A 144,179-nucleotide genomic window follows, 5' to 3' on the forward strand; every position below is an offset into this window, starting at 1 on the left:
TTGATGTTATTCAATGACATAGTAAATCATTATAGATTAAGCTCAAACTTTATAGGAATGATCTATATGATATTATGTTTCAATCCAACGGTTGAATTTAAAAAATATTATTTCGAGATGTAGTTATTGAACGAGTGTAACTCGTGGTGTAACTCTTCGGGTGTAATTTGATCCCTTATATATATATATATATATATATATATATATATATATATATATATATATATATATATATATATATATATATATATATATATATATATATATATATATATATATATATATATATATATATATATATATATATATAGACCGACCTATAAAGCTTCTTAAGTAATATGAATTAATTGAAAATTTTAATAAGATATATTCTTTTAAATAGGCTTTTAGGTCGGACCAGATTTTTAAAAAGGTCAGGCCAAAAAATTGAGCCTATGATAAACCATAAGTCAGACTTATGTCTTTTAAGTTTATCATAGATGAGACCTTCTAAAGTTTAACCCAATCTAGCCTGTTTCCTTCTCTAGTAAAAAGTGACAAAGGCAAAGATCATAATTGCCGTAAAAAAAAAGTGTGCTAAGGTTGAGACTATTAACCATTTATTTTTTTAATGCATTGTTTTTTAAAAATATTTGGTGCAAAATCTTAGATTGGATGTAGATGATACATGATCCAAGGGAATGTCCCGAGGAATAGAATTGGATTGTTTCGAAGTGTAAAGGAAAATGGTAGAGAGATAGCCTCCTCAAAATGGCAATTGTAGAGACTACTTATGATATAAAGAAGTTTAGAAATGATCTGTGCTTCGATTATAGTGTAGATAATACAAAAATAATTGATGAATCTTAGAGATGTTAGTTTATAGAGGATGGTATAGCAAAAAGTTTAGACCACACATAGCGCATTTAATGTTGTAGTATGGTTGGGCTTAGGGGTGATCGTATCCGAACCAATCCAAAAGCAAAACCGCAAATCGAACCAATCCAAACCGAAACCGCAAAAAACCGCGTTTGGTTTGGATGAGTTTGGATGGTTTTTGGACTGAACCGCACGGTTTGGTTTGGTTTGCGGTTTTTATTTCACGAAACCGAACGGAACCGAACCAAACCGCATATTTAACTTAAGTTTTAAATTTTTATAATTAATTTATTATCTTTCCAAATTCAATTGCACACAGCCACATCTAACGTTTTGAATTTTAATAATTAATTTATTAACTTAAGTTTTGGCATAATCCACTTAGTTTTTGTATTATATATATATATATATATATATATATATTATATATATATATATATATATATATATATATATATATATATATATATATATATATATATATATATATAAAATTCTCTACTGTCTAATGTATGTATTTCATTTATAATGTATTTTTAGCTCTCTACTGTTCTTGTATTATAATTTCTTTTGTATGGTATAATATCATATATTATATTGATATTGAATTACTTTCCTTTTTCCTTTTATTTCAGTACATTTTTATTTTATAGTGTAAACCGCAGTCAACCGAACCGATCCTAACCGCATTGGTTTGGTTTGGTTTGGTTTGGATGACTTTTTAAAAATCAACCGAACCAAACCGAACCGCATGCATTTTTATCTCGCGGTTAGGATGACTTTTATGCTCAAAACCGAACCAAACCGCACCGCGAACACCCCTAGTTGGGCTTGATAGTTTTATCGATTTAGAGGATTGGATCCAAGCGATCGCCTTGTATAATATTTTTTAATTAGTACATTAATGTTTATTTGATTAAAAAAAATCTTCTATGTCATGAGGGATAAAAAAAAGAATATGAAAAATGGTCAAAAAATTGATATTTTTTAAAGGAGGTGAAAAAGTTAAGAATATTAAAATAGAAAATTAAAAGCCCATTTAAGTTTAACATTAATAAAGTTATGTAACTAAAAAAATATAAAATTAAAAATTAAAAAAATAATTATTTTAAGACAAATTTTTTAATTACTGTATCGGTCACTTTAAGACAATGCAAGTATTTTATTCTTTTACTTTTATATTCATCATCCGAAACAACAATTAAAATCCAATATTTATTGCAGTCTATCGATGATAATTATACAAGATGTATATATAAAAAAGATTATGAAAATTAAAGAATAAAAAAAGCTAGACAAAAACATAGAACAATGAATAATACAAACTATCTATGTAGTAATGCTTCATGAATTGGTGAAGAAACAATATATTAATTACGTGGATGAGTACTTTCGGGATGAGCCATTCCGGATGAAACCTTAGCAACATCCAAAGCTGATGCTTCAGGCTTCTTATTAGCGTACAAAACAAAGTAACCTAAGACAGATATAGCTGCAAATCCTCCTATGGCCATTCTCATAGGACAAAATGGCACTTTCTTACGTTGGTGAAGTACTTCTGTTGAATGTTGTCGAGGTTGTGAATCTTTCATTGCTTCGTTATTATTTGTTCCTGCCATCTCTTTTCTTTTTTCTCAATTGCTAATTTTTTCTTCTTTCAGTGGGTGTTTGTGGAAGTATTGATAGAAAAAAGAGAAGGGAATGGGAGCGGTTAGAAGAAATGTTAGGCGAAAAATAATGGGTTGTCTACAAATGGATTGAGGTTCTATAATTGGATCTTTGGCATTTGCCACGTGCATGTATTGTCGTTGACCTTCATATTTTGTTTGAATTTCGTTCTCTAATTATGTGAAGTAATTGTGATAGGAGTAAGGTCTTACTATCTTAAATGTAGGCACTTTGTAAATTAATTTTACATAATTTTTTAATAGAATTATAACATTGAGCAATATTATGTTATTATTTTAAAATTAAAAACGAAATTTAGGAGATACACATGTATAATCGATTTACAATGTAAAAATAACTTATACGGTCCATGTATACTTTTTTCCTTTAAAAAAATCCACACGAAAATTGAATCTTGGATTCTTTAATTTTATTATGAAAACTAGTAAGATATCCATGATCGCACGAATTCCGTATTGATTCATATTACACGTCGCGATATCTCATTTGTCAGTTTTAAAATTTATTTTGCAGATCACATAATCACAAATATAAACTAATAATATGTAATAACCTTTATCCATTGATTCAAGTAGTATTTTTAAATATTTGTAACAATAATATATTTATTTGATCCAATATAAATATTTAGAACCCGTGTGCGTTTATAAAAATAATTTTATCAACATTATATCATTTAGTTTTATCTTATTTAATTAATTATTAAATAGTATATTTTTTTTTTGTTTCCAAGACATTTTACATTGAAGGTAACTTTACCCAACTTTTTGAGTTGGGTAGATAAAAATTCTTAAATGTGTTAAATGAGATGAAATCATGTGATTAGTCGGAGGTACACTATTCAACTTTTTATAAATAGTTAGAGAAGTAGGGGTGTAAGCGGATCAAAAAAATCCAATTAAACCGACGATCCAAACCAAACCAAACCGAAATAAAATCAATTATTATTGGTTTGGTGTGAGATATTGGATCGAACTCTAGTATTGTCGAAGGGTAGCTTCTTGGTTCGACAGTTCGACAGAGTTAAGCATGAAGTCGAAGGATTGTTCACATGCTGGTGTCGAAGTGTGCATGCTGTAGTCGAAGATGGGTCTAGCATGCAGATGTCGAAGATGCTAGAGTTGTTAGCATGTCAAATTAGGTTTTAGTGTTTAAACCCTAATTTGTTAAGTTAGCTTGTTTATTAAGTTGGCTTGTGTAATGGGCCTTGCTGAAAAAGCCCATTAGTTAGTATGTTAGGTTTTATTATAAATAGCATACTAGTCTCTCATCATTGCTAAGCTGCAAATCCTAATTTAGGGTGAGAGAGGTTATTTGTTATTCTTGTAAACTTGTAATCTTGTTTTAAGAGAAAGTAAAAGAATAGCAGTTATAACCAATTCTTGTGTTCCTCTTCTTCCTTGTTTTATACTTTGTTCTTGGCATTGAATTCACAACAAATTGGTGCGGTGAGCGTGGAGAAGATGCCTTCAACAAAGTATGAGATTGAAAAGTTCACCGGAGTGAATGATTTCGGTCTGTGGCGCTTGAAGATGAAAGCCCTACTAGTTCAGCAGGGTTGTTAGGAAGCGTTGAAGGGAGAGGCAGCCATGAATGCAGAATTGACGGCAGCGGAGAAGACGAATATGATCGAGAAAGCACACAGCGCAATTCTGTTGAGCCTTGGTGATAAGGTTCTCCGGCAGGTATCAAAGGAGACGACGGCATCAGGGTTATGGGTGAAACATGAAAGTTTGTATATGACCAAATCGCTGGTAAATCGACTCTACCTGAAGCAAGCTTTGTATTCATTCAAGATGATTGAAGACAAAGTATTGGCTGAGCAGTTGGATATGTTCAACAAGCTGATTCTTGATCTTGAAAATATTGATGTGAAGATCGATGATGAAGATCAAGCGCTGTTACTATTGTGTTCTTTGCCTCGATCACATGCTCACTTCAAAGAAACTCTCTTGTATGGAAGGGAGTCCCTGACGTTTGAAGAAGTTCAATCAGCCTTGTACTCTAAGGACTTGAATGAACGAAAGGAGCATAAACCTTCGACTGTTGGCGAAGGTTTGGCCGTTAAAGGAAAACTCTTACGAAAGGATGGTAAGTTCGACAAGAAGAAAGGCAAAAGCCAGTCGAAGACTTACAGTGGCGAAGCATCTGGCATTCGATGCTACCATTGTAAGAAGGAGGGTCACACAAGAAAGGTGTGCCCTGAACGCTTGAAATATCATGGAGGTAAGGATAATGGCAACGCTGCCATTGTTCAAGATGATTTCGAATCATCTGATGTTCTTGTGGTTTCAAGCAGTGACTCTAAGAAGGAGTGGATTATGGATTCAGGTTGCACTTGGCACATGACTCCAAACAAAGACTTGTTCGAGGAATTATGTGATCAAGATGGTGGATCAGTATTGCTGGGAAACAACAAGCCTTGCAAGATTGCAGGTGTTGGATCTGTGAGATTCAAGCTCCATGATGAGTCAATAAGGTTGTTGACTGAAGTCAGGTATGTTCCTGATTTGAAGAGAAATCTGATTTCTCTTGGTGAATTCGACAAGAAAGGATATGTTTTCCAAGGAGAGAAAAGTATCCTAAGAGTCATGAAGGGTTCGAAGGAAGTCTTGAGAGGCGTGAAGAAACAAGGCTTGTATACCCTTGAGGCTGAAGTTGTAAGTGGTTCGACAAATACTGCATCCACGAAACCTTTGTCGAAAACAGAAATCTGGCACATGAGATTGGGCCATGTCAGTGAAAGGGGTCTGGTCGAATTAGGGAAACAAAATCTGCTTGGTGGAGACAAAATCGAAAAGCTGAAGTTTTGTGAACCCTGTGTACTTGGAAAATCTTGCAGAGTGAAGTTCAACAAAGGCAAACAAAGAACACATGGATCCCTTGATTACATCCATGCTGATCTTTGGGGGCCTGCAAGGTGTGCATCACATTCAGGAGCAAGGTATTTTCTATCCATAGTAGATGATTATTCCAGAAAATTATGGGTATTCATCCAGAAGACTAAGGATGAAACTTTTGAGAATTTCAAAAGTTGGAAGACTCTGGTTGAAAATCAGACTGGCAGAAAGGTCAAGAGGTTGAGAACCGACAATGGCCTTGAATTTTGCAATGAGGCATTCGACAGTTTTTGTGCTGCCTCTGGTATTGCAAGGCATAGAACTACTTCAGGTACTCCACAGCAAAATGGTTTGGCTGAAAGGTTTAATCGAACTATTTTGGAGAGAGTCAGATGCATGTTGACTAGTGCGGGGTTAACAAAGGTGTTCTGGGCTGAGGCTGTTTCGACAACAACATATCTGATAAACAGATGTCCTTCGACAGCGTTAGATATGAAGACACCTGAAGAAGTTTGGTCGGGACATCCACCAGATCTCGACAAACTGAGAGTATTTGGCTGCGTAGCCTATGCTCACATTAGGCAAGACAAGGTCGAACCTAGAGCTCTGAAATGCATGTTCATGGGATACTCTGAAGGAGTCAAAGCTTACAGGCTATGGTGCCTAGAGCCAGGTCACAGGAGGTGTATCACCAGTCGAGATGTAGTTTTCAATGAAGCTGAAATGGCTTTTAAGAAAACTGATGATGTTGGTCGAAGTACAGAAACATCGGACGAAGAGATGGAACAGGTAGAGATTCCTGTTGAGGTGGAGCATGTTGATGCTGAATTGCATATCCCAGATGAAGTCGAAGAAGAAGCAGAAGATGCTGAAGTTGAGGAAACTGACGATGACTACCTATTGTCGAGAGATAGGTCGAGAAGAGTCATCAAGCCACCTCAAAGACTTGGATATGCAGATCTTATAGCTTATGCCTTAATCTCTGCAAGTGAGGTTCTAGACGAAGAACCTAGAGACTATAAGGAAGTTATGAGGAGTCGAAATAAGACTGAATGGCTAAAGGCCATGGATGATGAGATAAAATCTCTTCATGATAATCATACCTGGGAACTGATCAAGAAACCTGCTGGGGCAAGGTTAGTCAGCTGTAAATGGATTTTCAAAGTTAAGGAAGGAATTGAAGGAGTGACGTCGAAAAGATACAAGGCAAGGTTAGTTGCAAGGGGTTTGACTCAGAAAGAAGGTGTCGACTTCAATGATGTGTTTTCTCCTGTTGTGAAGCATAGGTCCATTCGAATGTTGCTTGCCATGGTGGCACAGTTCGATCTTGAATTGGAACAAATGGATGTGAAGACTGCGTTCTTGTATGGTGATTTAGATGAAACGATCCTGATGAGGCAACCTGAAGGGTATGTCGAAAAGGGGAAGGAAGATTATGTGTGCGAGTTAAAGAGATCTTTGTATGGGCTGAAACAATCTCCTCGACAGTGGAATAGGAGATTCGACAAGTTCATGGCACGCATAAGTTTCATTAGAAGTCAGTTCGACCACTGCGTTTACTTCAGATTTCGATCTGGTAATTCATTTGTTATTTTGTTGCTTTATGTGGATGATATTCTCATAGCAAGCAACAATGTTGAAGATGTGACGAGGGTGAAGGCTGAACTCAATAAGGAGTTCGATATGAAGGATCTGGGAGCTGCTTCCAGGATTCTTGGAATTGACATTCAAAGAGATAGAAAGAAGTCGAAGTTATGCTTATCTCAAAAGGCATATCTACGGAAGATTCTTGAAAAGTTTGGTATGTCGAATTCGAAGCCAGTTGTGACTCCAACAAACCCTCAATTCAAGCTGAGTATTGATCAGTGTCCCAGTACTGATGTCGAAAGAGCCTATATGAATAGCATTCCGTATGCTAATATAGTTGGTTCTTTGATGTATGCTATGGTTTGTACTAGACCCGACATAGCTTACGCAGTCAGTCTTGTAAGCAGGTACATGGCGAATCCTGGAAAGGCTCACTGGCAAGCATTGAAGTGGATTTTAAGGTACATAAATGGGTCTCTGAATAGAGTCCTAATTTATGGTGGAGCCTTGGGTGAAGATAGTAAAGCAGTAATAGAAGGATATGTCGACTCTGATTATGCAGGTTGTATGGATTCCAGAAAATCTATTTCTGGATATGTTTTCACTATGTTTGGCACTGCAATTAGTTGGAAAGCAACACTTCAGAAGGTTGTTGCTCTATCAACCACTAAAGCGGAGTATATCAAGGTCGAGGTATCACTGTTAAATGTGATAGTCAAAGTGCAATACACCTGTCGAAGAATTCAGCCTATCATGAGCGAACTAAGCACATTGATGTGAGGCTGCATTTCGTCAGAGGAGTAATCGAGCGTGGAGAAGTCCAAGTGCTGAAGGTTTCGACTGAAGACAATGCTGCTGATATGATCACCAAGACATTGCCGAGTTGCAAGTTTTTCCACTGTATGCAGTTGATAAAGCTGCATGAAGAAAGCTAGTCTGTTCCTTGACGTTGTAGAGTTAGGTCCAAGGTGGAGATTTGTGAGATATTGGATCGAACTCTAGTATTGTCGAAGGGTAGCTTCTTGGTTCGACAGTTCGACAGAGTTAAGCATGAAGTCGAAGGATTGTTCACATGCTGGTGTCGAAGTGTGCATGCTGTAGTCGAAGATGGGTCTAGCATGCAGATGTCGAAGATGCTAGAGTTGTTAGCATGTCAAATTAGGTTTTAGTGTTTAAACCCTAATTTGTTAAGTTAGCTTGTTTATTAAGTTGGCTTGTGTAATGGGCCTTGCTGAAAAAGCCCATTAGTTAGTATGTTAGGTTTTATTATAAATAGCATACTAGTCTCTCATCATTGCTAAGCTGCAAATCCTAATTTAGGGTGAGAGAGGTTATTTGTTATTCTTGTAAACTTGTAATCTTGTTTTAAGAGAAAGTAAAAGAATAGCAGTTATAACCAATTCTTGTGTTCCTCTTCTTCCTTGTTTTATACTTTGTTCTTGGCATTGAATTCACAACATTTGGTTAAGAAACCAAACCAAACCAATAAAAACCGATGTGGTTTGGTTCGGTTCTCGGTTTTAGTTTTTAGGAACCGCCAAACCGATAAACCGAACCAATAGAAATAATGACGCTCTAAATATTTTATTCTACACATCATTAAGCTCAAATTTATTATCGGTCCAGCCATTATTCATCTTTGTTTACACTTCCTTCCTTTAAGCAAAACACGCAACAAGAATCAAACTCTAAAGCATAAATAGAAACCATAAGTTACAAAAAATATGCAGAACTGCTTCTCTTGCTGCCCACAACCATTGTTCCTTTCACTACCGTCATTCTGATATGTTATGGTCATCTTCTTCGTGTTCAAGTTCTCTTTGTTAATTTTCATATTTTTTTTCCTTTTTTTTCTTCTTTAACAAAATTCATTCAAGTCTTGTTACAAAATAGTTTTAATGCGTGTTTGAGGTATGAAACATGTTAATGGATGCGTGTTTTGTTATATTCTATATGTTAAGTTTTGAAACCCGTTTCCAACATTCTGATACTAAGTGTTAACTTTTATATTTGATAGTAAACTTATTTCATGATATAATGAAAATCATGTCACTATTTCTTATAGAATAAGAGCAACTTGTAATTTGTTTAAAAAAGATATAGCATGAAATAAATAACACGAAGTGTATTATTTTAAAAAATAATAGCATAAAATACACAAAAAAATACGATAATGGAGAATATACCGATGAATATAATGTTTAAAAAATAAACATTGTAAACCGATCAACCAAACCAAACCAAACCGAACCAAACCGGTTAGTTTGGTTCGGTTCCATTTATGAAAAATGTTGAAAACCGAACCAAACCAAACCGATTGAAATATCATTGGTTCGGACCTTTTTTTGACCAAAAACCAATCCAAGCCGATCCGATTAGTTACACCCCTAGAAGTTGTCCTCTATATTAATATCGTCAAATATTTAAATAAATTTCGTAAAAACAAACCTATGACATTTTAATACTAAAGAAATATAATGGCTATTAAGAGTGTAACGAGTCCTCTTGATTGAGTCGATAACCTCCTTGAATTTTAAAACACTACATTCTTCTGATCAACAAGAAACTAACATCAACCTTTATTTGCCATCTATGAAAAGTAAAGAAACGTAAAAGCAAAATGAAAATGTGCTCAACTTTCGCACGGCTTAGAGACAATCAACTTAAATTACGTAAACATAATCAGTCAAATTAACAACATCATCATAACCATTGAAACCCCCAACCACACCATGCATCCATGACCGTTGGCACCACCACCAGATGAATTTGGCGACGGTGAAGGTGAGAGTGAAGGTGATAGAGATGGTGACTGTGATAGTGACAGTGACAGTGACAGTGACGCAGGCAGGGCCAGAGGAAGAGTCAGTGATGGAGGCGATACTGTCAGTGACGGGGGCGATATCGAAAGTGACGGAGGTGGAGACGGAGGCATAACAACTATTGCGAGCTTTAACCCACGCAAGCAATGACTTCTTCGTCCACTTACGAAATACCATACTCCCAATCTATCAAGCACCACCCTCGTATTCCCGCCATGGAACTCCTTGTGACGAGATCCCTTTGTAATGCACCTTCGATAGTCATGCTCGGTCACTTCATGCACCGCTTCGAATCTTCTATTATACTTAAACACTGCACATGCATGCATACATATATAGTATTATACATGTAAAATCAATATCAGAATCAAAATTGCACAGAAATAGCGGAGAAACGGACAACAAACTGCACCAGTAATAGTTACCTATAGTATCGCCGATTGTGAAGTGATGGTTGGAAGCCCAGTTGAAAAGTGCTTCTTCAGATGGAAGAGGATCCTTCCATAATCTTTCACTGTCTCCAACAAAATGTTCTGTGGATTCTGAGGAGGAAATTAGAAGCAATACTGAGAAAAGTATCATAAAAAATATTAGAGAAGAAGAAGCCATGTTGATGAGTTTGTTTAATTTTAGTATTGTGAGAGAATAATTAGAGAATTGTGTAGCTTTTGGGTTCTCATATATTGGGAATAAATAGGTTTGAACACAACATAAAATTGAATATAGTATTATTATTTTTATTATTATTATTATTATTATTATTATTATTATTATTATTATTACTATTATTATTATTATTATTATTATTATTATTATTATTATTATTATTATTATTATTATTATTATTATTTAAGTAGTATAGTGATGGATGGCAGTTGATAATGCATGAGAGTCACTTGGCAATTAGAATTTATTAATTTGATGAAAGAGGCACTTGGCAATTAGAAGCAACAGAATGTTTTGGTGAAGTGGTGAGCCATAACCTTAACATTCATCCTGCATTATTATTAAGCAAATTGCACCTTTTCGTAATCCTTTAAAGTAATAACATATACTCTATTGAAAACAAATTAACTTACACTTTTTTTTGGTTATATTTATAATCGTTTCAGTTAATATAAATTTTCACCTATGTCCAAAAAGAAATTAGAAGATATATATATATATATATTATAATTAGTATATCCAATCATTTTCTAAAGGTTACTCTTATTACAAAAGGGTCATCTGCATATACTATTGAAATCTTAATTAATTTTTTTAATACTTAAAGAAAAGAATCTTATAATCTTTCTTAATTTTATTTTTGAAATGTTTTGTTACGTAGGAATTTTGCTTTGCTGATAAATGACTTCAAAGAAGGGTCACCTGCACTTCCGAGAGAACTGAAAGAGATGGAGGGGTGGCAAAACGTCGGCCCGCGGGAAAATCCGTTTTGCCCGCACTTTTACGTAGGGCGGGGTAAAATTTTAGGCCCACTCTCTTTAATGTGTCCGTTCCGCCTCGTTTTTTTCGCGGTTTTGCGGGCATTAGATTTTTCATACAATTTTATTATTTTTAGCCCTAAAAAGTTCAATGTCGGCGGGTTTTTCATGTCCCGCTCTCACTTTTTTGTGGGGCGGAACAAGGTTTTAAACCCGCACAATCAAATATGCCCGCTCCATTCTATTTTTTCGCGGGCTTTTACAAGACGGGTCTAAACGGGACGGACATGCCCGTTTGCCACCCCTAAGGAGATGTAAACCGTAATTTTATTTTATGAGAACTTTTCAATCCAAACTAAACCATTGCTAATAAATATGTATGGCCTCTATGTTACAATATTAAAAAGAAAAAAGTTTTTTAAAATATTACATTTTTCTTATAAAACACATGGAAAATTTTATAAGAAAAAACTTCAAACAATTTTTTTAAATAGTTTAACATGATTTTGTAATGATTTAATTTATCACGAAGACCTTTTATTTAATGTTTTACTTTAGCCAATTTTGTGAGTGCACTTACTCATTAGATATTTTACTTGATGTTAAAACTTAAAAAAACTTTAGCATTTTTGTATCTTCGAGTCGTTATGTGTATCTTTGCATTAAGGATTCTAGAATTCACCTAAAACATGTTTGGAAAAAGTATCATGCATCAAAAATAAATTACATATCATTAAAAATCAGTTGCAAGCTTGAAAAATCACTTTTTGCATAAAACACAAGTGCATATGTGTCGACACATACATGCTTCAGATCGACACATGTACTTCAATATTGAAGTCTGTGGCTTCTGTTTGTATGTGTTGACTCATACAACTTCTTAGGTTGACACGTACACTGAAAATTACCATTATGTGTCGACACATACGTATTTCAGATCGACACATATGTTGTTGTTTTAAAGTCTGTAGCTTATGTTTGCATGTGTTAACACACGACCTGATACAGGTAGGGGTGGCAAAACGGACTGTCTGCCCACTCTGTCAAAAAGCAAGTGGGGCGGGCGAGTAAAATGGGCATAAAAAACATGCCCTCCTCGCCAAGGTGGCAGATTGGCGGGCAGCGGGCTTGGCCGCCTATTTTTATGTTTATTTTTCTTTCAATTTTTTATTAGATTCATAGTCTTTTTTTACCTTTCAATTAAATTTTCACTTATTTTTTAGAATAATTATTTATAAAACATTTTTTAAATAAATTTTACCTAAAAAATATTGTATATATTTACAAATAAATGTATAAAATAAAACCATCAAGAATTTGAATTAATAGAATTAACTAAAAAAGGCGGGCTTAAGGTGAGACGAGCTTAACAAATAGGTGAGGCGGGTTTTAGCGAGCGGCAGGCTTTAGCGTGGAGAGCTTAGGCAGGCGGCGTGTTTTGACAGGGGGCTTTGGTGGGCGGCGGCGGTCCAAAATCCTAATCCAACCCGCCATTTTTTGACGGGTGCGCGGGCCAGCCCAGCGGACTACCGCCCGTTTTGCTACCTCTAGATAGAGGTCGACACATGCATTAAGATAGGTTGACACACGACTTACATGTAGGGGTGGTAAAACGGGTCGTGGCCCGCCGACCTATCTTGCGTACCCGTCAAAAATTGGCGGGTTGGGTTGAAATTTTGGGTCCGCCGGCCAACAAAGGCCGCCCTTCCAAAACCGCCGCCTGCCAAAGCTCACCCCGCCAAACCCCGCCGCCCGCAAAACCCCGCCTCGCCTATTCGTTCAGTCTGTCTTGCCTTAAGCCCGCCTTTTTTTAGTTAATTTTAATTCTTGATGATTTTTTTTATACATTTATTTGTAAATATATGTAATATTTTTCAAAGTAAAATTTGTTAAAAAGATGCTTTTATAAAAAATTGTTTTAAAAAATAAGTAAAAAATTTAATTAAAATATAAAAAACTATTAATCTATTAGAAAATGAAAAAAAATATAAATAAAAAATAGGCAGATATGATTTTTATACCCATTTCACTTGGCGGGCTTGCCCGCCCTGTTCGTTGGCGGGCTTAGGGCGGCGTGGACGGTCCGTTTTGCCACCCCTACTTACATGTGTCACACATGATACTGTTTTTCTAAAAATTTCCATTCTTTTTCACATTTTTCGGTTTTCATTTTGCCTCCAACTTGTATTACTATCAATACATCATACAAGCATATTTTTCACTTTGATGAAACTATAAACACATGTTAAAATTGCTTATCATCTTCAACCTTGCCTCTATGCATACACACAAACAAAGCATACAAAATCATTCATTGTTTGGGTGTCATCTAGACTTGATTGATAACGTTCAATTTAGGTTGGTTGTAACTAGGGGTGGAAATAGGCTAGGCTAGGCTTTAGAAGGCCTGGGCCTGACCTACGAAAAACTTAAAAGGCCCGAGCCTGGCCTATGGCCTATTATAGGCTCTCTTTTTTGCCTAACCTGGCCTTTTTAAAAACCTAGTCTGACCTGAAAGCCTATTTAAAAGCCTTTTTCTCATTAAAGTTTTTAATTAATCCATATTACTTAAGAAGCCTTACTTGCCGACCTATATATGTATATATAGGTCGACCTATTAAGCCTTTGTTCTAATATATATGCATATATAGGTCAACCTATTTAGCCTTTTTTTCCTAATATATACATATATAGGCCAACATATTTAGCCTATTTTTAATATATATAAAAATATAGGTCGTCCTATAAGGCTTCAAAGGCTTTTTTAATAGCCTAAGTCTGACTTATTTAAATAAATAGACATTTAAAAAGGCCTAAGTCTGGCCTATTTATTAAATAGGACTGGTCTGACCTTAAGTAGGCTAGGCTATAGGCCTCTGTAGGCCGGTCTGGTGTATTCCGACCCTTAGTTGTAACCTAAGGTTAGGTTGAGAATCATATGGGTTTTCATCGGAAATACTGTGAGGGTTTTTACTACAAGATCAAGGTGTCAATTTGGGGAATTTTCGACAAGAGTTACGAAATTAGATTCGATCGAGTGAAAAGCGTTGAAGAACAAGAGGTTCTTGGAGTAGCGTGAGACGATGACAATTGGTTATCTTGGGGAACAACAACTCGCAATTTAGATTAGACCGAGTGAAAGCTTTGAAGAACGATGATTTCTTGGAAAAGAGTAGCGCGAGACGGTGAATCAATCGTTGTTTGTTGGGTGACTTGATCAAACTCAGATCAAGGGAAGAGAAGTGCAAGGATGAACATCAAATATAGGGTTTGTAGAGTTGGATTGCTTCACATCTCTTTTAAACAATTTCAAATTGGAATTGGGGCAGACGTAGTCGTAGGGAGGAAAACTAGTGAGCTGCCTAAACAACTCTTTGTTTCATCTCTCTCTCTCTCTCTCTCTCTCTCTCTCTCTCTCTCTCTCTCTCTCTATCTATCTATCTATCTATCTATCTATCTATCTATCTATCTATCTATCTATCTATCTATCTATCTATCTATCTATCTATCTATCTATCTCTTTATCTCTTGTAATTTAAATTTCCATTATCAAATTGTTAAGCACATTGATTGAGCGATTGATTCATAACGATTTTCCACAAATTTTTTGAAGCATTGTTGATTTGTTGATTGCCTTACAATCAATTAAATTTTAAGAGGATTTTTTATATCAACAAACTCAAAGGGAAATCTGAAAAATCGATCGCACGTCAACCGTTCGATAGTTTGACACTTTGAATTTTTGTGTTAAATTTCATTGGAAATTAGTTCCTTAGTGATTATATTTAGGTATCTAAATGGTTATTCATGGGGACGGATATAATGATATACTCGTTTGGCCTGTTAGATAAATATCATATCTATATCTGCCTCATATCCATGCAGGTATCTGCTAAACAGATAATTCGCGGGCTTTAAGGCATCCATGAATATTTGATATTTTCAACTTCTTTTAAAGACACGAGAAGTTATTATCACATAACATCCATACACACCCGTAACTCAGTTTTTCAAACTGACTCCTTCCTCTTTTTATTTTTTTATTTTTTTTGTTTCCGTAGAGCAAAAATGTTTGGTTGCGGATTTTTTTGTTTTGCAAGAGTCGCCACCGACTTTTATTTTATCCAATTATATTAGGAAAGGCATAAAAGAACAGGAAAGACCTTTTGACAGATTTTGGGTTCGGGGGGTTGGTTATACAAAGGGAAGGTTTTAAGCACCCTTTATATCCATGGTTATCCATGGGCTCTTAATTGCTTAGCTCACTTTTGTTTGAATACTTGAAATGATTGTTTGATGGAAAACAGTTTTGAAATTTGATTTGAAAATAGAAGAAGTGAAGATGGACACTAGGTCACATAGGTCTCTGAAGAGTTTCACCGGGAATAATGCCCTTCAAATACCAGAAGAAAGTTTTTGAAAATAGATGAGAAGTTTTGAAAACACGTTGTTTGAAAGGTGTTTGAGCAAGCAATTAGGAGTTACCTACTCTCAATTTATAAGATCTTTCCTATGCGTTTAATACTTTTCTTAAATGATGTTATGATTAAAAGAAGTAACAAGAGGGGAAACCCTAGAGGTGCAAGTGTGCGAAGTGTGTTGTATTCAGATATTTATATCCCGAGTTAGTAAACTAGAGATTCAATTATTATCTTATCACCTAATTACTAACAATATGTACAGGAAATTAAATCCTATGCTATTACATCGCTTTGGGAGATTTACATGATTATTGGTGCGAAAAGTAAATGTGCGAGAAAGATAAATCTACGCTATTACAATTTTTACAACCTATACATTTATCTAAGAATTTAAATTGCAATAGGTAAATAAACATTTTTTAAAAATTTTCTTGAAGGTATAATTAGGTTAAGAGAAAGTAAGATAACAAAATCCTAAATCTAAAACAAATTAAACCTAATTCATTTTTTTGTGTTTTTGATAATTTTAATTAAATTAAAAGCCTAATAATTAACCTAATTAAAAGTCTAAATGATAGAAATAAAATCTAAACCTAAATAAACCAGTTTAAATTATGTCTAAAATAGTTGTCAATTAATTTTAAACTAAACTAATTTTTTTTTTATTTTTGGAATTGTTTTTAAGTTAATTAAAAGCTAATTAAACAAATAATTATACAAATAATTAAAGTTAACAAGAAAAATATTCTTTTTTTGGTTTGTCAAAAATTAAATTATAAAAATATAAACCTAAATCTAAAAGGAAAATATTTTTGGAGTTTTTTGATTGGTTGAAAAATAATTAAAAAGCAATATTTACATAATTACTAATTAATTAAGCAAAATAAATTAATTATGAAGAAAAATAAAATATTTTTATGTCAAAAATTAAATAAACATTTTATCAACTTAAAACTGAAATTAAAATATTTTTTTTGGTTTTTTAAAGTATTTTTTATCAATTTTATAAGAGAAATTAAATAGAATTAAAAAATAAATAGAAAATAAATATAAATTGGATCCTGTGTGGTAGACCCTGAGAGTCTATGGTAAGGATGCAGGCTCAGGAGTGTTGGATTGATGAGCTGATTGATCGGATGGCTGTGAGGGAAGGTGCATGTGATCACCCAGAATTTTTAAACAAATCAGCTGGGGCCCACGAGCACGACATAGTTGACCAGCTAATGGTAGTACTCCAAACTGCCATGCGTGCTGGTCAAAGAGTCTCCTTTACTATTCATCTTCTTCTTCAATATTCCTGCGGATTTTGCTGCGGATTTAACTGCGGATTTTTCTTCCTTTTTCCATGAGCTTGAACCACCTACAAAACGAAGATGAACAAGAACAACAATGACCCAGATCACCTAATTAGGGTCTTCTGAACACGATGGTGTCCTTGGTTTTGGCTAAAAACGCAGGGAACTATGGGTACGAAGCATCACCATCTTCGAACCTCAAGAATGGCATAGCATGATTCAAGGCTTTAGCTTCACATGTATTACGTTATATCTTCTCTAAACCTCATATGGAACTTAAATATATCATTATATTTCATTAAAACATGACAATAATAAAAATATGAGAAATTGAAATATGTATAAATATGGAACTTTTAATACATGAGCTCCAAGCACTATTACATGTTACAAACTACATTGTACTTACTCTATAATATCCCAGGAGTGGAATAGAGTGATTGGAATTGATTGATAAGGGCTACAAGTATGAATTCGAAAATTGTAAGTTTTCTTGAATTTTTTTGGAAAATATGGAGTATGATCTTGAGCTAGGTGTCGCGGGTCAAAAAATGATCGCCACGAAATTAACAAACAGAGTCGCCACCAAATTTTATTTATTCCAATGGGAATGGGAAAATATTGATAAAACCCACGAATGAAATGAAATGGATAAATATGATCTTCGTAACCAAAATTGGGTTCGGGAGTCGGTTAAGCAAGGGGAAGGTATTAGCACCCCTTACCTCCATCGTACTCGATGGGACCCATTTAGTTGTTTCGTAATCGAGTGTTAGCTTAAGTCTACGTTTATTTCATTAAGAGAAAAGAACATGTTTTTGGTTTTTTTATTATGGAGGAAAAAGAAAAGGTTTTTTATTATTATACTCGCCAAGACGTTTGTGTCTTGTGCCTACGTATTCCCAATGGGGAAAGTCAGAGCAATCGTAGTTCGAGGCTACGAAATTATATTTTTTATTTAGGGTGCTCGCCAAGACATTTGAGTCTTGTGCCTACATATCTTCAATGGAAGAATCAGAGCGATTGTAGTTCGAAGGTGTAACACGGTGAACTGACTTTTGTTTTTATATGCAACAATGTTGCGGTGAGCATGAGTCGCCACCGACTTTTATTTTGTCCAATGTTAGGAAGGGTAAAAAGTACAGAAAAAGACCCTTTTTAAAAGAAACGGGCTCGGGGGGTAAGTTATGAAAAGGGAAGGTGCAAGCACCCTTTTCATCCGTAGTTTTCTACGGGCTCTTAACTTGCTTAGCTCATGTTTTGTTTGTTTTGAATTGAAAAGGGGCATAAGGACTTTTGCGTAAATGCGTAGCCTTAGTATTTCGAAAGAGTTTTGAAAAGATGTTTTTTATTGAGCTAGGCAGTTTAAGAGCACTACCCTAATTGATTGGTCTTTTTCTGTAATTTTTAAAGTTCCCAGAACTATCCATACTATATAGGAGTAGGTAGTCCTTGTTATATTGGACGTGTGGGTCATCGAGGTCATTGAAGGCAACAGGTAGAGATACTTTAGCAATTTCATGGGACTATCATCATTTTTCGAAGAGACTCCGAGGGACAAGATCTTTTACCGCGGGCAACTCCGAGGGACATCGAGGAACTAAGATCTTTTCTATGATGATATTTTCGAGGGTCATCGTTTGCTAAAGTACCTCTACATTCGAGGGACATGACCATTTTTTATTCGTAAGGCAACCAAGAGGGGAGTACCCTAGAGGTGAGTGTGTGCGAGTGTGTTAGATTCAAGTATTTTATCTAGTATTAGTGGGCTAGCGTTCAATTGTTAGTCTTGTCATACAATCCTAATTACTAGCAATTAATATATTTACAAAAAATTAAAATGCGGAAAAATAAAGGTTCCTACGCTATTACATGGCTTCGGGGAGGGGATTACATTTTAACAAATGGGGATGAAAATCATTACAAACCCGAATGAAGACTAAAGCGGAAATAAAAAGAGATAATATATAAGTATAAAATTGTGAACGTTCACGAAAGTCCAAGAGCGAGTGTAGTACTTCACAATCAAAGCAAAAAGTTAGTAATAAAACACCAAAATAACGTGTGAGCAATTGGTAAAAATATGAACGAATATGGATCAAAATTACCGAAAAATAATCATATTAAATTCGAATTAAGAAAAAAATTGATTGGTTAAGTGAATTTTAACTTGAAAAGAAAATGTTTTTGTCTTTTTGATTTATTAGTTAGTCCATTAGTAATTTATATACATGTAATGATTTTATTTACAAGACCTAAATATCTATTTTGGATTTTTGTTAAACTAATAAAAAATATTTTTAGCATTTTTAAATAATAAGACAACTACTCCAAATTAGCTTTAAAATCTAATAGCTAAATTAATTCTAACAAAATTACATGATTTGACTAAGGCTAAAGAATATAAATTTTTACATTTTTAATAATAGCTTGAATTAAACTAACAAATAAAATTAACTATATAAAATAGATTGAATAAATCATAGAGAAAATAAATTAATAATAAAAAAAAACAAAGGAAGTATCACGTGGGGAAATTCACCTTCTATCTTTAATCCACTTTTATAGGAAGAAAACTATGTAATTTGACCTAATAATCAACTAATTAAAATTAAAAAAAAAAAAAACTAATTGAGTAGAAAAAGAAAAGAAAAAAACACACAAAAAAAAAATGATAGAACGTCACATATTTTCAAATTTATTAGTGAAACTTTATCATTTTGACTTATTCAAAGCTTAATTTTCAACCAATTATATGGTGGCACTATGGCTTTTAAATAAAAAATAATAATTACAATATAAAACAAACCATTATCATGAAAGCCAAAATGCAGAGTTTTTTATTTCTTTCTCATCTCAAATTGCATCATAAAATAAAACAGAGCATCATCACACCTGCTAAAGTCAAGGGGCATCGGAAAGAATACTAACCTCATGAAAAAGGCGGTTGACGGATGTGGAGGCTGACGTCCGGTGATTGTGGATCGACGCTGAGGATCGGAGATCGGTGGAGGAACTGAGCCGATACGGCGATTGGCCGGTGGCTGTGCGAATTGCGCCGGGAAGGATGTTGTGCCGTGTGGGGTTGTAAGGTGGTGAACGTCATAAATCGGAAGCTGCTGCGTTGAAGAAGAATTTGAACCGCGTTGGTGTTGTTGATCTTGATTTTTGGCCTCCTCTGCAAAAAAGAAAATCTGATATGTTAGAAGCTGTTAAATATTGACGAATATGATGTAAATCTTTTGCAGGTTGTTATTGTTGTGTATTCGTGGTATTCTGTCTCGATGAAAGGGGACGGTATCGAAGTTTCCCGTTCGTGGGTTATCGGCGGTTGATGGAGGTCCGACGCGGTTGTTGTCCAGCTGCGAATCGATTCCGACTCAGTGAAGTGTAACTTATATGTGGAGTAGCTTCCGATTCCGTGCTCGTTCAATTCTACCTCTGATTACTACCTGGAAAAAAACATGAAATGTTGTTGTTGCAAAATTTGATTTTTTATGATTAGTTTGATGAAAATCTTGTTATGTTAGTAGATTAGTTTATGAAAATTTGAGATGGATTTATTAGAATGTTGTTGTAGATTTTCAATGTAAGGTCAATGATGAATTTGGCTATGTTATTGGTGATGTTTGGAGGATAAAGGTTTGGTGTTTGTAATGGTGAGATTTGCTGGGTTAGTGAGAACAAGTTTGTACGTGTGAGAGGAGAATAGTATAAGGGTTAGAAAAGTGATAAGATTGTTAGTTGAAATTTGTACAGGTTGAGGATATGTTTAGAAAATGTCAATTTGTGGTGTAGTGGGACTGAGAATGTTTTGTACGTGTATTATTGTGTGGGAGAGGCAATAAGGATTCGTGGTCTGAAAGTGTTATACGTAAGAAAGGTTGAAAGTTGGTTCCCCCTTTATGCTGAAGAAGTGTGATTCTTTTATAGAATAGGAAATTGCAATTCATGGCAAGAAACAACTCTTCAATGGCCATGAAATTTGGAGATTCTTTCCTTACAACTTTTGAAAAGTTTCCAAAGTTATAAAACCATGTACTTGATGAGTGTTTAAGGTCATGAATGAATTAGATTTGGCTTCTAGAACAAAATGGACGCCACTTTTTTCAAATATTTTATTTTGACTTTTTCTTACAAAAAAAATTAAGATAAAAAAAATAAAATGAAAAACAAAAATATTACTTTAAGTAAAAAACTTATTTTTGTGATTTATTTGAATAAAAGCTGAAATAAAGTTGGAACTAAGGTTAAAAACAAAAGAAAAAGGAAAAACGTTAGCTGTAGGATTCAAACCTATGACCTTGTACTTGTAAACCTTACCTCCTTTCCAATTGTGCTATATGATTTATTCGAAATAAAAAGCCAATTGAAAGTTTATGAAGCATCGGTCAGCATTTTGCTATTTATTAAAATATAAATAATTTAATAATAAACTATTATATTTTAAAATAGACTTTAAATCGAATATTTATAAAATTCAGGATGTCAATGTAAATGAACCCAAGATTTTTATAAAACTCAATTTTTTGAAATAGTTTCGAATTTTTGAAAAGTGTGGGCAAATTTTGGGGTATGACAGCTGCCCCTGTTCAATCTTCTTATATCTGAAGATGTAGACTGGCATGTATGCCTGTGGAGATCTAAGGGTAGAAGAGGATTGAACACTAGAATACCCATAAATTTGCCCTCGCTGAAGTAGGGACTTTTGTCGGAGATGGGCTTAAAGATGCCATCCGGAGGTTGGCAGAGAACTGTCGGAGATGGGCTTGAAGATGCCATTCAGGTGTATGATGGGGATGAGCTTAAAGACGCCATCCAGTAAGTTATGCACAGTAGTTGTTTGAGTGTTGATCGTGTCATTACTGTTCATAGTAAATGAATTAGATCTTTGAGAATTTGATCGTGTCAGTACCGTTCGTAGTAACTGAATTAGACTTAGGAAATAGTTGATCGTATCCACATTGTTCGTGATGATGGAATTAGATCTCTTTAAAGGTCGATCGTGTCAGCACCGTTCGTAGTAACCGAATTAGATCTTAGAGAGATAATCGTGTCTACATCGTTCGTGATGATAGAATTAGATTCTCTTGTCGTGTCAGTACCGTTCGTAGTAACTGAATTAGACTGGGAAGGTCAGTGATCGTGTCTACACCGTTCGTGATGATAGAATTAGATCTCTGGGAGTTGACCGTGTCAGTACCGTTTGTAGTAACTGAATTAGATATTTGAAAATGATCGTGTCATTACCGTTCGTGGTAAATGAATTAGATCTTTAAGCGTTGACCGTGTCAGTACCGTTCGTAGTAACTGAATTAGATCTTTGAAAGTGATCGTGTCATTACCGTTCGTGGTAAATGAATTAGATCTTCGAGCGTTGACCGTGTCAGTACCATTCGTAGTAACTGAATTAGATCTTTGAAAATGATCGTGTCATTACCGTTCGTGGTAAATGAATTAGATCTTTGAGCGTTGACCGTGTCAGTACCGTTCGTAGTAACTGAATTAGATCTTTGAAAGTGATCGTGTCATTACCGTTCGTGGTAAATGAATTAGATCTTCGAGCATTGACCGTGTCAGCACCATTTGTAGTAACTGAATTAGATCTTGGAAAATTGGAGATTTTGTTCATTTGTCTGTACCTGTATTCTGAAAAATGGTAAGGTTAATCTTTATACAATGTCATGATGCATGTATGTATGGTATGTTTTTTTTAAATGAATGAGAGTGTTATGCTTATGCTGTGAGGTATATGATGTATGAATGCAAAATGTTGTTTAATGATGACAGTAAATTGTATCAGTGTTTTGCGGGGAAAATAAATCCCTGACTGTTCAGCACTCTTGAGAGATTATTTGAATCTCGACCTGATTGCCCCAGATTGACTGAACTATTACTCTGCTTTTGTGCCCCTGAGGGTGATCAGAACTTGAGATATTCTCGCTCGAACTCAACGGAGTTCTGAAGACAACTTGTCCCTTGAAAGGATTAAACTTTTCATCTGCAGCTCATGATGGAAGCTTTCCTGGTGTCAAGTACTTGTTCATATGCAAAGAATGTTTAGAATGAGAAATATAATTCTAATGCAAAGTTCATACTTGTCTTGAAGTTTTAAAGGGGAGAATTTTTTTTGAAAGGATGTCAAAACATCGTTTTTTTTATGAAAGGTGGTGTGATACCAACTCAAACGTTTTAGCAAAAACTCCTAGGAGTCGGTTTAACATATTCTCGTTTACAGTATGCTTTCGAATTAACCCTGCTTCAATTAGGACTTTCGAGGGTTGTAACGTGGTCAGGTTCACGGTTTTTTTAGAAAAAAATGGATTTTTAGGCTCAAAATTTTATTGGTGCCCACCCCCTTCGTGATGTTCTCCAACCTAAGTTCAGTTAACTCGATGCGAGTATCCATCATTCAAGAGGAGTCTGAGACGACTGAGGAGTCGATGAGGTGTTTGGACATGACAGTCACTTTACCTTTTGTTCTTGGTATCTGATCACACGATCTTGTTCTTTGAATTTATAGTCACACGACTTTGCCCTTTTGTTGAGGATCTCTTTTTTGTTTCCCTAACTTTTGCCTGGACAAATTCTTTTTATTTTGATGTCCAGCGGGATGCCCTAATTTTTGCCTAAGTCGCTGGTTTTCAAGTTCGTTGACTTAGCGGGCTTTCTTTTCTCTCTTTCTTTTCGATTCATTTTTCTCTTTTTTTTTTTGAACAAGTCGTATGAGACGTCTTCAATTTATTATCATTGGAAAGATTGTGACTGCCTCATTTCTTGGTTGATGAGGGATAGTCGTTGTTGTACCGTCATATTTTAACCTCCTATTGTGCGAGAAATGACCATTGCGGTCTCGACTTTTTCTCAACCTTTTGAAGGATAACCATTTTTGTTTCCTTAGGTGCAAGCTCCTCCTGAATTTTGAACACCCAATCAGGTTAACTGAACACTACCCTGCCCCTAGGTTAAATGTGAGGGTTTTTCGTATAGAAAAGAAACTCCTACTTCAAGGCTCAAAGGGGTTGACAAGGGATTAACTTCCTTATATCTCCAGTGTTTAGGAATTTGAAACAATGCCTGCACATCATCAACAGGGTTTTACTCGAAAGCACACCATTTGAGATTATTGGTATTATGTGTTCGTCATTCTCCCTTCAGAGTCATCATGCTTTATCATTGAGAGTTTGGTATCACAAGCAAATAAGAACATATTAGAGCGAGAGCGAATGAATTTTTTCAAAACAAACACATCCAATGCATCGTTATTATAGTTCAAAAACAAACAAGTATTGCATATAGACAGTATTGAACAAGAACAAGAAAGATTACGCATGAAAATGCATGAGAAATTACGATGCCAATATTGAGGAGATTTTCTCCGTATGGACTTATTGCTTCAGAAGGTCCATTGAGTCGAAGGAGAACTTCAAATATGGCCTGCAGGTGTGGATATGATAGCCTTTGCATCAATCAGGTCTTGTACCTTATCTCGGACTGGTTGGCAATTATCGATCGACTGACCAAGTGCCCCAGAGAGGAAACCAAACCAAACGTTCGTATCTGAACTACAGATTACTTCTAAGAAGAAGATTCTGACGAAGCCACAAAGGAGTTGTGAGTATCCAGCTTTAGGGATTTGAGGAAGAAGATGAGAAACCCGTTGTCTGGAAACCTGTTATGCAATGATATGTATGTAAATGCTTATGCAATGTTTTCAAGGATCTTTATGGAATTTATTTTGCAACATTGAAATGTAGTTGCAGCTTTGTTGAAGAACTTTGACTTCCATCTTTGAACGTCCTTTTTTATGAATCAAGCTCACCATATCCAGTGGGTCATAGCCTCTGATTCGGGGTATGGTACTTTTGATTGTGAAGGCATATGGCTAGAGGAAAATAAATCCCCTTGCCCCTTGATAGGAACTGTACCTTTGAGTTTGAAGGTATCTGGCTAGAGGAAAATAAATCCTCCTGCCCCTTGTTAGGAATCTGGATCTTGATGATGGCACCTGAAATTACGCGCCCTAAATACATGGGATCCTTGAAAAAGGTTAGTTAGGTGATAGGGACGAGTAAGTCCTACAAAGAGTTCCAATTATTAGTGTACATACAAATCCTGCAAGGAAACCAAACGGTTAGGGTATAAACAAATCCTGCGAGGAAACCAAATGGTTAGGATATAAACAAATCCTGCGAGGAAACCAAGCGGTTAGATAATGAATACAAACAAGTCACACAAGTAGCCTTAGGTTTAAAGGCTTGCATGAAGTTCAAAGGTAAGTACCCTCCCCACTGAAGTTTAGTTGGTTCAACCTGTCCTAGATAAAGATCGGGTTCTAGGGTGCTCATATCCCTGATCTTTCTCGCGGGCATTATCTCAACATGGCACTCGAACGGCCAGCCAAAAACATCCCTAGAGTCCAATCTCAATGAGTGTAGCATCGAGTATCAACCGGCTTCAGTCAGGAATCCAAAGCCAGCCATCTCGCTACTTCCTATAGGCCAAAGTCAAGTTCAACTAAGGTTCTAAGGGCGAATTAGTGCTTAATGACACCACGCGGCAGCCAAATGTCTCCTCGATCACTTTCAAGGGCCATCAGGACAAACCAAAGCGTCGCACTAACGGTGGCCACCAGATCAACCATATCGATACATGTCGTATAGTCTCCTTGGTCTATCGCCACATACCTATGGTACACTAGATCCGGGTGTAGGATCTTTCACAGAGTAATATACCCAAGCAATACCCTTAAAAGTAAAGCAAACAAAACAAACAAATATTAATGATCTAAGCTCTAAGGTAACCCCTCTTTTTATTTAATCCCCAGCAGAGTCGCCAGTTCTGTAACACGGTGAACTGACTTTTGTTTTTATATGCAACAATGTTGCGGTGAGCATGAGTCGCCACCGACTTTTATTTTGTCCAATGTTAGGAAGGGTAAAAAGTACAGAAAAAGACCCTTTTTAAAAGAAACGGGCTCGGGGGGTAAGTTATGAAAAGGGAAGGTGCAAGCACCCTTTTCATCCGTAGTTTTCTACGGGCTCTTAACTTGCTTAGCTCATGTTTTGTTTGTTTTGAATTGAAAAGGGGCATAAGGACTTTTGCGTAAATGCGTAGCCTTAGTATTTCGAAAGAGTTTTGAAAAGATGTTTTTTATTGAGCTAGGCAGTTTAAGAGCACTACCCTAATTGATTGGTCTTTTTCTGTAATTTTTAAAGTTCCCAGAACTATCCATACTATATAGGAGTAGGTAGTCCTTGTTATATTGGACGTGTGGGTCATCGAGGTCATTGAAGGCAACAGGTAGAGATACTTTAGCAATTTCATGGGACTATCATCATTTTTCGAAGAGACTCCGAGGGACAAGATCTTTTACCGCGGGCAACTCCGAGGGACATCGAGGAACTAAGATCTTTTCTATGATGATATTTTCGAGGGTCATCGTTTGCTAAAGTACCTCTACATTCGAGGGACATGACCATTTTTTATTCGTAAGGCAACCAAGAGGGGAGTACCCTAGAGGTGAGTGTGTGCGAGTGTGTTAGATTCAAGTATTTTATCTAGTATTAGTGGGCTAGCGTTCAATTGTTAGTCTTGTCATACAATCCTAATTACTAGCAATTAATATATTTACAAAAAATTAAAATGCGGAAAAATAAAGGTTCCTACGCTATTACATGGCTTCGGGGAGGGGATTACATTTTAACAAATGGGGATGAAAATCATTACAAACCCGAATGAAGACTAAAGCGGAAATAAAAAGAGATAATATATAAGTATAAAATTGTGAACGTTCACGAAAGTCCAAGAGCGAGTGTAGTACTTCACAATCAAAGCAAAAAGTTAGTAATAAAACACCAAAATAACGTGTGAGCAATTGGTAAAAATATGAACGAATATGGATCAAAATTACCGAAAAATAATCATATTAAATTCGAATTAAGAAAAAAATTGATTGGTTAAGTGAATTTTAACTTGAAAAGAAAATGTTTTTGTCTTTTTGATTTATTAGTTAGTCCATTAGTAATTTATATACATGTAATGATTTTATTTACAAGACCTAAATATCTATTTTGGATTTTTGTTAAACTAATAAAAAATATTTTTAGCATTTTTAAATAATAAGACAACTACTCCAAATTAGCTTTAAAATCTAATAGCTAAATTAATTCTAACAAAATTACATGATTTGACTAAGGCTAAAGAATATAAATTTTTACATTTTTAATAATAGCTTGAATTAAACTAACAAATAAAATTAACTATATAAAATAGATTGAATAAATCATAGAGAAAATAAATTAATAATAAAAAAAAACAAAGGAAGTATCACGTGGGGAAATTCACCTTCTATCTTTAATCCACTTTTATAGGAAGAAAACTATGTAATTTGACCTAATAATCAACTAATTAAAATTAAAAAAAAAAAAAACTAATTGAGTAGAAAAAGAAAAGAAAAAAACACACAAAAAAAAAATGATAGAACGTCACATATTTTCAAATTTATTAGTGAAACTTTATCATTTTGACTTATTCAAAGCTTAATTTTCAACCAATTATATGGTGGCACTATGGCTTTTAAATAAAAAATAATAATTACAATATAAAACAAACCATTATCATGAAAGCCAAAATGCAGAGTTTTTTATTTCTTTCTCATCTCAAATTGCATCATAAAATAAAACAGAGCATCATCACACCTGCTAAAGTCAAGGGGCATCGGAAAGAATACTAACCTCATGAAAAAGGCGGTTGACGGATGTGGAGGCTGACGTCCGGTGATTGTGGATCGACGCTGAGGATCGGAGATCGGTGGAGGAACTGAGCCGATACGGCGATTGGCCGGTGGCTGTGCGAATTGCGCCGGGAAGGATGTTGTGCCGTGTGGGGTTGTAAGGTGGTGAACGTCATAAATCGGAAGCTGCTGCGTTGAAGAAGAATTTGAACCGCGTTGGTGTTGTTGATCTTGATTTTTGGCCTCCTCTGCAAAAAAGAAAATCTGATATGTTAGAAGCTGTTAAATATTGACGAATATGATGTAAATCTTTTGCAGGTTGTTATTGTTGTGTATTCGTGGTATTCTGTCTCGATGAAAGGGGACGGTATCGAAGTTTCCCGTTCGTGGGTTATCGGCGGTTGATGGAGGTCCGACGCGGTTGTTGTCCAGCTGCGAATCGATTCCGACTCAGTGAAGTGTAACTTATATGTGGAGTAGCTTCCGATTCCGTGCTCGTTCAATTCTACCTCTGATTACTACCTGGAAAAAAACATGAAATGTTGTTGTTGCAAAATTTGATTTTTTATGATTAGTTTGATGAAAATCTTGTTATGTTAGTAGATTAGTTTATGAAAATTTGAGATGGATTTATTAGAATGTTGTTGTAGATTTTCAATGTAAGGTCAATGATGAATTTGGCTATGTTATTGGTGATGTTTGGAGGATAAAGGTTTGGTGTTTGTAATGGTGAGATTTGCTGGGTTAGTGAGAACAAGTTTGTACGTGTGAGAGGAGAATAGTATAAGGGTTAGAAAAGTGATAAGATTGTTAGTTGAAATTTGTACAGGTTGAGGATATGTTTAGAAAATGTCAATTTGTGGTGTAGTGGGACTGAGAATGTTTTGTACGTGTATTATTGTGTGGGAGAGGCAATAAGGATTCGTGGTCTGAAAGTGTTATACGTAAGAAAGGTTGAAAGTTGGTTCCCCCTTTATGCTGAAGAAGTGTGATTCTTTTATAGAATAGGAAATTGCAATTCATGGCAAGAAACAACTCTTCAATGGCCATGAAATTTGGAGATTCTTTCCTTACAACTTTTGAAAAGTTTCCAAAGTTATAAAACCATGTACTTGATGAGTGTTTAAGGTCATGAATGAATTAGATTTGGCTTCTAGAACAAAATGGACGCCACTTTTTTCAAATATTTTATTTTGACTTTTTCTTACAAAAAAAATTAAGATAAAAAAAATAAAATGAAAAACAAAAATATTACTTTAAGTAAAAAACTTATTTTTGTGATTTATTTGAATAAAAGCTGAAATAAAGTTGGAACTAAGGTTAAAAACAAAAGAAAAAGGAAAAACGTTAGCTGTAGGATTCAAACCTATGACCTTGTACTTGTAAACCTTACCTCCTTTCCAATTGTGCTATATGATTTATTCGAAATAAAAAGCCAATTGAAAGTTTATGAAGCATCGGTCAGCATTTTGCTATTTATTAAAATATAAATAATTTAATAATAAACTATTATATTTTAAAATAGACTTTAAATCGAATATTTATAAAATTCAGGATGTCAATGTAAATGAACCCAAGATTTTTATAAAACTCAATTTTTTGAAATAGTTTCGAATTTTTGAAAAGTGTGGGCAAATTTTGGGGTATGACAGAAGGAACTACGAGTTTGTTGGTTGATTTTATGAAGGATGTTTAGTGTTTGGTTCAAAGGATCAAAGGTATTCAAGAGGTGTGCACCCCTTGTCACTTAATCACTTTGATTTAATTAAGAAGGATTTAATGTTTGGTTCAAAGGATCAAAGGTATTCAAGAGGTGTGCACCCCTTGTCACTTAATCACTTTGATTTAATTAAGAAATAACTTTTAATGTTTGATTCAAAGGATCAAAGGTATTCAAGAGGTGTGCACCCCTTGTCACTTAATCACTTTGATTTAATTAAGAAAGAACTTTTAATGTTTGATTCAAAGGATCGAAGGTATTCAAGAGGTGTTCACCCCTTGTCACTTAATCACTTTGATTTAATGCTTGATTCAAAGGATCAAAGGTATTCAAGAGGTGTTCACCCCTTGTCACTTAATCACTTTGATTTAATTAAGAATTTTTTTTAATTGTTTGATTCAAAGGATCGAAGGTATTCAAGAGGTGTTCACCCCTTGTCACTTAATCACTTTGATTTAATGCTTGATTCAAAGGATCGAAGGTATTCAAGAGGTGTTCACCCCTTGTCACTTAATCACTTTGATTTAATGCTTGATTCAAAGGATCGAAGGTATTCAAGAGGTGTTCACCCCTTGTCACTTGATCACTTTGATTTGATTAAAAAGAAACTTTTGCGTTAACAACTTGACGTTGGATCAAGCGTTTTAAGGTTTATGAAATGGGTCTAATTGCACTTGGGCGGAGAAGACGAACTTTGGAATGAGATTCACACGTGGGTGAAATTTGCACTTGGGCAATGAAAAGACTTCGCGCTTGGGCGAAAAATAAAATAAAGAGTTTGAATTGTTTTTGAAGTTTTTTGTGAGAAGATTTTTGAAATGGACTCGACATTGGATCGAGTGTTTATTTGAATGAAAATCATTTTTTTTAAAAGATTTTTTTTGATTAATTCTTGGAATATGAAATAAGACTAATTTAATCGTGCAAGCAAAAATTATTTTCTAAACAAACAAGAAATTATTATGAATTTAAAATAAACATGATTTTTATTGTGAAAACCATTTATTAAAGATTAGGCTAATAAAATTTAAAATCAAAACAAAAGGGGTTTAATTAGCAAAACAGGCGGTGATGAAATGGAGCTGAGCCAAGAGGGAATTGAACCGGGTCCGGTTCGACCCATGACAACCCTAGAGAAATCAACTATCCTAGAGTCAAGACAAACGCCTCTCATCCTCTCCAATGCGTTCTCTCTCACGGTTCTCACGCATCCATACCTCACTCTCAATGAATCTCTCACGATTTCGCAACAACAAGAAAAACATAGCAATGATCAATAAAAAACGAGTTCAAGCAACAAACCCTTAACCCTTCAAGAACCCTAACCCCAATCCATATTGTTTGAAGATTGCAGTTACAAAGCATGAACAATTTTGAAACATAAATTTAAATAAGATAGAAACGGAATCAAGGGAGAGAATGCAAACTCAGGTATGTTATCTTCGACTTCTTCTGTTACTCTCCGCGATCTCCTTCTTCTTCCTTTACTGTGCTTCCGTGCTTCGATTTATTCTTCTGAATCTGAGTGATTGGTTTCTGTGCTATGTTGTGATTTGTGATATTTGTGAATGAGTGGTTTGTCGTGTGGCAGTGATGATTCGGTTGAGTTTTTGAAGATATGAATGTCACGATCTATGAAGGTGATAGTTTATGAATGAAGTTTGAGGGTTTCCGTGAGGATTAAAGGCCACTGTGTTGGTTTGCTGAACAAATGTGAGTAAGGTTGATAATTGAAGGTGTGTGCAGTTGTGAACCGGTTCTCAAATGAGGGTCAGGGTTTTGTATGTGATGGTGTTTGAGGGAAATTTCTGCAGAGTTTCGGAGTGTATTTTCGTTGGTGGCTCCCCCCTGTTGCTGAAGAATGAGGCTGTTTATATAGGGAGGAGATTAGGGTTTTTTATGAGACTTTGAGGGGGGAAAATTGGTGAATTTGAACACTTTTGATGTACTGATCTTTTGCTTTATGATGCGGGTTTATGTTATGGCCATATTGATGCAAGGTTTGGACAGATTGGAACAGGGTCTGATTGCAGGGGTTTGTTGCTTTGTGCAAGGGTAGTGGAGCAGCAACAGCAAATGGCAGCAACTTTGGACAGATGTGTTTGGAGCTGTATGAAGATGGCACCCATTCTTTGTTTTAATTTGTACAGGGACCGTTATTTACCATTAACAAATGAAAAGAAAAACTGTTTTTTTTTTATCATATATTCTATGTCTTTTTTTTTGTTTTTAGTGGTATATATAAAAAGACAATAAGAAAAAGACTGGTTTTTTTTGTAACAACAATATTTAAAACAAGTTTAATTATTAATTAAATACCAATCATAATTAATAATCAAATTTAATTTTAACATTCAATTATTAATAAAAGATTATATTTAATTAACAATTAACTAAAAGATAAAAATATAAATAAAAATAAAAATAAAGAAATATGAACTTAAAAAGTGAAAAAGATGCAAAATATGATTAAGACTTTAATGCAAAAAAACTTATTCAATGACTAATGCGACATGCTAACAAATGAGATAGTATCTTTCAAAGTACAAATGATTAATACAAAAGTCTATTTTATTTTAGGTGTAGATGATGCAAAGAACATGATTCAGATTATAATCTAAGAAATGAATAATAAAAAAACTAGGGGCAAAATTAGGGTATGACACTAGGGCTTTGTGGTTGTTGTTGTGCTCTTTTTTGAATGAATTTTGAAGCTTTATTTATAGGCAATAAGATTCGATCTTGAAGCTTTGCAAGTTGGAATTGCCATGATTGATTTTTTGGAAAAAAAGATAAAATGGAATATTTTCAATGAGTGCATTTCTTAACCGTGGTTAAAAAACTCAAGTATTATTCTCTCCAATCTCAAATCTTATCTTAGATGCTTGGAATATGCCTTTGATGGGCCACCACACAAGAGCTTGATAATATCTTTGAATTATCTCACTTTAATTGAATTTTAAATAAATAAAATTCAATAAAAAATGAAATAAAAATGTCATGAACCATGGATAGGTTGTGGATGCCCTTAGCCATATGAGAATCAAGATTGAATCACAAAATAATTGGCCTTTTTGAAAAAGAATCAAGTTTTCAAGTTTTGGTCATTACTTGTTTCATGCATTTTTCCAAAAAAAGGTCAACTTCATCAAGGCATATCTCTCTCAATTTTGATCCCATGAAAATGTTCTTTTACTTTTTGGAAAGCCCAAGATGTCCTCTACAAGCCACTTTGGAAGCTTTTTTGCATTTGGGGAAGTTATCTTGATGATACGGACTTTGACAAAAAACTGCTTTTAATTGACTTTCAAAATGACCTGTAATGTTTTAACTTATATCTCTTATGCGAAAGCATTTCTTGACCTTGGGCCTAACATCAAATTTGTAGAGAATTGAATTTCCTTGATAATGAGCTTTGGATGGAATTTTTATGATGAACCAGGAGAGAGTTATGGTTGGTCAAAGTTAAGTTGACTTTTAGGTCAAAAACCCTAATTTTGCAATTTTGAGTTTTGTTGATTTCTGAACTTTTCTTGATGAATTATGATAAATATTTGATCAAATGATGAATATTACTTCAAATAATTGATGTTGACAAAAAATCTTGATTTTTTACTGTAGTTGACTTTTTTCAGATGAACTGCAGTTTTGCGATCTTTCAATGAATCAAGGTTTTCTCCTCCGTTGAATGACATGAATGGACTATAATGTTGATTTGAAGGCCTTTGAATCATATTTTGAGTCTTGGAATCATCTCCTGATTAAAATTCAATCCTCTGGTGAAATTAGGTCAAAACCCTAATTTGGCGCTTCGGGCGATCTTGAGAGTTGTCTGCCTTAAACTGAGTCATCCTTGGACTTGAATATTGATTAAAGGAACCTTTGAATATTGAGAGAATGTTGAACCTCTTGTGGGCCTCAAAACCCTAATTTCTTCAGCTTTCTCTTGATCATTATTCTGTTTTTAACACACAAGCAACAAACTTTTTTCTTTTATATATTTTTTTTGTTAGTAAGTAAAATATGCATGATGATAAATGATAATGATAATGATCATAACACTTAGAAAATGATGGGATCTCAGAGGTCAAAAATTGGGGTATGACAACACCTCATTTATTTTAACCAAAAAAAATTATCACATTAATTTCCTTCATTTTGACCAAAACATAATATTCATACATTTCATTTTTAATAAAAAAAATAAAAGATATTGTGATTGTGAGTTATGGCGAACGAGCAGACGATAAAAGAGTAGAAGGAAGATACTGGTAGGACAGGAAAAATGGTTGGTTGGACGATGGAATTATTGAAGTGATGTATGGAGTAAATTAGAAGCTTAAATATGAAATGACCAATATGATTTGTATGGAATATAAAAGGTTTAATTCAAAGAAAACTTTAAAAAATAAATAAATGAGATGACTAGTTTTTAGAAGATGAAAAGAAAAAGTATCATAAACTAATATTTAAGTAATTCTTATAATTTATTAACGGGTATGGATATCCGCGGATATGGATATCATTAAACATGTATCCATATGCATTACTAAACAGGTATTTAAATATCCATTTATTTTATCCGCAAATATCTATTAAGCTACCCGCCCCGTATCTGTGACGGATTTTAACTGCAGAAATTCGCGGGTACGGATTTTTTTGCCATCCCTAATTATATTCAAATTGTTAATTGATAGTACCATTGTTATCCTATACTAAAGGTTGTGCACTTCTATGAGGTTCCAATAATCGGTTCTGTTTAGACAAATTTTGATCTAAATACGATACTTCCGCTCGCCATAGTTTAAACATTTTCAAAACCTTTAAAATCTAAATTTTCATAGTTGGGGATCTATTCACTCCCCGTAGAAAAGTTTATGTCGTCTAACACAGTTATCTATAAAAATGTTACATGTTAGTCCCTTAAAATCTATTCTGTTAGTTTAGCAATTCTTTTCTGTTAATTATACATTTTGCGAAGAAAAAAAACATTAGCTTCTGCATATGTGGCATGACAACAAGACAATTGTTCAAAAACTGAGTCAGTATATGTGTTATAAACACATAGTAGGGTTTCTTCTTCTTTCGTTTCTGATTCCTGTGTTTCTGTTATATGTATTCATCATATTTTTCAAAATCATCTTGTTCAAAATTCATCTTCATGCTTTTGCTGAATTTTTTAGGGTTTCTTCTTCATCTTCTTCAAAAAAATTCTCCAATGTCAAAGAATTTAAGTTGTGCTTCAATGCCAAACAACCAAAGCTTTAGGACATTTAGATTTGTACTTCATAGAAATAAGAGGAGGGAGTGTTTTTGTCAAGAGGAGTGTGTTCTTCGTACTGTGAATGATATGAATAGTGCGAACTTTGGGAAAAAAATTTGGGGTTATAGAAATTACATAAATCACATGGAAAAGGGTTATAATTTTTTCAAGTGGTTAATGGATGAAATTGTTGATGAAAGGGATTTGAAGATTTTGAGGCAAAAAAGCAAATTTCAAATTAAAGAATGAAGTTGCCTATACACAAGAGAATGATGGAAAATGTCAATGGTGGTTGAGATTTTGAGTTTAAGATTGAATCTTGTGATTTTAACAATTTATTTCAAATAGGGTTTGTTTATTGGTTGTGTTGGTTTAATGCCATGATCTTAAAATTGAAACCTATAAGATAGTTAAGTGACAATTTTAAAATCTTTTTAACAGTTAAGAGATTAAATTAAAACCATCTATACAGTTAATGGACTAGTTTGAAACAATTTTACCACCTTTCTCATCAATCAGACCAAAATTTCACATCATTTAAAATTGTGTTACCATTTCTATCATCAATCAAGCCTGAATTTCATATTTAAATGACATTAAACATAGTTATGGTAGTAAAGCAAATTTTTGTTACATAAGCTAGGGGTACACCAAAATGGCATTATTAAAAACATAAGAAACAAAACTGATAAACATAGTTATGGTTGGCTCAAAACAATTTTTGCCCTATTTTGAAGTCTTCTTTTCTTTTTTGAAATCGGTTAAGTTGAATAGAGTGAAGATGTTGTCTGACTTGAGGATGCAGAGTCACCTGGTGTTACTTGATTTGGGGGTGCATGAGCTGCTTGACTTGGGGATGCAAAGTCACTAGGTGCTTCCTAACTTGTTAGGCTGACTTGCTTCTTGTGTAAGTGGCATTGGAAATTTACATGTAGGCTTGTTCTGATCATCCATATGACACAAAATGCATTTTATTATAAATTTTGCATGCATCAGTTGAGACTCATATTTCACCTTTTCTCCAGCCTCCATATTCCTTTTCTTCTTGAGTCTATCGGGTTGTCTTTGTATGGATGGTGGTTGTAGATCAACAAACTTTTTTTCACAAAGGTTTCCCATTGATTGGATAAACCACTGATGCATAACTAGCCTCATAGCAGTCCTTTTTGTAACAATCAAGTACAAAATGATCAATTTAGAGACGGAAGAGGAAATTTTGACATAATCAAGGCACAATGCTTCAATTGTCAAAAATTTTTTCATTTCGCATGAGAATGCACCGCGAAACAGGGGGAATATCAAAGAGATGAAACCAAAGTTGCAAGGCAAGAAGGGGAAGATGATGATACCCTCTTGGTCATGATCACGGAAGTTGAATGCAACAACAGTAGGCTGCAGGGCAGCAGTAGAAGCTGTTTTGGGAACGCTGTAGAAACGTTTGTAGAAGAAAATGTTATGGTGACTGTGAAAGAAGGAGTTCAGTGCAACAAAGAATGATACTTGGATTCTGGTTATTCTACGCATATGAAGGGGAGGGATGATTGGTTTGTCAAAATCAATCAAGCCACAAAGAATAAAGTGAAATTCGCGGATGACACTACTTTAGCGACCAATGGGATCATTGATGTTTTGATCATGAAGAGGGATGGTGGACATTCTTTGATCAAATATGTATTGTAGATTCCAGGAATCAAACATAACCTTCTAAGTATTGGTCATTTTCTTGCTAAGGATTACATGATTCACATGGAAGACAAGACGTTGCATGTTATGGATGCAAACTGGGTTTTGGTCCTTAAAGCTCCTATGGATGCCAATAGAACTCTCAAGATTGAGTTAAAGTTTACGGAGCATAGGTATCTTGCTACAGAGGGTTGTCGAGAAGAGTGGTTGTGGCACTACCGTCTTGGGCATCTCAATTTTCGAGATCTCAATGCACTGCAAAAGAACGGAATGGTGATCAGGTTGCCATCCATCAACATAGTGGCTGAAATTTGTGATGAATGTGTTCAAGGGAAACAACACGAGGGTAAACTCAACAAGGATGCATGTTGTAAAACCAAGCATCACCTTGAGGTGGTGTATTCTGATGTGTATGGATCGATGCAAGTAGATCCATTTGGAGGCAATAGATACTTTGTCACTTTTATCGACGATTATAGTAGAAAACTATGGGCATAACTAATCAAGAGAAAAGATGAGGTATTTGAAGTATTTAAGAAGTTCAAGTCCATGGTTGAGCAACAAAGCAATCACAAACTCAAGGTTCTCAAAATGGATGGTAGAGGTGAGTATGTCACAAATGACTTTGAGAAGTTTTATGATGAAGAAGGGATAGTGCATGAGGTGGTACCACCATATACACTGCAGCAAAACGGTGTTTGCCGAAAGAAAGAATCGATTGATTATGAACATGGTGAGAAACATGTTAAAAGGGAATAACTTGGCGAAAGAGTTATGGGGAGAAGCGGTATCCACAACTGCCTATTTATTGAATAGGTGTCCTTCAAATAAGCTTGATAAGATAACATTGGAAGAGGTATGGTTTGGTTTCAAACCAAATCTAAACCATTTGAGAGTTTTCGATTTCATGGTGTATCGAGATGTTCCAGGCCAACTTAGAAAAAAGTTGGATGACAAAGCGGAGATGATGGTACTTGTAGGGTATCACTCCACTAGAGGTTACAAGCTATTTGATATTGGAAACATGAGGATTTTGACCAGACGGGACGTTGTAATAGATGAATTAAAGAAAATGGAATAACCTGTAACCGATTGCAACCAGTCGCTAACCAGTTACAAGTTCGAAATTCCATATTTTGAAGAAACAGAAAAATCATAAACGCCACGCATGGAAGCTCAAATTGATGAAAATGTAAGAAGACCAACTAGACAACGAAAGCAACGATGATGGTGATTTAGTCCATTTTTCACTTATGGCCGAATCTGAGCCCATCAAGATAGAAGAGGCCTTAAGTGATCCAAAGTGGATTTGTGCTATGAATGATGAGATGAAATCGATTGAGTAAAATATTACTTGAGAGTTAGTTGATCTTGCAGAAGGAAAGAAGTTGAATGGTTTAAGATGGGTCTATAAGGTGAAGGCAAATCCCAAAGGTGAAATAATTAAGCATAAGATTCGATTAGTTGTAAAGGAATTTTTGCAAAGAGAAGGTATGAACTTTGATGAGGTAATTGCACCAGTTTCTAGAATTGAAACCATAAGGCTAGTTGTTTGTATTGTGAATATTAACAATTGGTCTATCTATCAATGGATGTGAAGTTCGCATTTTTAAACGGCCCGCTTAAAGAAGAAGTGTATGTAGAGCAGCCCCTGGTTTTGTTGTGAAAAACCAAGAGAGAAGATTCTATTAGTTGAGAAAAAGTGTTATATGGTTTGAAGCAAGCTTTGAGATCTTGGAACAAAAGAATATATGGTTTCTTAATTGAGGTTGACTTCAAGAAATATGTGTCCGAGCATGGGGTTTATATGAAGATGGATACAAAATGAAGAGATGATCATTCTTTGTCTATACGTAGACGATTTGTTTATCACACGCAGCAATGAGAAGAGCATTTCTAAGCTCAAGATTGAGCTTATAAAAGAATTTGAGATGAGCGATCTTGGTATCATGATATTCATCCTTGGCATAGAGTTCGTCAAATTAAAAAGGGGTTTGCTTAAGCACCAAAGGAGATATGCTCTTGAGATATTGAAGAAGTGTGATATGGAGCATTGTAATGTTGCTATTTCACCAGCTGAACCAAGGTTACTGCTGTCCAAAAATGAAAAGGAACAAAACATAGACTCAACTCAATATAGAAGGTTGAATGGATCGTTACGTTAGTTATGCAATACGCGGCCAGATTTGACATTTAGTGTCGGTATTGCTTGTAGATATAGAGAGACTGAAGGTGTCTCACTTGGAAGCATTCAAAAGAATCCTAATATACAAAGGATCTATTAGCTGCAGAACTCTCCTTTTAGTAACGAATATGGAAGAAATGCAATTTGCTTGGTTTTACCGATTCCAATTGGTGCGGAAATAAAGATGATCGAAACTCTACAGCTTAATACATCTTTAAGTTTTATGGAACAACAAACTCATGGTGTTCAAAGAAAGAACCGGTAGTTGCACTCTCGTCTTGTGAGGCCAAATATATTGTCACTTTTTTATGTGTGTCAAACTGTGTGACTAATGAATCTATTGAAGGAGCTAGGCAACTGTGAGGGCGAGGTTGTTACGCTCTTGGTTAACAACGTTTCTGCTATTAATCTTGTTAAGAACCCAATTGCATATGGGAGGAGAAAACACATTGAGATGGGGTCTCACTACTTGAGGGAGCTAGTTAGTGAAGACAAATTAAGATTTAGATATTGTAGAAGTAAAGACCAAGTTGATGATTTTTTGACTAAGGGAGTCACAAATGATTTATTCAAAAGGTTGAAGATGAGCATGAGAATGGAAGACTTGGAGCACTTAAATTAAGGCGGTATTGTATTAAAATACACTAATTCAAGTGTTGTAACAGGTTAACACGGGGCTATAACCGGTTACAGTGGGAAAAAATCACTTATAAGCAGCAGAAAACAAAAAATCATCGCAGACTTAACCGGTTAACGTAACCGATTAACACTGTATTGATTTAATTGTTGTAACAACTGTAATCGATTAACGCTTTGTGTTAACCAGTTACATGTTCGAGTTTTTGGTTTTTCTATTATTTGGATGGTGTGTTGTGTCGCAATCACATTGTAACACTAGTATAAATATCTTGGAGGCATCCTCATCCATAGTAATGAAAATTATCATTCTCACCCTCAATTATCTATCTCTTTCTAATCCTCTTCTCTTTCATTATCTCTTTCTCCATATTATCCATTATTTATCAATCTTATGATTGTATGAATCAACCGTCACTAAACTCTAAGACCTCATATTGAAAAGTGTTGTAATATCAGTATTATTATTATTATTAGAATATTTTGAATATCATACAGCTCATAATACAACTCATTATAAGCTGTTGTCCTGTACAGGTCATTATGACTAAATTAGCATTTATATATTTAGATAGATTTATAGTCTATAAATACCTCTTATGTATTCTTTACAAAATATATAAAAATATTCCATATTTCTACATGGTATCAGAGCACCCGATTCTAGGGGCTCTGCTCCCGCGCTCAAAACACTAGCCGTTCTTATTACGGTCCTTTTTTTTTAGGTTCCCTTTCTCTTGGAACCCTAGTGATCTCGGTGACTTTGTAGTCGTCGTGCACCGCTCAACCGCCGGTGCAGATCCGAACTGTTTCACCTTCATTGCTGTTTTTCAGGACAACCTTCATTGCTGTACCTCTGTTTCTTGCTGTTTGCAGCCTTTGATTGTTTGGTTGTCAGCTTTGTTGGTGTTTCTCGTTGGCAACCCTTCAATCCTCTCCTAACAGTAGATCTCAATCCTCTCCTGGCTCGAGACGGTTTGTTTCTCTTTATGGACTCCTTAAGTAAGTTCTCTAACACTAGTTCTCTGACCATGACTGGTAAGAACTCTAGCTTCTTAGCTTTAAATGCCTCTTGTTCTAAAGATATCTGGATTATTGACTCTGGTGCAACCGATCACATGACTCCATATATGTCATATCTCTCTTCTTATTCACCTTTACCCAATAAACGCCATATTACCGTTACAAATGGGTCCCAAACCCCGATTGTCGGATCTGGTAACATTCTCCTAAGCCCATCTTTTCATCTAAATCATGTGCTTCATGTCCCTAAGCTTTCTAACAATCTTTTGTCCATCCATAAACTCACTAAAGACTTGAACTGTGTTGTGACCTTTTTTCATTCTCATTGTGTTTTCAGGACCTTGCCACAGGGAAGACGATTGGAATTGCTGAGGAACAGAACGGGTTATATTGTCTACCTCATAAGGAAAGCAAGTGTCATCAGGCTGGTTCAGAGTCATGGGCAAATACTCAAATATGGCTCCAACACAGGCGTCTTGGACATCATCCTTTCCGCATGCTCAGGTCTTTATTCCCTCACTTATTTACCAAAGTGTCGGCTGATTCCTTTCATTGTGATGTGTGTCAGTTTGCCAAATCCCATCGAGCAACCTATTCCCCTAGTGATACTAGGAGTGTCGAACCCTTTGATCTTGTCCATTCTGATGTATGAGGGCCTTCATCCATTTCCACTATTTCTGGTGCAAAATGGTATGTTACTTTTATTGATGACTGTACTCGGGTTACATGGGTTTTTCTTATGAAAGATAAGTCTGAAGTATGTCAATTGTTTGTTAACTTTTTTCAAATGGTTAAAACACAGTTTGGGAAACCTATTAAAAGGTTACGGTCAGATAATGGTAAGGAGTATGTAAATCAAAATCTTCACAATTTTCTCAAAACTAATGGTGTTGTTCATGAGTTGACTTGTGTTGACACTCCACAACAAAATGGGGTTGCTGAAAGGAAAAATCGTCATCTTCTTGAAATCACCCGAGCATTACGCTTTCAAATGAATGTTCCTAAATTTTATTGGGGGGAAGCTATCTTGACCTCTACTTATTTAATCAATAGGTTACCTTCTAGGGTGTTATCTGGTGTTAGTCTTGTGCAGGTCCTGACTCGATTTTATCCGTCCGTGCCCATTATGTCAAGTCTTCAGAATCGTGTATTTGGTTGTTCTGCCTTTGTCCATGTTCATGGTTCTCATCGGGGTAAGTTAGATCCTCGAGCTATTAAATGTATCTTCATGGGATATGCTTCAGATAAGAAAGGGTACAAGTGTTATCATCCTCCTAGTCGTCGTGTCTATATATCCATGGATGTTACTTTTCAGGAATCTGAGTCTTTTTATCCTAGTCCTCAGCTTCAGGGGGAGAATAATCCAGAATCCGAGTCTTCAGAGTTGTCTGTCCTTCTAGTTATTCCTTTAATGTAGGACCCAGAGCCGTTTCCTGAGTTGTCTGCCCTTCCAGTTATTCCTCTAATGCAGGACCCAGAGCCATCTCCTGAGTTTTCTGTCCTTCCAGTTATTCCTCTAATGCAGGACCCAGAGTCGTCTCATGAGTTGTCTGTTATTCCTGTAATACATGAGCCCTTGATTCCTAATGAGGAAGGTGGTGATGTACCAATACCGGTGCAAAATAATGTTGACAAATACAAGTTACAGTTCCAGCGAAAAATGTGGAAAGGTAAACCCGTTCTGCCCCAACAAGTCCAATTGTCTGAACCTGAGGTAAGTGTTCCTAACCCTGAGCCTAGTAATTCTTGTAAGCCAAACCTTGATGACCTACCTATTGCTTTGAGAAAAGAAAAAAGGTCTTGTACCAAATACCCTATATCTCATTTTGTGTCTACTGAAAAGCTTTCTGTGCAGCATCAGAGTTTTATTTCAGCTATTGACTCTATTAGAGTTCCTGCATCAGTACAAGAAGCATTGAAGGATAAGAACTGGATTCGAGCCATGAATGAAGAGATGCATGCACTAGAGAAAAATGGGACTTGGGAGATTACTGAGAAGCCAAATGACAAGAGGCCAGTAGGCTGTAGGTGGATATATACGGTAAAATACCGATTCGACGGCACACTCGACAGATATAAGGCGAGGCTAGTTGCAAAGGGATATACCCAGACCTATGGAATTGATTATGAAGAGACCTTTGCTCCCGTAGAAAAAATGAACACTGTAAGAATCATTCTTTCCTTGGCAGCTCACTTTGATTGAGAGTTGCAACAATTTGATGTGAAAAATGCTTTCTTGCATGGAGATTTGGAGGAAGAGGTGTATATGGAGATCCCACCCGGATATGACCCTACTTCAGGAAGTAATAAGGTTTGCAGGTTAAAGAAGGCCATATATGGGCTCAAGCAATCACCTCGGGCTTGATTTGGAAGGCTCACTCATGTAATGGTGTCATTGGGTTATAAACAAAGCCAAAGTGATCATACTCTCTTTATAAAGCATGCTCAAAATGGTAAACTCACTCTTTTGTTAGTCTACGTAGACGATATGATCATAGCAGGTAATGATGAATTTGAGAAGAAGAACTTGAGGAAGGAGTTGGCAGCTCAGTTCGAAATGAAAGACCTTGGAAAGTTGAAATATTTCCTAGGTATGGAGGTAGCATACTCAAAACAAGGCATTTTCATTTGTCAGAGAAAATATGTCCTTGACCTTCTCAAAGAGACTGGCAAGTTGGGTTGTAAACCCACCAGAGTGCCTATAGAGCAAAACCACAAGATTGGGAGTGATGAGGAAAGCCCAAGGGTTGATAAAGCTCAATACCAGAGACTTGTGGGAAAACTCATTTATCTATCTCACACCAGGCCTGACATAGCTTATCCAGTTAGTGTTGTCAGTCAATTCATGCATGACCCTCAGGAGAGACACTTACAGGCAGTGGATAGAATCTTGCAGTATCTAAAGATGAGCCCAGGAAGAGGACTATTGTTCAAGAAAAGTGAGCAGTTGTCTATGGAGGTTTATACTGATGCATATTATGCAGGGTCGGTTGTTGACAGGAGATCCACCACTGGATATTGTATGTTTTTAGGTGGAAATTTAGTGACATGGAGGAGCAAGAAACAAAATGTAGTTGCCAGATCAATTGCAGAGGCAGAGTTTAGAGCCATGGCTCAAGGAGTATGTGAATTGTTATGGATGAAGATCATTCTAGATGACTTGAAAATAAAGTATGAAGCTCCTATGCGACTTTTCTGCGATAATAAGTCTGCCATTAGTATTGCTCACAATCCAGTCCAACACGACAAAACAAAGCATATAGAGATAGCCGACACTTCATAAAAGAGAAATTGGATAGTGGTCTTATTTCTACACAGTATGTCCCATTAGGACTTCAGTTAGCTGATGTGCTCACCAAAGGACTTCCCTTGGAGCGGTTTCGAGATCTTACTTGCAAGCTGTGGATGATAGATATCCATTCCCCAACTTGAGGGGGAGTGTTGTAATATCAGTATTATTATTATTATTATTATTATTATTATTATTATTATTAGAATATTTTGAATATCATACCGCTCATAATACAACTCATTATGAGCTGTTGTTCTGTACAGGTCATTATGACTAAATTAACATTTATAGGGAGAATAATTACCCTTCCCTTATTTAGATAGATTTATAGTCTATAAATACCTCTTATGTATTCTTTACAAAATATATAAAAATATTCCATATTTCTACAAAAAGTTTTAAAATTTGAGGTGTCCTATCACAAGAGAAAGAGAATTTAACGAGGTTTATATTTCCTTATGCACTCTAGTCTATTGACATATAAGGTCATTAAAAGTTGAAAAAGAAAATCACTCATGGTTTATATTTCAGTCACATTTAACAATTTTGTTAATTACTATTACCACTTGTTTATGTTTCAAGGGAAAAATCATTCTGATCAAAAACAAACAAACAAGAACCTTTATTGTCCATGAAAATTAAGAAAACATGAAACAAAATAAAAATGTAATTGACCTTCACCACAGACACAAACATTGCATATTTCTGCATGAAGCAAGTCACAAAGCTTATTAGAGAAACAAACAACTATAGCCAAATTAAGAGCATCAACATAGCCAGTGAAACCTCCAACAACACGACGAATCCACGGCTCGCAGCAGTGCTGGACGAATTTGGTGCCGGTGCTGGTGAAGGTGACTGTGGCAAGGTAATCAACGGTGGGAGAACTAGAGGCCTCTTTGTAACAACCATATCACCTATCTTGGAACGAACCTTTGTATTACAGTCATCCTCATGCTCATTGACTACATGCATACATACATATAACTTTATAACTAATTAAAAATTTTATATAAAATAATTATTTTACAGCAAAATGATATATGACTTACCAACAGCATCGCTGTATGTGAATTGGTGTCTAGTGGCCCAATCGATGAGTGCATCTTTTGATGGAAAATTAACCTTCCAGGAACTTTCATTGTCTCCAGCAATATATTCTGTGGATTCTGAGTAGGAAAATAGAAGGCACATTGAGAAAATGATCATTAACAATATTGGAGAAGAGGAAGAAGAAGCCATATTGATGACTTTGTTAGAATTGAGTAGCTTTTGGTAATAAATATAGTAAATGTGATTGATGTTTTAACACAACACCGAATCGAATATATCATTATTAAAGTGCTAATAATAATAATAACATCTTTGGTGAAATGGGGAGCCATAACATAAGATTCCTTGCATGAGTAGCTGTTCATTTTGTGAGAGGTTAAGTGTTTCTCCGTTCAAGAGTAGAGGCAGGGCGTTACATTATTTCATCTCTGTCAAATTCAATTGCTTGTGAGTTCGTCTATGTGACTTATGACAATTGTAAATGGCATATATTTATATTTAATATTTTACATTTTATACATTATTATAATCTTGTGAGTTCGAACGCATATACATGTGACATGTGCTGAGTCTTTATCAAGTAGTCCAGCTTGTCTATTGTTGCAATCTTACTAATATTTTGAGAAAAGAATCTCATATTTTGTTTTTTCACGTGTTTTGTTGATAAGTAAGTTTGGAAAAGGATCTAACCGTACTTAGAATTTATTCGACATGTGTATAATCGATTATGATATGTTTAGTTGCTTGAGTAGAATTTATAATTTTTTGGTTTAAACATATTTTTACATTAAAGTTTATTTATCAACTCACTTTTGCAAAAACTAAATAAATAATTTCAACATAAATCACTTTATATTCGACTCAAAAATATCAAACACAATTTTATTTTATGTGAATCGAGAACACCTAAGGATTCCTTTGTTAACATTCTATTTTTTTTTCTTCTAGTTAACATATGCACGTACACATAACTTCTTTACACTTGCATATTACTCATCCACGTGATCTCTAAATTTGCAACAGAAATCTAACTTACCCGCTTGTAAGATTTGAGCTTTTCTTATCAACTTGAATAATATGAACTTAATTTTAACTAAACATACAATTATGTATTCGTTCTCTCAAAATCACTACTTAGTTATTCTTTTCTCAACAAAACTTTATGGAAATAAAAGTTTAAGTATAACAAAGTATTAGTAAGTTAAATAACAAATCACAACATTATTTTTATCCTTTTTATTTGTGAAGCAATCTACCAAATATAACATTACGATGTTTATAGAAGAGACATGCTGTAAAAGTTATCCAAAATAGATAAAGGGGGACGAAAAGTTTCCAAAATAAACAAACCAAAGTGCATAGTTTGGCCTACAGAGTAATAAGATTAACAAGGATCATCAAGATAATTGCAAACTGAAAACTTTCATGACAGGTCACAGGTGAAGAAGAGAAGAGTCTTGCAACTGAAAATAAAATAGCTTGTTCCTTATTTGAGGAGCGTCTTCACAATGGACTTGACGTTGAGTTTCTTTAGGTCGGTATAAGACTGTCCGCATCCCACAAACATGACTGGAGCTCCAGATATGTAAACCATTGACAGTGCAGCTCCCACCTGACAAAACAAAACATAATTAGCAGACCATTTCAAGATCCTCTACTGTTCGAAACAAAGTGCAGTTCTTAATCCTTCTTTTCATTTATATTAAATTTAATAAATATGCATCAAGAAGACTCAAATGCTAGGCCATAATTTTACTTGCAATTCCAGAACGTGCTTACCTTATCATCAATAGTGTCAAACTTTGTGAGCAAGATCCCATCGATCAATCTGGGTGTAGGAGAAGAGGCGAGATCAGCCAGTTTCTGCAACAAAATAGATGGGTTCAATAGCTGACATATGGGGGAAAGTGAAACGAAAACCCAAGTGTATTTGGACAAAAATACTAGTAGTAAATATATAGAAACAAACCTGGTTGAACTTTGAAAGCTGATCAACTGCATCATTGCCAACCAGTGCTTCTCCAACAAATAAGACCAGGTCAGGATTGTTGAGGTAGATCAGCTTTGACAGTGCTCTCATCAATGGTTCATTATCCTGAAAACCAGCAGTGAAAAAATGAAGTGATGAATATTTAAATGCATCTAAATAAACATCATCAGTAGTATCTAAATATCGTCCAAACCATTCAACCATGACGATTTTACTATGTTCCAGTTTTACATAAAATAAATGCAGTGTTCATTTTCAGTAATCTCTCTTAACTGTAAAGGCCTAGAAACTGAGATCACCAATACAGAAGTCACTTGGTATATTGTATACCCTCGTAAAATCAATAAACTCTCACTACAACAACTGCAATTATTACCTGCATACGACCAGCTGTATCAACTAGAACCACATCCGAACCATTACGAGAAGCTTCCTGAATTGCTTCTTTTGCCACAACAGCAGGATCTTTTTCATAACCCTTCTCAAATATAGGGATCTGAAAGGTGAAATTATATATTAATCTTTAAGCACTAAAATCAATGTATTAATCATTAAGCACTAAAATCAATGTAAACCTGAAGTCTCCGAGCATGAGTCCGCAACTGCTCAACAGCTCCTGATCGAAATGTATCACAAGCAGCCATCATGACATTAACGTTGTGTTGCTGAAGCCAGTAAGCAACCTGCAAAATTACACATAAAATTGAATATCTCCTCCCAAGTCAAAAAGCAAGCCCAACATATGGAATCTTATATAAATAGGAGAAAGAATATGAGGATTTCCTTCACCTTAGCAAGATTAGTAGATTTTCCAACTCCATTAACTCCAACAAATACAACAACATAAGGTTTCCTTTGCTCTTTGGCAGCATGAACATCCCTCAATATGTCAATAGAACGCCTGGGAGTTAAAATACGAACAAGTGCTTCTTCCATTGCAGTCTGCGTTATTTTTTGAAACATAGAATAAGTGCAAATGAAATGAAATTCTATACAAAGAAAAAACCAGCTTCAGAAGTTAATGGGAAGAAGATAGAAACAAACCTGCACTGTCGAAGATATCCTTGTAAATGAAGCCAGTTTTTTGCCTTCAAGACTTGCTGCCACAGATTCACATAGCTTCTCAGCTATTTCCTCAGCCTACAAGTGATAGAAAATATAAAAAATATTAGTTGGACGATAAGAGCAAAAAGTAGCCTACAGATAAAAATTTAGATATTGAAGCCACCACTTTTAATGTTCTTGAGGATAAATACATACCACATTCTTGGTCATGAGTCTATCCTTCAGAGCTTTCAAAGCTGGTTCCAAATCTGACTTCTCCAAATTGGCCTTCCCAGCAATACTGAGCACAAGCATGTAAATAAACATCATTAGTATTAGTATTCATTTCAGTGAAATGCTGAAAATTGAAACTAAGTAGAAATTGTAATTTCAAAGTGAAGTTGTAAAATTAGCCAATCAATGTGGCAGGTTTAAGGTTAATTGCAGCATCTATATAACAAAATAAACCTCACTCCGGCATATACCGACAAAGAGCAATTCAAAACATGACATTATCCCAAGATTTTACAAAAAGAGAAATCAAAACAACATGTAAGAGGAAAAGCATTTGTGACCAAGAATAACAATTTGAGTATTCACTCCTTTGTCCTTTCTCACATCTATATATACCCTCGATCTATTTTTCCTAATTGTCAAACAACGGCATTACATGCTTAAATGAGCTTAACATCTCGATGATGCACATATATTTTAAAGCAAAGGATAACCGATGGTAACATAGGCATCATGGAAAGAAAATATCAATAAAGATTCCTGTTACTACCATCAAATTGCAGTAAATTATCATTAGAATTAGAACAATCAAATTGTCAAGGGTCACGGATCAGAAAATATGACACAGACAACAAAATCTTAACATGATCCAATTCACAGCTATACATCAATTTTCATTAATCCAGGCCACAAAACATCAACCCCATAATTCGAGGTAAGCTGCATAAGATAAATCAGAATGAAGCAAACAAACTTAACAATAAAAAAACTAACCAATCTAATTCAACAATATTATTACCTCTGAAACATAGATGAAAACCACCCCTTCTTTTTAGCATCAGGCTTATTGCTATTTTTCCCAGCATCATCACCCTCCTCCTCTTCATCCTCACTGTCACTACTAAAAACTTCATCTTTATCCATCATACTCTCCCCTTGTTCCTTAGCCAAATAATCAACTTTCCTATCCACATCCGCATCCCGATCAACATCAACATGATCAGTAAAATCCAACTTTGTCTCCTTGGGTTTTTCATCCCAAACCCTATTTTTCTTAACCAATTTTTTAGGCTCAGCCTTAGTTACACCACTGTCAGTTTTCTTCCCATTCCCACCTTTGTTCCTAACCTTCTTCTGGAGCCTATTTACATCAAAAGCTCCATTATTCAAACTATCATTATCTTTACCATTACCATTACCATTTACACTAACATTACCATTACCACCGTTACTCTTCAAGTTAGAACCGTTATTATTATTACCATTCGCAACAACAAAACGGTCACGGTCACTCTCAGATTTAATCCCGTTTTTCCCATCACCATCATTCTTCAAACCACCACCTCCACCACCACCATTCTTCTTCCCATCAGATCCATCTCCCTTCCATGTAACAGTCTGCTTCCGATTCCCATTCACAACCACCGGATTCGAATTCGATTTCTTCAACTCCTCCGCGCGCGCCTCCGCTTCAATCTTCAGCTGCTTAAAAACCTCATCAAAATCCCGATACACCGTCCGCGTCGGATCATAAACCTGCGAGAATTCCCTCTTAACAGCAGCAAGCAAATCATCAACATACAACAGATGCAAAATCCGCTGATAAACCGCAACGAAAACCAATCCGAGATCGTTGTGGAAGATCCACTTCAGCGAATACGAAGCTCCAGGTGCGTCGTAGTTGTACGAAGCCGCACCGGATCGCTCCTCGAGAAGACACGATCGAATCAATGTATCGATCGGTGAACCCTTCAGAGCGTTGCCTAATTCTTTGCATGACCACAGAATTAAACCTCCTCGCGTGAAAATCAGTAACTGCTCTAACATTTTTTTTGATTCCTAGATTGAATCAAACAAATTGAAATAATCAAATTCGATTAATTAAACAAATTTATTCAGATTATGATTAATTAATTAATTCGATTAATTCGAAGTTAGGTTTGTCGTATGAATCGAGAATTAGGGTATAGTAGAGATGTTTTTGGGAATGAAAAATCGCGTACCTGGGTTTTTGAGTTTTGAGCAGAGAAAAATAAAAATAAAAATTAAGAATTAAGAATGAAATTGGAGTTTTTATTAGGTTTGAGATTCAGATTTGGTTAGCGGTGGAAAATAAGAAAATCAGAAGGATCTAGTAATAAGATGACACGTGTTGTATTTCAAGGACGGTTTAACTTTTAACCGCGTGCGGCGTTGTTGACTTGGAGACTTTAATACGACGGTGTTTGAAGGTTTGTTACTGCTCCGTTGAAAAGGTTAAGACATAGTAGAATCTGATTTTATTTTACTCTTTACTCGGTATTTTTCGTTTTGAGAAATTAATATATCTGATTTTTTTTATACTTTTTTTGACTAAAAACAAATCTGATCTTTTTGTTTTTTTTTTACTTAAAACAAATCTGATCTTTTCTATTTAACTAAAAAAAATTTATAATTAGGAAACTAGTGTATTGCTCAATATTTTAATTAGTATACGTAAGCATTAGGAAATTTCAATTGGTCCAAAAGAAATTATATTAAATAACAGTAACAAATTCCATGTTTTCTATTTTTTATATTTTTAAAATTAGGAAACTGGTGTATTGCTTAATATTTGTTTATTATTAAATAGGTAAGGATTTTAATTGGGCAAAAAAATTATATTAAATAATAGTAACAAATTCCATATTTTATATTTTTTATATTTTTAAAATTAGGAAACTGGTGTATTGCTTAATATTTGTTTATTAGTAAATAGGTAAGAATTTTAATTAGGAAATTTATACTGGTCAAAAAAAAGTTTATATTAAATAATTGTGTCAAATTCTATGTTTTTAACTTTAGATATTTTAATTCTTTCTAGCCAAAAATAATATAATTGGATTTTAAATTTATTTATAAATACTTTTATTACTAAATTTTTTTATTATCATTGTGTTTATGTTTGATAAGATAGTTTAACTTATTTTTTACTAATACATTTTTTATTATAATTATGTTTCAGTTATTTTAAAAATGATTAAAAATTTACAACAAAAAAAATATTAGAAAAAGTTTATAAGTAAAAATTGATTTAAACAATTAATTTTAAAAAGTTATTTTAGATATTTCATCAACTTATTTAATAGATATTTTATCAATTTTTTTAAATACCAAAATTTTAAGAAATTACTTATATTTAAAATTATTTTTGAAATAATTTGAAATATATCTTTTCAAATATATCTTATTGAAATATATTTTAAAGAAATTATTTTTAAAATATATCTTATTAAAAATATTTGTAATTACTGTGTTTTCATTTTCAATAATATGATATCAAAATTAATTTTTAATTGATTTAGAATGATTTTATAAATATTTTCAATACTTTTAAAATTATTTTCAAAATAGAAGTTTAAAAACAAACATGCTCTAGAAGTTTGTTTGCATTTGCTTTCTTGATCTTATCTATTAGAATTGTAAGACTATTTGTTTTGAGAAAATTTATGAAAATAGATTATAATATTGTTCATTAGATATTTTTACAAATTTCAAAATAATTCCATTTTTAATTATGTATTTAATAAAAATATATAAATATTATATAATAATAAGAATAACAATAAAATTATTAGAACTTATTTAAACCGATTGATCGATAAATTTAAAAGGGTTTTTATTGATTGTGATCTAATCTTTTTAATTAAAAATATTATAAAAAAAATCTAAATATTTTTATTTAAAAAATCTAGACTTACGTAACCTTGATAGACTATGTCACAGGCTCTATTAGTTTTTTTTTTTTTTTTTTTACAGAAACAGGCTCTATTAGTTAAAATGTCTATTCTCATTTCTAATTACAATATACTTTTTATTATTTTTTTTCTTTTATTAAATGTTTAAATAGTTATTGTTATAAGTAATTCATAATTTAATATATTATTTTTTCTCATAAATAATAATACATAAACTAAATATTTTATATAAGGGAAAAGCTAACATGTGCTCCAATGGCACAAGTTAATGTGATATTTATAGAAATTTTTTCTTGAAATGCGTGCATTCAATATATCAAAACTTTAAATATGACTTTATTGCATTTAATTATATCTAACTTCTTTTAATTATAGTATCTTTAACATGTGTCCTATGGGCACATGTTAGCATAACCCTTTATATAAAAGACTTAATAATAACAATTATTTATAAAAAAAAAAAAAAATACTGAATTTAAAGATATTTTTGTAATCTTTATGCTGATTTCAAAGGATTGGAAAAGCATGATGAGTCGAATTGTGATTAATGTAGGTCACGGTTCAAGCCTTTGAGAAGGGAAGATCAAGTAGGAGATATGGTTTGGCATTTACTCCCTCCGTTCCTTTTTTAGTGTCATTTTAGAGAAAAGCTCTTTCATCAAGAAAGTGGATTATTATAGTTACTTTTTCTATCATACCCTTATTTATTTTTCTCTTTTCAAATAAATTCATTCATACACTCTCTTTTTTCAATAACTAATTGAAAAATGTGATGTAGAGTTATTGAGAAAATAAGGGTATAATTGATAACTTATAACATTAAATTATAAAACGACACTTAAATAGGAACAAAAAAAAATCTTCTAAAACGACACTTAAAAATGAACAGAGGGAGTAATTAATAGATCTAAAGGTTAATCGAAGATCATGAAGTGGTAAAGGTGATGTACTCTTTTAAAGAATTGAATAAGTATTTTTGAAAATAGATTTTTCAAAACTGTTTTTTCAAAATATTACAAGTTTTTTTATATTCGTTTTTTTTAAAATAAAACACTAGTTTTGACATTCTAGAACATAAACATAGATTATTGAAGACCAAAACTTAGTCAAAATCGCAATTTTTAAAAAAAAAATTATTTCAAAAATGATTTTTATAAAAATCTATTTGAAATAGCTTCACAGTGATTTTATAAAATTTTGATATCCAAATTTTTTTATCATAAATAGATAAAATATATAAAATCACATTTTAAGAATAACTATTCAAACAAAATTTTCATTTGAAACTTTTATAAAAAGTTTTTTTTTTTAATTTTTTAATAAAATTTTGTAACACTATAAAAATTATTTTTAAAAAAACCAAAACAAACGGACTCTAAGTTTGACCTTTTAGCTAAAAAAAAAAAATGTTTAGATGCTTCAATGCAGCACCAGAATTTTTGTCAAATTTGTTAGGAGATGATGTTAGAGGTAGACCGTCTTTGTTATAAATAAAAAAACATACTTTATCAAATATTCGTTAGCTTTCAATTTCTAAAAGTTAAATAATTAATAACAAGCGACTTTAGCTATGTTTTTTAAAGCTATTATCTACAATATAAGAAAGTTAGATGCTCTGGAAAAGACCTAACTGCCCCTTTGCTTCCATGTTGCTCCACGTGGACAGCTTACTTGCCTTTGCTATGCTCCCAAAATACTTCATGCTATCACATTTTTTTCTGAACAAAGCCAAATACAAGCATTTCCAAATATTTTAATTTCTTTTCTATTTCTCTCTCTAGCACATCCTTCTCTCTTCTTTCTTCCTTCTTCATTCTTCCTCTTCTGTCTTCTAATCTTCTTTGTTCTTCCTTTTTTTTCTTCTGTCTTCTACGACATGACTTTATGATTTCAAAAACAAATCTACATTTGTTATTAACAATATTGCTAACGAAACTCTAGCCGAAGACAAAAGAACGGCTCGAAGTCTTCCTACAGATGTCAGTTTGCTTTCATCGCATTTGTGACCGGCATCCACCGTTTGGGGTCTAAATAATCCACATCTGTTGATTCAATGGTATGTTTGATAGTTATTGACATTTCAATTTTAGGGTTTTCTTTCTTTTTGTATTTTTGTTGGAAAAATTCAATATTTTTTGGATTTTGAATCATGGATTTTCTTTGTTTTGTTATATTCATTGGAAAAATGTAATCTTTATGGGTTTTGAATCTTGGGTTATTGTAGGTTATTACGGAGAGGTTGTCCAAGGAAGAAATTGGTTGTTTAAAAGAGTAGGTTTTACACTATGCCGGTGTTGGTTCACAGCGGACGACGATTATTATTCTGAAACAAATTCGATTCCAACTTTATCTTTTTTTTCTTCTGATGTTGTTTATAGGTGTAGATTTCAAATTTGGAGTGGCATGCCCTTTTGATTGATAACTCAAATAACAGGTAATAGTAAGTTTGGAGTAACATTGTAAGTTTTAACTTTAAGCTATATTTAATTGAATTCTTTAAAGGCTAATGTGTTAGTTTATTTTACACTTTCTTTATTGCACGCATGGTGTTTGATAAAATGTCTCAGCAAAGGAGAAAAGGAGTCGGTGAACGGGCATATGGCAACTTATTTCTTTGTTTCACAAGTTTTAACAAATGCAGTAATTTTGGTATGTTAGTATTACTCTTCTGAAATATATTTTTTTAAACCTTTTTCCCTTTGATTTTTAGGTGTGAATGAATGCAGTTAGACAATGGTGATATCATATGCTTTCATAAAGCTTCTGCAGTGGGTAACGGGTAACGGGAGAAATTAAATATACTGATAAAGCTTCAATGGTTACAAGATTGGTCAAAACTTTCTCGATGTTTGCATAGGTTCGCACGGGTTTTTGAGATTCCAAATTTAGGCATTAAATATGCAGATTATCTCAGTGATAATTCTTTCCATCTTACAATATTATAGATTAAAATGTTGGAGTACTTACAATAGTATAGTAATTGGTACACAATTATGGACTAAGGAGTACTTTTCAATCTTATGTGGATTGGTATGGTTTGTTATGTAATAGTCATTGTACTTCCATAGTAACTGAATTTAAAACTATATGGAGTTAGAGTTATTGATTCATTTTACTGAAGGTACTAAATATTTTTCTAGCTATAGATTGTACTTTAATAGTTTCATTCAATATATATATATAAAAGCATTAGTTAGCATTTGGTGTATTGCAATTTTTTTTCTATTCAGTAGAATAATGCATCAGCGTGAATAGTTCATTAACCTGCTTTGTTCATAAACGTAGTATTGCTTTAAACTGACATGAGAACTTACTTTGGCTATTTATAAAAGTCATAATCAAAATTTGGTTCAGGTGGATTTCATTGGCTCTACTCTGTATTATATCTTTTAGTCTTACGTTTGCATTTGATCTAACTTTTCAAGTTTAAATAATTGGTTAATAGGTCATGTAAATTGCCACAATGATCTAATACAGGGAATGTTTGATTGTTTTTTGTCGGGACACGAGTATGTATCAAAAATAAAAATTTATATGCTAATCTATTTTTTCTTCATCTGTTCTGATGTATACTACTGTATCAGGTGTATAGAGAGTTCTATCCTGTTAGTAATGATGATGATTGCGTTACATTTGAGTGTGTCTAGAAATCAGATAAGTATATACTACATGAGAGGAAGCATAAAAAGGAGAATGTAAGTCAAGGTGATGAGAATTCTGGTGGAAATATTTTTGTTCAGACATCTGGTGTCAACTACAATAATCATATATGCCAGCTTTCTTTACGGATTACGTAATGTGATTGTTAATTAGATTTGTAGATCCTAAAATTGTGACAGGAAATTATTTTGTTAGCTATAGGGAGTTAGATTTGATGAATCCATGTGGATTTTTTTTATTTAATTTGAATGTGGTATTGTCAATGTAGCTCAAGTTTCTGGAACTACTCAGGATCATTTGCAAGTATTTCATATTGAAACGAAAACGAAGATGAAATCATATCAAATCACTCAACAGGTGCGGATTTGTTAATGATTTGGATTTGAATGTGCGTGTTGTGCCATTGATGAGTTGGATTATATCTGTGGTTACTATTGATTATCATGTGTTTCATTTTCTTTAGGTTGTGTTTTGGAAGTGGATAACCGCAGAGATGTTAGGCATAGTCACTCAGACATCGGTGTATCATTGGTCGATTGAAGGTGAAAACATATTATTTTATTGCTTCTTTGTGTTTGTAATTTACCTGATTCTGAATATGCCTCTAAGTTTGTGTTGTTACTGGAACTTTTTGAACTGTTATTTGTTATTCTTTTTACCTTTCTTATTTGCAGGTGATGGTGAGCCAATGAAGGTGTTTGATCGAACAGGTAATTTGGCAAATAACCAGATCATAAGTCTATGTGTCTGAGTATATGATGACTATTGATGGCTTTGGTGTGTTTCTATCATTAGGAAAAGCCCATTCAATCAAAGTAGAGAAGATATTGTTCAAGGAAAAGTCATTATACCAAGAGGTCTTGGTTTTTGAGGTTTGGTATCTTCTTCCTATATTGTCATCTTTAATTCTACCTATAATTTAGAAGTCATCAACAGTTATCTTCTTTTTACATTCATTAACATTTGGTAACACTGATAAGGATATGAACTTCTTGTATTTACTGACGAATGCATTCGATCTAATGAACAAACGGCCATGAGGCTTCAAAGCGAATTACTAAAGGCAGATATATTAGTGATTGTTGATGTTACAAACAAAGAGTCGGTTAACTGGATTAAAATCAACACAAGAACTATTGAAAATGTAATATGCTTCGATGTTTGCATAGGTTCGCACGGGTTTTTGAGATTCCAAATTTAGGCATTAACTATGCAGATTATCTCAGTGATAATTCTTTCCATCTTACAATATTATAGATTAAAATGTTGGAGTACTTACAATAGTATAGTAATTGGTACACAATTATGGACTAAGGAGTACTTTTCAATCTTATGTGGATTGGTATGGTTTGTTATGTAATAGTCATTGTACTTCCATAGTAACTGAATTTAAAACTATATGGAGTTAGAGTTATTGATTCATTTTACTGAAGGTACTAAATATTTTTCTAGCTATAGATTGTACTTTAATAGTTTCATTCAATATATATATAAAAGCATTAGTTAGTGTAGCGGTAAAAATGTGACTCGACGCGTTTTCACGCATTCGAAGTACAACAGAGTCGCCACCGAACTTTATTTATTCCAAGAAGGAAAGGGAAAATATCGATAAAACCCACAAAGAGAAAAGGAATGGATAAGATGGTCATCGCAACCAAATTTAGGTTCGGGAGTCGGTTAAGCAAGGGGAAGGTATTAGCACCCCTCACCTCCATCGTACTCGATGGGACCCATTTAGTTAATCTTGTGATTGTTAGCTTATTATCTACTTGCGTTATTTTTTGGGTTGGAAAGAAGAAAGGAACAAAAAAAGATTTTTTATTATTGTGCTCGCCAAGACGTTTGTATCTTGTGCCTACGTATTCCCTAGTGCAATGGGAAAGTCAGAGCAATCGTAGTTCGGGCTAACTACGAAATGTTTTTTGGTTGATTTTAGCAAGAGGTACTCGATCGTTTTCAAATGGAAATACTACGCGCACATGGATATGATATCACTACAAGAATGGATAACTAAATCAAGATAAGACATGATTTTGGCCATCATCGCATTCGTGTGGAAGATGTTAGATCTTCACATGTGGGAGTATGTTCGTATTGAAATTGAATAAGTGTCTCGTTTTATGAAAAAGTGTTTTTAGTATGTAAAAGGGTGTGAATGAATTGAAAGTTTGTTTGTTAGAAGAAGTCAAACATTTAAACAAAGGCTTAACGGCCATCGCCTAAATGTTTGAAAGAGAAAATTGTACAAGTACGTACAACCTCCTCGTAGGTGATGAAGATGATTTGATGAGTTGAAAGACATTTAATTGGATCCAAGTATTTAAACAAAAGCTTAACGGCCATCGCTTAAGATACTTGAAAGAGTGTTTGTTAAATTGATTTTTATAAAGTCTTTAATGGAGTTTAAACATCCAAACAAAGGCTTAACGGCCATCGCCTAAATGTTTAAAGAACAAATTGTACAAGTACGTACAAACTCTTCTTTCCATTATAGATAAAATGATTTGATTAAAAGAAGGTGTTTTTTTGTAAAAAAAAGGTGAATTAAATCGAGTTTGAAAGAGTCTTTAATGGAGTTTAAACATCCAAACAAAGGCTTAACGGCCATCGCCTAAATGTTTAAAGAACAAATTGTACAAGTACGTACAAACTCTTCTTTCCATTATAGATAAAATGATTTGATTAAAAGAAGGTGTTTTTTTGTAAAAAAAAAAAAGGTGAATTAAATCGAGTTTGAAAGAGTCTTTAATGGAGTTTAAACATCCAAACAAAGGCTTAACGGCCATCGCTTAAATGCTTAAAGAACAAATTGTACAAGTACGTACAAACTCTTCTTTCCATTTGAAACTCAAAATTCGATTCGAGTAAAAGATATTTTTTTAAATCATTTTGAAAATATTTAGAAAGAAATTCTATATGTACAAAAGAATACATATTTTTTGTCTTTTAATAAATCTAGTACATAAAAATAAATAAATAAATAAAATATTTTTTGTAATTTTATAGAAAATTAACTTTTAACTAAAAAAATAACATGTTAAAAATAGAGAAGAAGAAAAAAGAAAACTTAATTGGGCCAGGGGGTGTAAAACTCGGAATAAGGTGCAAGGCCCAACAACATACATAAAAAACATCAGAAGAAAATTTAAAAAAAAAAAACAAATGGGCTGGACCGGGTCGGGTCAGTGTGACCCGGATCCAGCCACTTAGTATAACCTCGGGTCAAAACCCTAAACAACAGAAGAGAGGCAGCGCCTCATCTTCTCTCAATCGAACAAAAAAAACGAAATCGTCTTCACTCATGGACATGAAAACGAAACGCTCTCTGCTTCTCTCTCGGCTTAACATCTCTCTCGTTTCTCTCTTGCTGAAATCTCTCACTCTCTGCGTGAGTTTATCGGTTATCTTGGTCAATCAAACGAAATCAGCGACAAAGCCCTATCCCCAAATCAATCCCTTGACCCCAATCCATTAATATTCAGCAATTACAAGTTAAAGGAAGCATAATCAATATGAAAATAAAGAAGAAAGCAGGTACTATGTTTTTGTTTCAGCTCCTGCTTGATCTTCTCTTCCCTCTTTGTACTGCACCTCTTTCTGCGATTGTTTATGTGTTGTGTGCTAATTTGGATGTCTTGGTTGATGAGTGTGAAGGTGGGTCGCGAGAGTTTGTGAATATCTCGGTGAATGAGGGATTTATAGTTATGTTGTGTTCACTGTTTAGTGAGTGTCATAGGTTGCTGTGTTGTTTGTTCCCAGGGGAGTGAGTTTCGATGAAAATACGAGGAAGAGTGGGGTTTTGTGTTTGTGAGGTTATTGGTTGTGAGTGATGGTAAAGATGAGTGGTTGAGGTGGTTCGGTGGTGAGGGAGTGTTGTTGGTTTGGATGGTTCTTTCTGTTTTTTTTTTGCAGAGATTGAAAGTTGTTGACGATGGGATGAGGTTTTGGTTAAATGAGCATAATGAGGTTTGAGTGTGAGGGAGTGTTGTGGCTGTTTTTCTCCCCCTCTTCTATGTTGCTGAATGTATGTTTATATAGAGTAGAAGATTAGGGTTTGGATGAAAATTGAGGGGAAAACGGAAGAAGATTTGAACATATTGGTGATACTGATTTTGTTGCTTTATTGATGCAGGTTTGTTTAACCAATTCTGTGAAAATTTTGGACCATTGTGGACTGGTTTTGGAGCAGGCAAGCAGAGTTTTTGGAGTGTTGCAGAACAGGTTATGCAGTGCTTTGGCGTGTTCTGTTTGGCATCCTATGGACCTCAAGAAACGTGGGGTGGAGAAAGATGAACAAGGACCTTTTTTTTGTTTGACTTTGAATCACTTGGCCAAAAAAAAATAACAATAAATATAATAATAATAATAATATATAAACTAAAAAAGTTAAAAATAAATAATGAAAATAAAAACTCAATCTTAATAAATTTAATCTAAATAAATTTAAACTAAAAAAAGTAAAAATAATATAAAAGCTAAAAAATTATCTTAATTAATAAAAAGTGTTAAAACTAAAATTAATCTAAATTACATTTAAAAATGCTATTAAAACTAAAAAATTATTCTAAATTAAATCCTAGACTAAAAATAAAATAGTATTAAAACTAAGATTAGTCTAAAGCTATATTTTATTTAATTGAATGTAACCGAAGATTAAACCATGTAAAAATGCAAAATGAAATCTATTTTTGCGGACTTTAGTAAAAGTCTATTTTCTTTCAAAATATGCGAAGACGTGACGATTAAACTATGGATGCACACGAAATATGAATGTGATAATATCGAAATGAACGAAATTGGTAGGTCAAAAATTGGGGTGCGACAGATGCCCCTATTTAATTATCTTGAGCCAGATAACATGGAAGACTTAAGTCTTTGTGGTATCAATGGCGAAAGGTAATTAAATACAAAAGACCCGAATTTTTGTCCTTACGCAAATGAAATGCAATGCATTGATTTTTTTTGTTATGTTGAAATGCAATATGATATGAGACACTCTGAATTCTGTGGGGAATATGGTGCCACAAAAGGCAAACTAATCAGTGGAATGTGGCATCCAAGAATAGCACTGGACAAAAACAAGGACCAATACCAGCCAGTGTACTGATGAAGGCAAAAGAGAACATTAACATCAGCTAATGTACTGATGAACAAAAGGATATATATTATCAGCTAATGTACTGACTAAAGACGAAAAGGATACACGACTCGAATTAATGTATCGAAGAGGGAAAAAAGGATGATATCATCAGTTAATGTACTGAAGATGTGAAACAAATCGACCTGCATCAGTCAATGTACTGATGAGGGAAACAAGAGGGAACTGTTATCGGCTAATGTACTGACGAAAATGACTCCTATACCAGCTAATGTACTGATAGGGAAGGAGGAAATAGACCAACGTCAGTTAATGTACTGACGAAGATAGGTCTTATACCAGCTAGTGTACTGATAAGGATGAAATAACTGTGACCAATCATCAGCTAATGTACTGATGAAGGGAAACAGGAGACAACCGACATCAACTAATGTGTTGATGAAAGTCTTGCATTAGCTATTGTACCAATGAGGGGCAACAAAAGTGCGTATTGTCAGTTAATGTACTAATGATAACAACAAAGGGTGAACAATATCAGCTAATGTACTGATGAATATAATAGAGAGTTGACATTATCAGTTAATGTACTGATGAATGTAAGACGAAACTGCTTTGGTAAATGCCAAGTGAGTTGGACTTAGATCTCAAGGTAAGATGTTGATAACAACGGGACCTTGAAAGAAAATGAATGAGTATGAATTTTGTTTAGATGCATGATTTTGAATGATTGATGTAATGCAATTGGTTATGACAACTAAGATAGACTCTTTTGTGAGGGAAGATTGGGATTCTGATTCCTCAACACGAGAACATTGCCAACTCTGTTATGTCACACTGATGATCCCTTTGAGAAGGACTGATAAATTGCATGGGGATCGCTGAAGAAAACTGCCCCTTATTGACTTGAAATGACTGATGTAGATAAACTGATCGTTGCTTCAGTGCTTGAAATGAATGTGGGGAACACATGCCCCAGTATAAATCTTGAACAACAGAATCTTGAAGTGACGTGCCCCTTGATAGGATCACTGATCAAGTTTCTCGACTGTTTGAACTTCCTTGAAAGATGAGTACTTGCAAATAAAATGTTCATTCAAAATGGTAATTTTAATGCAATGCTCAAAGCGTATTTTGAAATCAAAATCAATGTAGGAATGATATTATTGTAAAGCAAATGAGACAAAGGATCAAACACAATGGCATAGACATTCAAAGTGATGGATAAAGCAAAAGGTATGGTAAAACAAACAATTTGCAAAGATCTTTAGGAGTCAGGTTAACGCAACCTTGTTGTAGTATGCTTTCAAAATAAACCTAGCTTCAATTAGGTCTTTTGAAGGTTGTAACGTGGCTTGGTTCACGGTTTTAGAAACAAAGGATATAGGCTCAAAGTATATTTGTACCCACCCCATTCTTCATGATGATCTCCAATCCTACGCTCAGTTAATTCAAATTATGCATTCAGGTTCCAAGAGACTTTGGAATTGCACCTATGATAATGATGATGGTTTAAAGACCAAGGGAATCTTTGAGATGGCAGTTACCTCTTCCATTTAATAGTCACAACGTTTTATTGTTGTTCATGGAATTTATTGACTTCTCTTTTTTTGCTTTATCCCTAAATTTTGCCTGAACTGTCTTCATTTGAGATTACAGCCAGCGGGATGTCCCAATTTTGCCTAAGTCTCCTTCGTAGGTTTTGACTTAGCGGGCTTTTTCTTTTTTTTTGAATTTTTTTGATATTGGAAAGATAGTGACTGCCTTGATAATGATTAATGATAACCATCTTGGTCACTTTTGATTGAAACCCTTAAAAGGTGTACTTAATGATTTTCTTGAAATTGAATGCATAAACAAATTAACTGAGAACTACCCTGCCCCAGGTTAAAATTGCGGGTTTTTCGTTTAAAAAGAAACTCCAACTTCGAAGGCTCAAATGGGTTGACTAGGGATTAACTTCCTTATTTCTCCAGTGTTTGGGGATTGAAACAATGCCTGTACATCATCAACAAAGTTTTATTTGAAAGCATACAATTCAACAACTTGGGTATTTCGTTGTCATCATCCTCCCTCAAATCTTTGCATAAACAAAAGTTGATAAAGAAAGTGAACAAGAGATATATTTTTGTTTTTTTTTGAAAGATAAAGCATAAAGATAAACACAGTGGATGTAAGTGAATTGATTCAAATATGTAATGCTCATTTCATTAAAACTAACATTTAAGAACAAACAAAGTTCAATGCAGTACACAATATAAAATAAGGAAATTGCAAACAGAACGAAACAAGGCCTAGTGATTAATCAGTGACGAGGAAGATCGATCCTGTCTGAAACACTAGTAACTTGTCATTCTTGACCCAGTTGATTGATCTTCTTCTTGTTTAAGCTCTTCCATAGTTTTATTGAAACATAATTCCAGTCCCAAGTGTTGAGGAACCAGCTTGACAGTGGATAAACAACTGTGAAGATGAAGACAGACGATATGAAATGGCAACTTGAATGTATGAATATGGATGCATGAAATTTTTTTGTTTATTATTTTTTATGCAAAAATGAATGCCATGTCATGTCATGTATGGTTTACATGTAATTGATTTCAAATCACATGGAACAGAAAGATTCTAATATCTCGGCACAAAGTGGCACACAATAGGATATTTCTAAGGTTCTTTCCAACAAGGTTCTAGACACGGTTCTCAGAGTTACGAGCTACTTTTGAAAACTTGATCATCTAGCAAATAACTTCCCACACAACCATGTTTTCAAATGAAGCCTATTCTGAGTGTGGTTTTCGCACCTACCCACGGTAATAGTTACGTTACGCGAGTTGAGTGCGAAACCACCATTTCCTAAAAGGTCATGGTTTAAGGGTTTTTCTAAAGGTCCCTAGAGTTAACGATCCAAATTGAAAACATCATCGCTCAAGTAAATAACTTACTTAACCAAAGACATCTTCTCAAAGGACCTACTCTAGGCGGGGTATTAGTACCTCCCACTTGACACTACGTCAAGCAAGTTTAATACTAAACCACCATCTTATCTTATGTGTTTCTTGAGCTCGGGTGTAGAGCTTTGTCCATAAAGTGCCAATAATCAAAATATTCCAACCATACAATAAGAAATTAAACAATAAAGGAAATAAATAAGCAAATAAATAAAGCTAACAATAATACAAGAAAAAACTAAACTAGGGTTGACTCTCTTAGGTAATCCCCAGCAGAGTCGCCACTTTCTGTAGCGGTAAAAATGTGACTCGACGCGTTTTCACGCATTCGAAGTACAACAGAGTCGCCACCGAACTTTATTTATTCCAAGAAGGAAAGGGAAAATATCGATAAAACCCACAAAGAGAAAAGGAATGGATAAGATGGTCATCGCAACCAAATTTAGGTTCGGGAGTCGGTTAAGCAAGGGGAAGGTATTAGCACCCCTCACCTCCATCGTACTCGATGGGACCCATTTAGTTAATCTTGTGATTGTTAGCTTATTATCTACTTGCGTTATTTATTGGGTTGGAAAGAAGAAAGGAACAAAAAAAGATTTTTTATTATTGTGCTCGCCAAGACGTTTGTATCTTGTGCCTACGTATTCCCTAGTGCAATGGGAAAGTCAGAGCAATCGTAGTTCGGGCTAACTACGAAATGTTTTTTGGTTGATTTTAGCAAGAGGTACTCGATCGTTTTCAAATGGAAATACTACGCGCACATGGATATGATATCACTACAAGAATGGATAACTAAATCAAGATAAGACATGATTTTGGCCATCATCGCATTCGTGTGGAAGATGTTAGATCTTCACATGTGGGAGTATGTTCGTATTGAAATTGAATAAGTGTCTCGTTTTATGAAAAAGTGTTTTTAGTATGTAAAAGGGTGTGAATGAATTGAAAGTTTGTTTGTTAGAAGAAGTCAAACATTTAAACAAAGGCTTAACGACCATCGCCTAAATGTTTGAAAGAGAAAATTGTACAAGTACGTACAACCTCCTCGTAGGTGATGAAGATGATTTGATGAGTTGAAAGACATTTAATTGGATCCAAGTATTTAAACAAAAGCTTAACGGCCATCGCTTAAGATACTTGAAAGAGTGTTTGTTAAATTGATTTTTATAAAGTCTTTAATGGAGTTTAAACATCCAAACAAAGGCTTAACGGCCATCGCCTAAATGTTTAAAGAACAAATTGTACAAGTACGTACAAACTCTTCTTTCCATTATAGATAAAATGATTTGATTAAAAGAAGGTGTTTTTTTGTAAAAAAAAAAGGTGAATTAAATCGAGTTTGAAAGAGTCTTTAATGGAGTTTAAACATCCAAACAAAGGCTTAACGGCCATCGCTTAAATGCTTAAAGAACAAATTGTACAAGTACGTACAAACTCTTCTTTCCATTTGAAACTCAAAATTCGATTCGAGTAAAAGATATTTTTTTAAATCATTTTGAAAATATTTAGAAAGAAATTCTATATGTACAAAAGAATACATATTTTTTGTCTTTTAATAAATCTAGTACATAAAAATAAATAAATAAATAAAATATTTTTTTGTAATTTTATAGAAAATTAACTTTTAACTAAAAAACTAACATGTTAAAAATAGAGAAGAAGAAAAAAGAAAACTTAATTGGGCCAGGGGGTGTAAAACTCGGAATAAGGTGCAAGGCCCAACAACATACATAAAAAACATCAGAAGAAAATTTTTAAAAAAAAAAAACAAATGGGCTGGACCGGGTCGGGTCAGTGTGACCCGGATCCAGCCACTTAGTATAACCTCGGGTCAAAACCCTAAACAACAGAAGAGAGGCAGCGCCTCATCTTCTCTCAATCGAACAAAAAAAACGAAATCGTCTTCACTCATGGACATGAAAACGAAACGCTCTCTGCTTCTCTCTCGGCTTAACATCTCTCTCGTTTCTCTCTTACTGAAATCTCTCACTCTCTGCGTGAGTTTATCGGTTATCTTGGTCAATCAAACGAAATCAGCGACAAAGCCCTATCCCCAAATCAATCCCTTGACCCCAATCCATTAATATTCAGCAATTACAAGTTAAAGGAAGCATAATCAATATGAAAATAAAGAAGAAAGCAGGTACTATGTTTTTGTTTCAGCTCCTGCTTGATCTTCTCTTCCCTCTTTGTACTGCACCTCTTTCTGCGATTGTTTATGTGTTGTGTGCTAATTTGGATTTCTTGGTTGATGAGTGTGAAGGTGGGTCGCGAGAGTTTGTGAATATCTCGGTGAATGAGGGATTTATAGTTATGTTGTGTTCACTGTTTAGTGAGTGTCATAGGTTGCTGTGTTGTTTGTTCCCAGGGGAGTGAGTTTCGATGAAAATACGAGGAAGAGTGGGGTTTTGTGTTTGTGAGGTTATTGGTTGTGAGTGATGGTAAAGATGAGTGGTTGAGGTGGTTCGGTGGTGAGGGAGTGTTGTTGGTTTGGATGGTTCTTTCTGTTTTTTTTTTTGCAGAGATTGAAAGTTGTTGACGATGGGATGAGGTTTTGGTTAAATGAGCATAATGAGGTTTGAGTGTGAGGGAGTGTTGTGGCTGTTTTTCTCCCCCTCTTCTATGTTGCTGAATGTATGTTTATATAGAGTAGAAGATTAGGGTTTGGATGAAAATTGAGGGGAAAACGGAAGAAGATTTGAACATATTGGTGATACTGATTTTGTTGCTTTATTGATGCAGGTTTGTTTAACCAATTCTGTGAAAATTTTGGACCATTGTGGACTGGTTTTGGAGCAGGCAAGCAGAGTTTTTGGAGTGTTGCAGAACAGGTTATGCAGTGCTTTGGCGTGTTCTGTTTGGCATCCTATGGACCTCAAGAAACGTGGGGTGGAGAAAGATGAACAAGGACCTTTTTTTTGTTTGACTTTGAATCACTTGGCCAAAAAAAAATAACAATAAATATAATAATAATAATAATATATAAACTAAAAAAGTTAAAAATAAATAATGAAAATAAAAACTCAATCTAAATAAATTTAATCTAAATAAATTTAAACTAAAAAAAGTAAAAATAATATAAAAGCTAAAAAATTATCTTAATTAATAAAAAGTGTTAAAACTAAAATTAATCTAAATTACATTTAAAAATGCTATTAAAACTAAAAAATTATTCTAAATTAAATCCTAGACTAAAAATAAAATAGTATTAAAACTAAGATTAGTCTAAAGCTATATTTTATTTAATTGAATGTAACCGAAGATTAAACCATGTAAAAATGCAAAATGAAATCTATTTTTGCGGACTTTAGTAAAAGTCTATTTTCTTTCAAAATATGCGAAGACGTGACGATTAAACTATGGATGCACACGAAATATGAATGTGATAATATCGAAATGAACGAAATTGGTAGGTCAAAAATTGGGGTGCGACAGTTAGCATTTGGTGTATTGCAATTTTTTTTCTATTCAGTAGAATAATGCATCAGCGTGAATAGTTCATTAACCTGCTTTGTTCATAAACGTAGTATTGCTTTAAACTGACATGAGAACTTACTTTGGCTATTTATAAAAGTCATAATCAAAATTTGGTTCAGGTGGATTTCATTGGCTCTACTCTGTATTATATCTTTTAGTCTCACGTTTGCATTTGATCTAACTTTTCAAGTTTAAATAATTGGTTAATAGGTCATGTAAATTGCCACAATGATCTAATACAGGGAATGTTTGATTGTTTTTTGTCGGGACACGAGTATGTATCAAAAATAAAAATTTATATGCTAATCTATTTTTTCTTCATCTGTTCTGATGTATACTACTGTATCAGGTGTATAGAGAGTTCTATCCTGTTAGTAATGATGATGATTGCGTTACATTTGAGTGTGTCTAGAAATCAGATAAGTATATACTACATGAGAGGAAGCATAAAAAGGAGAATGTAAGTCAAGGTGATGAGAATTCTGGTGGAAATATTTTTGTTCAGACATCTGGTGTCAACTACAATAATCATATATGCCAGCTTTCTTTACGGATTACGTAATGTGATTGTTAATTAGATTTGTAGATCCTAAAATTGTGACAGGAAATTATTTTGTTAGCTATAGGGAGTTAGATTTGATGAATCCATGTGGATTTTTTTTATTTAATTTGAATGTGGTATTGTCAATGTAGCTCAAGTTTCTGGAACTACTCAGGATCATTTGCAAGTATTTCATATTGAAACGAAAACGAAGATGAAATCATATCAAATCACTCAACAGGTGCGGATTTGTTAATGATTTGGATTTGAATGTGCGTGTTGTGCCATTGATGAGTTGGATTATATCTGTGGTTACTATTGATTATCATGTGTTTCATTTTCTTTAGGTTGTGTTTTGGAAGTGGATAACCGCAGAGATGTTAGGCATAGTCACTCAGACATCGGTGTATCATTGGTCGATTGAAGGTGAAAACATATTATTTTATTGCTTCTTTGTGTTTGTAATTTACCTGATTCTGAATATGCCTCTAAGTTTGTGTTGTTACTGGAACTTTTTGAACTGTTATTTGTTATTCTTTTTACCTTTCTTATTTGCAGGTGATGGTGAGCCAATGAAGGTGTTTGATCGAACAGGTAATTTGGCAAATAACCAGATCATAAGTCTATGTGTCTGAGTATATGATGACTATTGATGGCTTTGGTGTGTTTCTATCATTAGGAAAAGCCCATTCAATCAAAGTAGAGAAGATATTGTTCAAGGAAAAGTCATTATACCAAGAGGTCTTGGTTTTTGAGGTTTGGTATCTTCTTCCTATATTGTCATCTTTAATTCTACCTATAATTTAGAAGTCATCAACAGTTATCTTCTTTTTACATTCATTAACATTTGGTAACACTGATAAGGATATGAACTTCTTGTATTTACTGACGAATGCATTCGATCTAATGAACAAACGGCCATGAGGCTTCAAAGCGAATTACTAAAGGCAGATATATTAGTGATTGTTGATGTTACAAACAAAGAGTCGGTTAACTGGATTAAAATCAACACAAGAACTATTGAAAATGTAATATGCTTCGACTCTTCGCCAGATTTGAAGAACAGATTAGGAGGCTATGATATTCATAATGAAGTGAAAGGAAGTATATTTGGAAAAATATTGGGTAGTCCTGTTGCTTTTGTGTCATCGTCATCACTCTCTTATAGGAACTTGAATAGTACTTAACTGCTTGCTGGATCCTAATTGTAGAAAAACTCTTCAATGCTTGAATAAGTGTAGTCCTGTTGTTCAAGCAAAAATTCATAATTTGCATCTTCTGAAAGTTTTTTATTTTATTTTTGTATATGTAGTTGAAACTGGCTCAGCTACAGCAGCAGCATCAACAACAGTGGAGCATCAGTGCACAACACCAGCAACTTCAACATCATACTCTTTCAAATCAGCAGTCTCAGACTTCAAATCATAGCATGCACCAGCAAGATAAATTAGGGAGGCGGTGGTAGTGTCACCATGGGAAGAAAAAAGTTGCTTGTATCAGATTTTGCTCTATCTTTCATGTGGGTATGCTCTGGTAATAAAAAACATGAGCTTTTCTCATTCACACTTTGCTGAGATTGTGAAGTTTTCTTTTTCCATAGCCAACATGTTCTTTTATGCTTTTCTTTCTAAGCTTTTTCATGGTGGTGCCAACAATCCTCTTGCTACTTTGGTTGATGCTATTTCTGGAGACTTTCATAACTTGTTTTTCTGCATTGGTTCTAGAATTCCTGCCCAGGTTATTTGAATGCAAGACTCCACAGGGGGATGCTGGTTTCCAGTTAAAAAAGTAGAATTTGTCATAAGGATAAACTCTCATAATTACTTTGTGGTATATATAATGTTTAGAATGTTTCATTTTTTGATCATAACCAATGTTCATGTTTATTCTTAATTACATTTTAGATGCTGTCTTGATTCCAATTGCAGGTATGTATATCTTACTTCTTAAACATCTTTATCTTTTCATGGAAGCTATGGAAATGTTTTCCTTTACTTTAATTTCTTATTGCATTGTTATATGAGACAGATAAAAACAACTAACTTCAACAATGGATAACACATCCCCCATATACTTGGCCAAGAAAGCTAGAGCACGAAGATTTGTATTCATGAAACAATCCTGCGCTAAACGTCATAAATCGCAACAGGCGCATGGTGATCATTCAATTGCCAGAACCCGGCTATCTGAGTTAACATCTTCGCAAGTAAACCAACAACAATCCAGCGTATAGTTTCAGAAGGAAAGATAATTACGGTAATGTTGGAAGGCTCAATTCCTTGCCAAAGTATTCATGAATTTAAAATACCGAAAAAGGTCTTCAATCTCAATTCTGTTGGGACAAATCTCATGTCTAAATTCTCCACTGCTGGCACGTCTCAAGTTGATGAAAATACACCTTTTCTGAATGGTGAACATCACTGTGTTGCACCAAATTTTGGTAGGCCGGAAAGGGATGCAATATCACAAGCATATTCTTTTGCTCAAACACCAAAGTACTACTATATCTAAAGATTATATGCTTTAAATGATTTTGTACAACAAAAGACAACCTGCATTATTAAAAAATTGTTTGTGTATTGATATGTATTCAATTTACTTATACAGTGATGTTATACTGAATCCATCTTGATACCTAAATTTAATTTGATGTGATTTATTGGATTCAAATCTTCTCTCTTTTAAATTCTCAGTCGATACAGCAGCCGCTCCGAACCCCACCTGCACGGTAAAAACACTCCCGCAGCATAACGCCAGAATGATAAAAAATAATATCAACACAGCTGCAGCCATGACGAATACGCCGCAAACCGGACTGAGTCCTATCGAAGTTCTGTTCAAAAACCTCGTCGGTGACAAAAAAAAACTTGCGAAGTTGCAGAGGTGTAAACCAGCTGCAACTGTCTAAAATTAATTGCATGAATTGGGTCCAATGGACAATGGTTATACCGCCTGTTCAATCGTGTAGTCCAAATTCTCAATTGTAAACTACATCTATTATTCTTTCAATTGTGTAGCTTGGCAAATTCTATCACTTTTTACATAAAGTTTCTATTAAAACACTTTTATGCTATGTGTAACTGTACTTTTTGTTGTTTCTTCATATTAGTGTATTATATAAGATCTTTAATATTTTTATATAATTAGTAATATAATTTTGATACATATAGAAATAAATTGAAATTAAAGAGAATGTAATGGAAACAAAAGATACATGAGGTTGAAACAAACTAAAATTAAGAAGGTGACACCGCCAAAAATATACATAAACATGTAGAATGAAATTAAAGGTGTGTTTTTTAAGTTTTATTTGATTCGAATGAAATCAAGTCTTACATTAGTGTGTTAGGAATTCCATAAAACATTTTATAAATAGAAAATTCAAGTTCTTCAAAATCTCCATCATATTAATAAATTTATTTTTTATTTTCAAAAAAACATAAATATAATATACCTAAATTATTTATCTTTTATTTAAGTTAAGAATAAAACTATAATTTATTTTTTATAAACCAACTAAAAAATTGTTTATTTTTAATTTTTTTTATATTTTTAGATTTTAAAAAACATTAGTAGATAGGACTCAACAGTTATCCAATTTATTCCAGTTTTACGGGTACCGGACATTTTTCTATACATTTAATTATTATTTTTTACGGGTATCAGACATTTTGCTATATATTAAAATTATTATTTTTTCACGGGTACCAGACGTTTTTCTAAACATTCAATTATTATTTTTTCACGGGTACCGAACATTTTTCTATATATTCAATTATTATTTTTTTCACGAGTACCGAACATTTTTTTATATATTCAATTATTTTTTTTTTTCACGGGTACCGAACATTTTTCTATATATTCAATTATTTTTTTTTTACGGGTATCAGCTTTTTTTCTAAACATTCAATTATTATTTTTTTCACGGGTATTGGACATTTTTCTATACATTCAATTATTACTTTTTCACGAGTACCAGACATTTTTTTAAACATTTAATTAATATTTTTTTACGGGTACCGAACATTTTTCTAAACATTCAATTATTATTTTTTTCACAGGTATAGAAGTTTTTTCTACGCATTTAATTATTATTTTTTTCACAGGTACCATATATTTTTCTATACATTCAATTATTATTTTTTCACGAATACGAGACATTTTTTTATACATTCAATTATTATTTTTTCACATGTACCAGATATTTTTCTAATAAAAAATATACATTTAAAACAAATGTGCGTCCCACACAAGAACCCGTGCAAACGCACGGGTTTGTTACTAGTTTTAATAAATTTAGCTTTAAAATAACTTTTAAGCTCAAAAAGGGAACGAATCAGGTAACTTTGTGGCTAGGAGAAAGGTATGGTCGTAACTTTAGTGTAAAGTCACCCAAACGCATCCATACTAATGTCATTCTAATAACATTAACTTCATTAAAAAGAAAACGGCATTGCAAATTTGATAAATAAGGACAATATTGCAAATTTGATAAATAAGGACAATATTGCAAATTTGATAAATAAATATATAAAAAAAACCATTTCTGAGTATTACAATTTGGAAGCTTATACCACTTATTAAAGCTTCCATTAGAAAAAGTATCAAACTTTGAATTGTATAAGCCAGGAATAAAACCTAAAGATATAGGGTGGAATAGAAAGTCCAGCACCATTTCAAGTATTTCAAGTGATCCCCACACAACTGAATAAACAAGATTGATAATAATAGCTAATCAGAGTAAAGGAGAGAAAATATGAATTCATGAAATGGTTTTGAATGCAAAATTGATGTTTCATTCTTCAATGTCATCATTTCAACCCATCACCGAGACCCGGTGGCATTCCCAAGCTCTGAGCAAGATCACTCATCCTTTCCTTCATGGCCTGAAAATATAAGCAACACAGCGTTTAAACAAATCAAGAACAACGAGTGCAGCTGAAAATTTCATTTTCCTATAGAAATGTTATTTTCACCTTGACACTCTTCTGGTGCGCATCCTTGTAAGCCTCTGTGACTAAAAGTGAAACTTTCTGCAACACAGACATATTTGATTATATGAAACCAATCGATCACAGACCTTCGCAGACATTCAGAAAAATTACAACAAAACTAATTATCAGGTCACTTGAATGTTGCATACTCACTTCTGATCCCAATTCCATAGCAGCCTCGGTGATTTGTGTTCGTACTGGTTGTTGATTGCCTGATAGTGTCACCTAAAAAATAAATTTAATCAGAATCAAGTTAACAGATGAAAGTGAAACTGAGAAAAGGGTGATACGATATAAAGCTCGGCCGTGCTGGTTCCAAGGAAAGGGTCGGATCCATTTGAGATGGATTAAATGAAGCCTTTAGCTTGCGTTTGCGAGCGACTGATTCTACGACTCAATGTCATGACATTTAGAGTCACATGGCAACAACTCTAGCCATGGTGCAAAGTCTCTTCTAACATTTTCAAATGTTGTCACAAGAATGAAAAGGCTTCTAGACAATAATAGAGAGAGAAGGGCAAGAAAATATCATACCTTTATTAACTCGCCCTCACAGTAACCATCAAACTCTGCTCTGTATAGTTAAACACAAAAACTTAATTGTGAATAACTCGTAAAACTGGGATGGGAAAAAAATAAATGCAATAATTGTTAGGCAAGTATTTTATACGCTGCAAGTTCTTTCTGTATCCGGCTAGATTCAGTTTGGACAACTGCTTGCGCCTTCTTCACAGTCTCAAACAGATTTTGCATGTTTCCGAACATTCCTGCCTGTATTCAATGCACAAACCCGCAAATTAAGACGAATATTAAGACAAGTTAATGACAGATTGACAAACACATAACATAATACTGCCACATGATTTTTAATTTGAAACCTTTGAAAAAGTATAAAATTAAAGCTCAGTAAGGTAGTCAAATTCTCGATCCAGATCATAAAATTTCATGATTTTGCAATCTCAGTCACCCCCAACAATCCAGATCGTAAATAGAATTGTGTGTTGTAGCCAAATTATGAAAAAATCGTAAACCATTGATTTGGTGCAATCTTAGCCAGTTCTGGCCATGGTCGGCCATTTTATGGCCACGAACATTACAAACTAAGAAGCATGACAATATGAAAAGGCGCAACAATTCATTTTCCCAAAAATACGTTTGTCTTCTAAAAAAGGCGCAACAATTTTATGTTTTTACAGTCTTGATATCCCCTTTTGATCTTACAAAAATAATTAGGTAGGATCTTCGAATCTTATTTACAAATCCTATGTTTTACGATCTTCCTATCCCCTGCCGATCTTATGCAAGACCCCGATCTTGACAACCTAGTATACACATCAAAATCAAGAAGTTTACATGTCCGACTGATGGCGATCCATGGCGGAGAGCCAAAATCCTGCGTCATAGCGGATTATGGCAGAAAAACTGCAATATTGGCCAATATTAATCATTGCAGCGAGCCCATAAACCACCACAGATATCCGCCATGGCCGATATTTAATAACACTGTGAAATAGTTGTATGGTAATTATTCATGCCATAAATCATTACCTTGTGTACTTATGAAATGGCTAAGAACAAAACTTGTGAACAACAATACCAATTACCAATCAATCTTCTTCCAAGTAAAACATTAACATGGCATTTAACTAGCATTCTTTTCTTTTCATGTGCAGCTACATGATCATGTGCAATTGAGTGAATCACAAACATTTTCGCAAATATAAAAATGATTTTTTTTTGCATTGGACTTTCTCATCAGGGTAATAGATATGTAGAGCACAACGATAATATAATATCACAAATTATCCAACTCAAAGAGGCATGAGCTACTTCAATACCACCGTTTTCGCTTTGGCATATAAGGCAGTGAAGGATAGAAGGTCTGTCATGTATTCAGTGTTATTAATAGAAGATGGCGAAAAAATAGCAGGTCGCCAAAAATTCGGTATAAGAAATAGCGGATAGCATAGCAGACAGTAGCGGATATCCAAAATTCGATATAAGAAATAGCGGATAGTGTAGCACGCAAACATCAGAAGCCGCAAAGAGGTTGAAATAAATGATTATATATAAAATAATGTATGTTGCACACAAAGAAAAGCTACATAAACAGAAGTTATTAACAGGGAAAGGGGAGTATAATTGAAAGGAAATATTTTGGTGAAAATTTGAGGAATAGATGAAAGAAAACAATAGAAAATAAAACAGGGAAAAAAAGAAATCAAATTAGGGATGATATGTTACCTAGGTTGTGGGGTTTGGGGGTTATATATAAGACGCCAGCTCACATGATATTTAAATGGTATTATTAGGGGGAAAAGAAGGAAAAAAAACAATAACTTCCATTATGCTAGTCATATCTGCAATCACCGATATGCAAAAAGCCACTGTTATGGCAGTGGTAGCAAAATCGCAACAGCGTATTGGCTTTCATTGCGGATGCCCAAAATCATTATATGTAATGGTAGTATAGCGGTACTATACAGGTTCTTTAACAACACTGCATGGATCGATATCATGAATACATGTCCTTATTAGAAACCTTATAAGATATGCTATGCACAAAATCTCTAAAAGATTGTCCTTGTAAATGCAAGAAAACTAAAAGGTCTTACTAGTGCTTCTTTCTATGGATTAAGTCTATATGGATACCATTGTTGTCATATGCAAATCACACAAAATAGCAGTTTGTTTAAATTCTGTTATGCAACGCTGTTAAAGCGCCGCAATGACCGATATTTTATAATATTTTGTATTAAATAGTGCATCGCGAAACAATAGCGGTTTGTTCAAACTAACTTTCTGTAACCGCCATTTAACAACACTCATGGATCCAAAATGCAAATTTGTTGCCCGTGTAAATACTCATATCTAATATGGATGGAAAAAGAAAACTCACTTGACCTTGACCCTCATTATCTTTTTTTCCTCCTCCGAAAAGGGCATGGACTCGGAAACACCTATGACCAGATCCAACTTTTTTTTGTCCACGCCGAGATACTAATCTCATGTCAACTACATTGCTACTGGAGCTTAGTTTACCTGTAAAATTAAAGCCAATGATAAATAAGTCACCGCAATAAAAAGTAATCTGATAACCAAACCATGTACAAATCCACACAAGTAAATGTGTGAGACATTATCACCATAGTCTCTGAATACACTAAAATAACAAAAACACTTTTGAAGACCAAAAGTCACTAAAATAAAAAAATAAAATGAAAAAAACACATTCATACTCATAATTTCACCATACCAGATATTTTACCTCTTAATATTCCGGGCTAAATTTCAAAAGTTAAACTTATTTTCAAACGATACAATCAAACTCCAAACTAAAAGTGCAAAAATTCAGGAAATTTTCATAATTGAGAAATGAAAATAGGAAAATTAAAAAACTGAAACATAAATTGAGTTTAGAAGCAACCAAAAAGAAGACTTACATAGAGAAGATGAAGGTGGGAGGTTGGTTTTGCATAGAGTGGCTCCATGGATGTGGCCTGCGAGAGAAACCGTAAACGCCATTGGTTAGGTTCTTGTTTTGAAGAGAAAATGGGTAGGAGTGAGAAGGAAATGCAAGCGGTGTGTGAGGTAGATATGGATAATTTGGATATTTTTATGTATCGGTTAAAACTCAAACTGAACCAACACGACACGACTACATTAACTTTAACGAAACTTGTTTCGGATTACTGTTACCACTTACTACACCGACCGGTTAACGAGTACCGCCCCGGCCCAAAATGTTTGAAAATATAGGTTTCCACGTCAAACTGATTTAGGAGAAACTAGGGCGCTAGCACACTATTGGTGGGGAGAATTCTAGTTGCTACCCCAAAAATTAACCCTCACACCCCCTTAAAAGATTGAAAAGACCAAAATACCCAACTAAAATTATTTATTCCATTTTAAGAAATCTGCATAGAACACCGAATTTTTTAAATTTTAGGGTGATACCGATAATTCGAACAGTGTACCGGAAATTCTGCGAAAACAAGTAAGTTTCTAGTATTTTTATGAAATTTTCGATATTTTTTACCGAAAATTATGAAATTTCCGGTATTTCGTACCGGCAATTTTGAAATTTATGGTATTTTATACTGAAAATTTCGAAATTTCCGGTATCTTTATAAATTTATAAATACCATAAATTTTGAATTTTCCAGTATTTTGTCAGGTACCGGAAATATTTGAAATTTCCGGTAGTTTGTTTTTTTTAATAATATTTTTTTATATTTTTATTTTTTTCCAGTGAGGACTAGAGGCAGGGATGGTACAGTTGTGGGTCGGACCAATGATAGAGCCGAAGCTCGTGCTCGGGCTGATGCTGATGAGGCCGGTACGTCAATCTTACGTGGTGGGCGCGTTGCTCCGACCGGTTCTAACAGAAAATGGAGGGCTGAGGAGGCGCAGGCAGGTAGGGGATTCCGTGCACCTCAGCGTAGGGGTGGTAGAGCTTCCATTGCTGTGGGCGGGCAGGCTGAGGTTTGGTGCGGATGTTAGGGTTGAGGTTGTTGCTCGGGAGGATGTTGCTAGGGTTGGGGATGTTGATCGGGAGGATGTTCCGGAGCAGGCTAGGGTTGAGCCGGAGGTACATGTTGTTGATGAGTTGGTGGTTGAGGAGCGCGTGACTGTGGTTGCTGAGAAGGTGGTGGTGCATGATACGAACACCACCACATGTGCATCTACATAGCCATCAGTACACACTGATGAGGCTTATCCATGAGGACCTTCTGACAGGTTCATTTTGATAGGTTATGCTGACTATGTCGCTTTTAGGATATGGCAGGGTGAGGTATGTAACATTGCTTAATTTTTATTATGCAATTTGAATTATACTATTGTGTTTTAATTATTTTTTTAATTGTATTTTTTTGTTACACGAGCGTCCAGTGCTGAAGCTCACTTCTCACGGGTCGAACAAGTCTAGTGGCATGTACTCTCTTTGCGAACAAGTCTGCATATTACATAGATGTCTGCTATCTGACTCTCTTCAGTGACCTTGATACCCCGTGTTGGGCTTGGGGAATGGCTGTTTTGACGATGCTATACACGGCACTTGATGTCGCTTCTCGTCCTGACACCAGACAACTTGCTTGTTATCTGAGCTTGTTATAGGTATATATTCTTACATGTTTTTTGTGTTTTATTATATTCTACATGGGCTTGATTATTTTTATTTATGCAGTGTTGGATCTACGAGCACTTCCCTCGCATTTGTGAGCGGAGGACTTCCTGTTGTGCGGCTTCTGACCCTTGTGCGATGAGGTGGAAGGCCAGACAGACCCTTCCAGGAGAGGCACCCTTGATGGAGTACAGGCGGAGGCTGGATGCTCTGATGCTGGATTATGTCATCTGGACACCATATACAGATCACCGTACTCATCGTCCTATTGATTCATCCTCCTTATATTTAGGGTATGTCAGATGGGAGAGCCACGTGGCTACACACTTGTTTGAGAGGTGTCTACGCCAGTTTGGTTATATACAGGGCATCCCACGGCCAGTCCCGGAGACTCCAGCTGGTGGCATGATCGTTGGTTTCAGAGTCACATCCTCAGCTCCCCCGTGAGATCATGGATACAGTCATTGCGTTTCAGCAGCCTGGGCAATGTCATGATGGATACCTGAAGTGGTTCCTCAGAGTGTCACACCCTAGAGTCAGCCCCCCCATCTGCCATTGCATCTAATGTTCCAGGGCCTTCAGCTATCAGGGCTTCTTCACCACCACCTCCACCTCCCGCTGGTGACCAGGACAGCCGCCTGCAGTACATCGCAGTTCACTTGGATAGCCTCATGGGTCTGGTGAACCCTGATGGTGAGGTCCACATTATTTTAACTAGGTTGGTTGATGTATCCCGTGGAGGACCTATGTGATTTATTTTTTTATGATTGTATTATTTGTATATTTTTTGTACGAACATCTTTTTCATTACATAATCTTTTTTGCTAATACATGTTTCGAGTAGATAAAAAAAATAACATCAATAACAAACAAACATAGTTAACAAACATCATATGACAAACAACAAGCATAAAATTGACAATTAGACCCTCTAAAAGTGTCGCCAAAATCTCAACCGTTTAAAAAACAAAAAATTTAAACATACCGAAAATTTAATTTATTTAAAAATTCCAATATACTGAAAATTTGAAAATTACGGTATAATGGAAATTTTAAAATTACAATCACTGTATTTATATACAAAGTGAGATTACTTGAGTGTGGAGCAAATAACTAACTTTACCACTTAACCACTTTCTAACTAATTCTAACTGTTATTTGGATTTTCTTGCAACATGGATATGTTCCTCGTCCCTGATCCTAAGTTCCTTCGAATGAGCTTTGTTCTCCATCCTTGTCCCTAAGGAGGAAAATATCCCATCTCTAAGGTTCCAAATGAAAAATTTCTCGGAGGAATCCCTACTAGTGAATGCAAATTTACATTTCTAATTATATTTTTATACAATTTACTCCCTCTGTCCCAAATTATAAGAGAAATTCACTTTTTAAATTCATTGAATAATTAATGTATCTGGTCTATATATATAGATCAAATACATTAATTATTCAATGAATCTAAAAAGGGAATTTCTCTTATAATTTGGGACGGAGGGAGTATATCATAAAAAATTAAATGACTATGCGCTCGCATGAAATTATGATTAGTTTAAGTAATTAAAATTATAAGATAATATAGGGAAAGTACATCTTTGGCAAATAAGAATAGGAAATTTTTTTACCCACCTCCCTACTTTCTTGGTCACCTCTGGTGAAAAACCAAATATACCCCTTTTTCGGAAATGTATTTCCGAAATGCAAGAAAATGCTGTTTTCGGAGATGCATCTCCGAAAGCGCCTTTTTTTTTTCAAAATTTGTCTTATTTCGGAAATGCATTTCCGAAAACAGCATTTCGGAAGTGCATTTCCAAAATATTGTGTGTTTTGCAGATTTAGCAAAACAGCCCCCTCCCCCCAATTCATTTACCCTAAATCAACTTCAAACTCAACCCCAAAGAGATTTTTTACAAACCACTTCCAAGGCTACATCAAAGACTACATCTACATGCTCTACTACATTCAAAAGCTTCTCAATCACTTCAATTTGTAAGTTTTATAATCCTTAAATCCATAATTCAAATGCATGTTAGGGTTGTTAGAAATTGCAAAAATGATATAGGGGTAGGTTGGTAGTGATATTTCGGTTGTTTAGAATCATTATAAGTTGTTTTAATGTTGGATTTTGGGGTCTGCCATGGAAGTTGCAGAAGTGAGCTTCGCAGGGGTGTTTCGGAAGTTCATTTCCGAAAACACCTCCATTCCCAGTTTCGGAAATGAACTTCCGAAGTGGTCCAGAATTTCATTTTTTTTTGTTTTTTCAATTGTTTCGCATTCTTATTGATTTCAATTGTTTTCAGGAACATGGCAGACAACCCAGCACACATCATACAGGGTAGAAAGACCCAGACTGCGTCGGCTAGACGCGAGCGGGTGGCGCAGCTGGCGTCGACGCAGGGACGGGGGCAGGGACGGGGACGTGTGCGAGTTCCCGTGCAGATGGACGAGGGTACTTCTGCATCTGGATGGAGGAGTCGTCTGGCTCGTGTATCTTCTTCCCGCCAGCGAGAGGAGGAGGAGGAGGCAGTTACATACCACGAGGCGGAGGAGGTACCGGATGTTGACCCTCCACATGGGGAGGAGGAGGAGCAGGAGGAGGGCTACCCGGGAGGGCCCAGTGACACTACCTTGCTGATTACCTACCACGAGCACGTCGCTCGGCGTATCTGGGCGGGAGAGGTATTTTTTATAATTTGTCCGATTTTATTATTTAGTCGTTTTTAATTTAGCCGTTTATTCAACATTTTCTTAACGGTCTAATTAACATACTTTTTTATTTGTTTTTGTTGTAACAGGACAGAGAGACTTTGAAACAGGTGAACCACTCCCGGAAGGTTTTCAGTCTCTTTAAACCGGAGGCTGGGTGGTTTAACGACGCGGTGAGAGTTTCAAGGCTTAGTGGGTTGTGCATGACGGGATATACCACCATCAGCCACGACATGCAGGGTGCCTTTGTGGAGAGGTGGCACAGGGAGACGTCTTCTTTCCACTTACCGGTTGAGGAGATGACGATCACCTTGCACGATGTGTAGTGTCTTCTCCACTTTCCGATCAGGGGGGCGCTGTTGGACCACTCCCGGATCCAGAGGATCGAAGCCAGTGAGTGGATGGCGCTCTATTTGGGTATGAAGCCAGAAGTTGCTGACTTTAAGTGTCAGACGACAAATGGGCCTCATATCCGGTTCACCATACTGAAAGCTTATTTCGAACACCACCTTGTGGCGGAGGCCGAATCCGAGGAGGCGGATGACGCCCTATTTGTGCAGTATCACCGTGGCTGCGCTCTCCGGTGCTGGTACATGTTTGTGGTAGGCGTTGCACTCTTTGTGGACAAGAGTGCAAGGTACGTCGACGTGACCTACCTCCGCTATTTCATGGACTTGACTACCGTTCACCAGTGGAACTAGGGGTCAGCTGTTCTGGCATACCTATACCAGAAGCTGAATGAGGCCTCCAACTGGAGGATCAGGCAGTTGACCGGATCCTGCACACTACCTACGGTACGTTTCATTTTAATTGTTTCACATTTATTTATGTTTCGTATTTATTTTTAATACATTATCGTGTTTGTGTTTCAGAGCTGGATCATCTCCTACTTCCCCCGCATCAACGGCTTCCGCGTTGATCCTGAGTACGGGGACAAGATGCCCAGGGCCGCCCGATACGTTCTCTAGAGGGGGAACAATGCAGTGGGACCATACCGTGGGTACCTCGACCGCACGATGCACGATGACATCTGTTGGAGGTCATTCAGCGACTACACTTATGTTGTCCCCTTTGACAGCATCTCGTTATATTCTGGCTGGTTGGCATACGGGACCAACACCATGGTGCGGTATCTCCCTGAGCGGTGCATGCGGCAGTTTGGATTTGTGCAGATGATACACAGGTCACCTTTTGAGGCTGCTCCCGACACAGTGACCCGAGTGCAGCTCACTAGCATATTTGAGGATTGGGAGCGTCATGTGGTCCCGGAGGAGTATCGTCGCATTCGGGTCACCCAGGACTGGCACAGTGTGGAGGGGTATGTCACATGGTTCTATCGGGTGTCACATCCTCTGATGAGACCCGACGCTCTCGGCACTCCTAGGCCAGCACACGAGGAGATCCTGGAGAACCAGCAGGCCGAGGATGACCACGCCATTGATCTTCTGCCGATCTGCCTGTGGATAGAGATGCTTGGGCGGGACGCGTTGGATCGAGATATCATTGATCAGGGCGGTCCAGAGGCAGTCGCCGTGATGGAGAGGATCGTCACTGATGCGGGCCGTGCGGCGGCATACAGGCGGCAGAGGAGGTCCCAGGGAGAGAGGGTTAGGCATACCCAGTAGGGGTCCGGGTTTATTTTTTTTTGTATTCGGATTATATATTTCGCACACTATGACTCGGTCTGTATATATTATTTGAATTTTATTTATTATATTAGTATTTTACGTTGATATGTCATTTGTTTTGTCCGGCCTTTCCGTTTTGTATATATTATACATTTTGTATATCTTTCGTACGGGACTATTAGAAAAAGCATAAAAAAAATAGAATTCTGCATAATTCGGAAATGCACTTCCGAATTACACTAAAATCTGAAAAAAGGTGTTTTCGGAAGTGCATCTCCGAAAACACCCCCATTTGGTGTTTTCGGAGATGCATTTCCGAAGTCTGGGAAAATTTTAAAAAAAATACTTCGGAAATGCATTTCCAAAGCAGGAGTAAACTGGGGTTTTCGCTGGGGGTGACCCCATAAAGAGGTGGGTAAAGAAATTTCCATAAAAATATGATCAGGCCCAGAGTTTTCAGACAGTTCAAGTGAAATTCGTCTAAAGATGATTGGGTGGTCCTTAACAGAGTGTGCAGTGTTCAACTCGGGGAAAGCTGGCATGTGGAGGTGTCCTAAGGGACAAAAATGGGGAATGACGGGCTGTTTTGCAAAGAACTTTGGGAGGTGCTCTGTGTATGTGATAGTTGCTCAATTGTGGGGAGTGTGGGAAGGATTACAACTTGTTTAAGCAAACGAATTCAACCAAATAGTCATTCAAATAGATTGTCTGGAGATCTATCAGGTGCTTGATGAGGAGAATCGACCATTTCAACATGTATGAGCTTGCAAAACAATATATATTTAATATTCAATAAATTTAAAAATAAATTATTTCATATATAAAATAATGAGTATTAAATATGAAAAATGGTATAAAACAAACTAAAAAATTGAATCATGAAAATAGGTCATTATCAATGAGATTCACTTTATGCAGAAACGTCCTTCTCCTGTGTGTCTGTATTTATGATACGTTTTTGTAGTAAAATCTCAGAAACGCTTTCTCATACAATAGGACGTTTCTTTCCTCTTCTTCCATAATTTTCAAACAACTCCCTTTACGTTTCTGCTCTGAAATTTCCACAAATAATCATAAAACAGAATCAGCATTCTGTGCCCTCTGCATTTGCTTCAGATCACAACAGTCCAAACAAACACACCCTCTCAAATACAATACGCGTGAGTTCTATTCCCCAAACCACAATCTTTTCTCTTATTTCTTTTGCGCTTTTCTTCAATGGAGTTCAAATTTCGTGCCGTCGATGACAACAAACCACCACCAACCACCTCGCATTCTCCTTCTCCGGTCACATACCTCCCTGATGGATCACTTGAGAGTAAATCAATCGAAAATCCTCCTTCCTTCAACAGCACGCTTTTGTTAAACCAGAGAAAATAAACCTGTTCTTTTATATCTAATATTTATTGTTGCTGTTGCTTTTCAGTGAACGGAAGTTTTTCTGGCTTGCGAATGCCGTTATCCGGTGAGGCGGCACTGCGACGTGAGATTGAGAAGGAGCAAATCCGCAGGGAGATTTTGCGGCGGATAGAGTTGGAGGAGGAAGTGAGAAGGGAACTTGCAATGGAGAAAGAGTTGGGGATTTCATTACCAAGGCCGCTGATGACTATTCCAGGACTAATGTCTCATTGGTCGAATACAACTGTGATGAACCCTGCTGCTGTTGCTCATATAGGTGTGTCGCAACCACCGTCGGTTTTGCCCCCTGCAGAAATCAACCCTTCTTCGGAGATCAATGACAAGGGCAAAGTTATTGTGTTGGTCAGTTTCATTACCTTTTCATTATCTTGTGTTGTATTGTTGAGTAACACTGTTAGATTGACTTAATCTATGTAGTTCACCTTTCACACGCATGTTTAACGACGGATCCATGAGTATATCAATATTAGATAAGTTATCAATCATGAACTGAACTTAATTAGCTACAAATTTAAATATTATTAACTACGACGGCAAGTGTTCTAACTATACGGCAATTTGAACACTTAATAGTCAAGGTTAATTGTGTTTAAATTTTTAGTTAATAAAGTTTTGTTAATGATTCATGAGTTACAATACTTGATATATTCATGGACACAATTTAACTCTTGGTTAATTAGCTTAGATGTCAATTTAGGGTATATTCAATGGAAGTTTGATGATTTTCGGAATAATGTATTTATGAACACAATTGAAAATGGTGTATTATTTGAGTATCTCAATGCAGGATAAGCCGGATCCTGATCTCTTTAATGCAAAACGAAAAGCAACTACGCCTCCTGTTTCTGAAATTGAACCTTTTGCATTTAGTTTGAAGAAAAAACCGAAGGAGGAGTGGAGTTGTGCACTTTGCGACATTAAAGCTACAAGCGAGAGTGGTTTGAATGCTCATTTAAACGGTAAGAAGCACAAGGCCAGAGAAGCGGGAAAAAACAGGAAGATTGCCAGGAGAAACAAAAAAAATGGGAAAAATGTAATGGCTACTCAAACAGTTGTTGCTACCACAGAGTTAGAGGTTGATGCAGAAAAAGATCAACAACTTCTTCAACCTTGCACGGCCTTGGCAGCCATGAATGAGATTGTTGCTACCACAGAGTTAGGGGTTGATGCAGAAATAGATCAACAACTTCATCAACCTTGCACAGCCTTGGACGCCATGAATGAGATTGTCGCTACCACAGTGTTAGGGGTTGATGCAGAAAAAGATTTACAACTTCTTCAACCTTGCACAGCCTTAAAAGCCATGAATGAGATTGTTGCTAACACAGAGTTAGGGATTGATGCAGAAAAAGATTTACAACTTCTTCAGCCTTGCACAGCCTTGAAAGCCATGAATGATATTGCTGCTACCACAGAGTTAGGGGTTGATGCAGAAAAAGATCAACAAATTCTTCAACCTTGCACAGCCTTGGAACCCATGAATGAGATTGTTGTTGATAAGGTTGTTGAAGAGAGTAAAAAAGAGGAGCAGCTTGTGAATACGGTGGCTGATAATGATACAAGTACAACAGAATCAAAAAATGAGAAATTTGTGGCAATGATGGTTGGTAAAAATATAACTGATTCTAAAATTGAGGAGCAACTTGAGGGGGAGACAGTGGCTGATAATGGTGCAAGTGAGTATAAGCTCGAGGAGATGATTGTCAGTAATGATGTTATAAAATTTAAAAATGGGGGGCTGCTTGTGGAGAAAAGCCAAAGTGCAGGCTGTTTGGAGAGTAAAAAAGATGCTGCAATTGTGGAAGCTGAGAAGATAAGTGCATCAACAAAAAGGAGAAAGGTTGAAAGTTTGTGGTGTGATATTTGTCAAATTAGCACTTTCTCAAAAGCTGTGATGGAAGGTCATGTGAAAGGGAAAAAACACATAAAGAAAATGAAGAAGTTTGGACAAAACAAAAACAATGCAAGTCCCCCATCCACTTCCTCTGTATCACAAAGTTCTCCTATGTTGATCAAAGATGCATAAACTGTCAACAAAGAAGCAAGGTAAAGGTAGAACCATTACTGAAGAAATAAGTGATTTTTTTTCAATTCTGATTAAGTACTTCGTCTAGTAGCTGAATCAAGAGTAGTTAGAATTTATGAAGGATTATTAGCATATGCAGAGTGTTATAATAATTTCTTGAAACTCCATATTTTTAAAACTAACTTGCAAACATTTTTAATGTGCTTTATTTTTTTATGTAATGTTATGGAGAGCATTATCTCAGGAACTCATTTGACTTGGTGTGTCTGAATTTGTTATGCATATCATATTCTGACAATCCATTATCTGTTTTGTTCATTATTAGTTTACTCTAATGTGCATGCATTATTAATAGATGCAAAGGAAAATGAGCATTGAAGTGAATCATATATTTTATTATTAGAAGTAAACTTCAAATTTCTTTTAGTTGCAGTATAATATCAAGTTGATGTTCCAAAATGCTCTTTTTTTTTTCCTTCTACCGTAAAGATGAGTTACCAGACAGACATTTTTTAGCTACTAATGAAGAAAGCAACTCCAGTGGATGTGTTTTTTGTAGGGTTAAACTTGTAATGCTTGCTTATCTAGGCCTTTTTTTTATACAATATATAAAACCAATGTTCAAATGTATGTGTTTTTTTTTTTTTTTTTGGCGTTAACCGACCGGTATCCGCGGGGGAAAGGGGCCCCACGTGACTAATCCGGACCCGGGCTCGGAGGCGACGGCACCGTGGCCCCAGGGCGTTTTTGACTCCAGCCGGGATGGCCCCAGGGCGTTTTTGACTCCAGTCGGGATCGAACCCGGGTACTAGCCGGTTCCGTCCCTTTTTGGAGAAAGCTCATTTGCCAACTGAGCCAACCCTTTGAGGTTTCAAATGTATGTGTTTGTTGTCTTGAGTGGCCAACAAACCGCATGTGAAAACGGGTGGTCATCATGGAGGATAATTAAATCCACATTAAGGATGCATATAAAAGTGTCTGCAAGGCCTATGTGTTAGCCATTAAAACGTTAATTGGTGAAACTCATATGAATTATGTTCTTTTATTTGTTGTCAATCATTTTTCTCCCTCCATTTTCCATTTTTTATTATAAGTCACTTTATAAAATAAAATTATATTTAACTATAAGTCGTTTTACAACTCTAATAAATAATTAATGATATTTTTTCTATTATATCTTTAAATATTTATTATTCTCACTTTTTTCAATTATGTAAATTTATCTTTTACATATCATTAATGAAAAACAATTTTATAAAAACTTTTGTAATTTCTCATTTTTATACAACAATTATTATTTTTTTAATATGTTTGAAAACTCTAAAACGACTTATAATAATAAAAAAAAGATAGTATAATTTATGTTGTGGAGACATATAATAAGGTGGGGTTCTACTATGTCCACTATAAGGACTAATATATTTAAAACAAAAATACATTGAAATTGCATTGGGCTAGTCTAATTTTGATTGGGCTAAAATATATGATATAATTTTTTCGAGAGGAATACTCACTGCACCTCATGTCTTATATATTGACGAAAATTTTAAAATACTCTTAAATTTTGGATTTTGAAATTCGGATGCTTTTTGAGGGGAATACTCGCTGCACCTCATGTCTTATACACTGACGAATTTTCTAAAATACTCTTAAATTTTGGATTTTGAAATTCGGATGCACCAAAAACACGTCAAATACAAGTAAATATTTACAAATTTTAGAATCTGGACGCACCCGAACATACTATAACAAACCCAGCCTCAGAACCACGGTTAAAGCAAAGTAAAAGGAATGTCTGGATTTCAAACTTCGTATTAAACTTACAGATTTCAAAATTCGGATGTTTTCTTTTTAGTACTCGCCTCTGTCTTTCCCTTCTCTTTCCTTTCCATTTGAAACAAAACAAAACCAGTAGAAATAGAGCTCTCGTCTCTCACATTGTTCCAAAATTTTCTCACACAAGGATCTTCATCAACTTCTACTCCTCTCCATTCAAGTTAAGCATAAACAACTCACATTTGGTAAGTTTCTCATATCCTTATTATTTTTTGTTTATTTATTTGTGATGCATGTATTGCATAGGTTATAGTTATGCTACATAGGATACACTCAAAAGAAATGTATTGTTTGCTCGTTTTTAATAAGATTTGGTGTGAATTTGAGTCATTTGAGGTTAGGGTCTATTCATTAGTGCATTCTACTCTAGTTTATTTTAGTCCATATTTTGAAACCCCGACCCTTGGTACGCATGACAAAATTTGGATATTTCTTTTATCATTTTGTTTTTCAATTCTGTTTGTTGATACAAAGTTTTTTTAATTCTATATAAAATTGGTTGACGAACAACAGATATACAAACATGGTCGAGTGGCTCAACATGTTTCAGTGTGAAAAAATAAAGCTAAACTCATGTGACCCAGAGTTGAAGAATCGTCGTGTACTGCTGGTGGGTCGTCTTCCCGGGATCACGTATCTCTGGCTCATGACAAAGCATATGCTACGCCTATTCATGTTGATGTACATGGGAATGATTCACATTTTTCCGTCAGACATGATGTTACAGCACACGTTAGTTTTCTAGAGGCCCTGAAGACATTTCACTACTTCCTCTATATGCACACCATGCTGCATCTCACGTTTGGGAGGGAGAGGTAGTATAAATGTAGTATTACTCTTTTAAACATTTGTTTTATACTAATTGAACTATCTGACAATGATGTATTTATTTTTGCAGTATCATGACATGTTGAAATGTATAAATCATTGCAGGAAGATATCAAAGATGTTGTAGCCTGATGAATCATGGTTTTAGAAAGTCTTTAAGCTATCTGGCTTGAAGGACTTCAGTAGGACTACATATGGTTATATTGACAATGGTTTATTATATACTTTTGTTGAGAGATGACACGTAGAAATATCGTTATTTCATCTTCTGATTATTGAGATGACTATCACATTTGAATATGTATCATGCCTCCTACATCTTCCGATCATAGAAGATTGTTGGATCCCTTTAAAATTACTAGACCTGAGGCCCTCTTGATTGTAACACAATTAGGGGCTAATCCGGGTAAATCCCAATTAGAGATAGAATAGACTAGGGATGTCATGATAGATTCTCACTCCTATCGAAAAATTATATTAACCACCTTAATTTGGTTATAGATGTTGTGGGTAATGAGGCACGTGTTTCCTAGTATAAAGTAAATGCATGAGGACATATTTTCTAATCTTGGTTGGCACTAGCATTTTTTGGACAAAAGTGCGACCTATGTCGATGTTGTCTATATTAAATACTGCAAAGACGTGGAGAGGATTCACGAGTACAACTAGGGGGGGTCTTGTTTGATTTACCTCTACTCCAAGTTACTTCAAGGTAGTTTATGGAAGACCATGACAAGAATTAAATGTCTTTTTAAGGTAATTTTTTTACACCCTTACCAATAATTATTTCACAATATTTTTGCTACATACTTTACTAATATTTCATATAAACCATTTTCAGGCATGGATCTTCCAACATTTTCCAAGTATTGTCGGTTGGAATGTAATGACGACTACACTAAGTATTTGTAACTGTGTGCCGAATTATCCCACTAATGGGTGACTTGGTTATTGAGTCCAACATGCTTTCTCTTGGATGCATCCTTGTGAGTGATATCTATTTCACATCGTACGGTGAGAACCGTTAGACATGACTGTTGGAGGTGGTATCCTAGTATTTTGGATGGTTGACGTATGGGTGTCAACTTATGTACTTGCATCGACCTAAGCGAGTACTACAACAATTTATGTATTTGTAGGATATAGCCAGGAATCCCACAGTTGTTGCCCCTATCGCTGTCTTATGCAGAGATATCGATGTGATATTTGCAAACTACCATAAGTATCTGATGTTGGAAGATGTATGTAATGTGTCAACTCCTCGTCTATAGAGCATGGTATATAGTTACATCCAATGGTGTTACAGAGTGTCACCTCATTTCATGACACCATATCCAAAAGGAGGTCTCTTTAGGTCAACTCATCAAGAGTTATTAGAAGAGGAACAGGTGATGGCAGGCCATGTTGTTGAGGTACAGTCGATATTATGAATTTATGTGCTTGCAGGTATAACCAAGATGATCCAAAGTTGTGGATTTTCTTGATAGCAAAGTTACAATCAAGTGAGTGGTTGTTTGGCTTTGATGATGACAATTGTTTATATCAAATGATATCCAGTGAATTCTTTATCTAATGAAGATAGATCAAGCGGTCAAATATGCTCAAGCTATTTCATCAAGCTATCTTCTTGAATAAAACTATCCTCGTGAATCAAGTCAACAATGTGGCCAAATGACATTCAACTGAAGACTTTTGTTTCAAGGTTCATCGGTGTTAGTACAATGGTTTTAGGATTGACACAATTTTGCTAAAACAGGGTTTACTACAAATGTTATGGAAGATGTTCTAACATATTACTCAAGAAAGATGTCCTGACATATGTTGTAACATGTTATACCGGAAATTTAACACGGGTTATTTTTAAATCTTGACAAATTTGATTTGATTCTATGATATTTATTTTGAATATATCTCAGTTTATTTCGCATGTTAAGAAGATTTAATCTGGAACAAATTTATGTATCTCTAACTATATAATTTTCCAAAATTGGATGCTAAGACAAATTAGGAAACTTGATTTTTTTTTGTTCCAAGATTTATCTACACATTTGGTGCATCAACCAGCTTATGGAATAAGAAATATCTGGATGCATATTTTGAAGCCCATGGACTGCAGAGGTGTATTTAAAGAGAAGAAATAACCTAATGTAATTAAACTTTTCAGAATTTGTAAAGTAGGGGAAGCTAAAGGTTGCAGGTTTGAGAGTCTCTCGTGTAGGTGTTTTGTCACCCTTGTATCTTCTGATACTCGTGGTAGATGTTTTGCTCTTACTCAAAAGCCTTTAGGTAATGAGTTGAGTTGTTGTTCTCACTCTTAAAGCTTGTAAGTAAAAGATTTGAGTGATGTTCTTGATCAAATCTTTTAAGCAAGATCAAGTTTTGTTCTTAGTTAAGGTTCTTGACTAAGTTCTTTGATTGGAAAGTGTGATCTTTCTACTTGGGTTCCCTTGGTCACAGGGTGTGTGACTATTTTATCTCTGCGGTGATTGAAAGTGGGATGATGATTTCTCAGGTCTAGATTTCGAATTCTACAGAAGTAGCACTGGATAATGACTAGGCAAGAAGTTGTAAACTAAAACTGTTTAGGTTTGAACTAATACTGCTGATAGTAGACTTCCTTCTTGGATTGATAGCCCCCGAATTAGGTGTTGTTGCACTGAATTGGGTTAACAACTTTCTGTGTTATTTGTCATTCTGCAATTTTAGATTTCAGTATCAAATTTAGTCTGATGAATCTGTTCAATTTAGAGACTGATGAAGAAACATCTGTCTTGACATTGTTCTGATGTAAATACATCAGTATTATCATGTTTTGCGTGTACTAGAAATTTCAATCGGTATTTTTGATCCTTCAACTCTCTAATGATGGTAATCAACTTAAAGATATCACAAGCCTCATCAAGCTAAGAGATTCAAAGTTCATGGGTGATGCTAGAGTAAAAAATAATGATGCCAAGACTTGAAGCTTTAGAGTTGTAAAAGAGAGAAAGTGTGAAAGCTCGTCTGGTCGTGTCTGTGTTAGTGACTAGTGTATTGTAAAATCATAAGGGTACTTTTGGAAATGCTAAGGAAAAATCTCACACACACTAAAAACCTTTGAGAAGCCTCTCTTATTTTGTTAAAATCACTTGAATATATTTTTAAGTCCAGCTAACTGATATGGGGATTGTCTAATTAATTGGAGGGCTTTTAAAATTTGGATAATCGATTAACCTTAATCATCTAATCAATTATTTTCACTTTGTTGAGTCTAAAATCGATTGGGAAAGTCTTTTAATGATTGGTAATGGATAAAAATAAAAGCCTTCCATTTATGGCTTGAACAATCGATTATTAAGGTACAATAATCAATTGACCTAATTGACTATGGAAGTTAATTTGCCAGTGAATTATTTTCAAATTTAAACACAATTTGGCCTATAAATATAGAGCTTCTTTACCATCTCACTTCACCCATAAAACGGGTTTTGTTCCCACTTTCTCACTCTCTCGTCATTTACTATAAATTTCTCATTTTCTCACGTATATTTTCCTTAGTGCTTCAACAATGTTCTTGTATCTAAGCGAGGATTATTGTTCTAGGAGAGGGATTAATTGTAATTTACCGAGAGTGTGTTATCTTTTGAGCAAATATCTATTATATAAGAAGTTGTTTGGTTGCGAGCTAAACTAGTAAAAAACTCTTGTTTTGTTTGGGAGATTGTTTTAGGAAGTCTTTGTTTGGTTTGTGAGTTTCACTTGGAAGAAAAACTCTCTTTTGGTTCGTAAAAACCAGCCACTAAATTCTCCACGATGGTTCTTGAGCTCAACCCTATGTCAAAGCCTTGTCAGTTCGAGATTAGCCTGTATAAAATCTCATCTCAGTTTAAGGTTAACCTGTGTAAAACCCCCATTCGTTTCAGAGGATAAACAATATAAAAATTTATCTTGTTCAGTGGATGGCCAGTGTAAAATTTCAGTTTGGTTTGAGATCAGCCCGTGGAAAATCTCTATTTGGTTTGGAAGATAGCCACTATTAACTTTGTCCGTTGTTTGGTTGGAAATTAGCCTTTAAATTTCATATCCTTGTAAAAGGAGTTTTGTGGGCATATATTATTAAAAACTCTCAAGATAGTGGATACTCTCAATAAAAATTCTTTTGGACAGAAGTATGCCTAGTTATTAGGCCGAACCTATATAAATATATGGTGTTGTTTCTCTCTGGTTTATCTTTTTTACTTTGTAGTTATTTTCTTTCCTCTGTTTTTCCATCTATCCTTTTATTCCGCTACTTTTACTTGTTTGTTTTAAAATATTTTTAAGCTCTAATTTTTCAAATGATTTTGTTTTCAACCACTACTTTCCAAACCTCCACGATCCACCCCTCCCCCTTTTGTGAATGGAGTTACATATCCAACCGATATGTCACTGTATTGTTGCTATTGGAATATAGGTCATAGTTATAAGAGAGTTCCAGTAAGGCACTCTTGAGAGGGTCACTCCTAATTCAATCTTAGCAGAGACACGTCATGCATTGTAGTATATGAAGAAGAGGGGGAACATGGGTGTTAAATAGTTGTATTTTTATTTATATTTTGTAAAAAATTTGAAAATTTGTAGGGTTAGTAGTATATCCTGAAAGACTAGTGTATGATTTCTGAATGAGTTTATGAAAATTTGATATTAGTTATGTCTGACTTATGTGTATGTTCATTGTGTGAATAATGAATACACTGTCAAATTATATGAAAATTTCTTCCTAAGTGTTGTCAAGGAATTCGTAACACTGTCCATGGGTGTGTTCAAATTTTGCAATTCGAGTCCCCTATATTATTTTGGAATAAAGAATCAAGCAATGCGTAAAATTTTGTCTAGAGGTGTGTTTGGATACTGAAATCCGGATTCACCCATATGCTTAACACACACAAGTAAAACACACATACAATAGTTCTAAGGGTGAGTCCAGAGATTAAAATTTAGACTACTATTTTACTTGGATGATGGTGCAGTTATGATGAAGAGAATTGTTGTATAATTAATGCGTCCGAATTTCAAAATTCGAACAGTGCGAACGCCATATTTGAGTTTTCATAGAGTTAGTGATTACTACATGGAGTGTTATCTTTCTTCGATTTCCATTGAATTATTTCTTTTGTGTATTCGATAGGATATTTTATAAGCTAACTTGTTATTGGACCTACAAATTCACTTTGTAATGTATAAATCCATTGATTTTGGTTAGCTCTCATTTCCCGAGCATCCCTGTGTCGTTTTAGCATTCTTCTTCTCGTGTTCATATTCTTCCTTCAAAATCCTTACCAAAACCGAACAGACGAAAAAAAATGTCATAAAAAACAACAATAAACGCTAATTAGACATAACAATGAGGCTGAGTGGGGACAGTTTTTACGTTTTCTATTTCCAAATTCGTCTCTAATAAATTTTTATTTCTCCCTGATGAGTATGAATAATTAAATTTCAACTGGTTATATTCCCATTTCATCTCCATGCCAACATATATTTCCATTTCGTCCCATGCCAACAGTGGAATCAAGGTTTCTAATAAAAATAATTTATTTGTCCATTACAAATAATAAAGTAAAATAATTATAAAAGACTTTCAAACATATATTTTAAATAGTTTAAATAATAAAGTATAAACTAAAATATCAATGCATTAATTACAGGTAAAATTAAAACAGAGTTCCTTTAAAAAAAATTGTAACAGGTTGATCCTTATGATTTTTTTTTAGTAACAATTTAATTCCTTAAATTACCAAATCAAAGTAGTCCGTAAGAAAAAAAAAATACAATTAAAATATGAATCTTGTCAACCAGTACGTTCGTGACACTCTTTAAACATACTAAATAAATAAATAAATATTTTTTATAAAAATCAATATTTCAATTTCCAATACATTTTCAATACATTGAATACACGCATTTTAATAAAAATTTAATATTTTAATCACTTAAATAGTGTCCTAAAGACACTAGTTAGCATTTCCCTTAAAATATTAATTGATGTATTTTGTTAAATTATAATCTTACTTTATATATTTTATATTTTAGTTTATGTGTTTAGGATATTACTTTATGCATTTTGTACCTCTTTATCTATTTAGTTGTACACTTCCTAACTTATAAGAACAAATTGTTTTAAAAAAAAAATTAAAGACCAACTTGTTTAAAAAATAACTTAAAGAATCTCTCATTTAATTTTAGATTAAGTATAACTAATATCTAAATTATCAAAATCAAATACTAAAGCAAAAAACCAATATTTCAAACTATCTATAAAATAATCACGTAATCATTCTAAACTACCATCAAAATAATCACATAATAAAAAATACTCCTATACCATTGGTTTTTGAAATTACTAAAACAGTACTCCGTATAGTCTTAACCATAATTGATAGCCAACTCCATATTCTCTTCTTTCTTTTTCTCTCCGTATGTTATTGAATGTCTCTATGACTTGTCAAATCCTCATCTTTTTTAATAAAAAATCTAAAATCTAAATTTAAACTGAGTCAAATCCCAATTTAAACTGAGTCAAAGTGGATGTTCATCCTAACAAAATCCGAGGAATAATCACAAATCCAAACATTGTTTGCAATGTCTAACCAGTCAATCCAAACCTAAATGCATTAAGTAACTAACATTGTTGACGCCCTTATTATTATGAAATCTAGAAGTATTAAGTGACTAACATTGTTGATGACCTTAATAATATAAAATCTAATAAATATTTAACATTAATTAAATTTCTGTTTTAAGTTTGAACGAGGCACTAGTTTGGCCCATATCTACTGTATTGTCGTGTTTTCATGTTTAAATTATTTATGGCTGTTAGATTAATGTTGTCAAAATATTATGTGACTCACAAATATACCAACCGTTTTACCTTGTTGGTCACGTTATTCCGCAATTTCTTAGCATTTAGCAACTGATTTCTTAGTAACTTCCACAGACTTTTGACCTCAACAACTCTTTCCGCAAATTTCTGGTCAAAATTATTTTCTCCCCCTTCTTTTAAGGTTGTGCTAATCAGTGCCCTCAAGACAATAGTTAAGCATTAAAAAAAAAATTTAATAAAAAATTTAATATTTCAAATTTTAAGATATTAAATACGCAGATTATCGATATAAATTTACTATTTTAAAATCAATTATTATCTTGAGAGCACTGGTTAGCATATCCCTTATACTAATAAGGGGCTATAACGAGTATCATATGTTATACTCAAATTAAATTTAAATAATAATAATTCAAACAGAGCACAATGAAAAGTTGCCAATTGAACTTAATGGATAGACATCAAACCAAACCTTGAAAAAAGCACAATAATATTAAGTTCTTAACCATAATTGATTTTTGCAAAAGTGAAAGATGATTTCAAGGGTTAAATTCTTCATTCAATCTAAATATTATATATATATTGAACATATAATGACATGATGATTCTATAGAGTAGTATATTTTATCTTTACAAGATGAAAACATAAACTAGAATGCTTTTTTTTTGTTGAAAGTAAAGCCAACTGGTAGAATACACATTCCAACTTGGCAGGAGTTAAAGCCAACTGTACTATACTACTCTTATGAATGATCAAACCCTTAATGCCACTTGGTCTTGCCATGTTATCTTCCTTTTCCCTACCCTACTTGATCCTTCTCCAAGGTTTCTACAAACTGAAAGCTTGATATCATTGTGCTGTTCCTCATTCACACCTCTTTGTTCTTCAATCCACATTGGCTGATTGTTTCCCTCTAATTCCTCCTCTTCTCTCTGCATAATGGTAACAAAAGAAACAATAACTATTAAGAAACTAGTTTAAGTCGACGAATTTGATTTTATCTATAACCGGTATAACTAAGCATTGGTAAAACTGTTCACAGAGATCATTGAAACACAGATAAGGACTCATGTAAACAAAACATGTGATGTGAAATAATTACCGATATCTGGTTCAAGTCGAAAAAAGGAGTTACACTCTTCTTTGTGGCTTCTTTCCCACTATGAACCCTATCTTTGTGATTCAAGTCAAGCATAGGAACAGAAGAGCTATGAAAAGAACCATCTTTTTTACTTAAGCTTCTACCACCATTCTGGTTTAAATCAAACACATAGCCACTTTTCTGCCTCGTGTCTTCAACAACTCCATTGAAAACTCTTTCTTTTGAGTTTGATTTAGAACTGGTGTGAGGTCGTAAAGTAGATTCCTTTCTATTGTAATTCCTTCCCTTTGTGATCTTTGGCTCTTTGATTTTGAGCTTTTGTGGCTTTAAAACTTCTTGCTTTGGTTGAGGCTTAGGAAGAGGATGTTTCAACAAATACGCATATCGTTGCCTTAAGAATCTGAAGTGATAAATAAGCTATATGAGTAATCAACTTATAACTATGAAGAACATAAAATCAATTAAGCATCATGCAACATTACCTAACTTCAGCTGAAAGAATCAACTTTTTCTGCTTCACAGCTTCCAATTTCATTCTCATGGCTTCTGTTTCCTGAAGAACAAAACATCAAAAATCATGAGAAGAGTTTTTCAATAATCTCGTAAACAGATTGGCAAACAAGTCCTCTACAAAAAACTCATGTGAAATTAGATGCTAATTATCATAACAATCCTAAACAAAATCACCCCTAAAAAAAAAGAGGTTAATCATCATCTAATTGTTAAATTCTGAATTAAGAGTTCAAAACTTCCATGGAAAATCTGATTTATGAAACAAAAACTTCAAACCTAATAAGCTTAACGACCAAAAACTTGATGAACTTGTACATAACAAAAGCTACAAAATCACACTCCTAAACAACACAAACAAGGAAACCCTAATAGATACAGAAAATCCACAAAGATGAACATCAAAACACACCAAATCATCAAGATCAGAGGCTAAATCATCAAACAACAACATCAAAACACAAGATCCCTAATCAATTTCACCAACAAACCCTAAATTCAACAAAAACAATACAAAATCACAAGATCCCTTTTAGGTTTCCTTCAACAAACCCTAAATTTCCAGAATCAACAAAAAAACGATCACAAATCAAAATACATGAAAGAAAAACCTAGATCCGTTGAAACCGATGAAACAAAAATCCAATCGAGTAAACTAGGGTTACCTTATGCAAATCTTGATAGTCCTGCAAGAGACTCTGGTGTCTCATCATAGATCTCTGATCCATAAACACATCAGAAGAAGGATTCATAGAACCAGCAACACCTTTCATCTTCTTCATCATGACGAGATCAGAGAAGAAGAAAAGAGAAACAAAAAACTAGAGAGAGAAAGAATAAGAAAGGTTAAGAGAGAGAAAGAGAGGTATAGAAGATATAGATATAGAGAGAGGTAATAGAGGAGAGAAAAAGAAGAGGCGAAATAATAGTGAAAATAATAAAGGAAGAAAGAAGGGGAAAGGGTTAAGAAGGTTCTCGTGTTTCTGTGAAACTCTGACCAAGAGAAAGAAACCGAAAAAGCCCACATAACTCGGTGAAAAATATTCTTGTTTTGAATAACCAGTGATGAAGATGGCATTTTTTGGGGGCTTGCAGAAGGGTAATTTCGGCAACATATTCTCATATACTAATAAGGTGGGTTTGGTTGGAGGACAATTGAACACATCTAATCTAACAACACACCTCTCTATCTTTTTGTTTCCCATTCTTTCTCTTTTTTTGTTTTTCTTTCTTCAATCTTAATTTTAGGTCCAGCTGGGCCATTGATGAGAGAGAAAGAGTGTGTTGTGATGTGGTGTGGACTCTTTGATTTTTATGTTTTTCTTCTTTGATTGTATGTAGAGAGAGAAATAATGGAATGGGTCAGAGATGGAAAAAAAATAGATTAGGTTAGGGGTTGGAAAAAGAAAGAAAAAAAAAAAATAATGAATGAGATGATGATGTTAGTAGTTTTCTTCTTTTCTTTTCTCTCTCTGCTATTCTGTAGCAGTTGTTTGTTACAACAAACCTTACAAACCTTATTTTTAGGCTTTAGGGTTGGTTTTTGTTTTGTTTGTTACGAGGTTGGTTAGTTTGTTGTGTTATGTGGAAAGTGATAATGAAAATTTTGTTTTACTATTATGCCCTTCTCATTTGCTGTTTTTTCACTCACTTGTCCTGCCTGGGTGGAGAAAAGAAAACCAATATGGCTTTTTTTCATGATGGAGCAAAAGGAGGTAAAGTAATAAAGAAGAAAAAACCCAAAACACCCATTTGGTTTGGTCAATTATTTTTGTGGGTGATAGTGATGATTCTTTAAAGAGGATATATATTACTAGTCTCATCGTGTTTTTTCTTTTTTTTTTTCTCTCTCTTGTTTATGTGATGAGTGTGAGGGGTGGATTAGGTACTTTGTCTTGTACACTCAACATGGGTGACTTATCTTTATATTTAATGTTTTCCTCCATCTTCGTCCATGGAAATGGAAAGATCCCACCATTACCTACTTTCAGGACTTTATAGTACGTGCCACCAGCCTACCTACCTAATAGCCACTGTCTCTATTCATTGAAAGCTCCATTTTTTATCTATACATAAATTATCCTTTATAAAATTACTATACATTAATGAACAAATTCGACCCATTTTATTATTCTTTATTAGTGGTTTATTTTATTTTTTTTTAATGTTATTTTAATAAATTATTTTTACACAACTACCTATTTAATAAAATATTATTGGTTAAATATATTTTGATTCTAAAAAATTATTAAAATTTACTTTTGTTCCTTATAAAAATGATATGTTTTGATCCATATAAAATTATTATGCATATAATTTTAATCTTTATCGTTAAATTCATGTGTATTTATGAATAATTATTTTGCAGACATGTTTAAAGCATTTTTAAAAAAAAATAAAATTTAATTTTTATGTCGAAATTTTCATTACTTTTATCATTATTTTTTAAAATTTAAAAAAATTATTATAATTCTTCTCATTTTAAAAATTAAAAAAATTTATAAATAAACATTTTACAGTATTACATAATATATGAAAAAAATTATTACAAAATTTAAAAATTAAAAGGGTAATTAAATAATTTTTAAAATTTTATAAAATAGTATCGACTAAAATTGCAGACATAAAAAATTTGTAGGGACCAAAATATATCATTTTTTAATAGAGACTAAAAAAAATTTGAGATATTTATAAAGAACAAAACATATTTAATCCATTTTTTATATAATAATTGTTTTGAACCGCTCACAAGGCTGAAAGGTATGAGATAGAGGGTTTAAAGGAAATGCGAAGAAAGCAAGCGTGAGAAATATGTGTTCCTCTATTCTCATCTAATGCAGGTAATCCCACCCCAAAGAAATCAACCATTGTCTAGATCAATTAAACGACTGTCTGCACTACACGTCGCACTCCTCGCATACAGTTTTAACCACTTCTACTATATAAGAGAGAAAATGTCCCATTCTTAGGTATTTAAATCATAGCTCCCTCGTACATTATTTGTTATTCTGTCACTAATTTATATATTGGAGTGTTAACCTTACAAGTGATCTCTTTCTCCAACGCATCAAATCATTGTCTCATCGTTTCACCAATCATTTCTAGTTCTAAAGAGAACATTGGCATTGGCTGTGGGAAATGACATCTGATTCCTGAGAATTTTCACGACTAGATTTCTTAAGATCTAGAAATTTAAATGTCTTTTATAAATGTTCAGATCTCTATTTCTTAATCTTCATTCTTTAAGTTTTAACCTCTTTCTTCGACAGTTACATCCTCATATTCATCAAGCATGGTGGCATCCAAAGCCACTCGATAATGTGGAGGAGACGGGAAGATTAGCCAAATAAAAAGTGTTTCTTAGGTAGGAAAAAATTTCCCCAAGAAGGTTATTGAGGTTGTTATTGGAGCCAAAGGGAGGAAAGACAACAACATTGAAAAGAGGAAAACTCAAAAGGGAAGCGTTAGTATACTGCATCCATAATTGGTGGCCTTCAAAGAGCATGGAACCTCTCCAAAGGGACAATGAAGGTAAAAATCACCAAGTTGATACTCGTAAAAAATAAAAAGGGTGACACTTCCACCGGGGAACTAGATAGACATGTCATTGGATTCCAAGATAGTGAAAAGAAAAAAGGGATCCCAAATGAGGTCTTTCCTTTGGTAATAACATTGATCATCGCCAATTTTGAGATTTCCAGAGTCCTCATAGACGGAGGCAACTCCAGCGATAACATGTAATCGGGCCTCTTTGAGAAATAGGGCTAAAAAGTTAGAAGTTGTGGCCTTATGAAGGGACTGACCTACAAGCCTTTAATGACACAGTAACTCATCTTCGTGGGTACATCAAGTTGATGGTCACTTTGGGAGAAATGAAGAGACACCACGACAGTCAATTCCAAACTTCTAGTGGTTCCCTGCAAAAGCATTTATAACTGTATCTTGGGTAGACCTTTCGTAACTACCTTAGACTCAGTGGCCTCCCTGATCCACCTAAATCTAAAATATCATAACGTCCATGACAAGCTAGTGACAATAACCAACGACTAATCTGGGGTGAATAAGATATACAAGGCTCTGTAGTAGGAACAGATGGTGAACAAAGGCAAAGCTATAGAAATCAATGTAGCCTCCGTTGTTTGGAAGTTAAAAGACATGGTGATCTAGCCCCGAACAGGTAAAGCAAATAAAGTTGATTAGAAATTTGCAGGTTAAGGATCTAGATAAGAGCTTGAACTAGCTATTAGGTCTCTTGCCACTGCCCCTAACAGTTAATAAGCAGCAGCTAGATCGCTTGGTTAAATTTAATTTCCTGTATAACTTTATGCATATGTAAAGCAAAAACATTGATCAACCATAAATGATGCACGGTTTAGAATTTAGTCCTACTTATCATACTAAGAATTCACAACAAATCACTTACATCACACCACAAGTCTTTAGTCGAGAGAACAAAGAAATTACTCACATTTGCAACTCCAAAAACTAAAGAAAAAGCATGCATTTTAAATAATTAATTTTTAAAAAATAAGAAAACAAGTAAATGACAAATAAGAAAACACAATGCTAAATGACTCCCTCCCCCAAACTTAAGACACTCATTGTCCTCAATTAAAGAACATAAGTATAACATAAGAAAGAGAGGGAGGAAGAAGGACTCCATGATCAAACTGCAATGTAGGTGGGATTTTCCAAGGAAAGCTCTTATATGGTTGCATCTTCAAGCATCAAACTTTCGTGGAATAGCTTCAGGCGTTTCCCGTTGACTTTGAGGACTTTGCTAGTACCTCCGCTTTTTTTTACTCCACCATGAGGGAAAACATTAGTAACAACAAATGGGCCAATCCACTTGGGTCGAAGTTTCCCATCCATAAATTATAGACGAGAGTTAAACAATAAGACTTCTTGGTCTTCCTAGAAATCATCTGATCATGGAAGTGTTGAGTTTTCTCTTTTTAAATTATAGAGTTTTCAATTGCTTCTAGCCTAAGCTATTCAAGTTGCTGTAATTGGAGTTTTCTTTTCATACGCGCTTTCTGCATTTCCAAATTATAACTTTTGACTGCATAATAAGCACGATGCTCAATTTCCACAAGAAAGTGATAAGCTTTACCAAACACAAGTCGATATGGAGATATTTTTATTGGTGTTTTGAAAGCTGTTCTTTGAGCCCAAAATGCCTCTTCTAGGCGGAGACTCTAGTCCTTTATATTTGGCTGCACCATTTTTTCCCAAAATTTGTTTAATTTCCCTATTTAAGATCTCCGCTTGCCGATTATTTTAGGGGTGATATGAAGTAGAGACCCTAAGCACGGCATCATACAAAACCGAAAGCTACGAAGAAATGACCCATAATTTGAACCATCTAACAAAGGTGGTCTGTTGTTGTATCCTCCTTCTTTATCCATAGTACTAGAAAATATTTCCATGGAGCTCACCCAATAAACAGAATGAGGGGCCTGCTCTGATGGAGTTTTTAGTTGGCTATTCTCTAAACTGAACCAGGGCTTTACACATACTGAACACGAACTGGGTTGATATTTTACATGGGCTAATCTTGAACCAATTGAGCATTTAAACTAGGTGCAATTTAGGAACCAAGTGAGATTTTACATTGGCTAATATCGATTCGATAGAGCTTTTAACTGGGCTGAGCTCAAAAACTGTTGTAGAAATTTTAATGGTTGATCTTCATGAACTTAAAGAGAGCCTTTCTTCTTTGAAAACTAACAAACCAAATACAGTCTTCCTAAGACAATCCCCCAAACAAACAAGAGCTTTTTACTTATTTTGCTTACAACCAAGACAACTTTCTACAAAAAAAATAGTTACTCAAGAGATAATAAACTCTTGGTGAATTACAATTAAGCCTTAGCCCAGAACAGCGGTCCTCACTTAGACTCAAGAATACTCTTGAAGCACCATGACTAAATATATGTGACAAAACTAAGAGATTTATAGGAAACAAGAGTGAATAAGTAAGTAAGATCAAAGGTGATTTTTGTTAGAATCCCAAATGTGTATATTTTGTATATAAGTTTTGTGGTATTTCTTAAACTCTTGTGCCAAATTTGATTGCCTTTTGATATATTAGTATGTAAATAAATAACTTTGTGTTTATTTTCTATTTAACGTAGTTTATTAACTTTTGTAATGTGTTCTATAGGTTTTAGCAATTTTTGGCAAGATGGAATGAAAAGAAATGGTCAAAACAAGCTTGCAATGAGGGTGGAAGACCAAAAGAAGGAGTTTTGTGCAAGAAGGTCCGCTCAGCGGAGTTCAAGCGGACATGGGCAGGGACGAGCAACAAAGTTGGCTCCGCTCAGCGGACCTTGAAGACAAAGCAGATATTTTGGCTGCTCCGCTCAGCGGACCTACTTTTTCAACTTTTGTTCTTAGCCACATAAAACTGATGATTAAGAGTAGTTAGCATAACTTTTATCATAACACACACTTAGAAAGAAAATCTAGGGCAAGAGAAAAAGAAAAATACCATATCTTAAGAGAAAATTAAGATTTCCAAACATCTTTATTCAATCTTCTTGAGTTTGATGTCACTAAATCTTGGTTTGTTGCTTGTTGTTGAAGCTTCCATGGATATGGAGGGCTAAGTTTCATCTTGTGTCAAGATTAGAGGTAGTTAGTTTGTAAATATGTATTTTCTTTGATCTATTATGTATGAACTTGGTTAATGATCAATACATGGTGAATATCTTGTTGTTTATGTTTCATTTATTGTTTTGGATCACTATTGAGAGATATGTTTCAAAGCTAGACCTAAAAGATATTCATCTATCAATAAACAAACTCTAGAGATAGATTTGTGAGTTGATAATCACAAGTATCAAGCTTTTAAGATTATCACGCTGATTGTCGGCATGAGAGATCATCTGACGGTTAATATGATAATAATCACGATATTGCTTTAGAGATAAATGGTATCGAGAGGATACGTGATTGTATTAATCATTAATAGGTTCATATACATGATCATTAGAGTATATATGTGTGGTGGTCATTTTCTTTACCTCCCCGTTTCACTTGGGAGGACGGCACGCTAAACCCTTCACGCGAAATTTGGAAGGAGAATGCGCCCGTGGTGGGATGAATTTTGTTTCAGTTCTTCCTACGATATCACACGAACTTTCTTATTGGTCCTACGAGTAGGAAAGGGAAAAAAAGATCTCAACTAAACCCTAGGAGTTTGCTAAGTGTGGGGATTTCACCTAGACTAGAAATTCTGGTGTCCGGGAGGTCGGTTATACATAGGGAAGTGTTTAAACACCCTACATATCTGTAGTACTCTACAGGAACCTTCTCTGTGTCATTGTGATTGTGTTTGCTGTTAATGATTGGGAAAGTTTCTCCTTTGTATTAGGAGAGAGAATTGAATTGATTTGAAAAGACAGACAGACAGACAAACTGACTATTTTTGGTATTTTATTAGCTCGCTGAGATTCCTTGTGAACCTCATGCCTACATATCCCTAGTGGAAGTCAGAGCTTAATGTAGTTCGGGGAACTAACTAGGGAAATTAATTATTTTTGGTGCCTTGCTTGAAGCTCAAGGTTGAAGCTTTGAATTAAATCTCTGTTTACAGTAAAGAGACATGAAATCATCTTTACAGAGAGGTATTTGTACTATTCTACCACAAACATTTAAAAGAGTGACAGAATAACTGAATTCATTTCATTCAAGAGGGGGACCTTACTTGTGTATGTGCAAGTATACCAGTCAAATGCCTCTTAAATGAAAGAAAGATGCTCATCCAAATTAGGGAAAGTTACCACATGTCTGGGTTTTACTGCCAGCTCATGCCTTTCAAAATCCTAAATGGGAGACTTGATTAAAATTGAAATTGAAATGTTTGTTTGTTTGAATGTGGTAGAGTAGTAAAAATATCTCTCTATAGAGATAAGCTATGTCTATCTACTGTATAAAAGATTTGACTTTAGCTGGCTTGTATGAGGCCCAAGCTTGAGGCTTTTTGATTGATTAATTAATATTATTGACTCTGGGAGATGACTCCACTGGGGATTAATTACAGGGTATTTTAGTGTTCTGTACAAAGCCCAGAATTGAGGCTGACTCTATTTAGGGAGACTCTATTTATGTGCCTTGTACAAAGCCCAAGGTTGTGGCTAACTGTTGAGGATAATTGAATGAATGACTCTATTTTATGTGCCTTGTACAAAGCCCAAGGTTGTGGCTAACTCTAGCTAGGGAAAACATTATTTTCTGCCTTGTACAAAGCCCAAGGTTGTGGCAGACCCTTAAATAAACTGAGTATGGATGACTCTATGGGGAAAAGATCCTAGGTGTTAGGAATCTTTGACACATGAAAATATGGTTTATCTGCCTTGTACAAAGCCCAAGGTTGTGGCTACTGAGTGATGAAGAACTCACTGGGGAGACTCTATTATCTGCCTTGTACAATGCCCAAGGTTGAGGCTGACTCTTGACAGGGGAGTTTTATTGTTTGGGTGCCTTGTATGAAGCCCAAGGTTGAGGCTAACTATTTTTGTTGGTTTTGACTCTACTGAGGAGATTTTATTTATTGAAAGACTGTTTTTCTTTGGAAGCTAACCCTTTCCAGGGATTTTGACTCAGCTGGTGAATTTGTCTGTTAAAAGACTGACTTTATCATGTTTTTTGGAGGCTGACCCTTTCCAGGGGTTTTGACTCTTTTTGGGGAAATTATCTCCTAAGAGAAATGAATCTTTATTTTTTGACATTTATTAATTGACTTTGGAGGCTAACCCTTTCCAGGGGTTTTATTGAAAATGAAAGAATGTGTGGAAGCTAACCCTTTCCAGGGATTTTATTGAAATGAAAGAATGTGTGGAAGCTAACCCTTTCCAGGGATTTTATTGAAATGGAGGATTGATTTTAATTTGACTTTGGAGGCTAACCCTTTCCAGGGGTTTTTATTGAAATGAATGGCAGAAAGATTATCTAATGGAGACTTCTTGTTTAAAGCCCAAGATGAAGGCTGACACATGCTGAGGAGAAAATAAACATAGATCCTAGACTCTGCTAAGGAAGATTGATAGAGATAAGGGTGACAGAGACTGTCCATGTCTCTCATTCCAAAAATGTACTCAATGTAGAATTGAGACAAACTTAGCTTGTTTAAAGTCTGGTTTAAATTGGAAGAAACTCACCAGGGTAGGCTAAAAGGTGACTAAAGACCTGTTCCTATGTTTATAAGAAACCTGATGGGTCCTTGTATACAAGCTCAAGAGGAAGCTGGAAATGCTTTTAAGAAGCCTGTGGGTCCTTGTACAAAGCCCAAGAGGAGGCTAATCGAGGGTCCTTGTTATAGCACAAGAGAAAGCTATGTAGTTTTGAACTTATTTTGGCTCTAAGCAAATGGGTAAGAGGTTTCACCGGGAATAATTCCTCTTTGGGTGGATGTGTCCTATTTTTTGGATTCTAAGGTTTTTGCCAAGATGTTTCACCGGGAATAATTCATCTTGGGGGTTTGAACTACAGATCTCTAATTAGGAAAGAGCCTTCATCGGGAAGACATTCTCAATCCTAGGCCATATTCCTATAATATATATATAGTTTAACTGTCCTAGGGTTTACACTCAAACGTAGTTCTAAACTAATATGTATATATGCACAGTTCTATATTTGACAGTAATTTAAATAAAGACTGTAAATTGAAAGCTTGTAAAGCCTAACCTGGATGGAGTGGAGGCCATTGAAGAAGTATGTACAGAGCCTCAACAGTAATTTTTGTTGTTTTGTTGATAACAGTTGAATATATATAATAAACAGTTAATGGTTTTTGAAAACAGAAGAAGTGAAGATGGACAAAGGTCACATAGGTATCTGAAGAGTTTCACCGGGAATAATGCCCTTCAAATACCAGAAGAATGTTTTGAAAACAGAAAGAAGATTTTGAAAATACAGTTTTGAAAACAAGCTAAGAAGAGAAGGTTTTTGGGACTTACACTTTATTAGAGGCCCAGTACTTTACAGTACTGGTGTAAAAGCAATTTGAAAAATGATTTGGAATGATGCAAGGTTTTGTTGTTTGAAAACCTTAATCATCCGTTTAATCAGAGATTGAAAACAGTTTTGAATATTGACAAAAGTCAGCTTAATCAAAGTAAAAATAAAGATTTTTACTTAATTAAGACCTAAACAATTAGGGTTTTATCATAAACTTTATTTACAAAATGATTAGGTTAAAACAAAGTGAATATATGTATTTAAAGTATTTAAGAAAACACTTAAAACATACTATTTTAAACCTAATAAAAATATATGAAATAAATAATATTTTTATGATTTTTTTTATTATTCACAAAATAGGTATATTAAATGATAAGTGTGTGAAAAATGAAGTGAAAATAAATTAATTTGATAGGTTAAATAAATATGTGAAGTTTGTGAGAAAATGAAAGAAATTGTGTGTTAAAAAAATAGTTTTGGCCCTTGGAGGGTTTGAACCCACGCCCTCTAGGTCACACACTCAAAACAAACACCACTGAGCCAACGCGCGTGTGGTGATAGTAACTTGCATTCATTTGGTTATGTTTCAAAACAACTAGTAAATCATTGAAAAATAAAAGAATCAAAAAGTCTGGGGCGAGGGGGATTCGAACCCCAGACTTGAGGCATGATGAGACTAAGGGCGTATGGGAGGCCACTAGGGCAAGTTTGTTCAGTTGTTTAAGGAACGCATACCATTCAAAATAAAATAAACTTTGGCCCCAGATTCAAATTTTGCGCGCCATGGCCATAGTCATCTTCTTCCTCGAGCTCAAAGATTTTCAAAATCCTAACTCTCTGGTTTCTCAACTAAATGACATGATGTAAACATCAATCTTGTTCTAAATTTCCTCACGAATCCAGATATGTAACTAACATTTATTTATATGAACTATAGCTACCTAATTTCTCAGAAAACTCTAAGAACATATAAACCCTAAATTTGAAATTAAATGACAAACAAGATGAATAAATGCAAGATGATAGAGGGTTTTCAATCCTCTGATGATGCTAAACAAGATAGAATCGAGCTTTAACTCAGTGAGTGCCTAAATTAAAGAGGTGAAGTTCAGAAACTTACCTCTGAAAATGGAGGTCGTGAGGATGATTGAGAGCAACTGGGCTTGAATGAATGATCTCAATAGCTTCCCTGAGACTCAATGATGCTAACTGAATGCTTATTGGAGCTTGAATCCTCCTGAATTGCTCTATGGACCTCCCTCGATTTCAGCTTCAAGTGAACATGGAGGTTGTTGAATTTGGAGTTACAGATGAGCTGCAGCCATCTGGTTAGCTTCACTATGACCTGAGGAGTGTGCCTGGATGATTGGCTTGACTTGAAACCTCCTGAATCACTCTATGGACCTCCAACTGCAAATGCTCCAAAGTGAGAGCAACAATGGTGTTCCTCTACTTACAGAAGTGATCCAGGTGCTTGGATCACCTCAAATGACCTCCCTTGAGATGTTAGAATGCTCACTTTCCAAAGATAAGCTCTGGTTTGAAGAAATCGATTCTTCTTGCCAAAGAACTTTGAAAAACAATGAACATGAGAAGAGAAAGAGAAAGCAAGGAATATGGTTGCTTTGGTGTGTTTTTTGAATGAGAATGAGGCCTCTATTTATAGGCAAATGTCTCAGTACTGATTGGGAGAGTGAGCTTGCTTAGTGAAGCAAGTTTGGTTTCTTAGCCATGAAGAAATTTCAAAGAATATCCAAGTGTGATCATCGCATTTTCGAGCCACCTCCCCTATCCATTGATTCTATCTGATCTTAGGGGACAATTCAGATGCAAAGTGAGCTCTAATTGGTTGGTGAGAAGATTCCTTGGGTGATTCATCAATTTGCCATAAATTCTCAAAAGTAATCATTACATAATCACATGTTCTTGTTTTAGGAATCTTCTTCAATTATCATGGCATGGTGAAAATGAATGCATGGTATTGTTTCAGACATGTTATGGGTCGTGTAGCATCCATTAGTGAAGCAAAATGCACAAAATTGCAAAGTTCCAATTTGCTCATGACCTATAATTTTACTTCATGAGGCCAACTTTGGACAAGCATAACTCTTAGCTCAAATTGAATTTGGAGAAGGTTGAACACAATTTGGAAAGCCCTAAACATCTACTTCAAATCATTAGTTTATGTCTTCTTCAGAATCATTTGGGAAATTTGTGAAAAATGAGCCCAAAGTTGGATGAAAACTAGGTTAAAACACTTAGAAAATTTTCTAAGTGTTTATGACCTAAAACTTCAAAATTTCCAAAACTTCATAAATGGTTGATCTTTTGAAAAAAGTTCCTTTGTAAGATGTTGTTTTATTTTGCAAGATCTACAACTTTCATGTTGGAAGTTTTTTGAGTTGTGTAGGTGAAATTTTGAGTTCTCACCATGCCTTCAAAAACCCTAATTCCCGACTTTTTGCTCCTTGATGAATTTCTTTGGTCAAATGACTTTAATATCCATATATTGATGATATTGATCTTTGAAAGTCATTTTTTGACCAAAAACCTTAAAAGTCAAAGGTGATCCCATACAGTTGACTTTTGCCTGACAAAGTGAATTTTTGGACTTTTGTGTAGAAACAAGATCTTATCCTCAAATGAATGATGTAAATGGATTATATTGAGGTAGTAGAGACTCTTGAATCATGTCTTGAGTTTTGGATTCATGCCCTGATTAAAAGTCAACTATCTTGGTGAATTAGGTCAAAAACCCTAATTGTCGACCAGAGGACAATGATGATTGTAGACTTTGAACTGAGGTGTAATGTCCAGTGGATCTTGTCATGTGAGTTATTTGAAGATGATTGATGTCTTTGAATGGTTCCCTGGGGCTTTTTAGGGTTTCCCAAAAGTGATCCCTGATTTTAGTCCTTGATAGGCTCCAAACCCTAGTCTGTTGATTTGAGTAATCCTGTACTTAGATGACTGGGTATCTTAATCAATCATAGGTGTAATAATGAGGCTTTTGAGTCTTATGATTGTATTAGAGACTAATCCCTCTATTGATTGATCCTTTGCCTGAGTTTTCTTGTCTTTGAACACCCTCGATTGAATGCCAGACTGCCCTGGGTACTTACTTTGACTTGATGAAAATCCTGAAGATATGTCATCTCAGGGGGGGTCAAAAATTAGGGTATGACAGATGCCCCTATTTAAGTTTCTTTTATCTGGAGGGAGAGAGATTGATATCTCGATCTCTCCTGCGTAAAAGAGACTTAAATATCAAAGAATGCCCGAATTTTGGGCGCTCCTGAGATGATAAAATCTTTTCATGATTTGATCCCGTTGTCGCATTTGGCGGGGGATGAGGAGACAAACTCCTGTAGAAATACTTGATGTGGATTCTGGCGAATGGATGGCAGTGTAGGATGCGCAATCCATCTTCTTTAACTAAGTGTTGATACTTAGAAAAAGGTAAACAACCCCCCCCTTGTTTCGGATGTCCATATCTCGAAACTGGTCTTAGTTGCGTTTGGACAATATCTCAGATAAAGAGAAAATTTCCAAAGATTTGTTTCCTCATCAAACTTCTTATCAGCACTTGGAGATAAGATACCATTTGACGGTAATAAAGAAACTTCAAAGGTTTGTTTCCTCATCAAACTTCTTACCAGCACTTGGAGGTAAGATACCATTTGATGGTAATAAAGAAACTTCAAAGGTTTGTTTCCTCATCAAACTTCTTACCAGCACTTGGAGGTAAGATACCATTTGATGGTAATAAAGAAACTTCGAGGGTTTGTTTCCTCATCAAACTTCTTACCAGCACTTGGAGGTAAGATACCATTTGACGGTAATAAAGAAACTTCACCATCTTCCCTTTTGACTTGGCATCTTTGAAAGATTGTCATATGGGCCCGCGCTCTTTTGAGGGGCTAATGACTTTGTTTGAAGGCGGACGAACTGTTTTCGGGGTGGAAACTGTCATTCGTCGACTGGTGCCTGGGGAATCAACAAACTGTTTTCCTAAGGGGAAAACTACCATTTATTGACTCTGCGGGGAACTAAACATCCCTGAAACAGACAAACTGTTTAAAGAAACTGCCATTTGTCGATTTCTTGAGTATTTAACAGACAAACTGTCTTTCCTTGGGGAAAGACTACCATTTGTTGACTCCGCTGGGGATCATGAACTATCTTCTGGATGAAGACTACCATTCACTGATTCTGCTAGGGAATCATTTGTCGATCTGCTGGGAGATTCTGAATTATTTTCTTTGACGAAAAAGTGGCATCTCTTGACCTTGCTGGGGAAATACCAAACCTGCAGGGAATTCCAAAATGTGAAGCAGACTATCTTATCTGAAGAAGACTGTTGGATGTCGCTTTGCAGGAGAATCTCGGCTGAGGAATTCCAAAAGTGAACAAACTATCTCTTTGAGGGAGACTACCATCTGTTGACCTGCTTGAGGAGATCCTTGTGTATGAACTGTTGTTTTGAAGGAAAAAGTTTCTCCGGAACTTGCAGGGGAAACTCGAGTTTATGCCTCAATGATTTAGGCATTCACAGGATCAAAGCCTGATTCGGCTATGCAATTATGATGTAATGTATGCATGAATATTATGACAATGATAGAATGTAAAGTGAATGTGAATAGAATTGTCGCAGATGTAAAATCCTATGATACGACTTGAATTCTTGTCGATCAGAAGATGTCCTCTTCTTGTAGTTCGAACTCTCTTGGGAATATCTGGTTATCAGTTGTCCGCTGTCCGAAGTAAGTAATATAAATTGAAGTAAAGATCCGTTATCGGGAGATGTTCGCAAAGCGACCTCATGGGGAAATCTTGGTTCCCGGAGTCTCAACCGTTCTCGGAGCAACTATTTGCATTCTTCCTATTGTTTGTAAACCTTAGAAAGAAATTTCACCTTTATTTTTGCAAGTAAATTCATTTTTATTTTATGAAAACATTTGTTTCAAGAAAATGACTGTTTAAATTTAAAATGCATTTCAAGAAACTGAAAAAGACTAGATTGCAAAGGAAAAGCACAAGGCTCAAATTATTATATATGGAATGGTAATCAGCCAAATGCTTGATTCCATGGAGTATTTACAAAGTTGGAAATTGGTAATTTTCGGGAAAAGGGCTACGATGAAACGTGACGACCGTTATCTCTCCCTTCCACTCCGAGTTGCGCTGTATTCGTGCTTCGTAGAAGATGACCTACTGCTGATGAATACTCCGCTATGGATTTTGAATGATCAAGTGTGTCCTGAACACGGTTACTTGCCATATATCCCTAACTTTTGCGTAAACTACCCCTTTCGGGTTTTAAGTCTACCGGGATTGATTAGTATATATTTTTTTTTATGTCTCTAACTTTTGCCTGAATCGCCCTTTCGGGTTTTCGATTCACCGAGACGCTCTTTTTTGCCTAAGCCGCTCTTTGCGAGTTTTCAACTTAGCGAGCTGTTCTTTTAATTATTTAGGCGAAGTATTTCTTGACTGCGTCGACGTTCACAGGACGGGTGAATTCTTCTCCATCCATAGTCGTGAGTATTAAGGCTCCTCCTGAGAAAGCTCTCTTGACCACGTAGGGGCCGTCATAATTGGGAGTCCATTTCCCTCTCGAATCTGTGAGAAAAGATTGAATCTTTTTGAGTACAAGGTCGCCTTCTTTGATTGTGCGAGGTCGAACCTTTTTGTCGAAAGCTTTCTTCATTCTTTGTTGATATAGCTGTCCGTGGCATAAAGCTATCATGCGCTTTTCTTCGATTAAGTTCAATTCATCGAATCTGCTTTGACACCACTCGGCTTCTGTTAATTTTGCCTCCATCAAGACTCTCATTGATGGGATTTCAACCTCTATAGGTAGGACTGCCTCCATGCCATATACAAGGGAGAAAGGAGTTGCTCCAGTCGAAGTACGTACCGATGTACGGTAACCATGAAGAGCATACGGGAGCATTTCATGCCAATCTTTGTAAGTGATGACCATCTTCTGAATGATTTTCTTGATGTTTTTGTTAGCTGCTTCTACAGCTCCATTCATCTTTGGTCTGTAAGGAGATGAGTTGTGATGTTCGATCTTGAATTCTTCACAAAGCTCCTTCATCATTTTGTTATTCAAATTTGACCCATTGTCAGTGATTATCTTGCTTAGATAGTAAATGGCATGCTCTTTTCTCTTCGTCTCGTCTTGCTGTCCAAGGACACAACCCATGGAGTCTTCTAAGACGGTTAAGTACATTATCAAAGGTCTTCCTTCCACTGGAGGAGACAAGATGGGTGGTTCGAGCAGATATTCCTTAATGCTGTCGAACGCTTTCTGACAATCGTCTGTCCAGACGCAACTTTGATTTTTCCGTAGAAGTTTGAAAATAGGAGCGCAAGTTGCAGTCATGAGATATATGAATCTCGAGATGTAATTCAGACGTCCAAGAAATCCTCTAACTTGTTTCTCGGTTCTGGGTGAAGGCATTTCTTGAATTGCCTTGACTTTGTCTGGATCTACTTCAATTCCTCGTTTGCTGACAATGAAACCAAGGAGTTTTCCTGAATAGACACCAAAGGTGCACTTGTTGGGGTTCAGGCGAAGCTGAAACTTCCGTAAGCGTTGAAATAACTTTGTCAGATTCTGTATGTGATCTTCTTCATTTTCTGATTTGGCAATCATGTCGTCCACATAGACTTCCACTTCTTTATGCATCATGTCGTGGAAAAGCGTAGTCATGGCTCTTTGATAAGTTGCCCCTGCGTTCTTCAGTCCAAAAGGCATAACACGATAGCAGAACGTGCCCCAGGGGGTGATGAAAGCTGTTTTTTCCATGTCTTCAGGTGCCATTTTGATTTGGTTGTATCCTGAAAATCCGTCCATGAATGAGAACACTTTGGATTTTGCTGTACTGTCCACCAACATATCAATATGTGGTAAAGGAAAATCATCCTTAGGGCTAGCTTTGTTCAAATCTCTGTAGTCGACGCACATGCGGACTTTTCCGTCTTTCTTAGGAACGGGAACAATGTTAGCTAACCACTAAGGGTATTCTGAAGTGACGAGGAAACCTGCGTTGATCTGCTTTTGAACTTCCTCTTTGATTTTCATGGCCATCTCCGGATGAGTTCTTCTTAATTTTTGCTTGACCGGAGGGCATTCTGCTTTTAATGGCAAGTGATGCTCCACTATACTGGTATCCAACCCTGGCATATCTTGATAAGACCAAGCGAAGACATCTGAGAATTCTTTGAGCAGCTGTATCAAACTCTCTCTGATCTCTGAACTGAGCGAAGCTCCAATCTTAACCTCCTTTCTGTTTCCATCGGAACCAAGGTTAATGATCTCTAGAGGCTCATTGTATGGCTGAATGGCCTCTTCCTTTTGTTGAAGTAACCGTGAAATTTCCTTTGATATTTCTTCGTCTTCTTCTTCCTCTGCCTCGAATACAGGAAACTCAAAGCTTGGAGAAGTCATACGGTCGCACGTTTCAACGGGGTATTTTATGATTAATCTGCATATGTGTGATAAGTTTTATTTAGACAACGAGGGAAGACTCGGTGTATGCAGTTAATAATAATTTTTTGATGTTTTTTTTAAGGGTGTTTTTTTAGGATTACCAATTTCCGAAAAAAGAAAAGGGAAAAACTAAACGAAGGAACAGAATGACATTTTTATTTATGGACAGTCATTTTTTTGAAACAAAGACCCTATAAAACAAAACTCTATTGCTTTGGGCGAAGCAAAGAGGGACATTTTCCTAAGAAATAGTAAAATGCAAAGCCCTATGAAACATCTCTTCACCCTGGGCTATGGTGAGAGGACAAAATAACGGTGAAAGTTCCTACTTAGGAGTGCGAACAACAGTTGAAACTTCAACAGTTGTCCAGTAGTGGCGAACCCCATTGTGCACTAAGTAATCTGGAACCTTAGGCTTAAGCTGGCCTGTGGTAGGTCTTGATTTACCAACCACTGTCTTTGCAACACTCAGACGATCTTCTTCTACTTCAGCAGACTGAGCGGTGTGAGCATACCCATTTCCGAGTGGAGTATGTCGGTTTTTCTTTTGAGGAAACTTCCAATCTTCTGAATGGAGAGACTCGTTGTCGGAGACACTTTCGAGATCATCCTCTTCTGTATTTTGGTCTTGCTCTTCTCCCAAGATGGCATTGACTAGATATGTGAACTCTAGATCCGTAGCCTCGGAAGGTGACTTGGGGATATAATCCTCAATGATGATTTCACCAGTAGATGATGATGAATAGCAAGGGTTATACATCTCTTTTGGCTGAGAGAGGTACTCAAAATCACTGTTCCATCCAGTTGGAACAATATCTTCAAGAGAGATTCTTGAACTTTCAGGAGCGGAGTATTTCACCATGTAGTCGAATTTTCCGCTTGGTTCTCCTAATGTATCCCAAGTCTTTTCGGGGATAGGAGGAACTTCTTCTGATGAACCATGATTTCTGGTGGTGAAGCTGTCAGTAACTTCATCCCTGCTTGGTTGAGTCTTACTTTCAGATCCTTTAGTCGGATAACAGCAAGGTGGATCAGACTCTGGTAGGGAGATGTATCCTGCTTTGTTAAGATAGGATAACCATTCCTCTTCATCGGTGTTTTCCATACTGATGGTATTGACTGTTTGTTGAATAGGTTGAAGAAAACCTCCACTGTAGAAAGTTTCTTGAATTGGGAGAACTACCTCAATCCCTGGGATAGCTTTTGATGATGTTGGAAAGAATCCAACTCCTGTTCTGTTCTTGTTGTTGGTAGGAATATTAATGTGCCCCCAACCACTGGTAGTGCCATCCTTTACAACTTGGATTGCATCTTTTTATGAAGAAATAGACGCTGCTTTCTCCTTTCCTTTGTCCAAGGAAAGTGCTTGGAATTTAGTTCCAACAACTTCTTTTGGTTCTATGTCGGAGAATGATGATAGGTTGCTGACGATTAGAGCTCGTTCTCCACATACGGTTACCAATTTGTCATTTCTTATGAACTTCAGTTTCTGATGAAGTGTTGAAGTAATTGCCCCAGCCTCATGAATCCATGGGCGACCTAGCAAACAACTGTATTGTGCTGGAATGTCCATAACCTGGAAAGTGATTTTGAACGTCTGAGGTCCAATAGTTATGGGAAGATCTACTTCTCCGAAAACTGACTTTCTTGATCCATCAAATGCTTTGACGATGACATGACTTTTTCTTAGAGGGTAATCTTCGAAAGATAATCTTGATAATGTTGATTTAGGCATGACGTTGAGAGAGGATCCATTGTCTATTAGGACTCCTGTGAGTGTATTACCCATGCAGCCAACTGAGATGTGAAGTGGAAGATTGTGGTCTACTCCTTCTTCAGGAAGATCTTCGTCACAGAAACTTAGGTTAGTTCCCGCAGAGATGTTGGCAACGATGTTGTTGAATTGGCTTATAGTAACACTTGGTTCTACGAAAGCTTGTTCCAAAACTTTCTGTAGAGCTTCCCTATGAGCTTCAGAACTCAATAGCAGGGAAAGAACAGAAATCCTAGATGGAGTATGAAGTAATTGGTCTACAATGTTGTATTCACTCCTCTGGATTAACTTCAAGATCTCATCATTTTCTTTCGCTTGAACAGCATTGGTCGGATGATTGTCTTGCCTATGTGGTACTTCCTCCGAAGGTTTCTCCATATTTTCTGTTGTTCTGTTGAAGACTCGTCCACTTCTGGTGACTCGACTAACATCAGCAATTTTGACAACAGACGGTAATGGTATTTCCTTAACATTTTCAATGAATGTAGCGTTGTACTTGTATGGTATAGCCTTGCTGGACTCATACGGTACAGGACCTGGTAAGTAGATGACTAGTGGTGCGACTGCTGTCTTCCTGCTATCATACTTAACTTGCGTAGGTTCAACTTGATTAATTTGAGGAGATACGGTAAAGACTTCATCATCTTCTCTGTTGGCAAGAACAGTAATGGTATTGTCATCCATCAGCTTTTGAATGTCGTTGCGAACACGCGAACATCCTCGTGAATTTCTTCGACAGATTTCGCATCTACTGTAAGCGTGGAAATCTGTTCCAAAGTAGGCAAGTCCATTTAAAGTTTTGTGGAACCTGACTACCGATCCTTCAAGGTCTTCAACTTTGTAGATTTTGTATTCTCCTGGACATCCTTGAACCATGTTGATGTCATGTTCAGTTCTGACTCGGATATGTTGAATCCATCCCAAGTCCATTTGTTCTTGTAATGCAGCTTGAACTATGGCACATCCTTGATTATTCTTTGGACAAATTTCACATGTGAAGTAGTTGTGAGGTGGTACATGACCGTACCCAGCTTGTTTAGCGTGCATCCTGACAAGATTTTCCCCTATCTGACGAATGTCGTAGATTTGAATGACGTTGGGGTGTTGATCTACCAGATTTACTGAAGCTTCTTTATGATGCGGCAAAGGATTTGCTTGGACGTTTGGATTAGTATCTTTGAAGGATAGCATTCCGCTCTTCACTAATCGTTGGACGTCAATCTTGAAAGGGAAACAGTTCTCAATATTGTGACCTGGTGCCCCCTGATGATAGGGACAAGATTGGTCAGCCTTATACCATGGTGAGGAACTGTTTGTAGGATTTGGAGGACTCCTCGTCTGAATGAGTCCTTTTGCCAGTAATGTTGGAAACAATTCTGCATACGGCATTGGTACGGGGTCAAAGGCAGGATACCTTGGAGCCCGATTGTTGTAATTTGGAGGTCGAACCTGCTGCTGAGGTTGCTGCGACCTTTGTTGAATTTGTTGTTGCGAGACCTGAGGTTGATAAGCTGGCGCTGAGTTAACAACCGGAGTTATTGTTGCAACTTGGGGTTGGAATTTCTTCTTGATTTTGTGCAAGACATTGCTGACATCTTGATCCTTTTTCTTCTGGAAAGAACTTCCATACTTCCTTGGACCAACAGAAGATTCTGGTTCTTTGTTCAAGCGTCCTTCTCGAACTGCTTCTTCTAAACGTACACCCATGTTTACCATCTCGGTAAAATCACTTGGTGCACTTGCAACCATTCGTCCGTAGTAAAATGGACTCAAAGTTTTGAGATAGATTTTTGTCATTTCTTTCTCTTCAAGTGGTGGACAAATTTGAGCAGCAACTTCACGCCATCTCTGAGCGTATTCCTTGAAGCTTTCTCTATCCTTTTGAGTCATGGCCCGGAGTTGATCTCTGTCGGGAGCCATATCCAGATTGTACTTATACTGTTTGACGAAGGCCTCTCCAAGGTCTCGAAAAGTACGAATCTCTGAACTGTCCAAGTTCATGTACCATTTGAGTGCAGCACCAGTCAGGCTGTCTTGAAAATAATGAATGAGCAATTGTTGATTATCAGTCTGAGTTGACATTCTTCGAGCGTACATCATAAGATGACTTTGTGGGCATGAATTCCCTTTATACTTCTCGAAATCTGGTACTTTGAATTTGTGAGGAATCTTAACATTTGGAACCAGACAGAGGTCTGCAGCATTCTTTCCAAATAGATCTTGTCCTCGGAGAGTCTTGAGTTCCTTCTGCATTTGCAGAAACTGTTCCTGGAACTCGTCCAATCTTTCATACACGCCAGCATCCTCACTTGGAGCGTGATGATATACTTGTCCGCCCTGTGGAGGAAAAGTATGCATAATCGGTCGTGGAGAAGCCATGACAGCAGATCTTGGAATCTCAGCATTCTGTTGTGTGAAACCCATTGCCGTTGCTCTTGGAACTTCAATTTCCAGAGGTTTGTAACCCTCCGGTGGACGCATATCCATGGTGACTTTTGGAGCTTCAGAAGCTGGAGGTATGTACCCTTCTGGAGTAAAGTTATACGACATGCCCCAAGGTCGATCAGGCGGCATGGTATACTGAGGAATAGGAGTAGAAACAATCTCGGAAACCACAGTCCTTTGCGGTTCTTCTGGCGTTGGTCGATTCTGCGCAACTACCAGGGCTTCTACCATACTATTGAGTCTTTCAACAGTACCTTTGAGAGTATTAATCTCTTCCTTGAGTTCTTCATTCTCTTGCTCAAAGTCTTCCATTCTTTTCTTGCGACTTGAACGAGTGTTGTATGGATGAGACAGCTTGAAAGTCTTGGTTCACCTCCTTCTCCTCCTCTCTTTCTGGAGAAAGGAAAGTGACTATTAGATCCGCGACAATTCTCGTGTCAGTGCGTACGACTACAGCGATGCATGATATGCAATTAAGTTAATATTTTTCAAGGAAACACCATAATTACGTTATGAAACATCAAACTTTTATTAATTAAGCGAAAACGCCGTTTTTACACACTTTGAAAATGGAAATACAGAGAAACTGAGAGAAAGGACTCTAAAATTTTGATGAAGAGCCGACTTCACGTTCTAACATCTTCTTCTGTTTCTTGAGCTGAGCGTTCTCTGACGTGAGCTGATCGATGATCCAGGAAGCAGGAGGGATATGATGAGAAAGTGACGATTGTGTCACTTGTCGATCGAGCACTTCAAGTAACTCATCCTTCCTTCTTAGGATGTTCTGAATCTCAACATTTTCCGTGTTGACAATTCGATACTCGTTCCTCCAAGCATTCCTTTCTTGGCATACCTTGTTTAATGCCGCTTGAAGTTTTTCAACATCGGTGGAGAAAAGGTAAATTGGTCCCCTTAGGGGAATAGGCTCTTGATGTTGATATGGCATCCTGAGCTTGAATGCCCTGACGCGTACCCATTGAAGGTAAGGATCCAGGGAGATGCAAAGATGTTTTCCTAACAATCTTCTCCCTTTGCTGTGTACAAGACGCCAGGCTTGGACAATTTCTTTCTTCAGCATGTTGCCATGATCGTCGATGCTCTTGAAGAACAGACCCTCCAATTGGATGTTACTTGGAATATTTTTCATGGGATAGCCGTATTGACGACGGGCTAAAGCTGATTGTAACTGATTCCTCCCTTAGTTCCAATAAGGGGTACGTTGGGAAAACTTCCGCAACTGAAGATGATCTTGGTTTCGTCGTTGTCAGGACTACACCAATCAATGTCTGTATGAGTGAGAGATATGATTTTCTGTGACCAGTAAAGGCCATCCCTCATGTTCCAGAAAGTGCTAGACTTCGGCAGGTGTGAAACAAACCATTCGTATAACAACGGTACACAGCATGTGATTAATCCTCCTCGCTGCAGGTTTCTTGAATGCACAGAGTGATAAGCATCCGCAAGCAAGGTTGGAACCGGATTTCCAATTAAGAAGATCTTAATTGCGTTGATGTCGACGAGATCGTTAATGTTAGGAAACAAAAACAATCCGTAGATAAGCAAAGCCAAGATTTCCTCAAAGGCACTCATATCTTGGATGCTGACGAAGTACCGAGCTTGATCAAACAGGAATTTGGAGGGCAATCCTTGAATTCCTCCTCTACTCACCATATGAGTTCGGATGTTGACTACGTTCAAAGGAGTAGTTGCAGCAATGATAACGTCATCAGGATTCTTTTCCAAACCGGAGTACGGATCTTGCGCGTACACGGGTATTCTAATCAGACGAGAGTACTCCTCTAACGTAGGCATGAGCTGATAATCTGGAAAGGTGAAGCAGTGATACGTTGGATCGTAAAACTGCACCAATGTGGGAAGGATCCCATCCACCATGTTGGTATTGAGCAAAGGCAGAAGTTTTCCATACTTCTCCTTGAAAGCCTGGGGGTTGACCACCAGTTTTCTGAGCTTTCCCAGTTCCTCGACCTGGGGAATCTTGAAGGTGTATTTCCTAGCTCTCTTTCTTCCGTAATCCATAATATAGATCCTTAAGTCCTTTCTCCGTTTCTCTCTTTCTATGAAGTTCAAAACGTTCGTTATTTAGTTTCCTTGAAAAACGACTCGAAAAAAAGACTCTTTTGTTTTTAGTTGTTATTAATGAATGATGCATGAATGCATGAATGCACACACAAGAGTTTTAAACAAACATGGCGTTGAAGGGTATAGTGGTCATGAAGTCCAAACGCAATCCCCGCCCCAATGGTAAACTAAAGTTAAGGATTTTTGTACCTGTAGAACGGGTTCTAGGGGTCTCAGAGTTTTTGCTCAACCTTAAAGATACGTTGATTGGTATCTATAAGAGAGTTTTCTCTGAGTGTAGTATCTGCGTGACAATTACTTCCGTAATCACCGCTCTACGTCCTAAAAAAAAGGCTTTAAGTGGGGTTAATGTGTTTCTAGGTCCTCCTGGTACAAATCAGTCTCGGAATGCAGTGGCGCAGTTAATCACAACCAGCCAGGCAAATCCCAAGAGTAGAATTGTGAACCAAGATTAGAGGGCCTTCACCGGGAAGACATCCTCCATCCTATCTTATGTTGCACTCAAATCCGGGTATAGGATTTCTCACCACAAGGGGGAATCAAGCCCTTTCCCGATACAGAATAAACAAAATAAACAAATATAAATGCAGCAAACACATGATATGACACAGAGGTTAGGCAGGACCTCTCTTGTTAGAGGGGGAATTTGGCATCCCTAATTCCTCATTGGGGCTGGACCAGCAACAGGTCAACCATTGGTTTGGATGAAAAACCAAGGTTTTTAACACTTATGTCCCCAGCAGAGTCGCCATTTTTCTGTGGTGGTCGTTTTCTTTACCTCCCCGTTTCACTTGGGAGGACGACACGCTAAACCCTTCACGCGAAATTTGGAAGGAGAATGCGCCCGTGGTGGGATGAATTTTGTTTCAGTTCTTCCTACGATATCACACGAACTTTCTTATTGGTCCTACGAGTAGGAAAGGGAAAAAAAGATCTCAACTAAACCCTAGGAGTTTGCTAAGTGTGGGGATTTCACCTAGACTAGAAATTCTGGTGTCCGGGAGGTCGGTTATACATAGGGAAGTGTTTAATCACCCTACATATCTGTAGTACTCTACAGGAACCTTCTCTGTGTCATTGTGATTGTGTTTGCTGTTAATGATTGGGAAAGTTTCTCCTTTGTATTAGGAGAGAGAATTGAATTGATTTGAAAAGACAGACAGACAGACAAACTGACTATTTTTGGTATTTTATTAGCTCGCTGAGATTCCTTGTGAACCTCATGCCTACATATCCCTAGTGGAAGTCAGAGCTTAATGTAGTTCGGGGAACTAACTAGGGAAATTAATTATTTTTGGTGCCTTGCTTGAAGCTCAAGGTTGAAGCTTTGAATTAAATCTCTGTTTACAGTAAAGAGACATGAAATCATCTTTACAGAGAGGTATTTGTACTATTCTACCACAAACATTTAAAAGAGTGACAGAATAACTGAATTCATTTCATTCAAGAGGGGGACCTTACTTGTGTATGTGCAAGTATACCAGTCAAATGCCTCTTAAATGAAAGAAAGATGCTCATCCAAATTAGGGAAAGTTACCACATGTCTGGGTTTTACTGCCAGCTCATGCCTTTCAAAATCCTAAATGGGAGACTTGATTAAAATTGAAATTGAAATGTTTGTTTGTTTGAATGTGGTAGAGTAGTAAAAATATCTCTCTATAGAGATAAGCTATGTCTATCTACTGTATAAAAGATTTGACTTTAGCTGGCTTGTATGAGGCCCAAGCTTGAGGCTTTTTGATTGATTAATTAATATTATTGACTCTGGGAGATGACTCCACTGGGGATTAATTACAGGGTATTTTAGTGTTCTGTACAAAGCCCAGAATTGAGGCTGACTCTATTTAGGGAGACTCTATTTATGTGCCTTGTACAAAGCCCAAGGTTGTGGCTAACTGTTGAGGATAATTGAATGAATGACTCTATTTTATGTGCCTTGTACAAAGCCCAAGGTTGTGGCTAACTCTAGCTAGGGAAAACATTATTTTCTGCCTTGTACAAAGCCCAAGGTTGTGGCAGACCCTTAAATAAACTGAGTATGGATGACTCTATAGGGAAAAGATCCTAGGTGTTAGGAATCTTTGACACATGAAAATATGGTTTATCTGCCTTGTACAAAGCCCAAGGTTGTGGCTACTGAGTGATGAAGAACTCACTGGGGAGACTCTATTATCTGCCTTGTACAATGCCCAAGGTTGAGGCTGACTCTTGACAGGGGAGTTTTATTGTTTGGGTGCCTTGTATGAAGCCCAAGGTTGAGGCTAACTATTTTTGTTGGTTTTGACTCTACTGAGGAGATTTTATTTATTGAAAGACTGTTTTTCTTTGGAAGCTAACCCTTTCCAGGGATTTTGACTCAGCTGGTGAATTTGTCTGTTAAAAGACTGACTTTATCATGTTTTTTGGAGGCTGACCCTTTCCAGGGGTTTTGACTCTTTTTGGGGAAATTATCTCCTAAGAGAAATGAATCTTTATTTTTTGACATTTATTAATTGACTTTGGAGGCTAACCCTTTCCAGGGGTTTTATTGAAAATGAAAGAATGTGTGGAAGCTAACCCTTTCCAGGGATTTTATTGAAATGAAAGAATGTGTGGAAGCTAACCCTTTCCAGGGATTTTATTGAAATGGAGGATTGATTTTAATTTGACTTTGGAGGCTAACCCTTTCCAGGGGTTTTTATTGAAATGAATGGCAGAAAGATTATCTAATGGAGACTTCTTGTTTAAAGCCCAAGATGAAGGCTGACACATGCTGAGGAGAAAATAAACATAGATCCTAGACTCTGCTAAGGAAGATTGATAGAGATAAGGGTGACAGAGACTGTCCATGTCTCTCATTCCAAAAATGTACTCAATGTAGAATTGAGACAAACTTAGCTTGTTTAAAGTCTGGTTTAAATTGGAAGAAACTCACCAGGGTAGGCTAAAAGGTGACTAAAGACCTGTTCCTATGTTTATAAGAAACCTGATGGGTCCTTGTATACAAGCTCAAGAGGAAGCTGGAAATGCTTTTAAGAAGCCTGTGGGTCCTTGTACAAAGCCCAAGAGGAGGCTAATCGAGGGTCCTTGTTATAGCACAAGAGAAAGCTATGTAGTTTTGAACTTATTTTGGCTCTAAGCAAATGGGTAAGAGGTTTCACCGGGAATAATTCCTCTTTGGGTGGATGTGTCCTATTTTTTGGATTCTAAGGTTTTTGCCAAGATGTTTCACCGGGAATAATTCATCTTGGGGGTTTGAACTACAGATCTCTAATTAGGAAAGAGCCTTCATCGGGAAGACATTCTCAATCCTAGGCCATATTCCTATAATATATATATAGTTTAACTGTCCTAGGGTTTACACTCAAACGTAGTTCTAAACTAATATGTATATATGCACAGTTCTATATTTGACAGTAATTTAAATAAAGACTGTAAATTGAAAGCTTGTAAAGCCTAACCTGGATGGAGTGGAGGCCATTGAAGAAGTATGTACAGAGCCTCAACAGTAATTTTTGTTGTTTTGTTGATAACAGTTGAATATATATAATAAACAGTTAATGGTTTTTGAAAACAGAAGAAGTGAAGATGGACAAAGGTCACATAGGTATCTGAAGAGTTTCACCGGGAATAATGCCCTTCAAATACCAGAAGAATGTTTTGAAAACAGAAAGAAGATTTTGAAAATACAGTTTTGAAAACAAGCTAAGAAGAGAAGGTTTTTGGGACTTACACTCTATTAGAGGCCCAGTACTTTACAGTACTGGTGTAAAAGCAATTTGAAAAATGATTTGGAATGATGCAAGGTTTTGTTGTTTGAAAACCTTAATCATCCGTTTAATCAGAGATTGAAAACAGTTTTGAATATTGACAAAAGTCAGCTTAATCAAAGTAAAAATAAAGATTTTTACTTAATTAAGACCTAAACAATTAGGGTTTTATCATAAACTTTATTTACAAAATGATTAGGTTAAAACAAAGTGAATATATGTATTTAAAGTATTTAAGAAAACACTTAAAACATACTATTTTAAACCTAATAAAAATATATGAAATAAATAATATTTTTATGATTTTTTTTATTATTCACAAAATAGGTATATTAAATGATAAGTGTGTGAAAAATGAAGTGAAAATAAATTAATTTGATAGGTTAAATAAATATGTGAAGTTTGTGAGAAAATGAAAGAAATTGTGTGTTAAAAAAATAGTTTTGGCCCTTGGAGGGTTTGAACCCACGCCCTCTAGGTCACACACTCAAAACAAACACCACTGAGCCAACGCGCGTGTGGTGATAGTAACTTGCATTCATTTGGTTATGTTTCAAAACAACTAGTAAATCATTGAAAAATAAAAGAATCAAAAAGTCTGGGGCGAGGGGGATTCGAACCCCAGACTTGAGGCATGATGAGACTAAGGGCGTATGGGAGGCCACTAGGGCAAGTTTGTTCAGTTGTTTAAGGAACGCATACCATTCAAAATAAAATAAACTTTGGCCCCAGATTCAAATTTTGCGCGCCATGGCCATAGTCATCTTCTTCCTCGAGCTCAAAGATTTTCAAAATCCTAACTCTCTGGTTTCTCAACTAAATGACATGATGTAAACATCAATCTTGTTCTAAATTTCCTCACGAATCCAGATATGTAACTAACATTTATTTATATGAACTATAGCTACCTAATTTCTCAGAAAACTCTAAGAACATATAAACCCTAAATTTGAAATTAAATGACAAACAAGATGAATAAATGCAAGATGATAGAGGGTTTTCAATCCTCTGATGATGCTAAACAAGATAGAATCGAGCTTTAACTCAGTGAGTGCCTAAATTAAAGAGGTGAAGTTCAGAAACTTACCTCTGAAAATGGAGGTCGTGAGGATGATTGAGAGCAACTGGGCTTGAATGAATGATCTCAATAGCTTCCCTGAGACTCAATGATGCTAACTGAATGCTTATTGGAGCTTGAATCCTCCTGAATTGCTCTATGGACCTCCCTCGATTTCAGCTTCAAGTGAACATGGAGGTTGTTGAATTTGGAGTTACAGATGAGCTGCAGCCATCTGGTTAGCTTCACTATGACCTGAGGAGTGTGCCTGGATGATTGGCTTGACTTGAAACCTCCTGAATCACTCTATGGACCTCCAACTGCAAATGCTCCAAAGTGAGAGCAACAATGGTGTTCCTCTACTTACAGAAGTGATCCAGGTGCTTGGATCACCTCAAATGACCTCCCTTGAGATGTTAGAATGCTCACTTTCCAAAGATAAGCTCTGGTTTGAAGAAATCGATTCTTCTTGCCAAAGAACTTTGAAAAACAATGAACATGAGAAGAGAAAGAGAAAGCAAGGAATATGGTTGCTTTGGTGTGTTTTTTGAATGAGAATGAGGCCTCTATTTATAGGCAAATGTCTCAGTACTGATTGGGAGAGTGAGCTTGCTTAGTGAAGCAAGTTTGGTTTCTTAGCCATGAAGAAATTTCAAAGAATATCCAAGTGTGATCATCGCATTTTCGAGCCACCTCCCCTATCCATTGATTCTATCTGATCTTAGGGGACAATTCAGATGCAAAGTGAGCTCTAATTGGTTGGTGAGAAGATTCCTTGGGTGATTCATCAATTTGCCATAAATTCTCAAAAGTAATCATTACATAATCACATGTTCTTGTTTTAGGAATCTTCTTCAATTATCATGGCATGGTGAAAATGAATGCATGGTATTGTTTCAGACATGTTATGGGTCGTGTAGCATCCATTAGTGAAGCAAAATGCACAAAATTGCAAAGTTCCAATTTGCTCATGACCTATAATTTTACTTCATGAGGCCAACTTTGGACAAGCATAACTCTTAGCTCAAATTGAATTTGGAGAAGGTTGAACACAATTTGGAAAGCCCTAAACATCTACTTCAAATCATTAGTTTATGTCTTCTTCAGAATCATTTGGGAAATTTGTGAAAAATGAGCCCAAAGTTGGATGAAAACTAGGTTAAAACACTTAGAAAATTTTCTAAGTGTTTATGACCTAAAACTTCAAAATTTCCAAAACTTCATAAATGGTTGATCTTTTGAAAAAAGTTCCTTTGTAAGATGTTGTTTTATTTTGCAAGATCTACAACTTTCATGTTGGAAGTTTTTTGAGTTGTGTAGGTGAAATTTTGAGTTCTCACCATGCCTTCAAAAACCCTAATTCCCGACTTTTTGCTCCTTGATGAATTTCTTTGGTCAAATGACTTTAATATCCATATATTGATGATATTGATCTTTGAAAGTCATTTTTTGACCAAAAACCTTAAAAGTCAAAGGTGATCCCATACAGTTGACTTTTGCCTGACAAAGTGAATTTTTGGACTTTTGTGTAGAAACAAGATCTTATCCTCAAATGAATGATGTAAATGGATTATATTGAGGTAGTAGAGACTCTTGAATCATGTCTTGAGTTTTGGATTCATGCCCTGATTAAAAGTCAACTATCTTGGTGAATTAGGTCAAAAACCCTAATTGTCGACCAGAGGACAATGATGATTGTAGACTTTGAACTGAGGTGTAATGTCCAGTAGATCTTGTCATGTGAGTTATTTGAAGATGATTGATGTCTTTGAATGGTTCCCTGGGGCTTTTTAGGGTTTCCCAAAAGTGATCCCTGATTTTAGTCCTTGATAGGCTCCAAACCCTAGTCTGTTGATTTGAGTAATCCTGTACTTAGATGACTGGGTATCTTAATCAATCATAGGTGTAATAATGAGGCTTTTGAGTCTTATGATTGTATTAGAGACTAATCCCTCTATTGATTGATCCTTTGCCTGAGTTTTCTTGTCTTTGAACACCCTCGATTGAATGCCAGACTGCCCTGGGTACTTACTTTGACTTGATGAAAATCCTGAAGATATGTCATCTCAGGGGGGGTCAAAAATTAGGGTATGACAATATGAAGCAAACTAACGAACAATAATCTTGACACAGTTTTCTCAACTTATTTTCACACCCTATTTTATTGTCTTTACTTACTTTGTATGCTATTAATATTTCATGTCACCAAATTGTTACTTAAAACTTAACTCAAAATACACTAAGCTGTAGAACGACGATAATATCGCATCAATCCCTGAGGAGACGATACTAGAAATACTTATCCTATACTTTCTAACAAAATGGCGTCGTTGCCGGGGATTGGCGTTAAGATATTATAAGCATAGCAATAGCTTTTGTGTGTTTTGAGTATAATTATTATTAATATTATCTAGGCTTGCCTCACTTTTTGGTTAGTGTTTCAGCTCTGGTTTATGCGTGGGAGTATACCAGCAGATCAGCTTCTTTTTGATCCAGAAATTGAAAGAACTGCAAGGAGACTGAACAGCAAAACCAAGAGAAGAAGGAAATTAGCCAAAGAACGAAGACTAGCCCGAGAAACAACTACTTCATCAACACCACAAGTTATAGAAAAAGAGATGGCGGGGAATGGCGACCACCATGTGCTAACAGTCCAAGAAGAACAACCCAGTTTCCACGAAACGACAATAACGCTAGAAATTTTGAGATGAAGACTGGCATTCTTCAGTTACTCTATGCTAGTCCTTTTGCAGGACTTGATCATGAGGACCCATATACACACTTGACAAAGTTCTATGAAATTGCCAGAGCAGTCGGAGCCCCTGAAAGAGAGGAAGAGCAGGTGTTTAAGAGATTATTCCCTCACTCCTTGATTGGCAAAGCAAAGGATTGGTACCTTGATCAACCCACTCAAACCATGACAAATTGGAATGAGTTAGAAGAAAAGTTTCTTGATAGGTTCTTTCCTCAGTCACGGTTGCTTGAAGCAAAAACAGCAATTTCAGTGTTCTCTCAATGAGGCATGGGAAAGGTATAAGTCAATGTTGAGAAAATGCCCTAGTCATGGATTTGATGAACTCACTCAGATTCACATTTTTCGTAATGGCTTACAACCACAACCGAAGCTTTTGTTAGATGCTACTGCTGGAGGTTCCTTGATGGCTAAGACAGCAGAGGAGGCAATTGAAATAATTGAGAAAATGGCCAGAAATGATCATCAGGTGCAACATAACCGAGGAGTTGTTCAAAAGAAACCGGGGCTTATTGAATTAGGAACTAATAATGCAATTCTTGCTCAAAATAAGCTTCTTTCTCAACAAGTGGAGGAGCTTACTAAGAAAATGGCAAGGTTACCTCAACAACTCAAAGAGCTACAAGATCCTAACAAGAATAAACAAGTTGCTTTGTGTGAGCTTTGTAGTGGAGACCACCCTACCGGATATTGTCCACCGGTGAATGAAGTAAATTACATGGCGAATCAAAATCAAGGAGGCTATCAACAAAGACAAGCTCCTTACCAAAATCAAGGTGGATACCAACAAAGGCCTAATGCACCACAATATGGCCAAGGGTGGAGACAAGATAATTATCAACAAAGACAAAATCCTTTTTAACAACCACCACCTCAAGACAAGCCTTCAAAGTTGGAGGAGACTCTAAATCAATTCATGCAAGCATCAATGGCGAATCAAAAGAGTAATGAAGCGGCAATAAAGAATTTAGAGACTCAAGTCGGCCAACTTGCAAAACAATTAGCCGAGAATTAAACCGGACCATCATTCACGGAAAACACTCAAACCAATCCTAAGGAGCATTGCAAAGCGGTTGTAACTAGGAGCGGGAGAGTGCTTAAAAGTGAAGTGGAGAAGGAGGTTGAGGAGGAGGAAGTTAGGATAGAAAAGGAGAAAGAGGTAGAAAGTGAATTAGAACCAAAGAAAAATGAGGGAGTTCTAGTTGAAAATGAGAGTGAAGAAAAAAGTGAGGTAGAAAAAGAAAAAAAATAGAGAGAAAAAGAAAAAGATTCAAGAAGGAAAGAAGAAAATTATGAGTCCCCCCGTTCGTAATCTACCTTACCCTCATGCTCCCACAAAGAAAGATAATGAGAGGCAATATGGTCGCTTTTTGGACATATTTCGGCAATTGCAAATTAATATCCCTTTTGGGGAATCTTTGGAGCAAATGCCAAAGTATGCCAAGTTTATGAAGGACATCCTCACAAAGAAAAGAAGTTACACTGAGCCCGAAACAGTTGTTCTTGATGCTAAGTGTAGCACAATCATTCAATGTACTTTACCAAGGAAGGAAAGAGATCCAGGAAGAGTCACTTTGCCGGTTACTATTGGTGATATTCATGTTGGAAGAGGTTTGGTTGATTTGGGTTCAAGTATCAATTTGATTCCTTTATCCATGGTCAAGAGGTTAGGCATTGTTGATATGAAAGATACAAGAATGACACTTCAATTAGCAGATAAGTCTACAACGTGCCCTTTTGGAATAGCGGAAGACTTACTTGTGAAAGTTGACAAGTTCTTGTTTCCGGTTGATTTTGTTGTCATTGATATGAAGGAAGATGTTGATACCCCATTGATATTAGGAAGACCTTTTATGAATACGGCAAGGATGATGATTGACATTGATGATGGTTTGATGAAATTGAGGTTTCAAGATGAGGAAGTGTGTTTTGATCTCTTTGAGGCAATGAAACATCCAAGTGATAGTGGTGATTGTTTTAGAATTGATGCTATGGAGGAAGTTATCATGCAAGTTGAAAGTCGAGCTCATGTGTGTAATCCTCTTGAGAAAACATTAACCAAAGCTCTTGATGTTCTCAGTGAAGAAGAAGAAAAAGAGATTGAAGAGTGCTTGCGAGATCTTGATGTTTTTGAAGAGATAAGTCCTTTTGAAGCAAGGATATAAGAGTTGAAAGATGAGCCAAAGGTGGAAGAAGCCAAGTTAGAATTGAAGATGTTACCATCCCATTTGAAATATGTCTTTCTCGAAGAAGGTGGTAAGAAGCCGGTGATAATTAGTGGCTCATTGTCAAAGAAGAAGGAAGAGAAATTAATTCATGTGTTGAAACCTAACAAGGAAGCAATAGGATGGGTTCTTTCCGATTTAAAAGGGATTAGTCCGGCCTATTGTATGCATAAAATTATGATGGAGGAGGATTTTAAACCGGTGGCTCAACCTCAACGCCGGTTGAATCCTACAATGAAAGAAGTTGTAAGGAAGGAAGTGGTAAAGATATTGGAAGCCGGAATGATTTATCCTATTTCCGATAGTGCATGGGTGAGTCTAGTCCAAGTGGTACCAAAGAAAGGAGGAATGACCGTGATCATAAATGATAAGAATGAATTGATTCTGACAAGGACCATTACAGGATAGAGAATGTGCATTGATTACCGAAAGCTTAACCAAGCTACTAGGAAAGATCACTTCCCTTTACCTTTTATGGACCAGATGTTGGAAAGGCTATCGGGTCAAGAGTTTTATTGTTTCTTGGATGGCTACTCCGGGTACAACCAAATTTCGGTCAATCCGGAAGATTAAGAGAAAACGGCGTTCACTTGTCCCTTTGGAATTTTTGCTTATAGGCGAATGCCGTTTGGATTGTGTAATGCACTGACCACTTTCCAAAGATGTATGCAAGCCATCTTCTCGGACTTCATAGAAAAGACAATGGAAGTTTTCATGGATGACTTTTCCGTTTTTGGAGCATCATTCGATCTTTGTTTGAAGAATTTGGATGCCGTGTTGAAAAGATGTGTTGAAACCAACTTGGTCCTTAATTGGGAAAAATGCAATTTCATGGTTACCGAAGGCATAGTTCTTGGTCATAAAGTTTCTTCCAAAGGAATTGAAGTCGATCGAGCGAAAGTGGAGGTTATTGAAAAGTTTCCACTACCAACAAATGTCAAAGGAATTCGAAGCTTTTTAGGCCATGCGGGATTCCACAGAAGGTTCATCAAAGACTTCTCAAAGATTGCAAAGCCTTTGAGCAACTTGCTCAACAAAGATAAGCCTTTTGTTTTTGATAATGCATGTCTTTTAGCTTTTAATGAATTGAAACAAAGATTGACTACCGCACCCATAATCATAGCGCCCGATTGGAAACTTGATTTTGAACTAATGTGTGACGCTAGTGATTATGCGGTAGGAGCGGTGTTGGGTCAAAGAAAAGGAAATTTTTTTCATGCTATACATTAGGCTAGTAAGGTTCTTAATGAAGCACAAATTAATTATGCAACAACTGAAAAAGAACTACTAGCTATTGTATATGCATTAGAAAAATTTAGGTCTTATTTAATTGGTTCGAAGGTTGTTGTTTACACTGACCATGCAGCTATAAAGTATTTTCTTACCAAGCCGGATTCAAAGCAAAGGCTCATTAGGTGGATATTGTTGTTACAAGAATTTCACTTAGAGATTAAAGACAAGAAAGGAGCGGAAAACTTGGTAGCGGATCATTTGTCAAGGTTAGTGAATGAGGAGGTAACAAACAAAGAAGAAGAGGTTTTGGAATCATTCCCTGATGAAAAGTTGTTCATGGTAGAAGAAAGACCGTGGTTTGCTGACATGGCTAATCATAAGGCATCGGGTTGGATACCGGAAGATTTAAGCAAAAGTGCAAGAAAGAAGTTCCTTCATGATGCCAAGTTCTTTGTGTGGGATGATCCTTACTTATTCAAAATCGGTGTGGATGGTGTGATGAGAAGATGTGTGACAAGGGAAGAAGCAAAGAGAATCTTGTGGCATTGTCATAACTCACCTTATGGTGGACATTATGGTGGACATTATGGTGGACAAAGGACGGCGGCAAAAGTTCTCCAATCCGGGTTCTATTGGCCGACGTTATTCAAAGATGCCTACTTGCATGCTCAAAGTTGTGACAATTGTCAAAGAAGTGGTGGAGTGAACAAGAGAAGTGAGATGCCATTGACAAACATGTTAGAAGTGGAAGTATTCGATTGTTGGGGTATAGACTTTGTAGGTCTATTTCCTTCATCATTTGGTTGTGAGTTTATCTTGGTTGCGGTTGATTACGTTTCAAAATGGGTGGAAGCAATAGCGTGTCCAAAGACGGATGGAAAGACCGTAATCAAGTTCTTGAAGAAAAACATTTTCACAAGGTTTGGTACACCAAGGATTCTCATTAGTGATGGTGGCTCACATTTTTGCAACACTCAACTTGAGAAAGTATTGGAACAATATGGTGTGAAGCACAAAGTAACAACGGCCTACCATCCGCAAGCTAATGGTCAAGCCGAAGTGTCCAACCGAGAAATCAAAAGAATCTTGGAAAGAACAGTTTCTTCATCAAGGAAAGAATGGTCTCACAAGTTGGATGATGCTTTATGGGCTTACCGTATGGCATTCAAGGCACCGATTGGTTTTACTCCGTTTCAAATGGTTTATGGGAAAAGTTGTCATTTGCCTGTGGAATTGGAGCATAAGGCATTTTGGGCCTTGAAGTTGCTTAATTTTGATCCAAAAGCAAGTGGTGAAATGAGAAAATTACAATTGCTTGAGATGGAAGAATTGCGGTTACAAGCCTATGAATCCAACAAAATATACAAGGAAAAGGTGAAAGGGTATCATGATAAAAAGATCGTGGAGAAAGAACTCAAGGAAGGGCAAATGGTACTTTTGTTCAATTCAAGGTTGAAGTTGTTTTCGGGCAAATTAAAGTCGAAGTGGTCGGGTCCGTTCCGAATCAAGGAAGTAAAAGACTATGGAGCGGTTGTGCTTGAATATCCGACCACAAATGAAAGTTGGACTGTGAATGGTCAAAGACTCAAGCCGTATCTTGGTGGTGAAGTTGATTGAAGTTCGGAAGCCGTTCCGATTTTTGATCCGTAAAGCCGCCTCGGACCGTCGAGCTAACCGACGTTAAACAAAGCGCTAGTTGGGAGGCACCCCAACATTGTAAGTATTCTCTGTTTTGTGTGTTTAGGGGTGTTTGAAAATTCGGTGGAGAAGAATTCGAGTGAGGCAGTCTGATAAAAAACCAGAAAAATGCTGTTTTCTGTCATCCGCTGAGCGGACCCCCCTCCGCTCAGCGGACCTGCTAAAAACCAGAAAAATAAAAAAAAGGCCCAATGGACCAAACCGGTCCAAAGGCCCACTTAAGACAGAAATCTGTGGCTGAGCGGGTTCAGAACCCTAACTCACCACATTTGTGTGCTCACCTCTTCTCCTCTCCATCTACACCATTTTCAAACCTTCAAGTCCCAATTTCTATTCAATCAAGTGCTGTGCTTTGTTTTTCTTCAGTTCCAGACAAGGTATGTGGTCTTTGATGTTATGATTTTGTGTTTAAAGTATATTAGGGTTGTATAGATTTGTTTCTTTTAAGAATTAGTGTGATTTAGTAGTAGATTTACTATTAGATTGTGTTTTAGGTTGTGTTTATGTAAGAAATTGTGTAGATTTTAGGATTAGATTTGAGTAGGAGTTTGATTTTAGGGTTTGTTATTTATATCATTTATTCTCATTGCCTGTTGCGTGATCAAATGTTATGTGGGAAGGGGTTTGAAACCCTATGGTTGTTCCTGTTGCAGACCTGGTTTCTGCAGAATTTGGGGATTTTTGCGCAGGTCCGCTGAGCGGACCCCCTCCGCTAAGCGGACCCTGCTGAGTGCAGAATCTCAGCTCTGTGATCTGTGTGAAATGCAGTGGTTTAGGCTCTTGTGTAGTGTTGCAAATAGACATGTAAAATGCTGTAAATGCTGTTTTGACGATGTTTGCTCGATTTTGTGTTAACTTTTTTTGTAGATGTCGTCAAGAAGTGATCGGGGAAAAAGAGCTAGACAATTGACTGGTTCAAGTTCTGGCACTGCTCCACAACCAACCTTCGACTCTAATAGGTTCCTCGGTCCAGTGCAACAAGCGAGGTTCGAAAAGTTATGTAGCCGGAAGATTTGACCCGAGAAAGGGTTTGATCTCCCACAAAGCGGTAACTTTTCTCAGTTTTTGGCAAACATTGCAGAACGTAAGTGGGAGACCTTGATCTCTCCGGAAACCCAAATTAACCAGGACATTGTACGTGAATTTTATGCTAATGCGGTTCGGATTGAGGGAATTGTATACACGTACACTTCCTATGTGAGAGGTAGGGCAATTTCTTTTTCAAGGGATGCAATTAACACTTTTTTGGGAAGACCTTCACCTCGTGCTGCAGGTGATAAGTGTGCTTATGCAAGGAAAAAGGCTGCAAGATCTTGGAATATGCAGGAGATTGCTGATTTGTTATCTTTTGAGCACCGAGGGTTCTCTCTTAACCCTCCCGGTTATATCCAAAAGATGGACAAGAAGAATATGACTCAAATGGCGCAGCTGTATACAGTTTTCCTCCTGAACAACATCATGCCGAGAAGCCACACTTCTGACCTGACCATTGATATGTCTTGTCTTTTGTTTTGGATTATGACAGGTGGAGAGGTGGATGTGGCTCAAATCATTTCAAAGGAGATTAGGATCGTGGCTTCAAGTGGTACCAAATCAGGGACGAAGCCTTCTGCTCAGCTTGGTTTTCCAAGTTTGATAATGGGACTATGCAAGAAAGCGGGTGTGGAGTTTCCTGATGTGGCAAGCATGAAATTCACTAGTATTGTGGACACTGGCTACGTGCACAGGTATTGCTCTCCTAAGCTAGGTGTCCAACAGCACCCTCAGCCACAAAACATGGCTCCTCCTGCTGGTGGTAGGTATAATGATAAGTTAGCTTGCAGGTACAATTGAGCGTATTTTGATGCCAACAGAATATCACAGGCTATGATTCATGATTCTCTCTGCAAGCTCTATCGCCACCAAGTCAATCCGGCGGATGTTCCCTCTTTTCCTACTAATGAGATTATGAGGCTCATTGTGCATGGCCTGCGGAGAGGCCATTTTTCAGAGAGGGGGAGGAGGATGGTGAAGATGAGGAAGGAGACGGCATGGAGCAGGATGATGAGGAGGATTGAGGATATTTGGTGTTGACTTTTGTTGTTGGTTATTTAGTTTATGTTTAGTTTTATAATACTTTGATCCTACTTTATGTTGTTGAATTAGTAACATAATTTTCTATTGCTTTTGTTATTGACTACTTTTGTGCCATCCGTATGCGGATGAGGTTTTATGTACTTTGGTGGCCGTGGGTGCCACCCGAACATATTTTGTAGGCAACTTATGCCTTTGTTGATTAAGTATTTTGTTTAAGTAATTTGTTCTCGTGTGGGCAATTTATGCCCTTGTTGTTATAATATTGTGTTTTAGTAGTAGAATAGTGTACATATATATTATATATGTTAAGGTGTACATAATTTTTTGTGTTTGTCTTGGAATAGAAGTGATGCTCTAAAGAAGAAAAAAGTACTAAGGTGCGTCGACATCAAAATTTGGATGGTGATGATAATATTCTTGATGATGTTCATACCAAGGTAAGTATTTTGTTGCTTTGTAGATTATAATGTGACTATGAATTAAGGGCTTTACACAAATTTTTTGTCACATTGCATTTTGGAAATCTTGTTTATGTTTGAATCAAATTTAGGACAAAACTAGATAAGTGAGTGGACTTCCACTGTGTATAAAAATAAGAGTGTTCTAGTGATTGATGTTAACTCAAATGATTCATGTTTAATCTTGCTTTGTATGAGACATTAGAACTTAGAAGGGATCGAGGCATATTTTTTTTGAGTAGTATGAGAAAAACCACCGTAAACAAGGCTACCCGTGAGTGTGTGATCTTTTGTAACCAATTTTGAGACTAAATTTTTGGTTTTGTCAAGTGAATTGAAGAAAAACACAATGAATTTTGAAAAAGAGAAGAGAAGTCGTGATTCACTTGAAAATTTCTTTGGTAAACACTTAACCCAATAGTACTTGAACCTTGAATGGAAAGCATTGATGTCTTTATAGATAGAAATGTTTAAAGTTGGGGAGAGATGTTTCTTAAAGAAAGAAAGGAAAGAAAATGGTGGTGCAATGCATTCTTTGAAAAAAAAAAGAAGAAAAAAAAAGGGAGAAGAGAAAGAAAGAATAAATGGTAAAGATCTAAAGAAAAATCTAAATAATTAAAAGAAAAGAAAGGAATGCATTGTATGGTGAAGAACAAAAGGGTAACATATGAGTAGTTGTGTTCATAAATAATGCTTTCCATGATCATTCACCCTTTTTGTTTCAATGGTCGTGTACATATAATATCACTTGTTTGGAACCCAGGCCAAGTTACAACCGAATGAAGTCCTCAGTGATCTTTGTCTCTATTGTCTCGTGTGCATAGTATAGATGAATATATGAATTGTTTTGGATGTGCATCATTGCTAGTGAGTGTGATTTGTCCCTTATGCTATCATTGCAATTGTCCTTCAATTATTTTGTGAAGCGAAACCTAGGAGATTCATTCATGAACATTATCTTTTTTAATGCAATTGTGTTGAAATGTTTGTGTTTAGGAAGTGGTTCATAGTCATGTTAGAATCTTGTACAAGCAAGGAAGACTTATCTTGTAGGTATGTAACTCAAGTTTGAACCATTCAATTGATGTTACTAACCTTGTGTGGTTTGTTGATGTATGTTTTTAAGCTAGCTTAGTTTATTAACTTTTATAATGTGTTCTATAGGTTTTAGCAATTTTTGGCAAGATGGAATGAAAAGAAATGGTCAAAACAAGCTTGCAATGAGGGTGGAAGACCAAAAGAAGGAGTTTTGTGCAAGAAGGTCCGCTCAGCGGAGTTCAAGCGGACATGGGCAGGGACGAGCAACAAAGTTGGCTCCGCTCAGCGGACCTTGAAGACAAAGCAGATATTTTGGCTGCTCCGCTCAGCGGACCGATCCCGCTCAGCGGACCTACTTTTTCAACTTTTGTTCTTAGCTACATAAAATTGATGATTAAGAGTAGTTAGCATAACTTTTATCATAACACACACTTAGAAAGAAAAGCTAGGGCAAGAGAAGAAGAAAAATACCATATCTTAAGAGAAAATCAAGATTTCCAAACATCTTTATTCAATCTTCTTGAGTTTGATGTCACTAAATCTTGGTTTGTTGCTTGTTGTTGAAGCTTCCATGGATATGGAGGGCTAAGTTTCATCTTGTGTCAAGATTAGAGGTAGTTAGTTTGTAAATATGTATTTTCTTTGATCTATTATGTATGAACTTGGTTAATGATCAATACATGGTGAATATCTAGTTGTTTATGTTTCATTTATTGTTTTGGATCACTATTGAGAGATATGTTTCAAAGCTAGACCTAAAAGATATTCATCTATCAATAAACAAACTCTAGAGATAGATTTGTGAGTTGATAATCACAAGTATCAAGCTTTTAAGATTATCACGTTGATTGTCGGCATGAGAGATCATCTGACGGTTAATATGATAATAATCACGATATTGTTTTAGAGATAAACGGTATCGAGAGGATACATGATTGTATTAATCATTAATAAGTTCATATACATGATCATTAGAGTACATATGAAGCAAACTAACGAACAATAATCTTGTCACAGTTTTCTCAACTTATTTTCACACCCTATTTTATTGTCTTTACTTACTTTGTATGCTATTAATATTTCATGTCACCAAACTGTTACTTAAAACTTAACTCAAAATACACTAAGCTGTAGAACGACGATAATATCGCATCAATCCCTGAGGAGACGATACTAGAAATACTTATCCTATACTTTCTAACAATTTTCTAGATGAAATAAAATAATAGAGAAATTCTCTATTTATAGGCCATTATATGCTTTAAATTGGGAAATAATCCATGGGCAAAATAACTCACCTAATCGATTGGGCCAATTGATTATTGACCTTTAATAATCATTGTTCAAGCCACAAATGAAAGTTTTTAATATTTAGCCATTGTCAAGCATTAAGTGAAAACCCGAATTGATTTTAGACTCAAGCTAGTGAAAACCATCGATTAGGTTATTAGATCTAATCAATTATTTAGTTGGAAAAGTTTTTAAATCAATCAGACGCTCTCTTAATAAGTTGCTTAGACTATAACTATATTTTCAGGTAGTTTAAATAAAATATGAAAGGCTTCTTAAAGGTTTTTAGTGTGCGTGTGTGTGATTTTTCATAATATTTCCAAAAATACTCTTATGTATTTACAAGACACTGATCACTCAAACGAGCATGGTAAAACGAGCTTTTACACTTTCTATCCTTCACAATTTTGAAGCCTCAAATCTTGGCATTATTATATTTTAGTTTAGCATCATACAAGAGCCTCGAATCTTCTTAATGATGCTTGAAATATCTTCATGTTGATTACCATCATCTGAGAGTTGAGAAGTTAAATCATCTGGGAACCTTGAAACCAAATTTCTCACTTGAATGTTGTTTGACTGCAGTGTTGACTTCAAAAAGATGACTTATTCTTCAAGAACATCTTCAAGAGGATAGCTTGATTATAGAGTATAACTTGCTAAACCATCTTGAGCATATTTGACTGTTGAGCTATATTTACTAGATAAGGACGTCACTAGATATAATTTAATATCAGGTGTTGTCATTATCAAAACTAAACAACTACTCAGTTGATGAATTTCACCATCTTGACAATACGTGTAAGCACATAGATCAATCAAAACATATTTAATAGGATCAAGTATGTTTATTGAAAGTCTCAACAGGAAACTATTTGGAAAAAAAGCAAGTCAATGGGTTAGGCTGAACCTGTATAAATTTTTGGTCCACTCTCTTTATCTCTTCTCTTTTTTATTTCTTATGTCTATGTTTTTTTTTGCTTTAATTTTTTTTTACCTGTATCTTATTTATTTATTTCTGATGCCTTATCTCCGTACCATTATTAAAATCAAAATATCTGTTTTAAATAACAAAGTTTTTAATTTGGTTTTGTTTTTAAATCAACACAATTCAACTTCCTATCTTTCTTGTGTTTAAAGTCACTTAGTGTAATGTTATTTTCGTAGAACTCTCCAAGGGCGACGTCTAGAGGACGCCTAAGGAGAGGCGACGATAACATATCGCTCAAGGGAAGATATTTGGCCCTTCTTGTCACTCTGTCATGGGAAACTTTGGAAAAGACGTTTCTAGGGCATAGAGATGTCAGGGTCATTAATTGCTCCATGACCTCTTTGAAAATAGAGACTCAACGACCCACCGTTGACTGAGTAAGAGGTAACCCTTTCCTGGAAAACTCTAGGTCCAAAGGGCCTCTATAAATACTCCTCATGTAGAAGGAAGGATGAATCTTAGGTCATACAGATTATTACACCCTAAAAGCATAGTGATTGATCATAACACACATATCACACCCCTCATCAGCTTATACCTAAGCACATCACCATCCACACGGCCTCTCACCTCACGTGAGCAAGACTCTTAACACCACCATAAAACACAACCATATAGGACTTTTCGCAACTGTGGGCAAACTCTAACCACCATACATCGTAAGATACATACTAAGACCTCTGAGTCTTCCTGTCCTTGCATGGGAAAACCTACACACCTGTACTTTTGACTAGTACACTTAGCTCACAAGTGTCTTCAGAGCCCAACTTCTGTTATAAGACTAATCGTCTCAAGAGATAATGATAATTTCAAACATATTTCTTTATTCCATTGATTATGATTTATGAAACTTTGTTTTAAATGGTTCTTTTGTATCTGATCATTTTACTTATAACGAGGTAGTAGACAAACCATATTATTTATGAACCACAAAAGAAAATAGAATAGTGTATCTTGAGTTTCAAGTTAAATACTTGATGACAAGTTCAACTTTAGATTTTTAACTGTAGCACAATTAAAAAAAGTATGAGACACCCTTAAATTTTTTTATAAAGTTTCAACTTAGATAGAAAGGGTAAACACATATATAAGAGAAAATGAGACACTAAATATTAGTGAAAGATGGTTCTTAAAAATTTTATTTCTAATAAATATCTAAGATTTAGAATGAGTATCAGAAACCTATTTCAATATTTGACTTTTGAGGATAGAATTTTTTGTTGATGAATTTTCAGATAAGATCAAATAAAAAGAAACTCATTTCATAAAACTTAGATAACTAATTCAATTGTTTAAGGATGAGGAAAAGAACTCAGAAATATCTAATGCAATTTCTATATATTTTTACTTTGAAAGGTATGTTCTGGATATAGTAAAATCCCACCTTATTATATGTCTTCCCAACATAGATTATAAATGACAAAATGATTGTCAAAAAATTAAAAAGAGTCTTTTAGACATGAGTTTCACTATTTGACGTTTTAATGGCTTATATTAGCAGCACATTACAAACTTAACACTTGAAAAAAAAAACATCAACTGGAGTTGCTTTCTTCATTAGTAGCTAAAAAATGACAGTGTCTTATATCTCATCTTTACGGTAGAAGAAAAGAAAATGAGCATTTTGTAGCAATAGCTTATTAGAGGTTTCAATTTAGGGGGCCAAAAAATTTGAGCCCTAGTCTATTTAATGAGGGGGTCTAAAAATATCTAAGAATAATGAGCCCCTAAATATATAGGCCCAAAAAATATAAGGCCCTAAAAATTTAGAATGGGGCCTTGGGCCCTTAAATAAAAAATTAATAATTTTAAAAAAAAAGTATATTTTAATTTCAAAAAATAATATTTTCAAAATAAAAAAATTAATATAAAATTTAATTTAATTTTTTTTATAAATTATGTGGATTACTTTTATTCATATAAATCATTTAAGATACTCTATATAATTAGGTAAATTAGTGCATTATAAATGAATTCCTTCTATTCACATAAATCATCTCTTTTATTTTTTAAGTATCTCTTTTATTTTCTAAGTATAATACAATATACCCATTAAACTCATGGACATAGAGCTTTGCTAGAAACAGTTAAATGTCCCAACGACTTTCATACATTTTTCAAACTAGAAATGTAGGAATGAAGTAAATATGGAAAAACATGAATATGAGCATATATAAATTTCAACTCTCATTGCTTTTCCAGTTTCAATTGTCTTATGAGTATTATTTTTTTATATATAACACTTACATCTGAAAGAAAATAACAAAGTTCCTATGAATAAATCATCTACTTTAAATATGTCTCAATAATAGAGGTGGAGTTTACAAGATAAAAAATGAAGCAATATGTGGAAATTAGTGCAGAGGTGCAAATTTTGAAATAGAATAAGCCCCTTCAATAGGGCCCAAAAATAACATATTAATTAAGGGGCCTAAAATTATAAGGCCTAAAATTTTTCTCATTAAGAGGGGGTTTAATAAAGTGGAGTTTTAGTGGGGCCAAAAAATTGGGGCTTTGAAAAATTGGGGCTTTGAAAAATTGGGCTTATTTGACAGCTCTATAGCTTATCATAATGTAACTAAAAGATATTTGAAGTTTACTTCTAATAAGATAATATATGATTCACTTCAATGCTCATTTTCCTTTGCTTGCACATTAGAGTTAACATGTGCAATTGGGATTGAACCAAACCATGACAAACAAATAATGGATAGACATATATGTAGATTATCAGAATATAATTTGTATTGAGAGATGTAGTAGCATAACAGCTTGATATAATACTGAAATTAAAAGAAAATATATGATCCACTTCAATGCTTATTTAGTTTAGCATCTATTAATAAGGTTTGCACGTTAGAGTAAAACTAATTAGTATGTGAAATTGGGATAGAATCAAATCATGCCTAAGCTGCACTGCATAGAGGGAGATATATATGGACAAACAGATAATGTATCGAGAGATGTAACATAACAAGATCATGAGGTAACGCTCTCCATTACATAAAAAATAAAACACATTAAAAATGTCTGCAAGTTAGTTTTAGAAATATGGAGTTGCAAGAAATTAATATAACACTTCACATATGCTAATAATCCTTCATAAGTTCTAACTCCTCTTGATTCAGCTAATATATGAGGTAATTATTCTAAATTAAAAAAAAAAAAAATCACTTCTCTCTTCAGTATTGGTTCTCCCTTTAGCCTGTTTCTTTGTTGACAGTTTCTGCATCTTTGATCAAGCTAGGAGCTTTTTGTGATACAGAAGATGAGGATGGGGGACTTGCATTGTTTTGTCCAAACTTCTTCATTTTCTTTATGTGCTTTTTCCCTTTCACATGACCTTCCATCACAGCTTTTGAGAAAGTGTTAATTTGACAAATCTCGCACCACAAAGGTTCAACCTTTGTCTTTTTTGTTAATGCACTTATCTTCTCCGCTTCCTCCATTGCAGCATCTTTTTTAGAGACACTTATCTTCTCCGCTTCCTCCATTGCAGCATCATTTTTGGAGACACTTATCTTCTCCGCTTCCTCCATTGCAGCATCATTTTTGGAGACACTTATCTTCTCCGCTTCCTCCATTGCAGCATCTTTATTGGAGACACTTATCTTCTCCGCTTCCTCCATTGCAGCATCTTTATTGGAGACACTTATCTTCTCCACTTCCTCCATTGCAGCATCTTTTTTGGAGACACTTATCTTCCCCGCTTCCTCCATTGCAGCATCTTTTTTGGAGACACTTATCTTCTCTGCTTCCTCCATTGTTGCAGCATCGTTTTTGGAGACACTTATCTTCTCCGCTTCCTCCATTACAACATCTTTTTTACTCTCGAAAGAACCTACATTTTGGCTTTTCTCCACAAGCAGCCCTCCATTTTCAAATTTTATAACATCATTATTGACCATCATCTCCACAATGTCATTCTCATTTATGGGTTTTACTTTCCACATTACACTATTATCAGCTATTGTTTCCGCAAGCTGCTCTTCATTTTCCAATTCAGTTATATTTTTACCAACCATCATCTCCACAAATTTCTCATTTTTTGATTCTGTTGCACTTGCATCATTATCAGCCACAGCCACCGTCTTCACAAGCTGCTCCTCTTTTGTACTTTCTTCGACACCCTTATCGGCAGCAGTCTCATTCATGACTTCCAAGGATGTGCAAGGTTGAAGAAGTTGTTGATCTTTTTCTGCATCAACCACTGAGTTTGTGGTAGTAACAACAGTTTCAACAGCCTTCACATTTTTCTCACTTTTTTTGTTTCTCGCAATCTTCCTATTCTGTCCTGCTTCTCTGGCCTTGTGCTTCTTACCGTTCAAATGAGCATTCAAGCCACTCTCACTTGTGGCTTTAATCTCACACAGTGCACAACTCCACTGCTCCTTTGGTTTTTTCTTCAAACTAAATGCAGGAGGTTCAATTTCAGAATCAGGAGGCGCCGTTGCTTTTCGCTTTGCATTAAAGAGATCGGGATCTGGCTTATCCTGCAATGAGTACTCAAATAAAACATTAATTCAAGTATGTTCATAAATATATTATTCCTACAATCATTATACTTTTATTGAATATACCCTAAAATGACATTTTAAGCTTATGCTATCAACAACAAATAAAGTCACACACAACTGTGGTATTAAATAGCGGCGGCATGGCCACTATGGCAGATATACATGGCAGTTTTTGGACTCGCCGCAATGATATATATCGGGCGATATTGCGGGTTTATCCACCATTACCCGCTATAACGACGACCAAATCGGACGGTATGGCGGGATTTAGGCTCTATGCCATGAACTGCCATCCGCCATCTGACACAAAATATGAATATAATAAATCCTTTTCATCTCAACGTGTTGTTTCCTTTCCTTATTGTAGAACACAGCAACTGTTATTTCTGTTTATCAATTGATTGTTTCGTTGTTCTTTTACATACAACAACACATGAAAAGAAACACATTTATATGATCTTAATATTTAGTTCGCTCCGGCCATAATTATAAGAAAAGATTCTCTTTTTAGGTTCACTGAACAATGAACCTAAAAAAATAATCTTGACTTATAATTATGGCCGGAGGGAGTACACACCAAAATGTTATCTTATAACATCCATTTGAGACAATACAATTTAACAGTTTTATAAATGGCTAAAACAGTTCATAAAATAATTAAAGTGTTAAATTTAGTTAATAAATATATCAGGTATTGTAAGTCATGAATCATTTACAGAACTTTATTAACTAAAAATTTAAATACGATTAACCTTGATACGTAAGTGTTCAAACTTACATGCAGCTAAAACACTTGCAATCACAGTTAATAGTATTTGAATTTGTAGTTAATTAAGTTCGGTTTATGATTGATAACTTATCAAATCTTGATATACTCATTAACTCATTATTAAATTGCATTAAACGTGTGTGCCAAAACATTCAGGGAAAAGTCAGTCAATGTAACAGTGTTATAAGATACAAAACAAGAGAATGGAAAAGGTTATGAAACTGACCAACACAATAACTTTGTCCTTGTCATCACTGATCTCGGGAAGAGGGTTGATTTCAGCAGTGGGCAAAATCGAC

At 35.5% G+C, this 144,179-nt stretch overlaps 7 protein-coding genes and 3 long non-coding RNA genes across 10 annotated transcripts in view; 4 read left to right on the forward strand and 6 right to left on the reverse strand.

Annotated features, from left to right (window-relative positions):
• Positions 1-9,454: 9,454 nt before the first annotated feature.
• Positions 9,455-10,469, reverse strand: LOC131600227 (early nodulin-16-like). Its single transcript, XM_058872421.1, has 2 exons — positions 10,222-10,469; positions 9,455-10,109 (listed from the first exon to the last, which is right to left on the reverse strand). The coding sequence occupies exons 1-2, from the start codon at positions 10,403-10,405 to the stop codon at positions 9,661-9,663; spliced, it is 633 nt and encodes a 210-aa protein (XP_058728404.1). The 5' UTR covers positions 10,406-10,469; the 3' UTR covers positions 9,455-9,660.
• Positions 10,470-44,064: 33,595 nt separating this feature from the next.
• Positions 44,065-44,751, reverse strand: LOC131627511 (early nodulin-5-like). Its single transcript, XM_058898360.1, has 2 exons — positions 44,526-44,751; positions 44,065-44,438 (listed from the first exon to the last, which is right to left on the reverse strand). Exons 1-2 carry the CDS (start codon positions 44,713-44,715, stop codon positions 44,221-44,223), a joined length of 408 nt encoding a protein of 135 aa, XP_058754343.1. The 5' UTR covers positions 44,716-44,751; the 3' UTR covers positions 44,065-44,220.
• Positions 44,752-45,747: 996 nt separating this feature from the next.
• Positions 45,748-50,017, reverse strand: LOC131627505 (uncharacterized). Its single transcript, XM_058898352.1, has 10 exons — positions 49,798-50,017; positions 48,594-49,633; positions 47,777-47,861; positions 47,561-47,656; positions 47,306-47,458; positions 47,092-47,199; positions 46,893-47,012; positions 46,496-46,621; positions 46,306-46,389; positions 45,748-46,138 (listed from the first exon to the last, which is right to left on the reverse strand). Exons 2-10 carry the CDS (start codon positions 49,619-49,621, stop codon positions 46,013-46,015), a joined length of 1,926 nt encoding a protein of 641 aa, XP_058754335.1. The 5' UTR covers positions 49,622-49,633; positions 49,798-50,017; the 3' UTR covers positions 45,748-46,012.
• Positions 50,018-53,273: 3,256 nt separating this feature from the next.
• Positions 53,274-54,293, forward strand: LOC131600237 (uncharacterized). Its single transcript, XR_009283075.1, has 4 exons — positions 53,274-53,566; positions 53,735-53,781; positions 53,889-53,944; positions 54,078-54,293. It is a non-coding gene; the product is annotated as an uncharacterized LOC131600237 (long non-coding RNA).
• A 1,127-nt stretch (positions 54,294-55,420) lies between these two features.
• On the forward strand, positions 55,421-56,269 carry LOC131600245 (uncharacterized). The gene is made up of 3 exons (XR_009283076.1): positions 55,421-55,527; positions 55,634-55,712; positions 55,845-56,269. It is a non-coding gene; the product is annotated as an uncharacterized LOC131600245 (long non-coding RNA).
• Positions 56,270-67,365: 11,096 nt separating this feature from the next.
• LOC131600253 (uncharacterized) lies at positions 67,366-68,662 on the forward strand. The gene is made up of 4 exons (XR_009283079.1): positions 67,366-67,472; positions 67,579-67,657; positions 67,790-67,987; positions 68,544-68,662. It is a non-coding gene; the product is annotated as an uncharacterized LOC131600253 (long non-coding RNA).
• A 3,065-nt stretch (positions 68,663-71,727) lies between these two features.
• On the reverse strand, positions 71,728-75,860 carry LOC131627521 (nucleoid-associated protein At4g30620, chloroplastic). Its single transcript, XM_058898370.1, has 7 exons — positions 75,669-75,860; positions 75,125-75,267; positions 72,896-72,996; positions 72,760-72,799; positions 72,379-72,450; positions 72,208-72,264; positions 71,728-72,117 (listed from the first exon to the last, which is right to left on the reverse strand). The coding sequence occupies exons 1-7, from the start codon at positions 75,748-75,750 to the stop codon at positions 72,043-72,045; spliced, it is 570 nt and encodes a 189-aa protein (XP_058754353.1). The 5' UTR covers positions 75,751-75,860; the 3' UTR covers positions 71,728-72,042.
• A 7,254-nt stretch (positions 75,861-83,114) lies between these two features.
• LOC131600261 (uncharacterized) lies at positions 83,115-85,372 on the forward strand. Its single transcript, XM_058872448.1, has 2 exons — positions 83,115-83,439; positions 83,885-85,372. Exons 1-2 carry the CDS (start codon positions 83,131-83,133, stop codon positions 85,121-85,123), a joined length of 1,548 nt encoding a protein of 515 aa, XP_058728431.1. The 5' UTR covers positions 83,115-83,130; the 3' UTR covers positions 85,124-85,372.
• A 9,807-nt stretch (positions 85,373-95,179) lies between these two features.
• Positions 95,180-97,730, reverse strand: LOC131627530 (uncharacterized). Its single transcript, XM_058898377.1, has 4 exons — positions 96,907-97,730; positions 96,214-96,284; positions 95,732-96,131; positions 95,180-95,561 (listed from the first exon to the last, which is right to left on the reverse strand). Exons 1-4 carry the CDS (start codon positions 97,024-97,026, stop codon positions 95,382-95,384), a joined length of 771 nt encoding a protein of 256 aa, XP_058754360.1. The 5' UTR covers positions 97,027-97,730; the 3' UTR covers positions 95,180-95,381.
• Positions 97,731-141,706: 43,976 nt separating this feature from the next.
• Positions 141,707-144,179, reverse strand: part of LOC131600271 (uncharacterized) — a 3,067-nt gene continuing 594 nt past the window's right edge. Inside the window, exons 2-3 of the mRNA XM_058872460.1 lie at positions 144,107-144,179; positions 141,707-143,087 (exon numbers count right to left, since the gene is read on the reverse strand). The exon at positions 144,107-144,179 is cut by the window's right edge and continues 268 nt beyond it. Coding sequence (XP_058728443.1) covers positions 141,795-143,087; positions 144,107-144,179 — 1,366 coding nt within the window. The 3' untranslated portion in view covers positions 141,707-141,794. The remainder of the gene's footprint in view (positions 143,088-144,106) is intronic.

This window comes from Vicia villosa, linkage group LG1 (assembly GCF_029867415.1).
Source record: "Vicia villosa cultivar HV-30 ecotype Madison, WI linkage group LG1, Vvil1.0, whole genome shotgun sequence".
NCBI lineage: Eukaryota > Viridiplantae > Streptophyta > Magnoliopsida > Fabales > Fabaceae > Vicia > Vicia villosa.

Coding starts and splice junctions, on each gene's coding strand:
- LOC131600261 (XM_058872448.1), top strand. CDS start 83,131: ATGCCGTTATCCGGTGAGGCGGCACTGCGACGTGAGATTGAGAAGGAG. Junction 83,440..83,884: donor AGGGCAAAGTTATTGTGTTG/GTCAGTTTCATT, acceptor ATCTCAATGCAG/GATAAGCCGGATCCTGATCT.
- LOC131627530 (XM_058898377.1), bottom strand. CDS start 97,026: ATGATGAAGAAGATGAAAGGTGTTGCTGGTTCTATGAATCCTTCTTCT. Junction 96,285..96,906: donor ACTATCAAGATTTGCATAAG/GTAACCCTAGTT, acceptor TTTGTTCTTCAG/GAAACAGAAGCCATGAGAAT. Junction 96,132..96,213: donor ATTCTTTCAGCTGAAGTTAG/GTAATGTTGCAT, acceptor TTATCACTTCAG/ATTCTTAAGGCAACGATATG.
- LOC131627505 (XM_058898352.1), bottom strand. CDS start 49,621: ATGTTAGAGCAGTTACTGATTTTCACGCGAGGAGGTTTAATTCTGTGG. Junction 47,200..47,305: donor AATCTACTAATCTTGCTAAG/GTGAAGGAAATC, acceptor GTAATTTTGCAG/GTTGCTTACTGGCTTCAGCA. Junction 47,013..47,091: donor CTCATGCTCGGAGACTTCAG/GTTTACATTGAT, acceptor TTCACCTTTCAG/ATCCCTATATTTGAGAAGGG.
- LOC131627511 (XM_058898360.1), bottom strand. CDS start 44,715: ATGGCTTCTTCTTCCTCTTCTCCAATATTGTTAATGATCATTTTCTCA. Junction 44,439..44,525: donor CACATACAGCGATGCTGTTG/GTAAGTCATATA, acceptor GTATGCATGTAG/TCAATGAGCATGAGGATGAC.
- LOC131600227 (XM_058872421.1), bottom strand. CDS start 10,405: ATGGCTTCTTCTTCTCTAATATTTTTTATGATACTTTTCTCAGTATTG. Junction 10,110..10,221: donor CACAATCGGCGATACTATAG/GTAACTATTACT, acceptor ATGCATGTGCAG/TGTTTAAGTATAATAGAAGA.
- LOC131627521 (XM_058898370.1), bottom strand. CDS start 75,750: ATGGCGTTTACGGTTTCTCTCGCAGGCCACATCCATGGAGCCACTCTA. Junction 72,800..72,895: donor ATACAGAAAGAACTTGCAGC/GTATAAAATACT, acceptor TTAACTATACAG/AGCAGAGTTTGATGGTTACT. Junction 72,265..72,378: donor CTATGGAATTGGGATCAGAA/GTGAGTATGCAA, acceptor TCTGTGTTGCAG/AAAGTTTCACTTTTAGTCAC.